We start from the raw sequence: 139,534 nt of genomic DNA on the forward strand, positions 1-139,534 counted from the left end.
GCAATTTCATAGAATCATAGAATCATAGAATAGTTAGGGTTGGAAAGGACCTTAAGATCATCAAGTTCCAGCCCCCCTGCCATGGGCACGGACACCTCGCTCTAAACCATATTACCCAAGGCCTCATCCAGCCTGGCCTTGAACACTGCCAGGGATGGAGCATTCACAACCTCCCTGGACAACCTATTCCAGTGCCTCATCACCCTAACAGGAAAGAATTTCCTCCTTATATACAATCTAAACTTCCCCTGTTTTAACCCATTACCCCTTGTCCTATCACTACTTTCCCTAATGAAGAGTCCATCCCCAGCATCCCTATAGGCCCCCTTCAGATACTGGAAGGCTGCTATGAGGTCTCCACGCAGCCTTCTCTTCTCCAGGCTGAACAGCCCCAACTTTCTCAGCTGATCTTCATATGGCCCCATCTACCTTTTTACAGTGCTATAATGAAAAGTTCTAGTCTCTCTCCTGCAATTTAATATATCCATACCATTTAAAAAGACAGGAATAATATGGGTCCCCTATACTGCTCTATTTTACACTGTAATACCTGCTGATATTCTAGAAATTAATTTTTCCCAGGCTGATAATGGAATGTGAAAGAAAAAGCACAGTTATCATCAATCATCTGTGCAGAAAATACTAACTTTAGTACTCTTCTATGCATTCATTTGTCCTTTAAACAACAGATCATCAAGACCTTACCTTGGAACTGCAATATTAATCATACTTCAGTTATTTGATTCAATTTAAAGTGTTACAGATCATTTTAGAGTTGGATATTGAGATTTTAAATTAAGCTAAATTACCATATTCTATAGAATTATACATGACTATTTTTGAAGAAGGTGCCTTCTCCTTTCTTATATCACGATTCTAGGAGAACATGAACATAGATAACCCCATTTTCTTAGGACAGAGTATGTCAGATTAGCAGGTTTCTCCTCACATTAGGCCTTTTTATGAGTGGACAGATAAGCCAGACAACTTTCCCACAGCCATAAAGAAAGTCTATTCTATGATGAAGGCCTCAACCAGCATCGCAATATCTTGGGCTGGACAACCCCTTCTCTTCCTCTGTTCCCCAGCTCTGTAGGAAGGCCTTAAGTCATGGATATCTACACAGCTCTCCTCATGCCTTTCCAGAGTTCTCTTTCAACCTCATTTCAAAAAGTAAGAAGTCTAACGACACTGGCAAGCTACACTTTTCTTCTTCTGAAAGTAGGCAACAGCCAAAGGGATAGCAAACACTACTTTGTCCCAAGTACTAAAGGCAAACTGAGTGCAACTGAGGGAAAAAATGAATGACACACACAACCCCCCCACCCCCAAACCAACCAACCAACCAACCAAAAAACCAACAACCCAAAACAAAACAAAAATCCAAAACAAAATAAAAATCCAAACCCCACCAAAAAAACCCACAGAATAACAAGAAGCCAATCAAATTCCCTAGGCACTACCTTCTGTTCTGCACTGTTCAGTTCAAACCCATACTCCTGAAATACCTGTTCGTCTCCTGAAAACGGATTTCCTCACTCAGTTAAAAATTGAGGTAATTGATTTCTTCTTAAATTAAGATAATTATTCATATCTAAAGCATGTAACATACTCATCAAATACCTTTTGTATCCCAAAGAACACAAACAAGATGTTAAAAGTAATGAAATGGCCTGAAGGAAACAGCTAAAGGATTCATAAGAAAAGACTCACTTCCCTCAAAAACATTACAAAACTTATTTGTATCTTTCAAAAAGCAAAATTATTTCCCACACTGATATTTTTCCCCACCAGGAGTTATCAATTTTATTTTAAGTGCCTCGTGTAACGGATCTTCCATAATATCCAGGAGAAGCTGCTCCATGGTCTAATAGCTGAAGATAGAGAAAACACGTCTAGGTTAAGAATGCTCTCTACCTGGTACCTGTTCATACAACCCAGTAATTATCCTTTTTCTGAAATTTAGTCCTCAAATGAACTTACTCTGACTTCAGTCCAATTAGAGGGTTGGAAGAAACCTTAAAAAGATGACAGGAGATGACAGGCAACGTATCCTTTTTCATAGAGAAATGCTATATGAATTATTAATCTGACCCAGAAAAGATCATAATCAAAGACTAGAAGGGGCCCCTTGAGCACTGTTGGTGCATAATTCTACCCTCTGAATCTTGAAAGCTTATGGAACTGATACATGAAGGAGCAGAGCAATAAAGCAAAGTGTATGTCACTGATATAGGAATTTTAAAGGACTATAGTAACATCTACTATAGTGTTACTTACAAATAAGGATGTATTTTCAATTATTCCTCTATGAACATTTCTTTTAAAAAACAGGAGGTACTTATAATGACTTAAAAATACTACTGAGCAATTCCACAGTGTTGAAGAGTTAGAGACCCAAAATGTACCCCTAGAATTTAAAATTTCTTAATTAAAGAACCATCTCTTTAGAATGAACAAAACAGTTACAACCATGTACAAGAAAGACTTCAACGGATCTTAGCTTTTTCCAGTGCTGAATACTATCAAAACAGTGGACATCCTCAGACATGGAAAGTGCCAAGTCATGGCTTTGTATGAGTGAAAAACTGAAGAAAATAAGTAACTATAGATTTTACCTCAAGCATATTCAGCAGCTGTAGTAAAGTTGACTCTGCATTTGTCTACTATAAAAATAAAATGTTGATATGGGTTGCTACTGTGGGATACACACGCAGCATAGCACTTACAGAACCCTCAGGCTTGGTCTTTCTGATATACATTATTATTTATGCAACAGATACAGAATTATTTGCACTACATTTCTGGTCAGGTACTCATCGCCTTATGTTTAAAACAAGCTTTCCGTTTGACTAATTTCTCTTTTTTTTTGACTCCATGTTTCCTCATAACCATATCTTGAAAGGTAAACTTTGCTCTGTAAGTTCAAAAACAAAAAGGAGAGGTATGTATGAATGAGCTTGAAGACCTCATTGTTCAGAGGAACATCTTAAGGGCCTTTAAGCGAATAAAACATAAATTACTAGAAAAGACTTCAGAGCAGCCATCAGTATTAAGTCAGCCAAAACTTAGCTACTTCAGTATGCATTGTATGAAGATGAAAATTTTTGGTGTGTATCCAAATCATCCCCCTATTACATAGAGTTTTGTTTCGAAACATGTCAGAGGGTGTACATAGGTAATCTTTATAACACTAGTTTCTGAGCACTCTACAAGTCTTTATGATTGTCACTTGCTAAGGAAGTACTTTCACAGAAACAAAGAGCTTGAAGGTCCAGAAACTTAAAAGACTGCAAGTACCTCACTGCCTTCTTAAAAGTGATTTTCCAACAGCAACTTAGACCTGCAGCACAGAACTCATTTTCTCGTTCTGATCACTTTTTCCTTAATGATAACGGAAAAGTTTAGAAGACAGGATACATACACAGATGTGGATGGTATTGGTTTTGAGATACTTATAAGTAACATTCTGCAGGCTGTCATCAATGTTTTGTTTAGTTGCTCAAGAATTGCTCTAGACAAAGATCAATCCTGCAAGGTCCTGACTTGTGGCCCTGATCCAATGCATAAAAAAACTGCAAGCAGAGCTTCATACAGTCAGCTGAAGCTAAGCACATATGTTACAAAGGGTTTTGCTCAGCTAGCACAAAAATATTTAGCATCTCACAAGATTCAGCCCCTATGTTTAAAATTTCTGCATGGATATTTATTTGTGATGCAAAAGTCTCTGCTATGAAGAGGAAGCTAACCTGGATAGACACAAAGATGAACATTCCTGGCACACAGTTTCTGTGCAAACATCCCTTCCCATGCTTTGCATGGTATCTCTGACATCCACTGCTGTTTACTAGATTTATTTTTAAATGCTGCAAATTGCTTTTGGAGTCCCAGTCCCAGATACTGATTTCCAAAATGCAAAGCTTCTGAAAGAGCTTTGTGTACAACTAACTCTCAACCATGTTATGTGATTTTTTTTTCCCCTCCAAGATCTTTCTGGCATAAAAGGAATTTATTTTTAAAGGAATCTGCATCATATTGTGTATGGACAGAGACGACAGCAACAAACACAAATGAAGCATTCAGAGGAATATTACTTGCACAGGTTTTGGAATTCTCATATAACTTTGACTTTTATAACACATTTTTATAGCACATTTAGATATGGGCAACAAAACACCAAGCCTGAAAATGTTTTTTGACTTCAACAGGTTCAATAGCACTTGAATAACCCAGCATCTTTATGGCTTCCAACATCAGAGGTCATAAGAATTCCAGCAATTAGAGAAAACATTCTTTAAATTTGAAATCAAAACCATTTGGGCACTTATGTCTGAAATCTCATCAATATGAATTCCCATTTACCATGAGAAGTATTCCAGGCAAGGCAGGAAAATCTGCTATGTTGGCCTTATAATTTCACTGTAAACACTGTTGGAACCCACTGTATTATTTCAGCTATCAAACAGTGTTACTTTAGCGAGATCCACAAGCTGTCACAAGTCACGTAATAGGCTCATTTTGGCTATTCCTGCAGCTCCAGCACAGTTCAGACCAGCTCTAGGAGCAGTCTACAATCACAGCAACAGCTGCCTCAGGCCTCTCAAGCATGTGTTGAACAAGTATCTCGATATTCTCTGAAGGTGTACAGGATCAAACTCCCAAGAGACCTTCTGTCATGTCTCCCTAATCAAGGATGTCACCTTCCATCTGACCTCAAGAAGTCTTGTCAAAGCTTTTCTGCACCTGAATACCTATGCTGACCCCCTGCCCTTGCATTTCCTGCACTCAATTTGAAATTCAGTTTCCCTTAGCTCTACCCAGATAGACACTGCAGAAGCATAGCTGTCCCTAAGGTTTTTTTCTCTCACAGACTTTTTAAGGAAAAGACTTACGTTCCCTTAGTAACAGGTTTCCACATTGATTTTAGGAGCAGCATTTCTAATAGGCATCTGCTACCAGTTTCTTCTAGGGCATCTAGAACCCAGCTTACCTGAACAGTACTATAATCTATTTACCGCATTACCTGCAACACAGGCAAACATATAGAGAGGCAAAACCACTTTTCACTTACCTCTGGTCACCCATGCAACTAGCTTTACCAGTTTTTAAGTGTTTGCAACAGCACACCTGCTGTTATATTTATTTTCCCAGAAGACTTCAGATAGCCATAAGAGTTTGTGAGCAATGCCAGCCTCCTCACTGGTCATGTTTTGCACTGGCTCCTGCTTAGCCACTGTGAAATTTACAGTGATTGACATAAAATTTGCCAACATAGGCCTTTTTCTTGTGTGATAATGTGAAAACAAACAGAATGACACACGGAGCGTCACAAAGCCCCACCATTAGATATGCAGGTGAATGTTGGGTAAGTCAACTGGAAAAGCGGTTTTGAGGCAGAGCCCATAGGAAGAAGGCTGTTTCTCAGTTTTTGCTCTTAATCTCCATGTTCTTTAGTTTTCCTCTTATCTCACCAGAAAAGAGATAACAACACAGTTGTGCTGTGAAAGACAAGAAACTAAAGGTTCTGAAAATACTGAAATCATCATCCAAAATTGAATATTAATCTGCGATATCTCAATTTTCAACAAAACTCATTGCTAAGAACATATTTACAAATGAATTACTCACCCTCAATGATGTGTAACATAAAGAATAGGGAAAATAATTGTGATCACTAAAGAAGAAAATCAGTATGGACTACACATTTCTGATAGATTTTCAGCAAACAAACTTCAGAGAGTATAAAAAACAAATAGTCACTAATAGGTTCTAAAAATCATCTTCTTATATAATGTTCTATTACTTTCTGCTGATGAATTTTTAAATGGAAAATACTTTCTCACATCCCTGCCACAAATGCAGCTATGTTTTTGTGCCAGGGGCAGGTTGTCTCAAAGGATGTACACAAGCAGAGACTAACGCACAGACACACGTTCACTGTTTTTTCACAGAACCCTTTAATTTGGGGTTTTTTTCCTTTGTTGCTCTCAGTAAAAGTAAGATGCAGCCTCCAATAATTTAATTTTTTCTGTTTATTGCAAGTTTGAGCTTTAATGCATTCTTCCCAATTACTTCAATCTTTGCCATTAAATTGAGTTTAATTAAACTCTTGAGTATAAACCTGTGTGGTTGCTTTAGGGGGTTTTATTTTCTTTTAGGACACCTTTTCTCATGGGGCAATGTGAGAAAAAATACGAAGATATTTTGCATGCTGAAAAAAATGCACAGAAAGATGGGATGTGGATATGTGTATCCTCTAGGGTCTGATGTAGCCATCAAAAATTTGAGAGATTAAGCTGCCCATCTGCAATTTTTATGCAGCTGTGTCATGGTTTAAGCCCAGAACCACGCGGTCTAATCCCCCTCCGGCTTTCTTCTCCCTTCTCCCAGAGGGATGGGAAGGACAATCGAAAGAATGTAACTCCCATGGGTTGACATAAGAACAGTCCAGTAACTAAGGTATAACACAAACCACTACTGCTACCACCAATAACAATAATGATAAGGGAAATAACAAAGAAAGAGAATACAATACGACCTGCGGACCAGTAATACCCAGACAGACGGAGCAGTGAAGCAGCCCTTCTGGATAACTCTCAGTTACCTCCTGGGCATGATGTGCTGTGGTATGGAATACCTCTTTGGCTAGTTTGGGTTAGGTGTCCTGTCTCTGATTCCTCCTGGCTTCCCCTCCTCCCTGGAAATGCATGAGGCTCAGAAAGTCCCTGGTCAGACTAAACATTTGAGCAGCAACTAAAAACATCGGTGTTATCAGCTCTGTTCCCAGGCTGAAAGTCAAAAACACAGCACTGCACCAGCTACTAAGAAGGAGAAAAAATGACTGCTACTGCTGAACCCAGGACAAGCTGGTATGATAAATCCTCGGCGCTCAACCTATTTACTAGCCGCCCTAACTCTGTGAATTTCCAGCTCAAATGTTTGTTCAGACTCTGTTGCCATAGCCCCTCTGACTCTGAAATTCTTCGGAGTTTCTGTGCCAAGATTTTTACAGCCAACAGCATTTCAGTTACTTGACTTGCATAACCTCTTCTGTCTTGTTTTATAATATACATTTAACACTCAAAACCCTCCAATCCCTTATGATGGTGTTGAGAACAGCTAGAACAGGGATTTATTGATTAGATTTCATACTCATTGGTGAACAGAACTGAAGACATTTCTGCTTCCTGAATGAAAGTGGTTAAGAAGCTTTTTAACTTTTAAATTTACATTACTTTTAATTAATTTTATTTCTAATTCTTTGTGCTCTTCTGTAGTTCATGTTTTTTATCACAGAAGTGAATAAATGTTGTGGAAAAGTCTAGGGGTGATGGAAGGTATATTAACTGTAGCTGATACTATAAATAGTTCAAGAAAGCAGAGTCAATGACATATTTATGCCAGATGAAATAAGATAGTGCTTTGGTAATATATCTCAAGCTATATGCTATATATATGATAGCAGATTATTTATCTCATTATGTTTTAAGTATGATATTTAAAACATTTAAACTTCCAGATCAAATTAAGTAGTATGCATCAGGTGGTAGAAGTTCTGTATTGGTAACTGATAGAAAAAAGTTTCTTGCAGGTTATTAGAAAGCTTCTTTGCACCTACCAGATGTGCTAGGTCATACCATCATGGTAAATAATTTCATGTTTCCCACTAAAGGAATTCTTAATGTATTTTAACTCACCAATAGTATTACTCCTAGGTCTATCAATCACGACATGAATCAGTGACTCCTCAGACCCAACAAAAAGAATATTTGACAGCTATTTTGTGATCGTGCACCTCAGGAACCACAGTGCCATTTTCTCCTTTCCAGTCCCAGCGAAACACACTATTCTGACTCATGTAAATCTAGATATAGTCAAACTGCATGCATTCATCAGAACTTCTGATAATGGCACTCATGCATGCACTGACACTGTTGAACGTCACAATGTTAGCAATGAACCTTTCCAAAGCTAAATGTACAGGGAGATCAAATCAGAAGACAAAATTAAAAGAAAAACCTCATTTCTTCAAAAAAAGGAAGGGAAATCAGACAAGCTCAGTTTTTTCTGAGCTGTTTTTAAAACAATACAAAATCAGTTGACTGCAACATTGCACTAACATGAATTCAGTCTTAACTGACATAAAGATAACAATATAAATTTGCAATTAGTATAAATTGGATGAAAAAGAAAAAAGCTGAAGCTGGAAGGAATTATACCTTCATTTGTTGCAATTTATTAAAATAAAAAGAGAACTACAGTTTAATGTTGTTCTGTAGTAGTTCTCTTAAAAGCTGACAGAAAATTTATTCTCTAAAGACATTGTGTGGTTTATGTGGGAGAGGAATTAAATTAAGAAAGGAAACTTGCAGACTTGCAGAAGAAAACTTGCAAAAAATTGCAGAACTGAACCAAATTACTGCACTTAAAAATAAGCATATCAAATGCCATTTCAGCTACACCATTCAGACTCATGATTCTAACTTGCACTAGAAATCTTAGTGGGATGCTGGAAGTACATAAGAACACAGATGCCCAGAGCTGTGAAATTCTTTATGTATTTTTAGAGGAAGTATTGAAAACTGTAAAAGAGTTCATGGCACTGTCTTATAGTCTGCTTGGGTCTCTGCTTATCACATGGCACTAAAGAGGTTACTGGTTCTGTCTTGAAAAAGCATCAAAATCCTACTAGCTGGAATACAATATTTAATGACTGCGAAGATGACACAAATTCTGTCACTGTAAAACAGACATTATTACGTTCACTCAGTTCAAAATCAAAGCGGAATCTAGGTAGTTTTTCATCTAAAACTATTTTAAGTTGCTTTGACATTACAGTACGTTGTGGTTTGACCCCAGCTGGAAATTAAGCATCACCCAGCCACTCACTAATTCCCCCTGAGTGGGATAGGTGAAAGAATCAGAAGGGTAGACGTGAGAAAACTCGTGGGTTGAGATAAAAGCAGTTTAATAGGTAATGTAAAAGCCGTGCATGCAAGCAAAGCAAGGAATTCATTCACCAGCTGCCATGGTCAGGAAGGTGTTCAGCCTTCTCCAAGAAAGCTGGGCTCCATCGTGCATAACTGTTGCTTGGGAAGACAAATACCATCACTCCCAGCATCCCCCTTCCTTCTTCGTCCCCAGATTTTTATGCTGCATGGCACCATATGGTTAGGGATATACCCTGGGTCAGCTGGGGTCAGCTGTCCTGGCTCTGGCCCCTCCCAAGTCCTTGTGCAGCCATGCACCCCCATCCTGCTCACTGGTGGGGTGTGGTGAGAGGCAGAAAAGACCTAGGCTCTGTGTAAGCACTGCTCAGCAGGAACTGAAATATCCCTCAGTTATCAGCACTGTTCCCAGCACAAATCCAAAACACAGCCCCATATTAGCTACTATAAGGAAAATTAACTCTACCCCAGCCAAAAACTACACAGCATCATAACACTGAATTGTCATCATTATTTATACACATTTTACATATCTATTTCTCATATAAGCCTGGCAAATCAGAATTTTTCTCCCTCAACAGTTCTATATATAACTGGGTTTAATTATTTCATAAAGACCTGAGAAAAAAATGTAGGTTTGGGAAAGGACTTTGAAAGCAGGTTTTGGTTGGCCTATTGAGTTATTTTATGAGGGCTACAATAGACAATAACAGTTATGGAGATCTCTAACATGTCTGAAAGTAGCACTCACCAGCGCTGTACAGTTAGTTCAAGCAGAGTCAAATGAAAAAGCAATCTCTGTATCAGAGTTAATGGGGAATCTGAACCTAGAGGAGGTTCAGAAATCAGCTTTGAATCAGCAGCTTGTTTTAAAAAGCCATAGGCTTACAAATATTTAATGCTTTCCACTGATAAAAGAAGACTGGGAATCCCCTGCATAAAATTCCATCTTCAGCCATAATAGTATGAAGTGTAAATGCTTGAAAGTATGTCCACAAAGTATTTGTCAAAAAAAAAAAAAGAAAAGAAAAAAGAACTTTCCTTCCCCCAGAATAAATGTTTTCTCAAAGTTGTCAACCTGTTCTGATGAAACAAAATAGAATTGCAAGCTTTCTTAGGACAGGACCATAACTCTAGATGTTACAGGTAAATTGGATAAATCATATGAAATTAATAATGTGGCATTCCATGAATGCAACCACAACTGATTGTGGAACTGTTAACACTTGACATGCCAAGGTTGAACTAAAATCTCACTCAACTGAGAATTCCTGTCTCAATGTAAAATTGAGCTTTATTTTCTTAAAATCATGATAAAATCACTGTGCTACTCTATCAAACAAAAATAAAATTCACTGTCAGCTACAAGTGCTTCCAGGTCAAACTAGTACTGTGGAGGGACACCTCCAAAAAACTTCTCAACCTACACATTTTATTCACTGCTAATTTCTGCAGTATGCACTCCTCTAGTTTGTCTCAGCAAGTCATGATCTGAATAACCTGTTTCTCTTCTGATGCCACATATAGAACAAGACATGTCCTGATCTGGTTTCTGCTCTTGAAGTACTTGGGAATTTTTATCTGGGTTAAATAGTGTCAACTTAAAACTCTCTTGCCTTCTCTTGAACACATGAAGACACAGTGGATACTTAGAAATACGTTTTTATGATGACTGAGATATACGATGGAATTCTTGACAATCAAATAACAAATTAGATAAAACTTCATTATTTACTCATCAGTCTATAAAGGACTGCAGTACTGGTAAGACGCAATGAATGATACATACTGAAAACTTCAGCACATATAAATTTTTCCTTTGTGACAAATGCCCTTTCTGCACTTGATGATGATTCTACTTTATACAAAGGTTTTTAATTACCCCTGTTCAAGTCCCTTTTGTTCAACACTACAGAAGGAATTATTTCCACTTGTTTTTCAGATAGCCTGAGATTACTAAATGGACAAAATTATTTACAGGAATGAACTACTGCTGTAGCAACACAGTTAGTGGAAATATGAAAAAAGTATGACAGATTTACATTGCATTTCATAATTTTACTATGTAATGTTTCTATGAAGATTGCTTCTTAGAGAAAGAACACTGTAAAACTGTGTTTTCCCTCTGTAACACTGAATAATTGCATTCCAATAAACCACACACAGGGACAGCAGCACCCAGCTACTCTTCCTGCACATAACCAGGCTAAAGAATACAGTGACATGCACACAACAGCCTAGACTGTGTCATATAAAATATTATATGTGTAATATTGGCTGCTGTTCTCTCTCAAACAGCAGTGTACTTGTGTATTTTTTAATTTATGCAAAAAAAAACCCTATCATTTTCCTTCAAAACTCTCATTCAAACTTTCTTTTACTGCAGTGTCTAGAACAGCAGCACCAAGCTTTGGTGCCTTTCGACCAGTGCTTATCCAGTGCTTATCAAACCATTTGGAGCCACTCTTCTATCATGACTTTGGGCCTCCTGCCTGTTTACCTCACTGGACTTTTGACTGCTTTATTCCATAAGCTTCTCAAAAGCAAGGGCTATAGTACTGTGAAATGTATAGAGTACCACATACATCACTTCATTACTAAGGACACCAATCTGGGTTAGAGCTTGGACGCAAGACTGATTTATGGCAGATTCTCAGTTAACTGCAGTAATGGACTGGGAGGTAAAATAGATTACTTTACATTTCCTTCAGTGCTATGGGCTAAAAGCATGCACATTATCTTACTATTGGTCAGCTGACATGCTGTAACTTAATTAAGTATGTCAGTCCTTAATTTTGATGTTACATCAAACATTTTAAGAATACAGTGGAAAACTGAGGAGAGACACACCTTTTCCATGACACATTTTCCCTTTTTTTTTCTTGCCATCTTTTCTGACTGTATATTGTGGTTGGTGCAGGAGTACATTGTTCAACTGCAGGGGCTGCAGGGGAATGTTCTCTCCAATGCCTGGAGCATGTCGTCCTCCTTCACAGACTTTGGTGCCTGTTGAGTTGTTTCTCTTACATGTTCTCACTCTTCTCTCTGTCTGCTCCTTCACTTTTTCCTCTTCTTAAATATGCTATCACAGTGGCACTACCACTGTTGCTTATGGGCTCAGCTTTGGCTGGTGGTGGGTCTGTCTTGGAGCGAGCTGGCATTTGCTCTATTGACCACAGGGGAAGGTTCTAGCAGCTTCTCACAGAAGCCACTTCTGTAGCCCCCCTGCTACCAAAATCTTGCCACAGAATCCCACTGTAAGTGGAAAAATAACCTCAAAATTTTCAAATCCTGAGCATTCATATTTTGCTTTATTTTTTCTGTGACAGCTTGAGCTTTCACTTGCTATTTCTGCCTTCAGTATATTATTTGGTAATATAAAACCTCTTTTTTTTCTTTGTTTTTCCTAGTATGAAATTCTTCCTCATAATAACTTCAGATTTCTGAGGTGGCAATACCTGAAAAATATATTTATTGTTTCAAGCAGGAAAAAGATAAATTCTGAATGAACAAAGATACTAGCCTTGTAATTGAATCAGAAGACAGGGTCTTTACAAGCCAGTGTTCTTTCTGGTGCAGTGTCTATTCCAGGCATTATACCATTAATGGGGCATTTGAAATTTCTAGAAGGGTGGTAGTGGACAATTTTATTAAAACTGATTGTAGACTAAATTCTAAGCAATATTGATGACAGTGATTTTATGATTAACAGGAGCAAAATATTAATTTACATAAGTAGTTTATTAATGTTCAAAACTCTGCTGATCTTATTCTAGACTTTTGAAGAAGATTAGTATGACCACCCGAAATACCAAGCAGATCTAACTCTCAATAGCTTCCTGAAAGCCTCAAGCTCTAAGTTATTCCTAGGGTCAAGATTCAGACTAGGGGGAATTCAGAGGTTGTGGCTGTCATCATGAAAAAATCACGAGCACAAATAAAGAGTGCACAAGTACAAAGATGAGGCCTCAGTGTTTTTAGAGTGCATGCAATCCTGACCTGGAGAAACCAAAATAGCACTGCTCATCTGGAGCTTACAAAAAAGATGGACTCACTAATTAGAAGAGAGTTGCAAAGCATATTTGAAGTAATAACCTGAAAGAGAATAGCCAATATGGATTTCAAAGGGAAAAGTTTCCTCCACAAAGATGGTTATAAAAGGTTATGGAGTTGATTATGGCAACTCATTTAAACTGTTTGATATTCAAAAGGCATTTGATGACACATCTCCTGCTAAAACCATAAAAAAAATAAATTTGGGTCACATAGAAGGAAATATCCTGTGGTGAGAGCTAATTGCATTCATCTTTTATTTATATATGGAAACCTCATAAAACATTCCCTAGCCCAGTGTCATCCAAATACTTTCCAGATTGAGCTATATTTAAGACTCTGCTCCACTTCCTGGAGATGGAGGTTCTGCCATGCTCTAGGATCTGGCTCACTACAAATCTTAAAACTCTAAGAGCTGTTCTTCATTATAAAAATAGAAAGCAGTAGATTTTCACCTTACCTTACCCATATGTATCTTTCTGTCAACTCTTTCCTGACAGAAAGAAGTATTTCGGGGGGCATAGACGGAGTTATTACTCTGACTCACAAAAGCAGGGTCACATTTCAGAACCTGAACGTCTGCACACACTTGTGTATCTATATACATGCTAATGTTCTACTTCAAGTCATGGCTTAATCATCATTAATTACCAACGAGTTCCAATGGCTAACCCTGTGTCCTAAGCATTATTTTCATTACCCACTCCCAGATATTGAGTTAACTAAATGCAACCCCTATATCTGCCATTTTTCTCTTTTTTTTCATTACTACAGATTCTGCTGGTTCCATGCAATGTGTCTACTATTTCATAGGACCAGCAATATCTTCCTGATTTTGTCATTTTACTAAGGATCAGTGTTACAGAAAATCACGGAAATTTTTCATTTTTTTTAATCACTCCATGAAGCAAATTACAAACAGAAAGTACTGTTTCTTCTTTATACGTCTAGTTACAGGCACACACATAGAATCATAGAATCATAGAATAGTTAGGGTTGGAAAGGACCTTAAGATCATCAAGCTCCAACCCCCCTGCCATGGGCACAGACACTTCACACTAAACCATCTCACCCAAGGCTTTGTCCAACCTGGCCTTGAACACTGTCAGGAGAGGAGCATTCACAACTTCCCTGGGAGACCAACCCCAGTGCCTCAGCACAATAACAGGAAAGAACTTCCTCCTTATATCCAATCTAAACTTCCCCTGTTTAAGTTTTAACCCATTACCCCTTGTCCTGTCACTACAGTCCCTAATGAAGAGTCCATCCCCAGCATCCCTACAGGCTCCCTTCAGATACTGGAAGGCTGCTATGAGGTCTCCACGCAGCCTTCTCTTCTCCATGCCTGGGATTGCTTCGACCTGGGTGTAGGACCTTGCACTTGGCATGGTTAAACTTCATGAGGTTGGCATCAGCCCACCTCACAAGCTTGTCAAGGTCCCTCTGGATGGCATTCCTTCCCTCCAGCGTATCAACCGAACCACACAGCTTGGTGTCATCGGCAGTCTTGCTGAGGGCGCACTCAATCCCACTGTCCATGTCAGCGACAAAGATGTTGAACAAGACCGGTCCCAACACCGATCCCTGAGAGACACCGCTCGTTACTGGTCTCCAGCTGGACATTGAGACATTGACCACAACACTCTGCATGCAGCCATCCAGCCAGTTCTTTATCCACCGAGTGGTCCATTCATCAAACTGATGTCTCTCCAATTTAGAGACAAGGATGTCATGCAGGACAGTGTCGAACGCTTTGCACAAGTCCAGGTAGATGACATCAACTGCTCTACCCCTGTCCATCAGTTCCGTAGCCCCAGCATAAAAGGCCACCAAATGGTCAGGCAGGATTTCCCCTTAGTGAAGCCATGCTGGCTGTCACCATGCACCTTGTTGTTTTTCATATGCCTTAGCATGTCTTCCAGGAGAATCTGCTCCAAGCTTTTGCCAGGCACAGAGGTGAGACTGACTGGTCTGTAATTCCCTGGGTCATCCATTTTCCCCTTCTTGAAAATGGGGGTTATATTTCCCTTTTTCCAGTCATAGGGAACTTCACCTGACTGCCATGATTTTTCAAATATGATGGACAGTAGCTTATCAACTTCATTCACCAGCTCCTTCAGGACCCACCGATGGATTTCATCAGGTCCCATGGACTTGTGCACATTCAGGTTCTTAAGATGGTCTTGAACCAGATCCTCTCCTACAGTGGGCCCAAGGTCTTCTCTCACAGTCCCTGCATCTACCTTCCAAGACTTGGGTGGTGTGGTCAGAGCATTTGTCAGTGAAGACCAAGGCAAAGAAGTCATTTAGTACCTCAGCCTTCTCCAAATCCTGTGTAGCTAGTTCTCCATACTGTAGCTATATGCAAATGCATAAGTAGCCCAATTTGCAGAGATCCTAATTAGCACCTATAATTCCAAATGTCTTCACTGTGAGTTCTGGATAATATGTAACTTTTGTTAACAGTAAAAGAGAGAGTTAAAGAATATGTGGATATCTCAAGAACACATATATATTAGCACACAAGATTTGAGCAATTCAGTTTTAACACTTTATTCATTATAATATCTGGTGAAATAGAGATGCTATCATTGGTTTGTAAAAGTTGGAAAATTTAAAAATAAATGTAATAAAACTCATTATGTAAATCCATTAACTAAAAGTGTTTACCCTTCTCAAATGAAAGTATTTTTTCAGAGATAGTTTAATTAGAAAGAGGAAAAAAGGGTAAGTTCTTTTTCAAAAATCTTATTGCAAAACATATTCCTTAAATTTCAAGGAATATTTTATATGTTTTATTTGAAAATCCAGAATTTTTCTCATATCTATTATTACACTAAATAATAAAGTCAAAGTTATAAAAAGAAAAAATAGGGGGTTACAACATTCTTACACATTCAGAATATTGAAAAAAGGTCATACATGCATCTAAGTACCTGACTAGCTGCCATTTAAGCCAACAGAAAAAAACATTATATCTTCAGTACTGGCAGACATGGCACTTACTGCCTGCGTATCTCTGCTTGTATAGGTCAATCTTCCATACATATATATTGCCACGCAGTTCTAAATAGAGCCCTCCAGCTAGGGGCTGGACACATGAATCCTGTCCAGCTGCTGTGGGAGAACATTTCGAAAGAACACTAAGCACTAAAACTGGGAAAACTTCTTTTCAAACCATTTCAAACCATTCAAACAAGAAGAGGAGTTTTTATTTGCACACAAATGAGTTTTGGAGTTATTTTAGCAAAGAAGAAATAGGTGTTGTGCATTAATGTTGAAACATTTCATTTTGTCATTTTTAAACAAAGGGCCTTGACTTTTCATTTTGAAATAAAAATTTGAAACTGAATTCCATTGCAATAAATTTTACAAAAAAAAAAAAAAACCCACAACAAAACAAAACACACAAACCTCTTTTCTCTAGAAGTAGGTCTTGGCTAGGCTAGTAAATAAATATGCAGAAACCTGTTCGTTGACCCCAGCCAGCCGGCACGGAATGGCTCATGTCCACATAATTACACTTTCTTCCCCACCAAAAAAGGCTTCAGTGAAACTGTATAGCAGGAAGGCTCCCTGACCAATGCTTACACCTGAATCATGCTTACACCTGAATCATGCCCATTTCTTGTTTGTGAAAGTGGAAGTAGCCTCAGGCCAAAATAAAGCAGTACAATTTTTAAGAGACAGTGAAGCTCTGATACATGCCAATGTTCCCTGGCACTATTTAATTTACTAGAATCGATATACCCTGAATGTTCTTGAATTGAAAAATTAGTTCTTTGTAGAAAAATACCTGGACAACGACCAGGCATTCTATACATATTTAAGCATTGTGGAATCTGAATATATTTGCTGACATGAAATAGCAGTTGGAGGGGAACCAGCTGGTCTAACTAGTTTTGGGCTCAAGTGGCATAATCATTTCATTTTAAGCATTATACCTGAGGATGAAGACTCAGACAAGGGAGAATGACATCATACAGTTCTTTCACTCCACTTCCTCACATGCTAGTCCTAACAGTTTTATTACAGTACTTTTGAACAAAATAAAGAAACGGTAGTCAATTAAAAGCATCAAAATAACCATGACTGAAAGACAATGTGAAGTATTAAAATATTAGTTCTGTATATGCAGCTGATCAGAAGTCTCCTAGAATTGTCTAATTCCCACAGAAGGTCAGTGGCAGCATTCTCAAGTCCTTGCCCAGAATTCCATTCACTGGATTATTTTTTCTTTCTATGTGAAGGAAAGTATCTGCACAGTATCAGCACAGAAACTGAGATGCCTAATGTGCAGCACTTCAGCGTAACAGCTGGTGATCTACCTGCAACCTATAATATACAACAGCTTCTCAATTTTGCCTTCATAAATACCCAAGCAACCTACTGACGTTATTCAACTTGCAGTTAAATTTTACTTTCCTCAGTTAAATCTTGCTGTTTGTATTAATTAAGCTTTCTCTTTGCTGGTTAAATGAGGTTTAAAAAAAAAAAAATCTAACAAAGTTCATCTTGCACCACAAAGAATTTTTCCATACTAACAGCAGCCCTAATCTTGCATCTCTTTTTAAAAGCCACTCTTGCTTTTCACTGTTTTGCTGAGCTTTTCAAAAGCACCAACTTCAAAATCTTCCCTTCTTGAAACCACCTTTCTGCATATACTACGTGCTGCATATACTACACACTGCATATACACAATATGATCACGTTATTCACAAACTTTTGAACATTTTTAAAGATTTCAGTATCATAATCAGAGCCCTAAGGGCCTGTATGGTGCCTTCAGGATTTGTGAATGGTCTTGATGTCAAGATGCTCATTCAGGAAGCAGCCAATTGTTGTGCTACGTGGACTGCATCAGGGAATTAGATGAATCAGGCATCTCTGGGTTAGAAGTTTCCTGGGAAAGCTGCCAACAATCACATCCTGAAAGACTATTTCTTATCCGATTCTTTCATTTTGACACATCTCGTAATTGCTGTTTTATGACCCTGTTCAGTTTTCTGCATCAAGTGAGACGATAATATTACCATAACAACAAACCTCTATCTAATGAGAACAATTATTCAGAGGTTATTTCTTGTTTTGTGACCAATCATAGGTTGTCACTGCTTCCTTTTTCTCCAGTGACAGAATATCAAGAGTGACTTCAAAGTTCCCTCATCTCAGGAAGTTTCTTGTAAACACTAAAGCGTTCCCGTACAAGGCAGAGTCACGGTGTTCTGCTTAAGCAGAGCAGCAGAGAACAGAAGGGACTTCTGCTTGCGAAAGTGAAAGGGCTGATGGAATCTCAGCTGCTTCATTCTGAGTCACATAAAAGCTAAAAAAAAACAGAAAGTCAACCGGAAGTCATAGTGTCTGAAGAAATTAATCCAAGTGAAACCTCATTTACTCTAAAATAATCTGCAACCTCATCAAGACTAGTTATCAAAGGAGATTGCCCATTGTTATGCACACCCTTGCCCAGACAAAGCCCTGGTGTGTTTTCTGCTGTAATATCTGACTATAATGCATAGAGAGATTTGTGAAAGGTGATGAGAGGTCAAATTAAAATGATAAGCCAAAATCATAAGAAAGCCAGTGTCTAAATTAAGGTAATAAAATCAAAATCTAATTCCTTGATTTTATACTGATTAATGTCTCTTGCAGCATATTTCCTCCTACTGGAAAGCATGCATATGCTACATAGGGTAAAAAGCTCACACCTGTTGACAAAGGAAGACATTAAGCTGTGCTATCTGGCTTGTTAGATACAGTTACACTCTGACAGTGATTTGACTGATATGATTGTGCCTGAAAGAAAGACTCTTCAGAGAAAATGTGGTCTTTGGGCTGTTCACGTCTCAGTATCCTGCACTCTGAACTAGCATGCTTGTCTGCATGCACAATAGACCCCATAAACACCAATTTCTGTGTCAGTAACTGCACTAAATTACTTTAACTGCAGCAAGGCTGAGAAGGATGTAAATTAACAAGAAACAAATAATAAATTGTGTAAATTGTGCCATCACAGAAAACAAAAGCAAAGCAACTTCATATAACTAAATTTCATTTCCATTTATACTGAAGTAAGGCCTCTGAAAAGAGACACACAAAAATATCTGGAGACTGCTGGAAGAGGTTTTCTGAACAGGGATTAATAAATAGCAGTAGAATAATTTTTGCTTGGCTGTCTCAATCTTTAAGTATGAAATTCACAAAAAGCTTTTATTCTGAATAATTTCATCACCAGAGTTAATTTGCTATCCTACTATACATTTCTTTAGGCTTTTCTGAAGTCTTACTTTCCTTCACATATCCACAAAAGTAACAATGCAGATATTTCGAAGTTAGTAAATTGATCATATACTATTGTAGATGAACACCTGAACAATCTTGCTCCAAACAGTCACAAGATACATAGATAGATATGTTCCTTGACACATTCTACCACCAAGGCTTTTCTTAAGAAGTAATCATGTAAACACCTAGACCCACAATTAAGTCATAGCATTAGAACGTCGATTAACTACACAATTTAATTAACACTCGGTTGGGTCTTGGCTAAAAAAACACTCATAGATGTGTCTAAGTCCACCCCTATTCAAAAGCAGAATGAACAGTATATTTTAAAATGTGCTCCGATTTTATAAATTCAGTCAGTATGTTTTTCTGGCTAGAAATGTCTTCTATCAGAATTTGTGTTTAGTTTATGTATGTTCTTGTATTAGTGATGTACATTACATAAATATCTCATATTGCAAGAATATGTCGGACAAGCTTACTAGTCTTATAGCAACATAAATTCAACTTGATTGTACATGAATTAAATCATAGAATCATAGAATAGTTAGGGTTGGAAAAGACCTTACAGTTATTTAGTTCCAACACCCCTGCCATGGGCAGGGATGCCTCACACTAGACCATGTCGCCCTAGACTCTGTCCAGCCTGGCCTGAGCACTGCCGTGAATGGAGCATTTACTGCTTTTTTTAGCAACCTATTCCATTGCCTCACCACCCTCACAGTGAAGAACTTCTTCCTTGTATCCAGCCTGAACTTCCCTTATCCAAAAGTTTGAACCCATCACCTTTTGTCCTATCACTACAATCAGTGATGAAGACAAATTAAAGTGTGTTCCATAATGTTTCCTTGTCTCACTCAACTGCAGCTTATTACAAAGGCCTTTGTTAGTATAAAAGAAAATCTTGATTTTACCATGACTTTGTAACACGCAACCCATCATATCAGTGCTGGGTATGAGTGCAAAATGGGTGTCTTGAAGGGTTCAGATCTCCTCTGCAGTATTCACAGCTCCTTTCTCTGAAATATACCAGAAAGTGTTTCAGAGCTCTTGAACAAATTTCTCCAACTTGGTTTGATTAATGAGTGTAGTCAGAACCGTCTTACAAGACTTGTATTATATCTCAATTAATTGCTTGCTGTTTCTTTTGCCTTGGGAAATTTGATTAATGATCTTCAAATAACACATCTGGTCATACACAGAAGTAATCACTCACTCCTCTAACAGAGTATTCAGATCATAAAGGCGCTAGGATTGGTGTAGATAACGTACATGCAGCCACACTGCTGCTGCTGAGTCTTTTGTTCTAGCACACAATACCCGTTTTAGGTGAGTTTCAACCAAATGTCTCTCGGTGCTTGATGCAACCCTTTCATGGTTTCATATGTAAATTAGTGCAACTCCCAACTTGCACTGGGCAAAGTATTCACATACTCAATTTTGAACAGACTGCCTTTTTATTTAGTGCCTGTACTAAATACTCATTCAAACGAAGAAACCATATTCTTCACATATGAAGCAAACAAAGCACATTCTTCAAACTTCACTGATTTTAGCTTTCTCTCAAAGATTTTCTATCTCTACCGTTCTGATGTCTTTTTCTCCAGAAAGCCATGCCAGGTCTATTATCTTTGTATAGAGAAAAAATAGAGTGGTCAGAATAAGTGAGTAAAAAACCCTCTGCACTATTATATGAGGCCCTAGCACTTTGGCAAAGGATGATTTGGATGAGCCTGCATGCTACAGAGACCATTTCAAGCAACCGTTATTGCATGCACATGCCTGATCAAGCAGGTACACCTGTGAGTCATCCTATTTTATAGTTTCAAATAAAAAGAGCCATTTCTATTCAATGTTTGCCAAAGGTAAGTTATCATTTTGGGAATAAAAATCACACTGAAAATTCCTCTGCCATATTCCAGTTCTCTCCATTCTCCAGAGAGAACAGTGCTGAGATTGTGCATTGAAAGTGTCCAAAAATGTACAGCTTACAATGAGAAAGTCTTGTTCAATATAACTTCCAGAACACTCTCAGCCTCTCAAAAGCAGTTTCTGTCATGAACTTCAGCTCTAATTCCTGTAATTCTGAAGCACTTCAAGAAGGCCACTTAAGTGCTCTGTCTTTCTGCCAAGGAAGTATACTACTAGAAATCCCAGAATATACAACTACAAAATTTCATTTTATTCTTTGAAATCTTCATCTTTGACAAAATGCCTTAAATTAGGAATTCGGTTTTTATATTCTCATTTTTTAAATGGGATTTGAGAGTCAAGTCTTGAGCACCAACTTTCAAGCTAAAAAAAACAAGGTGATTTCATAGAATCATAGAATAGTTAGGGTTGGAAAGGACCTTAAGATCATCTGGTTCCAACCCCCCTGCCATTGGCAGGGACACCTCACACTAAGCCATATCACCCAAGGTTTCGTCCAACCTGGCCTTGAACACTGCAAGGAACGGAGCATTCACAACTTCCCTGGGAGACCCAACCCAGTGCCTCACCACCGTAACGGGAAAGAATTTCCTCCTTATATCCAATCTAAACTTCCCCTGTTTAAGTTTTAACCCATTACCCCTTGTACTATCACTACAGTCCCTAATGAAGAGTCCCTCCGCAGCATCCCTATATGCCCCCTTCAGATACTGGAAGGCTGCTATGAGGCCTCCACACGGCCTTCTCTTCTCCTGGCTGAACAGCCCCAACTTTCTCAGCCTGTCTTCATACGGGAGGTGCTCCAGTCCCCTGATCATTCTCGTGGCCCTCCTCTGGACTTGTTCCAACAGTTCCATGTCCTGGAACTGTTCCATCTGGTCTTGAACCAGATCCTCTCCTACAGTGGGCCCAAGGTCTTCATTCTCACAGTCCCTGCATCTACCTTCCAAGACTTGGGTGGTGTGGTCAGAGCCTTTGCCAGTGAAGACCAAGGCAAAGAAGTCAGTAAGAACTTTAGCGTTCTCCAAATCCAGGGTAGCCAGCTCTCCTGAGAGCTTCCAGAGAGGGCCCACATTGCCCCTAGTCTGTCTTTTATTTACAGTATGACTATAGACTCCCTTTCTGTTATCCTTAACATCCGGTGCCAAGTTTAAATCTAACTGGGCCTTAGCTTTCCTAACCTGGTCCCTAGCTTCCCAGACAACATCCCTGTACTCTTCCCAGGTGCCTGTCCTTGCTTCCACCTTTTATAAGCCTCTTTTTTCCCTCTACGTTTCCTCAGCAACTCCTTATCCAACCAAGGAGGTCTCCTGGCTCTCCTGCTGCACTTCCTTCTACTTGGGATGCAACACTCCTGAGCTTGTAGCAGGTGATCCTTGAATATCAAGCAAGAGTCTTGAGCCCCCCTGCCCTCTAGGGCTATATCCCATGGAACCTTACTAAGCAGGTTCCTGAAGAGGCCGAAGTCTGCTCTCTTGAAGCCCAGGGCAGTGAGCTTGCTGCACGCTCTTCTCACTGTCCTGAGGATCTCAAATTCAACCATCTCGTGGTCACTGCATCCAAGGCTGCCCTGGAGCGCCACATTTCCAACAAGCCCTTCCCTGTTGGTGAGCACAAGGTCAAGCATGGCACCTCTCCCTGTTGGCTCCTCTATTACTTGCAGAAGGAAGTTGTCTTCCACACAATTGAGGAACCTCCTGGATTGCTTGTGCCGGGCTGTACTGTCACTCCAACAGATGTCAGGGTGGTTGAAGTCACGCATGAGGACAAGGGCCTGTGAGCGTAAGGCTGTTCCTGTCTGTCTATAAAGTGCTTCATCCACAGAGTCCTCTTGATCAGACGGCCTGTAACAGATCCCCACAGTAATGTCTCCCATTGCTGTTCTTCCTTTAACCCTGACCCACAAACCCTCTGTTGACTGATCACCTGTCCCCAGAGATTTTAATCAATATCTCAGTCACTAGAAATTGCTCCTAATACCTCCATATGCTTGTGAAAAAACAAAAGGGCTTTCAAACTCTGAGAAAGATTAATTAAAGCTAAAACTTCTTCCCCTATATGCATTATTCCATTTTATTCACAAATTATGTTCATAAAATATTCAAAGATCCCTGATTATAAACAGACATATGATGCACTTATGTGCAGTATATTGTAGTTATTAAATGCCATGTGAGAGTCTGAGAAAATAGAATGCTCAGATATTAACTATTTTTAAACACATTATTATGTATTCAACTTCTGAAATAATGTGTTATATTTGCATATATCACAGGCAAAAGAATAGAAACCAAAGATCACTTAACAGCTTCAATATACTGAATTTTTCCAGGCCAAACACTGAAAAGAAGTATCATTCTCTTAGTGGGTGGTTATGCATGCCCCACCACCACCAGCCCCCAGTACAAATATTTAAGGATTTGTGGTGATGCATTTCTAAAATACTTTTCAGACAGATTTGTGGGAGCTATTCTGGGTACAGGAAGGCACCTTCATCTTCTGAGACTGCAAATCTGAAGAAGTTGTCAACAAATTATAAAGTAAATTTTGGAATCAAGGCAAAATGAAGAGTAAAAGGTACTGCTAAGGATATGCTGTTAAGCTATTTATAGTGCTTTCAACTGACAGCATCCATTTTTTATCCTCCTGACTTGAAGAAACTAAATGACGAAATACCCATTTGAGGTAGTTGGTGACCAATCATGTCTGAAGCACTCAGGACAGAAAATTCCAGTGTTTATTTTTGTTCTAAGTAGTTTGAAGGGCATTTGAGAGGTAGAAGATCATCAAGGTCTATCCTATGATGGATATTCTACACTGAATTGTCTACAGCATTCCCTGAATAATGAAAGAAAAGTAGAAATAGATTGGAGATTTGTGGCAAAACTTAAAAAAAAAAAAATGAAGAAAGTGATTATTCTTCCTGGCTCAGCAGCAGAAAAGCATTCATATAGTAATCTAAATTCATATGTGGAAATACTTTGATCCAACTGTCTGCCAAAAGAACCCATAGGGCAGTTCAACCTGGCTCCACAGCTCTGTCTGAAAGGAGATAAAGTGGTAGATGAGGCTGAACAGAATATGTAGAGGCAGTTCATGTACAAGCGCTCGGATTCAGAAGTTCATGGTGGAGCCCATGCCTAGGGCCCAGAACAAGGTCCAGTTCCACTATTAAAAAAGGTAGGTCATGCTGGTGGATGGCATGAAGATTGCTGCAGTAATCAACTGTGCAGCAGCACCAAAACAAAGCAATTAGGCATTCAGCTCTGAGGGGAAAAAAACAAGAAAACTGCATGATATTTTTTTTCTATTGCTCAGGTGCTTTGGAGCTGTGTTTCCTACATCATTCAACCTCCTTCCCCAATCATAAAAAAAAAAGGGGGTTGAAAAAGAGTGCACAAAATTATTGCATTTCTATGCATCTGAAAAACATCCCTGTCAAAGCCCATCAACTGTTTGGTTATTGTATTACTGATTCCATACTGTAACATTATATATGTTTAAATCCATGTTATATAAAATTCTTAGACAAGCTTTGGTATCCTTCAGTCAATAATGAATTAACATTATAAATATTGCTATATTGAAAGCAAGCAATTACATTTCATTCTGTCTTTGTGTTCGGAGACAATATGCCTGATACCTGGGTGGATTTCTATGTTATTTTACTATATAACGACTATTAGTAAAACAATGAATTGCATGTAATATAAAAATGGAGTTATTTAATGCCTTTTGAATTTCCTGCTGGCAATTCTTATTGTCAAAACATCATATAATAGACCCTTCACTGAACAGCAATAGAATGTAGCTTTTAGCTGAAATAGTTGAGTCTGTGTTTAGCAGAGAATTAGTAATTTATTCTGTGTATTTATTATTCAGATTAAGCATTGCAGAAACATTTTCTATTCTATTAATTAATAATTTGAAAACTACTCAATGCAGAATGCTGTGAAGAGACAGCTTTTTAGAATTTGACGGTTTCATGTGCACAATGTAAAATTAAATTGCAAAATTTCACAGTCATTTGCTAGGAAATAGACAAGTAGCCTTCCTACTCATCACTCCACTTCTGCTGTGCAGCTTCCCCAGCTATTCCTGCACTGTCCTCGCTGCCAACTCTTTGCAGAAGCCAAACTAAAAATAATCTAAATACAAACATGCAGTTGAACAGCTAATGAATCAAATTCTGCCTATCTTATTTTACACTTGTCCACAACCCTGCTGTCATATCTGTGCAAAAGTTGGCAAATTAGCTAACATTGTTGTAGCTACAATAGCTTAAGGATATAAGTCAAGCAAGATTTATTGGGAGACATAATGCTTTTTATCAGATCACGTGTTGCAGCTGGAAAAAAAAGCAAGCTGTCAAACACAGAAAGCCTCCTTCTAAAGTTAATTAGCTTTCATATACATATGTATTCACAGGCCAAGCAGATGGAGTTAAAAAGTGACAGCATACAGACCTATGTCTAAATTTAGTCTCTTTTGTTCCAATTTTACTGCAAATTCACATCTTTCAGAAATCCCTGAGATGGCAGTGCTGCATCAGATGTATTATAATCAGTTTTGGAAGAATTGAGATTCTTAAGCCCCCATAGGCAGTGATGAGAATTAAAAGCCACAATCTGTCCAGCTCCCTCTGTTTGCCAGCTGTAATTAAATAGACCTCCACAATTTATGTTTTCTCCACAGTAGTTTACATACAATTAAGGTTCTTCTAAAATTAATTTATCAAAACATTCTATTTATAGAAAGACAGGGCTTCTGTTTTTTTATTTAGCACCCAAGAGTTCACACTGAAGACTGATGTTTGAGATTAGAGCAAACAATTTGTTTGAAAATTGTAAACTGGCAGACATTCCTGAAATTAAGACAGATGCACCAGAAGTACATTCCGCTCACTATTTTATGGCAGTATAAAGAGTACATTAACTTATAAATAAAAGATTTAACCATGCTTGCGATTGCAAAATTTATGAATGCTCTTGCAAGTGTGTGTAGTCCAGTGGAATTCAACTCCATGAACCAATCTTCTACAAACACACAATAAACTTCCTTCAGGCAAGAGAGATGTTTTTTTATTTATGAGTATATAGTTAACATTACAAGCAGCTATGAAAGGGAAGAAAAAGGAAATCAGAACATGTGAGGCATCAGGATCCTCCAAAAATAGGTAAGCATACTTTTGACAAAGATGCTTTTAAAATTCAATTGGAAAATCGTTCTGTATTGGACACTCTTCAGCAAAAGAAAACTTGATGCTTTTGGATAAAAAAAAAGATACTTTTACAATGTCAATACACTAGCGTAATGATATAGTTCATAGCCATCAACACGCTTTCTTATACCTTTTCTAGGTGTATCATTCTTATGAATAAGTTATGTGAATGCAAAAGTAAGTGAATGATGGAAACCTCACCAAATTTGCGCAAGTTCCTCAACTTGGTTCTCAAGGTATTAAAAGACTGGAAAAAGCTGCAGTAGAGGAGCACTGCAGGCATCAAGGCCATCCTGACTAAACTGCACCACCTAAAAAATGTCAAACTAAAGCCAAAAAGAAAATAAATCTGACAAGAGCACCAGATCCAGGGATAATTACCACTTATTTCAATGGTGTAAGCAGGAATGAAGTTAAAGGGGAATAAATTACAACTTAATGGGAAACTAGTCCAAAAAAACTGGTAAGATAGAATCCACAAAAATGAAACTGAATTTAGTCACCATTTCTACAGACTTCTGGGGAATGCTTTACCATCTGAGCAATTTTTCCTAGCTTTAGACAGTTCCTTACTTAAAAATATAATTCCATGTGAAGATTGTTTACCCTAAGGTCCTAAATCTGGCACAAGCTATCTGCACACTGTTCTGTATTAAACCACTTTGTGACCTTTTTCCACATGTGAACTGTTTAAACCAGAAATCAATCACTATGTACATACATTTATGATACAGAATCATATTTTCTGAATAACTAGGCAACCAATGTCATCCATATGTCACAATCTGGATAAAAAAGGTAAAAGCATTTTACAGCTATTCTACAGTATCAAGGTTGTCCTGGGTTCAGCAGTAGCAGTCATTTTTTCTCCTCCTTAGTAGCTGGTGCAATGCTGTGGTTTTGACTTTCAGCCTAGGAACAGAGCTGATAACATCGATGTTTTTAGTTGTTGCTCAGTAATGTTTACTCTGACCAAGGATTTTTACAGTCTCGTGCTCTGCAAGGGAGGAGGGGAAGCCAGGAGGAAGCAGAGACAGGACACCTGACCCAAACTAGCCAAAGAGCTGTTCCATACCACAGCATGTCATGCCCACTATAGAAACTGGGGGCAGTTACCCGGAAGGGCTAGATCACTGCTCGGGTCAGACTGGGTATCGGTCGGCGGGTGGTGAGCGGTTGTATTCTCTTCCCTTATAATTTCCTTTATCATTATTATTATTGGTGGTAGCAGCAGTGGTGGTTTGTGTTATACCTTAGTTACTGGACTGCTCTTCTCTCGATCTGCAGGAGCTACATTCTTTCGATTCTCCTCCCCATCCCTCTGGGAGCGGGGGGGGGGAGGAAGGGAGGGAGTGAGAGAGCAGCTATGTGGTTCTGGGTTGCCGGCTGGGTTTAAACCATGGCACAAGGATGATGTTGTAGTGAAAAGAAGTATCCTTTACTAATCAGGTAGCTGTGAAAGCTGTTCCTCATTGAGCATAAATTGGCAGTTGCTACCTGAAGGAATCACCCTAGGTGTTTCAGAGTAAATTAAAATTCTTCTCTAAGAATTAGTCTGTGCAAAAGTCCTCCTGGGCAAACTGATTTTTTCCATGTGCATTTTCCATTTTGCCTACATTCAGTTAGATTGTAGGGGATTTGAAATTTCTCATGGGACGATGTTCATTGAAAACAGGTAATTGGGATAGCACAGATTGTGAAGCTTTTGAGCAGCAAGAATAAACGCAAATGTTATGTGTGTACCACTAGGGTTATAAAATCTTTGCATGGCTTTTAAAGTTTATTAGCCCAGTTGTAGACAGAAACTCTAGGTAATTAGGTAGGTAAAAAAGACTCTGAAGTGTACAGTTGCCTTCCCAATAACTACTTTGGAAACAGGTCCCATAATAGCACTCAGTGCTCTGTGGCATCTTTCATCCAAAGTGCATTTCACCTATCATGTTTATGACTGAAATGCAGTAACTATGAAAAGCATAATAGCTGCTTAATAATGCCAAGCAACCAGCTAAAGTTCAGAGGGAGAAAGGAAAACTGGTTTCAACTCATTTCAGTCAATGGCAACTTCAAGAAGAAATAAATGATTGAGAATTTACTTTTACCAGACCATCCAGCTGAAGCCACTCTCTGTGTTACAAAGCACATAGTTGGATGTGTAATTGCCACTAACTAGTTGACTGGTTTTATCCAAGAGCTCTCTTTTTCTATATCATATCATCCCATAACAGCTGCCATACCAGCTCAAGACAGTTTACAGGTCCACGCTCTTACTTAGCGTGGATTTGTGTCCACGTTTGTACCTTAACACACAGACCACCTTGGAAAGTATGCTAAACACACTGATGGCTTCACAACAGTTTGCCAAGACAAATGCCAACCTGATGAACTCAATAGAAATTCAAGTTTCTACCCAATGAACAGGTTTTAAGAGGCAGGGCTTTTTGTTCCTACCCCTACACGCTATCATAAATTGTTCCTGTTTCCATTTCAGATTCAAACAGGTTAGTTTAATTTGTGGATGTTTTCAGCCTCTTTGTCTGTGCACTGGAGCAGAACAAAAGAGAAACAATGAAATCTATTACGAGTAGCAACTGGGAGGACATGATACTAGTGGTCCAGTATCTGTCACATCCCTCCTGAGACAAGTACCTGTCCACCCTGAACTGAAAGAGCTGCTGGAAGTCAGGACCATTGCTGGGCCAAAGCTTAGATCTCACAATTAGGTCACACATGCGGCATAAGCAATCACCAACAACTTACGTCCCTTGGCTGTGCATGCAAGAATTTGCTGTAACCCTGTCTAGCTGCTGACAATCACTGAATCATATTCCTGTTTTTCTACACTTAGCAGAATTATCTGCATGCGTTACAATATACAGAGGGCACAGGTTTGACCATCTGGCCATAGATGTCAAGCTGAGATGTTTTCCAGTAGCAGCATCTGTTTCTCTACAAAAAGCAGTGTGTTTGCAGCTTTGGGCCTGTAATATGGTAAGCATATAAACACATTACCTAGGCTGCCACATCTTCCTTCATTACTTTTTTTTGATTCACCTCTAATTCTCTAGTGCTTTCTTTTTTTGTAAGTCTGTTCATAAACATTTTTTTCAGTAAAGGTTTAATAAGGAGCTAAAGCTTATCCTATGTGTTTCTCCATATGTGTTGTTATCACATTCACCCACCTGATACTTGAGCCAAAATTGTCAAATAGAGATGGTTTTAGAAGTGCTTAGCACTTGAAAGAAGAGCTCATTGGCTTCCAACAGGTTTGTAAAGCAACAGTTCCTATATTAACATCACTTTCTAGTTGGTCCAAGTTGTCTCCTGTCTGTATAATAGTTAGAAAGTTACAGAAAGTCACAAAAAAGATACTAGTGGCCAAGTCTAATTTGTCACTTCTACCATGTCTGACAGTAACATCTTTTTAAATCACCTTTCAGGTAGACATACACAGATAATTTTGTCAAAGGGTCTAAAAGAATGGACATAACACCCATTCATGTATAAACACTAACACAGCCCATAGGATGACACACAGATTCTCTGCCTAACTCTGCCACAACAGCAAAGCATGTAAGAATGACTGCAGTAACTGCTTATCCCAGACTATTCTCAGAACTCACCCCACTGTGTCCATGGGCCCAGTACAATGACAATTCTACAGAGACTGCACAATCTTTCTGTGAGAGGCAGAAGTGCACAGAGCAGAGAGTGAGTTTTGGAAGAGCCTTTGGAGGCGATACTTGAATATCATATGCAGGAAAGGGAGTATCTTGCTGTTATACCAGCAGGCCTAAAAGATGCGGCATTATGCTAGCTCCCAAGTGTCAGGAATAAACATGTCCCATTGGAGGACTATGCTGATTCAAGTGCAGAAAAGATATTCCTTGTGTACAGATGCTGCTTGTTCTCTGTTGCAGAGAACCACAGCAGGAATTTTATGTTTGAACATATGGACGAGTTAGTCATGCCCTATCTACTCAGAGAAACAAATAGAGCCAGGCTGGAGAGCTTGCAGGGCAAAACAGTTTGTTGTGGTTTTTTTCCTACAACTCAATAAAAGGCCATGATGGTGGCACTGAATTTCTGTTTTATTCAGTTAATAGAAACAGTTTCTGATTGGTCAACTGAGGGCTAGAGAGAGGGAAAATTTTGCCACATATTATGTCTTACTGGATGTATTCAGTCCTTTTTGGCTTCCCTTTTCAGACATGTGTTCTGTTTCTCCCTAAGAGAAGATTCTATGGGTTACATATTTATATGACAAGACTGAATTGTCTTCAGCAGAAGCTCACCTTTCAAACCACACAATTTCAGTGAGCACTGAGCCCTGATGGGTCAAAGGGAATAGATCAAATCCACTTGATAACAACACTGAGGTATGTTCTATGCTGTGCACAAATATATGTGACCTTTTTCCTGGATGGAAATAATTAATTTTGATGATACAACAAAGCTTGAGAATGGATTCAATATAACAGTGATAGCACTGCTAAACAACAGGTTGACTTCTACAGAAAAATTAAAGAAATGTGTATCTATTATTCATGACAGCTAAACATGTTTATGACCTTTTCAATCAGCATAGTGCATGAGCTTTATTATTCATCATAAACTGAACTGGCACTAGGACCACCTCATCTGGTACACTGACTTTCTAATGTGATAGCTCTAACCTTAGAAAGAGAATAAATGCCACAAAATTCATTTCTTGCATACGTGTCATGATTAGAGTTCATTTTCTGTTGGTTTGGAAGATACTATTTCTAATCTGTAGACTTCTGTGAATGTCTGACTTTTTATTCAGTTTTAGAGACAGGGTGAAGCATAATATGAATCTTACATTAAATGGAAATGTGAAGGTGTGTTGATACGATGGGGCTTTGAAAAATATCAGATTCCAAAGTTGCACAGCTGACTGCTCTGCATAGCCAACAAATACTCCATCTCCTCACCTGGAGCTTGCTTGTCAGATTTCTCTGAACTAATGCTCATGTTAATGTGTTTAAAAAAATAAAAAAGAAAAGAAAAAGTTCTCCTACTATATACTTACTCTGTACTCAGTAGCTCAGACCCCCCTGCTTTGCACCACAGTTGCTAACAGTTTATTTTGCTTAGACTCAGGGAGATCATAAATAGGTTAACAGATAAAAAGGTTGATGAAATGTATTTTTCATGCAGGATTAGAGTGAGACAGAAACCCATACCTGTGTATCTCCATTTAAAGTCAGAGTATCTCTGTTTGGCTCAATTCATGGATGCAATTCTTAATCTTGAATTCATTCAGAGAAGTATGTTTGAACAGTGTAAAAATTTAACCAACTTTTCTAAAAGTAGGAATCTCAAATACTCCCACGTAGAAATCTGAGAACAGCCTCTTAATGAGGCCTACCTTAAGACCAAGATTCAGCTGAGAGCAAGCAGATATAAATAGCAAGAAAGATAATCACAAATAGTCTCTTCTTTAATCATAATCTCAGCTTTTAAAAATATCTATTAAAAATACCCCTTATTTTTAAGCATGACTCCTGAGTTCAGAGTTGCCCCCTTTTCCTTTTTTGTAATGTGAAGAAAACAGCACAACAAATTTCAGTCACCCTCATCAAGTTCCACAGGGCCCCTTCAGGGCCTTTTCTGTCCTAGTTCGCCCAGTTCATAGACATTTTCCTATCTTTTAGGTTTTGGGTAGATTTAATTAGACACTTGCTAACACAACTCCATCCTATCCAGTTCAAGTTTCCAGTACCAGAGCTATCACCATAATCTCTGAACACATCATCAGTGATCATCAAAGATCACTTGGAAATTTAATGTAGGGTCAGAGTTTTAGTTTTAAAAAATATAACTGAAGAGTCCTGAATTCACTGCTTTAGTCTCAGAGCACATCACCCTGTTACAAACTCTCTCTGTATCTCTCAAGGAACTACAGAAGTATGCATTATTCATCATCAGTAAAAACATTTTTTTCCACCAGTTAGTGACATTTAACCATCTCAAAAGCAAAGCTACTCTAGTAAGTTTTAACAGCTTTCCCATGTATATACAGATCCCTTCTCTCTTCTTTACAGCATATAGACAGGTTATGAATCCATCTCTCCTGTGCAATGATAAATGAAACACTGAAACACGATGAAATGTTGCCATATCAGTCTCTAGTATTGCCCTCCCTCTCCACACTCAAAAAAAACCAAAAACAAACAACAACCCAACCAAAAATAAACCAATATCTCATTATAGGCATTTAAAATTTTAAAAGTATTTTTTCACATTTTTACCCTGGTAAGATTTAATGTGATATTTAGAAAACAGAAGTCGTGCTTCATACCTAAAATACCTGTTTCAAAGCTAGATATAACCACAAAACCACAATTGGCATTGTCATCTGACCTGACCTAGGCAGTTCTCATCACCAATTCGTGTCAATACTCTGAGTTTAAAACAACATCATTTGACTACTGTACTTTTGCAGATGCGTTTAATGAACATGAACATTCAAGCAAACCAAATTCAAGTGAGAACGTTCATGAGCAGATTTCATACTATAAAACAAGAAAAAAAGAGGGGAAAAAAGAGTTTATATTGAATTGTACAATTCAAAGTTTTAGTTTCAGAGTTATACAGATCTAAGCTTCAAGGTAGGGGACATGGATCAACAGAACATCCAATTCTGAGTTTTACAACAAACAAACAATTCAAAATAATTACACATGGTTGGTTTTCACGATGGCAGTTCTGTGACCTGTGTCCAGATCAAATCCTGTGGATTATTTCCATACTTTACACATACATCTCCTCCCGCTCCTCTGCATCTTCAGAACTACTCTCATCACAATCTCCCCAGATATCCCCATCCCAATCCTCCAGGTCTGTACCCACAATCAACTTCCAAAGTTGGACAATACAGGGGTTTGGGGTTTTTTTTCTCATGCCAGCATAATTTCAATTCTTTGTTCCAATAAACATGTTCACTCTCTTTCTCCTTTCAGTTCCTATTTCAAACTGTCCATCTGCAACTGCTTCTCCAAATCATTTGTTGCAAAACAGTCCTGTGCCTGTAGAAGGCACATGCCCAATTTGGTGCACATGTTTTCTTTACCATCTCCACCATATCCACAGCACTGTATGATTTTCTCTAGGAGAGTCAAACCATTTCTCTTTTGTCCATTGTGCACATGGGGTGAAAGGATGCATCCATGCCTCCCTAACAATTTTTTCTATGGACATCCTGCCAACTACTCCAGTTTCAATGTTGCTGAACCAATAAACTGAGGCTAAGCAAAATTTATTGCTCAAACTCAACTAAAGCTTCACCAACATCAGCTACAGGTTTGGGGTATCACATAGGCTCACCACTACCCTGCTCTCACAGTCAATGTTCAACAACCCAACTTGTGCCATCACTCACCTCCACAGGGAGGGCTCTCCCCTCAACCAGCTCCTGACCCCAGGGAGAGCCCCCAGCTTCAGGAGCTCTGCTCTGAGGAGCAGCGGTTCAGAATGGCTGCCCCAGGGACTCCTTCACATCCTGGGTCAGTCTGACCTGTGACCAGCTATGGTCAGGTACCCCATGGGCTCAGGGCCCACTTCCCTCCCCTGAACCACCAGCGCTACCGGGTGGACCGGACAAAAGCTGCCCATGAAAGAGTTTTCCCTGGAGCCTGTCTCGGGGGAAGATTTAGTGGGATTTGGCCAAGGTTTGGTTGGGGCTTTGGCTGGGGCTTCAGCCAAGATGCTCCCAAGATCTGTGTCCCCTCCAACTCCTAAGGCTGATCCCCACTTGCTCCAGTGGCTGGCACAAAAGGCTTTCCCCCTTGTCCTGACTCCTTTTGCTGGCTTCATATGCACTAATGCCTGTTTCTGCAGTTGGAGGCACCCAGCTCTTGCTTCACTCATATGCATGGGGTAGAAAGTGATTTCACGTAGAAAAATATTTAAGAAAAGATGTAATCGATAACTGTGTTTCTCTCTATCATTTTGGACCATCTGAAAAATACTTGCTTATGCATGGTTTATCCCACTCAGAGTTTGGAAACAAGTGTGTTTCAGTGATGTTTCCCTTTCAGTTCTAAAGACTTGAGAGCCGCCTAGTGGAGGCCTTTCTCTGAATCCCAAAATTCAGCAGTCTTTATTGCAGTGTGTTACAGTCCTTCCTGATATCACTACCGACACTATACCTGTAGCTGAACACCACTTAAGGATGCCAAAGGGGTTTCATATGTTTGTCTTTTTTACAGAAATGTGAATCACCCTCTAATATATAAAACTGAAAGTACTTTACAAAAAATAAGACAGAATTGGAAATGTTGGAATTAATTAATTGGAATTAATTGGAATCAATGGCAGAAATATTTGCTAACCTCACAGATCCCAGCATTAGACAACCTACATCAGCGGTATAGTGGCCAGTACTAACAAGGAATGTGACTCTGTAGACCCAAGTCTGAACAAAAATAGAAAATACAGAAGGCAATACACTACATATAATTAATATAATGTATTATTATTTTTATCAGCACCAAAACCTGATGAATTAGAAAACTGTAAACTAAGCAAAATTGCAATTACAAACAAAATCCCATTATTTCAGATAGTTATACCTTTTTCTTTTGTTTTGCTCGTAACACATTTGATTAATGATCATGAGATACAAAACCACAAGGCACATATGCACTCATGTATCACTGATGCATCAGACTGAGTAGCACTTACTCTATTGCATGTTTGTACAAGGTCAGTAAGGTAGAAAGCTGTAAATCAGACTGTGTCTGATGCTTTCTTTTAATCTATCTATTATTGTTTTACATGTAGAGTCAAACCAAAGATGAGTAACATAACCAGCCCTGTTTTAAGCCAGTCTTGTCTTCAGGAGTAAAACCTGATGTATATCTATCTGTATATCTGTATCTATATCTGTACCTATATCTGTATCTATATGTATAAGTGTATTACTTATATGAGGTTTATGTGTTATGGCTCTGGTGGGACAACAACCATGCCTTGTGGTTCCTGTGAGGAACTAAGGCATGCCTACAGAAAGCTTCAGCGGGACTGGAGGTAAGTCAAAAAACTGAGGAAGATGTGGAACAGAAAGCTACAACAGTGATGTGGAAGAGCTGGAGATCTGCAACAAATCAGAGAGACTCATCTCTGACAAAGCAAGGAAGTGCCTTGAGAAGTAATCTCCAGGTCTCCATGGCTGAGGTTCTATCTCATTGTCCTGGGTTCAGCAGTAGCAGCCATTTTTTCTCCTTCTTAGTAGCTTGTGCAGTGCTGTGTTTTTGACTTTCAGCCTGGGAACAGAGCTGATAACACTGATGTTTTTAGTTGCTGCTCAGTAATGTTTACTCTGACCAAGGACTTTCTGAGTCTCATGCTCTGCCAGGGAGGAGGGGAGGCCGGGAGGAATCAGAGACAGGACACCTGACCCAAACTAGCCAAAGAGGTATTCCATACCACAGCATGTCATGCCCAGGATGTAAACTGAGAGTTACCTGGAAGGGCTAGATTACTGCTTGGTCGGGCTGGGTATCAGCGGGTGGTATTGTATCCTCTTCCCATGTTATTTCTTTATCATTATTATTATTGGTGGTAGCAGTAGTGATCTGTGTTATAACTTAGTTGCCGGACTGTTCCTACCTCAACCCGTGGGCACATTCTTTCGATTGTCCTTCCCATCCCTCCGGGAACGGGGGAAGAAAGGCAGGGGTGGGGAGTAGACTGCATGGTTCTGATTTACAGCCTGGGCTTAAACCACTACATTTATGATAGACAAAATTTCTCCATCATGAGTGTGATGCAGAAATGAGATTCTGCGGAGAAGTAAACTCAGACTTCACTACATCCCCCTTGACTGTAACAGGACTTGCAAGTACCATAGGGTGCTGCATATTGCTGCAAAAAGCCTGACTTATTGTGATGCTGATCTAGTTTTACAAACTGAAATGCTAGAAAGAAACTGACTTTTAAAACAGAAACACCAACAAAACATAGTGTGCAGTAATGTAAGAATGAAATAATATCTTAAAGAAATGACATTTTTTCCACATCCAGTATCTGAAATCAAAACCATGACATAGATGAGGAACTGAAAACTCCTATTTTTCATTTGGAAACCTCAAACAGCTGTCAAAACAGAGACACCAAATGGTAAACATGTCGAATAAGTGCATCAAAGAAGCACCAATGACAGGAAAAGAATACCATCTTACCCAGAGAGAGGACAAAAACAGTAAAAAGGCATATACACTTATATTGTCATACTTATTTCCTTTTAAAATTTGCCTGTCAAGTCGAGATAGTAATAAGAAACCTATTCCAGGAGTATTTCATAAGAGAAAAAGTGTTTCTTGAGATAAGAATAAACTTTCTGCTCTTTTGCCATGTAACATCCTGTGCACTGAGGCGAATTTTTTCCCAGGCATGCCAAGCAATCCTGCTTTAAATTATTATCATAAATGGATATACATTTATTACATACACAGTTAATATGTAGCTGGAAAAAAAATGTATATGAATATATCTAGACAGAACAGAAATGGAAAATATATAGCAAATAAAAAAAAAAGCACCAAAAAAACCCCATCAACAAAAGCAAAACCAACAAAGCTCCATTCTTAACCAGATGCTATAACATGCCCTCCCAGAATACAGCATCTGACATGGACCATCATTGCCATTTACCTAGAGAGTTTAGTTTAATAAGCACGGGAATGTCTCATTAAGCGAAATCCTTCGAAGATTCTGGTCTTTCAATTGCTAGCAATTCTAAGCAATGATGGAGCAATATTACAAAATCCAGTTTCTTATGCAACATAATTAACCTTGTAAAGTATGCTTAGCAGTTCGAGATATTTTGCTTTGTAGATAATTTGTCCCTTTTTTAAGATGAAAGAAATAAACTATATATTTAAATCTTGACTTTTAAGTATGTTTTCTTGGAAGTTTGTCATATTTCGCTTAGGGCATTTTATTTGGTTAGGTGGTCTGAATTCAAATAGAAATAAAGTTGCTGTGAAACTGATAAATGGAGTTGTTCATCCAGTGAAGTCTGAAGAATTGTCTGCAATTATAAAAAAAAATATGCAATATCTATTCTAAGGAAAAACTTTCAGTAAGGCAGTTCTGCCTGGACTGATGCTTCACCACACTCCAAGAGACTACTGCCTTATATTAGATGACAATCTAGATTACAAACTGCAATGAAAAAGAACATTAAAAGTCATAAAGTTGAGTTGCTGCTTCACATTACCTTAAGATAGGACTTGCAATCACAACTCAAGTCAGGTTTGTTCCAAACTGCAGGCAAACCGTGATAGATTTTATTTTACAAAGATGCATGAATCCTCCTTCCACTAAATAAAGAAATCAAGATACTGAATTCCATAGTTTTCATCTCCTGATCGTTACCTTAGATTATTGTGATAGACATACCAAACTCAGGGAACAACTCAGAAGGATTCCAGGTTCACCTAGGAACTTAGAAAAGGAATTGGTTTTCTGTATTCTGCTCTAGCGTTGAAGCTGATTGTTTTGTGGAAGACCGCAGACTTTGTCAAGATATACCATAGGACATAATCAAGAAAGACCACACTTCCTAGGATGTCTGTTCTCAGTGCATAATGCTTTAAGGATCCAAGCAGGTAAGCTTTTTGTCCTCCCCAACACAAGTTCTGGAATAAAGTGAAATAACACTGGAGTATAACCAAGTGCATCACTTGGTATAGAACTCTTTGTGCATCACTGATTTCACCTTTAAATAGAAACTGCCAAGTTATTTATGCCTTTTAAGATAAAGCAATATTAAAAGTAAAATACTTATCTATGCATTTCTGTAAAACTTGCCTGTAAAGCATGCATACCTTGCAACAACCAAGCAAATGGAAGTAAAAATCTGCCTGCTGTGTCACATTTTCCTGAATTCTGGCACAAAACACATGCTCACATAGAAGGTAGTCAGAAAGAAAGAAAAAAAAAGGCTGTGTAAGTATGAAGGGAAAAGAAATGTAGAGAAAAAAATTGAATTAAAAAACAGTGAAGAGGTGGAGAATTCTGAGAAAGACAAACAGAGACATCCTGTTTGGCTTCAGATACAAAGAGCTTTCTGACATCCTAACACATGGTTTCCTAGCAAATACAGTGTTAGCACAGCCACGTATATTTCCAAAGAAGGCTTTCACTCATGGAAATGGTGAAAAAGAATAAATAAATATTTCCTCAAATGCAATAGACCCACAAAAGTTAATTATAGTTAATTTTTAAATCACCCTGAGTGGAATTATTGTTGCAAAATAAGAGACCTAGCAAGGACTACATTAAATTGACACAAAACTGTGTTAAATATTTTGATTTTATCTGGAAAAGTACTGAAGGACAAGGAAAAAAATTAAAAATATTTCTTCAGTCCTACTGTCTTACTACAAATAGGCTGAATACTGGAAGTGAAAACAATTGCTTTAGATTGTTTTACATTAACAGCTGTGGTTGTTGAAATAGCTACAGACATTATGCAGATCTCCCTGTTAAGGAATGACCAGTGCTCCACTGACTTTGAATCCATGCTGACTTAGACCAGCTACATACTGCATAGTGTTGGTCACATGGGAAGGCAGATGGGAGGAAAAAGAAAGGAAAACAAATTATTTTTATTTTTATTTAATAAAATTTGGCCTACAGGCTTTATGTGACTCAGTACTGAACATCTGGGATTGATCAGAGGATCACAGGCTGGAAAACAGTCATATGGCTTCTAGAAATAAACACATTCAGTTCCTCTTCCACAATTTATTTTTTTAATGACAAACTGAAACTGCCATTTTAAGTCTTTTTAATACTTGCAGCCACAGTATTTTTAACTGTTTAGTAATTTTTAGTATTACTTTTTCACATCATGGCATCAGACAACTCTTAAATTACATTTAATCCTGGACTGGCAGTAGAGTTTGGGATTGACATCCACACACACACACACACACACTCTTAATTCACTACAATTTTGCTTCAGAATCTTATGAAACAATGGTAGTCTTGCAACTTCGATTTTTATTAGTTCCTTTCCTCACAAGCACCATGGGAGTGGCACAATATGTGATGCAAGATGCAGCATTGATGAACTACATTGACCGGCGGCTCCTGTCTTTAGAGGTATGTGCTAGTTGTATAATTCTGCAATACTGCCTAACTGCAAAGAGGTCTGAAAATATATGAAGTTTCTTCTATATATATTAACATACAACAGTTTGCATGATAAACAATATAAGGGAGATAAATTTCCAGCTTTTTCAAATAAGTAAAATTATAGCTAAACCTTTAACTATCATGAATCCTAATTACCACATTAGTATTTGCTATAGGATATGATTTCATAATGTTACATTCTTATTCTGTTATCAGTTGTATTTTTTTACATCACTGAATTCAGCTAAATATGCAAATATTTATAGTACTGTCACAGTCCATCATAGGGAACAGTGTAACTGTATTGTTACCAGTAGAAGTGCTCAAGTATTAACAAAGACAGTAAGGACATTAATAGATATCAGGTATTTTTCCTTTGTACAGATGAGCACTCATGTATGATGAGCCTACCTGGAAAGAACTTTAAGACACATTTGTGTAAACTAGCAGTATATTTGCACTTCAGCTAGGAGCTGAAATAATTCCCTTAGAGCTGCAAGGCTGAAATAGACATTTGCTTTCCATTAATTATACAAAAGCACCAGTACCACCTTCTTTTTCTGCAGCAGAAAACTACCACAACTTCAAAATACCTTTTCAGTATTGGCATGCTGTAATCATACATAGTAAATTTTAAATCATTAACATGTTCTTGGCTCCTGACTTGTATTTCAGACTCCTAGAGAAGTTTTAACTTGCCTGATCTTGCATTCCCTTTTTGTACAAAGCTCTCACTGGTCTTATCACAACACAGAAAAACCAGAAGGATTAGCCTGGTATTCTGTTCCCATTGTATAGACTAAGATTTAGTTTTTCTTAGCCGCTGTAGGAATAGCTTCACATGGTAATTTCCATCCATTTAGAACCCGTTAAAAATGATATAATTCTACTTGTGGCATTTGGTGCAAGAGGCAAGAAACAAAGAACAAAAAAAAAAGGGTGAGGCAGATATTGAAGGGAACACCTGAAAGTACTTAAAATTGTAGAAAGTACAACATCCTGGAAACTTATGGTCACATATAAGTAGGTGGGGGGGGAGAGAAGGAGGGCACAACACAATGAGCACTTTTCAAAACAAACCACCACTGCCAAGTATACTTGGAAAACCTGCACAATGTACTTTTAGCGAACTGAGACGTCACCTATTCAAATACCACCTTAAATAAAACACATGAAACCTGTGCTTAAAAGACCAAATCAGAACAACCAAGTTAGGTCTACTGTGATTCTGTGTTTGGGTTTATGTATCAGTTCAATTTCCTCACCTTCTCAAAGCGGCAGTTGGGCTTCTGTTTTCAGGCCACCTATGATCTTCACAAAAGTGGCTGCTTTAGAACAGAGAAACCACTTTCCTCACCTTTAAAAACATTGATAATTTGAATCTAGGTATAAAGAAAGATCTGTTGCTGGGTTTGTTTTGTTTTTAAATACAGCAAACCTTCTCAACCTTCTCAAACAGAGGATTTTGATTTTCCATTTTAAATGAATGAAAACCAGCCACACTAGATACTCTCTTGGACAGAAGAGGTATATTTATGTGAAATGCTCACGTTTTAGATTTCCATCAGAAAAACTTTTGTGACCACTTCACCAATGGTCATACAGGAGGAGTTCTGAAAAGTTTCTGGAAAGCAGGCAGCTAGAGATCATGTGCACTTAAGTGTCTCTGGCTGTTTCCACCAGAGCACTTTTCCCACTTTAGGCAACAAAAGAAAGTATCTGGTGGTCAGTAACCACATCAAGAAAACAAGTGTGGGTTTTCTGTCCAGAGTTGTGAATGCTAATGCTAGTCTAATAGGTCCATTTCATGTAGATAAACAGAGACAGACCATCAGTTTGAAATAGATAGGGGGGCAGGGGGACTGGAAACAAATAGTGCAGTCTTTAAAGTAATCATGAATGAGGTTGTAATCATACATCAGAATATGCATGTCTATCCATGTATTTTCTTCCTGTGTTCTAACTCAAGAAGAGGCTGGAAAAATGCAACCAAGACATACTGGATTACGTGGAGGAATCCCGAGACTTTTCAAAGATGGTACTGTCACGCCTGGCACGACTGAACAGTTACAAGGCTGAGGTTAAAAGTGAAGTACAGAATTTGCTAACAAGAATTGAACGAGCACAGAGGGACATTGACTACTTTGGATCTGTCACAGTTTCTAATACATGTATAGAAGTACATGAAGACCTGGTGAAACAGCAGCTATTTGAAGAAGCAGAAACAAAAAAGAAACTTAAGCTTATGCTTAATGCAAGTAAGAATAGTCTACTTTTCAGAACTTTGATATGAATGAGCAAGTACATACATGCTGATACAGGGATAACAGATTTCCACAAAGAAAAAAGAAAAACCCACTACAAAAATAACATGGGAGAGGGAAGGAAGAAAGCACAGTTCAAACACTTATTTTGCAGATACTCTGCTGCGTATCAAAATGGTTCATTGGAAGCTGCTTTTTATTATAAAGTTATGTAAAAAGCCTCTGAAGGTACACTCCTGCAAAGTCACAGAAAAAAAGCCAGTGCATTTCCAAGTATTGCAGCTATACCAAGAAATTAATGGTGGTCTTTGTTTATTGGTGTGAGCAGGGGTCAAAAACTCAACTCAAAGGTGAACTAACAACTTAATAAAAGGACTTAATTTCTACAATCTGCATCTCTTTTACTGTCCTCCTCTGTTATTCTTTCTCTCCCTCTCTCCCCCATGTATTTTGTCATGAGAACACACTGGTTTAGCTGCAAGCAGAGCTCGGCTCGCATCTGAAAATTAAGTGTTAAGGTACTTAGCATGAAAAATATATACACAACCTATACCTTAAAAAAAAAAAGTTTTATAAGTATCTTTGCCTTGAGAAAGTTGGTTATAGATGTAAATTATATATTGCAGACATATTTGAAGTAGTCTGTTTCGTTTTCATTCAAAAGTAGCAAGAAATTAAAAATAAACAGTAAGGAATATAAACTGACTTTTTTTTTTAAAGCGGAGTGAAAGATCTTTAGCATCATTAATTCTACAGTTCTACTACCTTCAACACAATTAGATTTAATTTTACAAAGATGTTTATAACTTATAATAAAAGATTAATAAGGCGGATGGTAACAGAAGCAATCACCTATCCTGGTTCTAAGATCTAGTATTACACCACAGTTGAATGCTCTGAATATCAAGATTTCTTTTTCGATACATAGATATTTTGAACATTAGGCATTTTTTTGAGGCAGAAAAAATGTAGGATTCTTAAGCTGACTGTGGTAAGGACACTTTGAAAAATGTATCTGTACAAGTTTTAGAGGGAAAGATATTACTTTCAATTTCTCTTATTGGAAATTATTAATTTTATTGCAACATTTCATAGCAACTTTACTTTCATCAGTATTAGTCAGATGCTTGTCCTATTGATGCCAATGGTAAAACTAGTCCCTGGGCAGATTTTACAGCACGTAGAAAAAGTAGCAAGACCTAGAAAATAGCAGCTCTGTTTCTATGTTATCATATATTAGCCAGAAGTTACAATTATTTTTGCTGAGCTGTTCCAAAACTCTAGCAAAAAAATGTGGTTTAAGTCCAACTTTGTTTTTGGTTCAAGTTCACACTGACTTGAAAATAACAATCAAGTAGAATCACTGTTTTTATATGTAGTACTTGACACCTCATCCTGCTTTGGTGGGAAATGGGAAATGATCTGTGGGTTTTGTGGTATGACAAGAAACAGTGAGCTTTGGAGACATTATTGTGGAGAATGTGGAAAAAAAATAGTAAACATTTTTCCCACTGTAAATGCCTCTGTTTCTCAGTCTTCCTCCAAGCTGTTATGAAAGCCAGAGAATGAAAAATCTTCTCTCAAAAAGAGAGATGTTATTCATAGATTTCAGTTGGCAATCATGTTATCTCTCCTGCAGAGGAAAATAGTGCTAAGGCTGGCTAGGTATTTGGATTCAACAGGTTTTTAAAGTTTTTAGAGTCTACCTAATCAATAAATATTAGCTTTGGGAAAGCTTGCTCAAGGAAGGTGCATCTTAGAGTGAGAACTCTCAAGAAAAAAATCCATGCTGTAGCAGCATATCTAAATGCTTTGGTTAGAGGGTATCGGTACACACAAATGACATAAAGGTTGCTCTGTACAGGCAACTGGAATCCTGCCACTGACTTCAATAGGTTCATATCAGGCCAAACAGCGAGGCTGGTTTTGCTTTTCTTATTTCATCTACTGCCAGAACTTTCTGCCTTAAGGCTATGTTCTGTTTACTAAAATGGATGCAGTTCACTAAAGGCAATTCTTTAAACTTCAAATACTGTCTCTTGTAATTTATGAGTGCCTTTGGTATAAGAGTTTGTTAATATGCTTTGCAGTAGAATTTTTCCTGAAAAGGATGATACTGGATAAAGATCTTGGCGTCTGGATGCACAAGTTTTTGACAAATGTGGTGTTTTTTGGTCGCAAACGTCTGTTGAAAGTGCATACAAAATGTAATGAAGCCAAAACTATGACTTGCTCTCTGATGGTGCCAATTTTGTGCCTATAGCGAGCTAAACAATTATGTAAATTTACAGGCCATGCTTGTAGCATAAGAACTGATAACACACTTAACTTAAAGCCCACCTTAATGTATAGGCATTCACAATTAATTGTGATATATATGTTTGTCCTAGTTCCTCTGTTTTGCAGGTGTTGAGAAGGGGAATGGTAAGATTACCAAATGTTTTGACTTTCTCTTATAATGATATATTTTTATTTGACTTATTATTAAAAAAATAATAAAAGAGCCTAACAGACAAAAAGAGAATTCCTGAAACAAAAAAAAACTGTACACATGGGATACCAGGAAAATGGATTTTAAGTAGTATGCCTTCAATAAGAAATAAGTTTGATTGTTTTATTGCATTAAAGCAGATGTAACTTCTCTGAAGTAAAATTAAAGCCCTGACAGGAATAATCATAGAATCACTGACTATGCTCTTGCTCACTTTTCAGGTACACAAATAGAATCTTTTTTGGATAACACTGGTCTAATAGAGTAGAAAAGAACACACTATTGTAATGAAGATATGCAGTTTCCTTAAGAGGAGATGCTGAATATATTATGTAAAATTAGCTTCAACACTACTTATCATAGTCATGCTGCTGATGCCTTTACTGTTACATTAACATACATCTTATAGTAGGATTAAAAGGAAACTAAGTAATTCAAAGAAAGGATATTCTAATTATTTGTTTTCTTGTATTTGGATGTTTCTTTGCAGGTTGTGATCACATGCTTTCAGGTATTAAGTCCCTAAAGATACTTAAGAAGACTGGAGATGAGCATGGCTCTTGGATGAAAGATCCTGGCAAAAAGCATGCAAAGATCTATTTATTAAATGGTTCTGTAAATAACGTTATTTTGGAATTTGCAAATATCATGACATTCATGGAAAGCAATCATATACTAAAAGCTCGCAAAGTCACCTTGCCATTTCCCTGGCAGGGAACTGGACACATCATATATCAGGGTTTCCTGTTCTATCACAGATATGGCTCCTTAAATGAAATAATTAAATTCAATATTCAGAAAAGAAACGTAACTGATCAAATGCTATTGCCAGGGGCTGGAAGAATTCCTGTTTATCAGCTTTCATCACCTACAAAAATAGATCTTGCCATTGATGAGCAAGGGCTCTGGACAATACATGCAGAACCAGAGACTGAAGGAAACATTGTAATCACTAAAATCAACCACATAACCATGGCAGTAGAGCACACTTGGGACACATCATGCAACAGCAAGGATGCTGAAGCAGCTTTCATGATATGCAACACACTCTATGTTGTCTACAACTTTCCAAGTGGAGGCACCTCTCGCATACAATGTGTTTATGATGTTTTGGATGCTGTAAATACTTATGAAATCCCAGTATTGCATTTTCCAAAGCGTCAGGGTAGCCATTCTGCTATACATTACAATCCTAAAGAAAAACAACTCTTTGCTTGGGGTGATGGATCCCAGATCATTTATAAGCTGCACACAAAGCGAAAGGTTTAGAATCTTAAGCAACTTTTCAAGTACACTTAAAAGCTATCAGCCCCATGTCAAGGTGATCCTTAAAGTGTATTAAAATTACATTATTGCCATTTGTTACAACTTTCATCTATTTTGCATTCATTTAGGCTTTCATACCCAGTGATCTTAAACTAATGTCCAATTAATCATATGTAAGGACTCCATTAATATGAATGACATGATGATCCAACACCACATAGGTACACACACTGCCAAATCAGTCTTAAAGACTAAAGCTAATTAGAAAAAATAAAAAATAAAAAACAAACAAAAAAACAAAAGCACAGCCCCAAACCAAACAAACCAAAACACAAAAAAACCAATCCATCTCTGCTGCATTCTTTTCCAGTCAGAACTACATATTCCACTTCAGCACCATGGAAATCAAATCAGAAGTCCTTCCTGTCCAATACAAATTACTTGACAACTTTCACTACCCTGAAGCTCACTGTAAGAAGCCTTGTAAGCGTGCAAAATCACATGCTTCCAGTGAAATTATTTATAAAGATAATTTAAAAGGAGAGGTTTATTTTATTACAAAGCATAGAGGTATACATCCTCAGAAATAAGGTTTATTTCTAACATATGGTTCTTGCCCATTATATCAAGGCTATTCATTATCATTGAACACCTAGAATATTTCCATTACATTTCTACACTTTAGTTATCCATATAGCTATACAGTCCAATTTCGATCCTGCTAATACATTAGCTGCAGTTAAATATTCACTTCTGACAGCTTCAATTTATCACCTTTCTTTCTTTTTTCCGGTGTATTACTGCCTGTGTGTCAGAAGAAATGTTCCTAGAGGATATCTTCTGCATCACACACTATTTTTAAATGTTTTACATATCACTCATTCAGCATCTAGTTGTGAGGCATTTTCTCAATACTTCAAAGCATTTTTACTGCCCATAGCAGAATCCTCCTCATATGACTCCAGCAAAATACCTATACAGAAAAGGTGGCCCTGATGAGCAAAGTAGTGCATGTGAAGGCATGTTGCTGGTCATTCCTGGATTTTTAAGTAACAGATGAACTCTGAGCAAATAGAAACACATTTTTGTTTCAAAAATAAAATTAAAACCAAACAAACAAGCAAAACACCAAAACAAACAAACAAAAACCCACAAAAAAACCCTAGGCTTTTACTTGTGAAATGCAGGTTTTTGGATTTTAATGACAGCCACATCCTTGTTTAGTAACAAGAACAGAAAAATAGTGCTTGAAAGGCAACCCAGAGCTTTTTGCACAGAAAGCCCATTTTGTTCTTTATATTGAAAGAGCTGTTGCTCTGTTCAAAAGTAACTTCAGCAGAACAGCCAACCATTAGGGAATGATTCTGTAAAGTAGTTCCAGCTAAGAGTGTATGGACTGCTGAGTTGCAACAGTGCTACTCTGCTTTTAGCAAATAAACTAATTGTTTTAAGCAGCCTTAATGACTATAGCATTATTTTTGCATTGCAGAAGCCATAGAAGCACAGTTAAAGAATAGATATCCTCAGGCTGAAAGCAAGGTGTGTTGGAACTGTGCCACTATGGGTCAATGGCAGATTCAACTATCTGGCTTCCTATTCCTCACCTGTAAAATTATGTACACAGAAATACGAAACGGTATTAGCCACCTTTGGAATGCTTCGAGATCTTTTATTGCAAAAGGATGTGCAATTTTTTTAATTAATGAATAAAGCCTTTTGATGCAAATACAGATTGAGTCTCCTCTTTAGAAAAGGTATTCTTGGAATATACCATGCACCACACAATTAAACAACAAAGAAAGACAACGCTATCTTATTGTACAGAGAGGTCAATAAGAAGCCCTCAAAAGTTCAGGCAGGGCTCCTGCCAAAACTCGCTGCTCTAGAAATCCAAGCTTCAAAATGAATTAAAGGTAATGCCAACTTTTGATAAAAGGAGGAAGTTTTGTAAAGAAGAATTTCACTAGATTAATTCATACTGAAAAAACAGAAAAAGAAAAATTAAAAAGAAATAAGAATCACAAAGTTTTCTTACATCTGAAAACCGAGGTTCATATACTCTCTGATGTTCTAAGGTTATCGTGTTTCAGCATGTTCTTCCAAGGGAAACAGCTCAGGCATTTCTGGAAATGAGCAGGAGGAAATAAAACCAAACTCATAAGGAACTGAACAGGTATTGCTCACCTCAAAAAGATTTGCAGCCATTGGGTTGAGGAGCATGTCCTGCTTCAGACTGAGGCTTTGAGCCTTGCTAGTGTCAGAGATGTGGAAACCCAGCTCAACTGGATGAATGCACAAGACTTCCAAAGAACACATTCCACACCAGCTTTTTGCAAAGCAGACCAGATGGTCAAACAATCCCGAGATAATCCACAGCTCTTACCCCATCAGAAGGTACACGCCTCCTTCCCAGAGGGTGACAGAGTCAATGCTTTGACTGGGACATGCTTATGAGTATTCAGTGCCTTCTGCTAGTGCAAGGCTGGGAAGAAGTGCCATCAGAGGTTTCCCCACCATTAACTACCAGGGGAAGGAGGAGACTGGAAGAAGAAAAAGTTAGAGTAGACTAGTTGAGTTGGAAGGGACTTCCGAAGTTGCACCTAGTGCAAACTATCTGTGCCATGCTGCAGACACACATTCAATTTTTCCACCAAGTGTTCCCATGCATTGGCTGTCAGCATGTCAATACAGCAGAGCAGAAATCGGTGTGAAATTTCCATTAAAAAATAGATACTTATTTAAAACTCCATTGCAATGTCCAAGGCCAGCTGGACGGCTTTCACCTCGGCAAACTGACTCCATTCACCCTCTCCTTCAGCAGTTTCTGCAAATTGTCATTGAGGACTCCATACAGCTGGCTTCCACCTCCGATTCTTTCCCACAATACAGCAGGACCCATCAGTAAACAAGGCATACTGCTTTTCACTTTCTGACAGTTTATTATATGGTGGGGCCTCTTCAGCACGCATCACCTCCTCCTCTGGTGACATTCCAAAATCTTTGCCCTCTGGCCAGACCCTGATGACTTCTAGAATGCCTGGACGACTGGGATTTCCTATTTGAGCTCGTTGTGTAATTAGTGCAGCCCACTTACTCCATGTAGCATCAGTTGCATGATGCGCAGAGGAGACCCTGCCTTTGAACATCCAGCCTAGCACGGGCAACCGGGGTGCCAGAAGGAGCTGTGCTTCAGTGCCAATCACTTCCAAAGCAGCTCGAACCCCTTCATAGGCTGCCAGTATCTCTTTCTCAGTTGAGGTATAGCTGGCCTCAGATCCTTTGTATCTCTGACTCCAAAAGCTGAGGGGTCAATCTCGAGTCTCCCCTGGAGCTTTCTGCAAGAGGCTCCAGGAAGGATCATCCTCCCCAGCTTGGGGAGAAACTGTAATTTGGGATGTGCAGTCTCCAGAACCCCACAACACCCAAGAAAGCTTGTGTTTCTTTCCCATTAGTTGGTGGAGACATTGCTGTTATCTTCTTGATCCCATCTGTGGGGATCTGACGACATCTATCTTGCCATTTTATTCCCAAAATCTGAATCTCCTGTGGAGGTCCCTTGACCTTTGTTTTATGGCAAAACCAGCTGTCAGTAGGATTTGGATTATTTTCCTCACTTTCCCAAAAACTTCTTCCGCTGTATCACCCCACACAATAACGTCATCGATGCATTGCAGGTGTTCTGGAGCTTGCCCCAGTTCCAGTGCTGTCTGGATCACTCCATGGCAGATGCTAGGGCTGTGTTTCCACCCCTGGGGCAGTCAGTTCCAAGTGTACTGGATGCCCCTTCAAGTAAAAGCAAACTGTAGCCTGCACTCTGCTGCCAAAGGAATTGAGAAAAATGCATTGGCAATATCAATCATGGCATACCACTTGGCTGCCTTTGACTCCAGCTCATATTGAAGTTCTAGCATGTCCGGTACGGCAGCATTCAATCGGGGTGTGACTTCATTCAGGCCACGATAGTTACTGTTAGTCTCCACTCTCTGTTAGACTGTCGCACTGTCCACATGGGGCTTTTAAAGGGTGAGCGGGTCCTGCTGATCACTCCTTGGCTCTCCAGTCTACGGATCAGCTTATGGATGGGAATTAGGGGGTCTCTGTTGGTGTGATATTGCTGCCAGCACACTGTTGTGGTCACGACTGGCACTTGTTGTTCTTTGACCTTCAGCAGCCCCACAACAGAAGGATCCTCTGAGAGACCAGGCAAGGTGGACAGCTGCTTTATTTCCTCTGTCTCCAAAGCAGCAACACCAAAAGCCCATTGGTACCCTTTTGGGTCTCTGAAGTACCCTCTTCTGAGGTAGTCTACGTCAAGGATGCATGGAGTCTCTAGACCAGTCACAGTGGGGTGCTTTTGCCATTCTCTCCCAGTCAGGCTGATTTCAGCCTCCAGTATAGTCAACTCTTGGGATCCTCCTGTCACTCCAGAAATATAAATGGGTTCCACTCCTTGACAGCTCGATGGCATCAGGGTACACTGTGCACCAGTATCTACTAGAGCCTTATACTTCTGTGGGACTGATGTGCCAGGCCATCTGATCCACACAGTCCAGTAAATCCGATTGTTCCCTACCTCCACCTGGCTGGAGCCAGGGCCCCTCTAATAATGATCACAATACTGGTCACTTATGTCTTGTATAAAAGGGTTAGTCCTCTTTATCACAAGAGCTGGAGTAAAATCAGCTCTTCCACTCCATCTGAGAACCTGCCCACCAGAGACTGAAGCCACAGTTTTCATGGGATGAACATCCTTGATCTTTGTTCTCCTCTTCAAGTCACACACCCATTCCTCCAGAGCTGAGGTAGGTTTTCCACCCCACTTCCTCATGTCTTCTCAGTGATCCTGCAGGTAAAACCATAGGGTGACCTGTGGCATGTATGTCCTATATCTTCTCCCTCAAGTAGTAGGATGCCTTTTGTTAATAGCTGAGATGTGTGTTGGTCCATGTGGGGAGCTGGATAGATCAGATAGATTGTCTCTCAATCGTTTGAACTCCTGGGACAGCTTTTCCACAGCTGAAATGCTGGAAGGGGTGAGACTGTCTTTGAACTCTCGGAGTTGACAAATCACTTCATCCACTATTGGTGGTGCTACATCATGCCAGGTTATTGATGCCAGTGAGTGGGCATATGATGATAGTGCATCCCATATAAATTTCCACCACGTGGGTCGTGTATATTCAACTTCATCTGGATCTATGGGTGCATTCCCAGCATCCAGCCTGTGAGAGATCATCTCTACAATGGCTGATTCCCTCAGAGACTGGATGCTGTTCTCTATTGTGGTCCAGTTGGCCGAATGACTCATAACATCGTCCTCGTAGGGAAACCTTTCCTTCACAGTTGCCAAGAGCCACCTCCAAAGGCTGAGGGACTGTTTCTCTTTTGCAATTGCTGTGTCATTCCCCCTTCCACAGCAAGTGATCCCAGCTGCTTGGTTTCCGTACCTTCGAGTTCGTGATCATCAGCCCCATTGTCCCAGCATCAGAGCAACCAGGTGATGATGTGCTCCCGTGGATGATGGGTAAAATCTTTTTGCACTTTCCATAGCTCTGTTGAGGTCTGGGGTTGAGAAGTCACCTCTTCATCCTCTTCCTCTGATCCACGTAATAACAACTCTAGTTCAGATGCTGTCCCATAGAGTAAGTACACTGGTTCTTCATCTTTCTTCACTGTAAGGGTTGCTTTTTGTGCCTCTTTTTGCTTTTCCCCTTGTGTACAGGGGCAACCAATATTGGCACAAATTGATCCTTTGGTTTAGCTGCAGTGACTGGCACTGTGGTTGGAGTGGCTGCAGTACCTGTGGTTGGAGTGGCTGCAGTATCTGTTGTTGGGCTTGGGAGCTGAGTAGCATCAGCATCTGCACTGTCTGTTGCTGTTGGGGTTTGGGTAGCTGCTGTACTTGTCACTGGGGTTGGTGTAGCTGCTGGGCTTGGATTTGGAGTGGCTCCACTGTCTGTTGTGGTCAGAGTTTAAGTATCTGCTCTACTTGTCACTGGGGGTGGTGTAGTTGCTCTACTTGGAGTTGGCGTAGCTGCTTTGTCTGTTGCTTTGCCATCGGATCCAGAGACATCTTTTTCCCTTTGAAGATGCTGGATAGTGTTGAACAGGACTCTGCAGGCACAGGCCAAGCCCCAGCACGTTGCCATGATTTGTCCCTCTCTGGTATGGATCAGGATGACAACACACCTCATTGAAGTGTTCTATCAGTTTTTCTGGATTTTGTGCTTGTTCAGTGAAGTTCCAAAGCACTTGAGGGGCCCACTGGCCTGGATACTTGCCCATACTGTCCCACAACCCCTGCCACTCATGGCTGCCCAGCCTTGGGAAAACCTCCTGGTCCTCCTATGTCATCATCTAAACCCAGACAAGGCCCAAACCTGACTCTGCTTAACTTTTGAGGTCAGACAAAATGGTCATGGATAAAACACAGTCTGTATGTGTGCCAACATGTTGATACCCATCACAATCAGCAGGCAGGTCTCAAGGGTACTCAAAGACCATTCAAAACCTTTAGAAACTCTTAAATGATTCTGCAGATAGTCTGGTGGGGGAGCTGGGAAGGTAAGTGAATGTCTCCTTCATAGGCTGACCACCTGAGGAGGGAAAAAAAGATGTGCAATTGCTAAATACTTCCATTATATACTTCAAAAGGTATAGAGGTGATGACCACACTGGGAACACAAACCAGATCAGATTCAGGATCAATGAGTCTATTGTACTGATGCAAAGGGTTAACCGATGTACAGGGGGGTTAAGGTTAAGCCGTTTGCTTAACAATGTTACTGTTTGCTCATACTTACTCAACAAATACATGCTTAACACTTATGCTTGCCAGAACAGAGTGGGAGGACCAAGGCTATTGATAGGAGGAAGGAACAGTAACTCCTGTTCTCTGGACCCCTAAACTGACTGAAATCAGCTTTGCGGTTTGGACAGTGACTAAATCACCAGGAAACATGTGAGACTAGAGATGTAAAGTTCAGGGAAGACTCATTTACTTCATCTTGAGACCCCCACCCATGACCACCAGAAGACCCTACACAAGCAAGGACCTTTTACCTCATTTTAATATGAAACTGGGATATGTCATGAATATGTATAGGCATGTTGTGTAACCTCATGAATATGTAATAGTTTAGAGGATACATATGAAAGAGAACAATGCTGAGGTGCACATGCCTTTGGAGGAGCTACCCCCCCTGTGCACCTCAGCACTGAATAAAAGCATACCTACAACTTTAATGAGTTGTGGAGTCTACCCATGTATCAGTATCACAAGTCATTACCACAAAGTACAGCGAAACAAGAACCTTAGCCCAAGGACCCAGCCAATAAACCCTAACACAGCAAATACTGGCTGTAAGTAAGGTACAACATGCTGAAACTGAGATCAAGAGCAACAACTGAGAGCCAATAAATCAGCATTGTGACGAGTGACTGTTAATCCGAAACAATGAATGCTTATCACAAATACCATTAGACATACTCCGGTCAGATCTGTCATTATCTCAACTCTTTAGCCCACAATGGGCTCCACGAAGAACTGTCGTGGTTTAAGCCCAGCCGCTAACTCAGAACCACGCAGCCGTTCACTCACTCTCCCCACTTCTTCCTCCCCCCCACTCCCAGAGGGATGGGGAGGAGAATGAAAAGAATGTAACTCTCATGGGTTGAGATAAGAACAGTCCAGTAACAAAGGTATAACACAAATCACTACTGCTACCACCAATGATAATAATGATAAGGGAAATAACAAGGGAAGAGAATACAACCGCTCACCACCCGCCGACCAATATCCAGCCCGACGCAAGCAGCAATTGCTCCCTTCTGGGTATCTCCCCACAGTTTATATATTGGGCATGACATGCTGTGGTACGGTATATCTCTTTGGTTAGCTTGGTTCAGGTGTCCCGTCTCTGCTTCCTCCCAGCTTCCCCTCCTCCCTTGCAGAGCATGAGGCTCACAAAGTCCTTGGTCAGAGTAAGCATTACTGAGTAACAACTAAAAACATCGGTGTTAGAGAGCTGTTCCGAGGCCGAAAGTCAAAACCACAGCACTGCACCAGCTACTAAGAAGGAGAAAAAATGACTGCTACTGCTGAACCCAGGACAGCTTCTCATACCAATCTTTGAGACAATGGACAGTGGCGTATGATTTTGGATCATTCTCTCACAAGGTCCCTTTGTGCGGTCTGGAAGGTAGAGTTTTGACAGGAATGGGGAGTTCTTGAAAGCAACTTTAATCAGCCATATAGATGCACATGGAATGCATTATGGCCTTTTGGTATGTGCCACAAGCCTCTGCACTTTGTAGTGCCCCAGAGCTCTCTGTTTGCCCTCTGAATCCCTCAGTCCACATTTCTGGGTTGCCCTTAGACTTCTGTGTGCCTTTCTGCATACCCAGGGCTGTGTATTTATGTGGCATTTTGTCACAAAGTTTCCTGCATTTACTCTCTTTTCTCTTAAATATAGCTTTTTCCCTTTTGTGCATCCCAGGCCTCTCTCTTTAATTTCCAGCAAACTGCTCTCAGGAGACAGGACATGCCTCTACTACCTAACCTTTGGTAGCCCCAGTCTTGGAGGTTAATGGTGGTGGTAAGGGCTTCAGCTGTGGGCATTGTACCAGCTGCATCTGAGCTTGGGAGTGAAGGACTGTGCTGATCACAGAAGCCATGTGCTGGATCGGGCTGTGCTACTCATGGTTGTTGTGTTAGGGTAAGTCTGGGACAAGCACTGCCAGCAGGAATCAAGACTGTGGCTGAAACTACAGACAAGGTGAAGAAGAGTCCACTTTTGGGGCTGGAGGTCCTGCACATGCAGGGCATCCCAGCAACTGAGAATATCCAAGACAGTGTAGCACATGGTGAGTAAGCCCACGCATGCACCAGAACAGCACCTAGGGAGACCCGCATTGGGGCAGGAGGAGGATGCAGCACTGTAGTGCTAGTAGGGGAAGGTGGTGCACTAGGACAGTACAGATGTCACACACAGGCATGCAGGGGTGTCCAAGCACTGGGAGCAGCCGGGAGGGATTCAGTTCTGGGTAGAGGGGCCAATGGGTGATAGTAGTGCTGCAGGGTGGGAATGGAGGGGAAACATCACAGAGCAGATCCCCAGCAAGAGATGGGGCTGCAACTGTTGAGGGTGTGGCTGCCTCCCCTTTATTTTTCTAGTGGAGCCCATCTGTGGGGAGGCAGAAGGGCTTGTGCATATGTAAATGACATTATTAAAGCAGCAAGTTACCGGTTGGTTTGTGCCTTTTTTGGGGAGGTGAACAAGAATGAGGAAATCTGAGGGACCAAGATGTCATTTGGGACACCTCAATGTCAGTAGACTGCATATATGGTACAGAAGAAGGAAAGATGGGAATAACATGGGTCATGAGGGGTGTCCCACCCCCTAAAAGGGTTTCACAGCCCCAAAAAAAACTTAGGAATTTGGAGGACGGGGAAAGATTTAAGGAAAATTAAAGCCTGTGAATACAGGTCTGAGGTGTTGAAACAGTTTTCAAGAGCGGTTTTGACGTGTGGCGTTGGGCTCTGCTCATTGCTGCAATCATGTGCCCTAAATTCGGTACTGCAGGAGAGGAGGGACCGAAGCGGCGCCGGGCGCCTCTCGCTCCTGCCATAATGTGGCCAAACTTCGCTACTGCAGCTCGAGCTCTACGCATGCGTGGTGGAGCTTTTACAGTCAGCCGGTACCTGCAAGGCGCTGCTGTGGCGCCTGCGGGCCGGTACGTTCCGGTGCGGAATGCCGCCGCGTGCTCGCCGGGTGCTCGCCGGGTGCTCGCCGGGTGTTGCTTCCCGTGGCCGCAGCCCGGCTACCGCGCGCCGATTTTGGTCCCTCCGGCGCGCCTTCCGTGGCCAGCGCGTGCGCAGTACCCCGGAGCAGCATGGCGACGGGTCCCGGCACCGGCGGCAGGAACAGGTGAGGGCCGGTGCCATCAAGAGGTGAGCAGAGGCGAGGCGACGTCAGGCCCTTGGGTGGATGCAGGGGGGATTCCTGCCCACTGGCTCCCCAGAGTGGGGGATAGTGCAGCCGACAGAACCGTCCCAATCCCGCTCCGCGGTACAGCTCTGCAAACCCAGCCACCCCTACCTAACCCTACTGCTTATTTCCTTCCGCGACGGCAGGGGGGGCTGTAGCGGCTGTGGCGCGTCCGTGTGCTCTTCTTGCTCAGTGCGTACTGCGCCTCTTTGAGGAGAAGGCGGAAGTGGCGCCCGGCGGGGAGGGTCGTGCTCGGCGGTGAGTGCGGCGGGGGCCGCTGAGGGGCTGGCTGCGGAGCTGGGGTTGCTGGCTAGGAAGCGGAGCCGCAGTCCTGCCTTCCGCAGAGCGCTGCTCGGCTGCTCGGCCCATGCCTGTGTAGGGCCGGGGACTTGCCGCTGCGGTGGCTGGAGGTAGGGAGGACGGTGATGGAACTGAGGCCTGAGCTCTACAGACACTGGGCCGCGGTCTGTCAGCAGCCTGGGCTTAGCTTTAGGCCAGTTTGCCGCGGGTTGGAACCGGCCGGAATGGCTCTGTCTTTGCCTCTTAACTGTGTTACCGGACACCTATGGGAGCGTGTCCTTGTGCAGCCCCCAGTCACCTGGAAAGTGGGCTCTGCTTTTTCAAGCAAGGAATGGAGATTTAAAAATAATCTGGAAACGTTTTAAATATTTTCCTGTTAACTATTTTCCATGTTAACAGTTTTACATTCCTAAACGGGCCGACAAGAAATCTGGGCAGGGGCTTTTGACAAGGGTCTGTAGTGTCAGGACAAGGAGGAATGGCTTTAACCTGACAGAGAGGAGATTGAGGTGAGATCTGAGGAAGAAGTTCTTCCCTGTGAGGGTGATGAGGCGCTGGCACAGGTTGCCCACAGAAGCTGTGGCTGCTTCACCCCTGGAAGTGTTCAAGGCCAGGCTGGATGGGGCTTGGAGCAACCTGGTCTAGTGGAAGGCGTCCCCCCCAGTGGCAGGGGTGTGGAATTAGATGAGTTTTAAGGTCCCTTCCAACGCAAACTGTTCTGTAATCACTCTATGAAAGGACAAAGCAGGTTTTTTGCAAGTGCTAACACAGAACACACAGTGTAAAAGGCACTGTGAAGATGTTAACTAAGCTGTTAGTGCAGCCAGTAACTTTGCCTCCCCCTGTTGCTTTTCTTACCTCTCCCTCATAATCAGTACTTAATCAATTCTGTCAGTGGTATCTAAGGCACGGCACAGTCCACATCACTCATGGGTAGCTGCAGCATGAACAAGTTGTCAGAGGCGAACATGGAAAAGTACTTTCAGCTAACTACTGGGTATAAGGGATATAATTAAAACATTTTCCTCCCACATATGGCTGAGATTTCTATTTAAGAATGAAAAGACTCAGTGTGGTCTATCCAAAACAGATGAAATTGGTGGAAAGCAATGTTGAAGTAATAACATATTACATTAATAAAATCGCTACAAAGTACTGTCACTCTTTACAAAAATATAGAGTTATCGAGTTTAGAAACAGTATCATAGATTGAATTGCACAGTGGTTTGGGTTGAAGGGTTAAAGTTCATCCATTTCCAACCCCCTGCCACATGCAGGGATGCCTTCCACTAGACCAGGTTGCTCCAAGCCCTGTCCAACCGGGCCTTGAGCACTGCCAGGGATGGGGTAGCCACAGGTTCTCAGTCACCCTGGAAATCACCTGTAAGGATTCAGAACACCCCCTAAGGCTGGTCTGCTCCAGTGGCAGAAGCTGTTGGTTGGGTCTAATGAGCTTTTAATGTTGTTGTTTGATTGCTTTTGCCTCAAATGTTACAATTCTAAGTCGTTAGGTTCACATGCTTAAATGATAAGCATAGTGATTATCCAGGAGACTTGGAAGTCTGAAAGATTACTGCTATTAGGAAAACCAAAGCCAGTTGCTGTCTCCACAAAATGTTTGCAGACTTCTACAAGAAACCAGAATTTGTTTTTTTGCAGTTATAAATCCTGCCTGAATCTCCTGTTGCTTTGGCTTGCCTGTCCATGTGATAGCTTTGAAATGAAAGTGTTTCACAGGTATTAATTAAAAGGAACTTGCATCATTATATATGTTCTGCCTGGATGAGGCCACAGAGATAATAGTTACAAACCTCACAGTGCAAACACAGCACTTATCACTTGTCAGTAGACCATTGATTAATATGCTTGGGAATAAGTGTTGCAGGTATTGCTTCATAAACAAGTGATCCAAAGTCACTCCACTGGTCTGTCAGTCTCATGACCCAGAAATCTCTATGTACAAAACTGTTCCTGGCAAAGCAGGAGAAGAGTCTTCCAGTCCATGAAGGCATTGAAAGCATTTCCCCTGCTGGCTGTGTAATTAGTTATGTTTGTGAGCTTCAAGTAAGAAAAGGTATTTGGAATAGTCTTCTGTATTGATTTCCTTATTTATATGACTACTCAGAGTGAATTTCCTAGGAAAAGGCATGTGGAAATTAATTGTACCCAGTGCTTACTGATTAATACTAAAACTTCCTATTTCATCGTACCCAGTACATTCTCTGTACTTTGTGCCTTCACCTTTGCTAAATGCTCAAAGGTATTGCTTCATATTTCAGTGTAAATAGGTTACAATTGATAAATTACTTTTATTTGCTCCCTGTTACTCTAATTATAGTGTAATATTCCAGGCAAGCTGAAGATATTGTCTGGTAGCAATAATTTCTTTTGATTTAGAAAGTTTCTAAATTAATCCTGTGGCTCTTTGGAGCATAAGCATCTGTAAAAGTCCTACTTAAGCTCCATTACATTATGGGACTTTGCAAATGGGAATACTGAGTCTTGTTGCATATGTTGATTTTACAGGGGCTTTAAGTCTGTTTTGAGGTTGGTGTTGTGAATTGTAAGGTATGCTTATTCTTGCAGGAGTTTGCTCTTCTGGTCTGATGGTGCTATTTCAGATCAACCTAATCACTTTGTAAGGTAACAGTGTAAATAGCAACATAGCACAGGATGCTTACTGAAGAAAGGTTGCATTATGGCTTGGTGTTAGAGTTGGAAGAGTGGCATGGGGACTCCCTGTAGTCTTAACTGTGTTTTTGCTGGGACACTATAGCTTGATCCTTAGGAGGTCCACATTTCTGCAGCAGAAGTACTGATCAAATAGATTCTGCACATTACCATTTGGCATGGAAAGCACCTTCCTTTCTGTTGTCACACAATGCATCTGTTGCGTTGGAGAGCAGTATCTGCCTTCCCTGGCCCAAGGACTTTGGGTACCATGTGTGAACAGGCTAAAACCCATTATCCATCTACTTTTCAAGTCTGATAGGACTTCCTAGCTAGAAGCGGGCATTTCAGGTGCGTTACCAAACATAGTTCCAAAGCTTCCTCTGCCTGAGAAACTCCACACTAGCAAAAACAAGAATTACCATGTAATAATGATCCAGTTTAATTTCAGTTGTTCCTCTATCTGAATACTGAATCTTGTCCAAACAAAAAAAAAGTCTTAGAGCAGGCTACCAGGATGAATTCCGAAGGCCGTGGTGTAGTTGTTATAAATTAGTATTTGCATATTGTTGTATTTGACTTTGTTTTGTTCAGCACAGAGGAGCAATATCAGGTTTGGGGGGAATGTTTATTAGGTTTTTACTTCACAGGTCATATATTTGGTAACTGAAAAGGAAGGGCAGCAATTTGATATGAATTTGGGGGTATATACTGGTTGGGGTTTAAAATCCATCCTCTTCTAGCCTGAAAACTTTTTTGAATTCCCCAGGGGAGGAACATGCAAAACTGTTTCAGCAGGCTCAGGAACCATCTGTTCCACCTTCATCAGGGGAGAGATCTGTCATCAACATTCCAAATGAAATTGGGCTTGCTCTAGCCCTGCTCTCTTCGAGATTGGATCTGTGTTCCTACTCGTGGAGAATAAAATAAGTGCCACAAGAAAACGAAGCAATTGCTACTAACATAGTTACAACTTGTAGAGAATAATTTTAAACTGTGGTGGAGTAATCAGGCCTTGGTTAATGGTTTGAGTAATAGCAGTGTAGATATTGATTTGGAAAATTGTTCCTTGCCTCACACCTATACATATGTGTGGAGGAAGGAGGATTTTCATCACAGATAAGATGAAATGGATAAGAGGAGGAGGAACCCTCTTAGTAAAACATGAACAAAATTTTAAAGATGTGTCTCTTACCACCTTGTTTAAGTTGCTTCTTTGTGCCTGAATTTCCCTGTTTCAAGAGAAGAGACAGTAGTAGTTGATGAACCCCTTGGTCATATGCAGATGAAAAGCTCCATGTGGGAGTGGAGTGTATCACAGAATAAGGGGATTTTTGTGTGAGACTGTGGTGGTGACTGGTTGCAGTGAGTCATTCATTCAAATGGCTCTGCTGTAGGACTTCTGTTTCTATAAACTTATTGTACATACCTGCTATGTCTGTAGAAACAATTTAAATAGGCAAAGAGAACACCACTTGCACAGCACTTAAATCTTCAAAGTCATCAATTATCAAGATTTTACTGAGTCAGATCCTGGTTACTTCCTTGTAAGAACAATATTTCAAATAGTCTGTTTTTTCCTAGGATTAGCCCAAGGGAAGAGTTGCATGCTTCTTTGCAATTAATGTGACAGCTGAACTTGGCTAAAGCTATTGTATTTTCCTCTTTGTAACTTCCTGACATCCTTTATGACACCGCTAAAGGGATACATGTTCCTCTTCCTTTTCTTAGTCTCACTAAATATACCCTTATAGCTTAGAATAATGTGAATCTTTCAGTCCTAGGCTGGCTGGTGGTTTCCAGTACCCTGCATACCAGGATTCCCCCTCCACTGGCCTAACTTAGTTACTGAGATTTTTGGGGAAATACGGGTTTCACAAGAGGGTTAATCGTCCTCTGCAGCAGCTGGTAAATAAAAGTTATGCTAGTTTAACAATGGGAGCAAGTAGGTTTGTTTTGATTTGTTTTGATTTGTTTTTCTCTGGAGAAGAGTCCTACTGATAGCAGCCTAAGAAAAAAATCTTTGTCACAGACCATCTTTCTAAGCATTGATTCTTCTGCTTCCATTCTAAGCCATTGAGGGAGCTCTTGTGAGACTCCCCTGCAGTCCTTCATCCAGCTGTGGAGCTCCCAATGCAAGAGGGATGTGGAGCTGTTGGAGCAAGTCCAGAGGAATCCACAGAGATGCTCCAAGCACTGGAGCAGCTCTGCTATGGGGACAGGTTGAGAGTTGGACTTGTTCAGCCTGGAGGAGAGAAGGTTCCCAGGAGACCTTAGAGCAGCTTCCAGTGCCTAAAAGGGCCAACTAGAAATCTGGAGAGGGGATTTTGACAAGGGCCTGTAGTGACAGGACAAGGGAGAATGGCTTTAACCTGACAGAGGGGAGATGAGATATTAGGAAGCTCTCCCTGTGAGGGTGGTGAGGCCCTGGCATGGGTTGCCCAGAGAAGCTGTGGCTGCCCCATCCCTGGCAGTGTCTGTTATTTCATATTACTTTGAGACCTTTGCCTATACTGCTGTGCAAAAGAAGATCAAACTATCACAGGCTTAGTAGGCTTCTTTCACATGCCTGTTCCTGTAGCCCTCAGCCTAATCATACTGCCTTGCACCTTGTGATAACCTCTGTATTTCAAAGAAATGTGGTTTATATAGAAAACTACCCACAGGAGGATTCTAAGAAAATGGTTGTAACCATTAAAAAATAAATGAAAATTTCTTGGACTTCAGAAATTCATATTTGTTGTTCAGACCTTTGTTTGAAGCTCCCTCATCATCAAAAAAGAGCATGAACTCTGAGTACTACTGGTTTGTAGATAGCTTTTTTTGCTGTGGAAGTATTAGTCTTACCATATTTGTAGCTTTTTACACAATTTAAAGTCACATTGGCAGTTCCTAAATGTTATTAGCAGTGCTGTATATTTGAATTTCATTTGCATCACAACATCTGTTTGGTTTGGGCACATGGACTTGCACATAAAGTGATTTGAAACCTGTCCTGTGAATCACTGTATACAGAAAATGTTAAATAACATTTATTCACTGCAAAGGTAAATACGGACTTGAGCTATTGTTGTCCAATAGAACTTGGTTTTGTATAGCATTTTTAATGCAAATTGTATTTGAATGTTTTAGAAGTAAATAATACTGAAGGGGTAAAGAGGCATTTTCAGTAAGCATAGCAAAGACAAAGAGTATTCCTCTTTTTACAGAAATTAGGGGGTTAGATGAAAGAGTTCCTGAAAGATGTGTGTGTTTTTTGTTGGAATTAGGCTGACAGGATGCAGTGCTCTTTCTTATTTATCACGAGGTAAGTAAAAAAGATAGGTAACAGAAACTGGGACAAAACAACACCAGTGATTTTAGTAGAATCATATATTTCTGATTAGAAAGATTTGACTGGAAAGGAAAGTTTTGGAGTATCTTAAATTAATACATCCTTTTGTCATCTTGCAGGGCGTTTCTGTGTAGCACTTGATTAGCTACTATGAGCTTACTCTACAGTGATAACAGTAGTGGAGCCCGAGACGTGGAGAGCGGCTGCTGTGCAGCCATGGCCAGTGCCTGCAGCGCTGGAGCAAAAGAAGACAGTGTCAGCAGCGGGGCTGGAAATCCTCAGAGTTCTTTCACAGAGGAAACACAAGGTTATGATGTGGAGTTTGATCCCCCCCTGGAAAGTAAATATGAATGTCCAATCTGTTTGATGGCTCTTCGTGAAGCAGTGCAGACACCATGTGGTCACCGTTTCTGCAAAGGCTGTATTGTCAAATCCATAAGGTAAAGGAAAATTTGTGGAAGTTGCTTTTAAGAAGGAATTCACTTACCAAAGCAGAGTAGCTTAAGGACAGTGTAAACTGAATAGAACTGCTTGAGGTGAATTACCAGTGAGTGCTAATAGGACTCTGGGAATTTATAATTCATCAAAGGTACTTTCTGATAAACGCCATGTATGGTCAAATATCATGAGTTTGGAGGTTGCAAGAGCTTTAGATACTCTGCCATCTATTATTCTGCTGATGAGAGGCACAGTTACAGTCACGGGTTAGAATTTACCACAGGACTGAGAGGAACTGCAGTGAACCCGTGCTCAGAACACATTTCATAGCAGGTAGAGAAACTTCCTTCTTCAACCCCAGGCATGGAAACTGATTTCTCTTCCTTTTTCAGTTAACAGCAGTCACTCTGCTCGAAGTTCCAGGTCCGCAAACAGTTTTAAACCATTTCAATGACGAGAAGCTTTTGTTCATACTAGTTTGTAATGTCTGCAGTGCTATAATGATTGATGTCATTGAGAAGCTTCTACAGAGCTAAAATGAAAATGGAAAGTCACTTTTTTTTAATTTATTTATTGATTGTCACAGCCTTTATTTGATCAGGATAAAAAATGGCTTCTGTTCATTCCTTGTTTCCACACTGTCCAGCTCAAGTGAGCCCAGAGTTTAAGGATATTAAATTACAAAGGATGGGTAAGCAGTTTTTGACGAATTGCTTCTTGTGACTTACACAAACAACTGTAGTTGTCCATGTTGAAGGAGTTGTGGCTACAACTAGAAAGACTTTTTAATAAAGCTTTCAAAGTCTCATATCTTACAATTTGAGGGACAGGATTAGACCAGATGGGTTTGATCACAGAAAAAGTTTTCCTCCCAGAAAGTCTTGGCATCTTTTTAAATAACTCTATTTGAAGTGCTATGAGTCATGGTAGTAAAGAAGCTTGCTTACCTAAGAAGCTACAAATTGTAGTTTACAAATTATACTTTCCAGAAAGCACTTGATAAGAAATACTGGAAGAACCAAGTTCAGATGCAGTAACTAATTAAGTTTCACTTCTTCTTGTATCTTAGGTCAAAGCTGACTTAGGGCTTGTAAAAGACCTTACCGAATATCAGAACTTTTTATTGGTAAAGCAGAATTATGAGCTGATAAGGGGCAGCAAGGAAAGCTTTGAGAGCTAGCAGTGCATGCCAGCTATGTTCAGTTTCTGGGCTCAAATTCTCAATTGATAAAATCAGAGCAGGCTTTTTCTTCAAACAAAATACTTGTGGCGTTACTTTTCATACCTACATTTTAATTTCAAGGGAAATTATAGGAATATTTATTGTGCTTTGTAGCAGATGATTATTGTTTCACAGGTACTGTTTTGCAGGGCACACCCAAGTGCAATAAGTAATTACAGCGTAGGAAAGCCTCCACCGGAACATAGATTGGAACCAAGGTGCATAAACTCAGTTGTGTGATAGAAGATGTATAGCAACATCTTTGTCTGTAGATGGGTCTAAGCAGCCTTTTAAACACAGTCCCTATACTTGTAAAGGGTGTTTGAAGCCTAGTGACAGGACAAGGGGGAACGGCTTCAACCTGACAGAGGGGAGATTGAGACTGAATATTAGGAAGAGATTCTTCCCTGCGAGGGTGGTGAGACACTGGCACAGTGACAGAGGGTTGGAACTAGATGAGCTTTAAAGTCCCTTCCAACCCAAACCATTCTGTGATTATGTGATCAATATATTACAGTGTTACTGCTTTTTTCTTACTATAATCACTGGAAATCTGCCATTCATTCTTATTTTAACCTTTGCCTGCTAGTCATTTAAACTGGGGATCTGGTAATCATTATTTCAGATTATCCGTTGTTGGCTCTTTTTACACATGATTAGCTTTTCTGTATAGAAATCAGGCTGCTGTCTTCTCAGCAGGCCTACAGAGCTTCACTAAACAGGGGATTTGAAATACACCTGTGATAACTGATTAGTGTAGGTTGTCTGTGAGGTGAAGGAATGTTCCTGAGCTGTGACCAGCATTCTGATCCTAGCCCTGGGAGCTAGGAAACAAAACAGCACACTAGGTATTTTCAGTTTTCCACTTATTTAGGAGTATGACTGTCAGATTTGTGGTGAGCAAAACCTAGGTAAGGAAGTTCATTGTCTCTTTCTGAAGTCTCAGCTTTACCCCCACTTCCTCTAGCAACGTTGCTGATGGAGTTGCTGAGCAATTATTTCCTTTTCCAACAAAGAACACAAATTTCCTCCTGGTCTCCACAGCCCACTAGGTTCTACTTCCCCTCCTGCTTCTGAGCAGTGACAATGCTCTGGCCTTTGATCTTTCCACCACAACTGTTCTGACATTTTTCTGGCCCATGTATTTTTCCATTTTAAGGCTGTTTCCTTTAGCACTTCAGCTCAGAAGCTTTGATCTCCGTGCCTCCTCAACTGTATTACTTGCTTGTGAATAGATACTTTGACCTGCTGCTTTCAGAAATGAGCTGATACTGGATATTTTTTAAAGAAAGATTTGGTAGAGGTGAATCCCTTTTTTACTCCATGTCTAATGATTCTTGTGTTTAATGCAGGTAGACAACCTGACAAAGTGGAACAGGCTTGTGCATGTTTTGTGCACCCATGTTCCACCATCGGACTCCAAACTTGCGCCAGTTAGCACCAACTTCTAGTCCGTTTGCTGTTAAAATGGCTTCAGATACAACACCCAGTTCTAAATCCAGTGTAATTTTCATAGAATCGCAGACTGATTTGGTTTGGAAGGGCCCTTAAAGCTCATCCAGCCCCCTGCTGGATGAGGACTCCTTCCACTAGATCAGGTTGCTCAAAGCCCTGTCCAGCCTGGCCTTGAGCACTGCCAGGGATGGGGCAGCCACAGCTTCTCTGGGCAACCTCTGCCAGGGCCTCACCACCCTCACAGGGAAGAACCTCCTAATATCTCATGTCAATCTCTCCACTCAGGTTAAAGCCATTCCCCCTTGTCCTGTCCCTACAGGCATTCATAAAAAGTCCCTCTCCAGATTTCTTGGTGCCTTCAGGTACTTGGAAAGCTGCTATAAGGAGTCTTCCAATACTTAATACTTTTCATAGTATTTTTTGTGTCTTAAGTTTTTTTCATCTTTCTTTGCTACATAAATATGCAAATTAAAAGATGAGCAAATGGTTGTCCAAGAAAAACAGTGAAATATGTGAAATGTAATGCCTAATAGATGAAATGAATCTGGAACAACAAAGAGATTTTTGCTTTTGCTCAGCTGTCAGCATCTTGGCTCTTTATGAAGTGAGAAGGAAAGGAGAGAAGGTCCAAGAATCTTTAAAGGATTGCTTTGAAATAGTATGTGAAATATTCTTTGTTGTTTGAGCTATGTTATTACTTGCAGAAATGGGATCGTAAGTTCTCAGTTTCTTTACATCCTCCTCAAGTTTATTCCCACAGTATCCATTTGGCATTTGTCCAAATAAAAACTACTGAGTTAGAAACTGCTGCTACCCCAGTCATGCCACCTCTGCTAGAGCTTGTGTATTGACAATTCTCTCATGTACAGTGCATACTCTCTCCTAAATGTCACATAAATGCCATTTTTTTTCAAAGACTTCCTTAATGTGTTATAATTTGGCCACTAATGTCTTGCTAATGTAAAAATACTTTAAGGGCAAAGGGAACTTGGAGTATCTTTCTCCTTTCTTCTTGGCATTACAGAGATGCAGGTCACAAATGTCCGGTAGACAATGAAATTCTGCTTGAAAATCAACTTTTTCCTGACAACTTTGCTAAACGGGAAATCCTTTCATTAACGGTGAAGTGTCCTAACAAGGGCTGCAGTATGAAGATGGAGCTGAGGCATTTAGAGGTGAGAATTAGCTTGGAAAACATGCAACATGGTTTTCATGAGCAAGTCAAAATTCTGAATAACATAGATGGTCATGTTTATGCTGATGCAGTGCACTGTTTATTCAAGTCTATAGCTACATGTATTTGGTTTTAGGTCAGCTTTTAATTGTAATTAGGTCATTCGCAAGTGAACATTGTAGTGCATAAAAATTGCATTGATGCAGTTTTCTCTTTTGGATCAATCATGTTTGTGTTTTGACCTGTATCTGTACTTCACACAAATTCCCTAAAGTCAGTTTAATATTCTTTCAAAGCAGCTAGGTACATTAGTTGAAATATTTTGTTTTGGAAAATAAAATGCAAAGTGAAAAGGCCAAACACAGAGCAAGTATTTATTTGCATGAAGGAAGGATTACAGTTCATTCCTCTTGTACTGTATCTTGAAAACAGATGAGACCACAGTACCTGTTTATAGTATCAAATCCCTCTTTTGTCCTTGTTCAGGACCATCAGCTGCAGTGTGATTTTTCCACTGTGGAATGCCCACAGTGCCAAGGAGCCTTCCAGAAGAACCATCTGAAAGAGCACATAACACAGGAGTGCCCAAGGCGTCAAGTCTGTTGTCCAAACTGTGCCACATCTATGGCCTATGAAGATAAAGAGGTACTTTGCATAAATCTCAGCTTTTCAACCCTCATGGGTTTGCTTGTAAACAGAATATCAGTTTAAAAAAAAAAATACTTGGTATAGAAGAGCTCTCAGTGCTGCACAGGTGAGATGCTACAAACTCAGGTCATTAGTCTAGAGCAGCCAAAAGCTGGAGAGAGGATTGTGCTTAAATACCAACTTAATTGGAACTCTGCATGTGAACAGACTTGGGTAAGAACTGTTGAATTTTGGCCTTCCCATCAGTGAAGCCAATACCTACTGCCAAAGAAACACACGAAGCAGTATTTGCATTTATAGTTGTTATGCCTGGCAGAAAGCATGTGTCAGGAGCTGAATCTTTTGGGGATATCTACTCACATAAGACCAAGACAATTTCTGATTCTTCTCTGGCTCTGCATTTTTTTTTACTGGGGTGATGCCGAGGATTGTCCTTTCCTTTTTGAGCTTCTGGTTCTTTATATGGATGTGGTTGATCACAGTTGCATACAGCTAAGTGCAGAATTGGAAAGTAAATAAAGATAATAGCATCAGAGCAGTCTTTTTAAACTGTGTAACTTCATTCTTTCTTTCTTCTCTTTTTTTTCTGTTTGGTAACCAAGCTTCATGACCAAACATGCCCACTTGCCAATGTATTTTGTGAATATTGCAACACAGTGCTCATCAGAGAGCAGGTAAGAGACAACCTTTTCTCTGTGTTTAATCTGTGGCAGATGTTTTGCATGTACATTACTTCTTTAATATGAGATCTAATTGGAAGAAATGGTTTGCCTACTAGCCAATAAATCTTTACCTGTCTCTGTCTGAAAATGCTTCATCCAGTGCAGGTGTAATAATCTGTCAAATGCTGCTTCAGTTTTCAGCTGCAAGTCTGGTCAGCCTCTGGGATTTTTGGCTGCAAAGCACATTTAGCTATATTGCTTCTTGACTGGGGCCATGCTGTGTGGTTTTGATCTTGAGTGGAGGCTAAAGAACACCAAGCTGCCCGTGCTTATGGCTGAAATTAGAAAACAAGGCTCTCATTTGGGCAGGGAAGGAGAGTATTTGTAATTAGCTATTGTTGGAAATTAGTTATAAATAATTCACTGTGAACTGTACATGCTGGCTGGAATTCTGCTTCTCCATTATTATTGTAATAGTCATTACTATTTCTTCTAGTGAGTAACCTCATCAACAGGAAGATAAATGTGTTTTAATTTGCAGCCCATCTCTGTTAAAATTAAGAATGAACTTGTCAAATCGGAGAAATATTCTAAAAACCAGGATTGAGTTCAGTAATGACAAAGGCAAAAATGTGTTGTAAGGTAGAATAATGAACTGTATTATCCTTTGCTCTGCTTAGAGCTCTTAAGGTCTCAGCAGAAGCTGTCCAGCTTTTGAGGTGGGGATGGATAGGGAGGATCCTGACCAGTGGGATAATTGGGTCTGGAAAACACAGACCATAAGAATAAATGAAGTATGTTGGGCTTTTTGGGGAAGAGGATAATGAAGACAGATATGAGAAGTATATGCAAGTAGTGCTTCAGAAAGGAAGAAAATGCCCCGTCCCTGGCAGTGTTCAAGGTCAGGTTGGATGGGGCTTGGAGAAACCTGGTCTAGTGGAAGGTGTCCATGGCCGTAGCAGGGAGATGGAACTGGAGTCTTTAATGTCCCTTCCAACTGAAACCATTCTGTTACTCTGTGAGTGTATGAATCTATTAAATGGACTGTGATCTAGCTTTGAGGACAGGCTAGAAATGAAAGGCATTTGTTCTAGCAAGAAAACCTGAATGCTTTCTGATGCCTTCTGTAAGAACAAAGGTAATGAATTGTTAATGTACAGGCAAGGAGGTAGAATTTTTGTCATCAGCTACCATTTTGGTTCAAAAGTTCCATGTTTCTTTGAGAAATTATATAGGTATAAACTGATCTGACTTCTGCTACATATTCAAAGTCCATGCAGTCATATTCTTTTAGGATGGTATAAAAGAATAAAACTCTCAATTGAGCAATTAATTTCAAATCTGATTTGTTTCAGATGCCTAACCATTATGACAATGATTGTCCTACTGCTCCAGTGCCTTGTTTTTACAATGCTTTTGGGTGTCCAGAAAAGGTAAGCCTTTTGTCAGAATAAGGAATTGCAGACCTCCTGCATGTGTTTGTTGTTTGGGGTTTTTTTTAATGTTTCCTTATTCTTGTCTTATTCGCCAGCCCAAATCCTCAGTGATTCGTGGGGGGGTTTTTTGGTTTGGTTGTGGGGTTTTTTTGTTGTTGTTGCTTTGAGGTATCTTGATTGTAAACCAGTACATATTCGTACACTGCCTTTTTAAAGTCCTTTTCAAATTTAAAAAAACTCTATGAATGATTTGCTTGATAACTTGCTTTTATTAATCTGTTAGTGTTTGCTCAGTTTTCGTGGCAATAAGGTAGCTTCTAGTGTTTCTTCCAAAGTTCTGACCAAACAGAGTGATGGCTCTTAGTGCTCTGTGAAGAAAACCTGACAGTGCTTTAAATTTGAGTAAATTCTAGAATGATTTAATCTGGATAATACTGTTTTTAGTTGCTTAATACCTCTTTGTAAAAATGGGTCTTTTCCCTTCAGCATTTCTACATCAGTTTTCATGCACCTTTGTGTTTGGTATGGGGGAGCATTTTAGCCAATCAATGAAGGGAATACATTGCTGATTTATAAGACAGAAAAATAGGAAATGCATGTTTATCACTAACACTTTTTTTACCATGTCACTCATTTTGAGTTGAACAGTACTTGCCCACTGGCATTTGAATTGCCTTTCTCATTTGTCATAACAGCAATCTTAAATTTGGAACCCTCCACTGGCTGAGTGTTAGTTTGTCACATCACCTGTCCTTGATTTGTATTCCAGTTTTTCACACATAACGGAAGAAACTAGTTTGGTTTTCTTCCAAGCCACGTTTAAGATGGGATTGCAGATAACATTTGATGCATTCCTAATTCCACGTCTCTTAAATTCTAGATGCAAAGGAATGAACTGGCACGACACATGCAGGAGTTTACTCAGGTTCACATGAGAATGATGGCACAGAGTTTTCAAAACATCAGTGTTACTGCAACAAATCCTGTACCCTTCATCAATGGCTTACCCTTTGAGCCTGCCCTCTTCTCACATGCATCACATGCCACGTATGATTGTAATCCAGAAGTTGAAAACTTCAAAGAAACTATTCAGCAGTTGGAAGGTCGTCTGGTAAGACAAGATCACCAAATCAGAGAACTCATTGCTAAAATGGAGACTCAGAACACTCACATGGCAGAACTCAAACGTACTATCCGAAATTTGGAGGGAAAGATTACTGAAATGGAAGCACAGCAATGCAATGGCATTTATATCTGGAAGATTGAGAACTTCAGTGGACTTCAGAAAGCCCAGGAAGAAGAGAGACCTGTTGTGATGCACAGTCCTGGCTTCTATACTGGAAAGCCTGGCTACAAGCTGTGTTTACGCCTGCATATCCAGTTACCAAATGCTCAGCGGTGTGCTAATTTTATTTCTCTGTTTGTCCACACTATGCAAGGAGAATATGACAGCCATCTGCCTTGGCCCTTCCAAGGCACTATACGACTTTCTATTTTGGATCAGTCAGAAGGCCCTGACAGGCAGAACCATGAAGAAGTAATGGAGGCCAAGCCAGAGTTACTAGCCTTCCAGAGACCAACAATTCACCGCAATCCGAAAGGGTTTGGTTATGTGACTTTCATGCACCTGCAAACCTTGAAACAAAGAACCTTTGTAAAGGATGATACACTTCTGGTGCGCTGTGAAGTTATAACACGTCTAGATTTAAACAGTCTCCGCAGAGAAGGATTTCAAGCTCGCAGTGCTGATGGAGCTATGTAGCTTGAAAGTCTCAACCAGAGGAGTGGAGCCACTAGTCATGTTATTCCATCACAGAGTATGCTTCATCATCCGTATATGTTTGCAAAGGATCATAATTGCCAACATAGTTGATCTTCACCTGAATAGAATTTTGTTGTTGCTGATATACTTTTTTTTTTTTCTCTATGAGGTCATGTATTCAATTATTTGGTATTGTTCTCTCTTAAAGTAATAAGCTACTTCGGTAGCAAGCTAACTAAATGAAGTGTTGTCAATCAAAACTTCCTTAACAGGAAAGTCCTGTTGACATATCTGTACATCTCAGTTAGGCAAAACTTCATCAGAAAAGACCTGTAACTCTTTTCACGTCAGTACCTTGGAATAGATACTGTATCAGGGAAATACCTACATTCATGAAGATGAGGGGTTTTTTTGTTAGTTTTGTTTTTTTCACAGTTCTTGGGAGAGTTGAGACAGTTCTCTGTATTGACTTACACAGAAGTTTGAATTGGCTATGCTTCTCATGAAATCTGAAGTCAGGTTAAGGCTTTGCTCAGAATGCCTAGGGTTGAGGTGTGCTTTGACCCTTACCTTCTGTGCTGTTCTCTTCAGGAAGTTGCATGTTGATGTAGAATTGACTCTAGTAGTAGTGTCTGAAAGACACTTTCAGAAACATGGTAGTGTTGTGGAGAAGGCTAAATAACTCTGAGCTGAGTTTACTGAGGAGATACTTTTAATGTGTTCTGAAAGCAACCCCCAGTTCTTTATTTTGAACACGCTTTTTGTAAGTGTGTGCTCTGGGCCCAAAATGTCAATCACCATCACCAGAGAGACAAAAGGGTAGCATTTGGATGAGATACCTTTGTGTTGGTGGGATCTCCTAGTGCTGGGTATTTTTCAGGTTGTGAGTTGGATACATGAGTGAAGGTACGTAGTAACTGTATAGGGTGATGCAGAACTGGGCCTGCTGTTGTTGAAACCTGAACTTGTACCAAAGGTGAACTTGTGATCTGCAGCTGTTCGAGTGATCTGCTGGTGCTGTGGATGACTTATGATTTGTTGTCTCCTGTGAATTCTCAGGGGCCATATCAGCATCCATCTGCTATGGGTATTTCCTGTACCATTAGACAGTAGGAGCTAGGCCACCCTCAACACTTTGGAGGGAAAGAAAAACCTGTTAATTTGACACTGTGAGGAGAAATTGCAGTCCTGTTTGCTCTTAGGAAGAAAATCCATAGTTCCTCATTGACCAAACACTAGATTCACTATGGCAAGAATTCAGGTGCTTACTAACGTTTGTGTATGTTACTGCTCTCTGTTATTGACTCTGTATGCCAGAAAAATGTTAGTTTTGACCAAAGTTGAGTAGTTCAAGTTCACTGGGGCTAAAAATTCTAACTTACCATGGTGCTGATAAAGTCTGACTCTTGGCTTTAAAAGGAGTGAAGAATAAGGTTTTGTCCGCCCCATAACATGAAGTGTAGAGTCTGATACTGAAGAAAGAGCTAAGTGATACATAAGCATATGTTTATTATTTCTCTAAATGTTAAAGCAACCTAAAGACTCAAAACACTGCAATTTAAAAGATACTGAAGAGTTATTTGGCCTTATCAAATCAATGCCGTGGGTATCATCAATGGGGAAAGTGTGTATGCTTAATACATACAAAGCTAACGAGGGACTACTATAGTGTGTGGATTTGGGAGGATGACAAATTCCAGGACCCACCCTACCACTTCATCATCATATTCAGATGACTAAAGTTGATTTTGCAGATAGAGCCTATTAGTTGAAGAGGAATTATGTTAAATGGAGTACTGTCACTAGTGAGACATGAATTTCCTAACTAATGGTAAATTCAGTCAGTCATTGAGTGAGTGTGTGTATTCTGTGTGTTTAGAGGACAGGTGAACATACATTACCCAAAACAGAAAGAGATCCAGGCTTTCAAACTGTCTTTTTGAACATCTTAAGTAGTTTTGTACCGAACAGCCTCATCCTATTAGGATTCAGAGTGCCTTCAGTTAGACTACTCCTAGTAGTTAAACCATTCTTAACCAAGAGCTTTTAACGTGCATGGTACTGCTCGGTTCCACTGAGCAGTAACCCGAAGACACTGTACACTAGTAACCTGGTCATTTTCAAGCTATGTTAGTTATCCATGTTCTTTCAAGATGCTCAAAGACTACCATTCTCCTCTCTTAATATTTTTTTTGAGGGGGTGGGGGAGCAGGGGACTTGTAATTTGAGAGCTTCTTCCTGCCAGTTACTTTCTCAACCCTAGTGATCCTAACAACAAATGTCCTTAATCTGTGTTCTAATAATTTATACCCAGGGCTCACCAAGTGCATTAATACTTTCTTGCCTTTTGAATCTTTGTGTTACGAACTGAATTTTTGCTCTGAGCTGTATCTGCTAGATCTGACTATACTTCTGCCTTGGGAGGAGCCTCAGTTTGGTGGCAGGTTCAGGAGTTTAAATGATTTGGGTTAATACTGTACAGTAACACAGACTGATAGGGAATAAAATGCTAATGCATATATAATACTGCATTGGCCACAGTAACATGGATGTTTTAGTCACTGCTGCTATTCTACTGTTTTTGTATTTTAATATTACCAGGCAGAACTCCTAGTGATTCCAAATTACTGTAATGCCAGAATTTTACATCAGATACTCTTAGAGCTAATTTGCTTAGTATCAGTTACATCTTACTTTCATGAAAAATTATAAATGTTAATGAAATGTTTATTCATGTATTTATTCCGGTTTCCTCTTTCTTTCCCCACCTTCCAAGCTACTCTTCATTTTAATGGCAGTTCCAGAACTTTCTCTTACAAATAAGAACTTCAGCTGATGGAAGAATTCAGGAGTGTACATTTTTGCCATCTCAATATATAGTCTTTGTGACTATTATCTTGTGTTTGAACTTTTCTGAGGTTAGCACAAAGAGATTCAGTTTCTGTGTGAAAATGCATTTTCACTGGAACAGCATCTCTTCACCTTCCTCCAGATCTCACCTTCTGAGAAATCACTTTATCATGGTGGATTGAGGTGTAATTGCTAGAACTGCTTAAATGGAAGTAGAAAGGTATGCAGCGTTGAGACCTGTTTCTAAAACAAATAGGAAGTAATTAGAGGATTTAACCACTTACTGCATAATTTTGTCAGGAATGGGGTTCTTAGGTCTGTAACTCTTGGTGCCTTGCAGCATAACTGGATCTCAACTCAAGGTGGTTTAGAGAGTGGCTTAGCCTTTTTTATCTCCCAGATTTCAGTTGTTTTGAATGTGGTTTAAGCCAGTCATACTTAATACGTGTCTTTGCAAAGCTGCTATGGCACAAATTCTCCCTTTATAATATATTGCAAATGTGTTTACCTTTTTGCCTCTGAATGTCTTCCCCTGCAGGGCAGGGAGAATTCTTTTTCTAAAGATGTTGGTATGTAATGTATATGTGGGAGCTCAGATAATGTGAGATGTATAGACTTGAGCTAGTCGCATGATATGCCTGATCATGTTTGCTGTGGGATTAAACTTGCCCATGAAATAAAATGAAGGTGGCCTTTCTGTTCTTATTCAGAGAAGCTTTCACATCAAATACATTGATGATGGATGCAAAACATGATTCTGGGGTCAGTGTTAAAGGTTTGTATTAGTTTGCATTTGAACAGAATGAAACTACTCCTGTTCCCTACGAAATATCAATAGATTAATATACATTTTGTAATTAATTGCACAGCTGTATTTCTGACAGGACTTTAAAAAATAAACTAATTAAACTGTGCGCAGCATGCTGGACCTTTATTCCTCTGGAGGGTGTTCAGAAAGATAAGCTGACACAGGACCTCTGGGGTAGTTTTTCTGTCTTGTTGGCTGGTCTTAATGAGGGATGTACCATATAGCACCATGCAGGCAAAAAGGATATTTCAAGATAAAATCTTGTGTCATTTATGAAGGGTACAGATAATTTTCTTCATTGCTAGAAGACAGAGCTAGTGCAATTGATAATAAATTCAGTGTTCTCATGTAATTTAAGATGCAATATAGGATGATCATCTTTGATTGCTGAATACGATCACCTCTGGCGACATCCTGCTTGCTTCTTATGCTTATCACAACACCAGCTCTGGGTTGAAGGTTTGCTGCAAGATACTCTGATCAGAAACCAAAGGGAGTTCCTCTGTGAGAGAAATGAGTGGTTGCTTCGTGGCAATCTGCTAATTTATCTCAACCACAGAGAGAGGCTGGAGCTGTTTTTTAACAGCATCTGCAGAAGGGAAATCTTGATTTCAGATTCCATGCCCCATCAAATGTATATTTTATTCGAGACATTCAAATTTATCTGGGAAATGTGATGGTATTTATTAGACATAATCTTTAAGGCAAGTGGAGTTAATGTCAAGTTAATTACAACTTACTTGGTCCTCATAGCTTTCACGTGTAATGGATGGGAAAGCATGCTCAGATACCATACAATCCCAGACTGGTTTGGGTTGAAGGCACCTTAAAGCTCATCCTGTTCCAACCCCCTGCCATGGGCAGGGACACCTTCCACTAGATCAGATTCGTCGAAGCCCCGTCCAACCTGGCCTTGAACACTGCCAGGGACAGGGCAACCACAGGTTCCCTGGGGAACCTGTGCCAGGGCCTCACCACCCTCCCAGGGAAGAACTTCTGCCTAAAATCTAAATATTCCCTTTGTCAGATTAAAGCCATTATGCTAGCAGGAAAAATGGCCAAAGGTAATATACTTAACTGCCACCACTGTCTCACCCTCCTCATTTTCCCACCACTGAGCCTTTGTCTGATCCATCTCGAAAGAGCAAAATGGGCTAAGTGGACTTTAGTGCTACCATTCCCCTTACAGGACCTGAGTACTTTATTGACCTGAAATACAAAATTCCATGATCTGCAGGTTTCATGTCTTGTTTGGGGTTTTTTCCCCAATTAAACCTAACCCGCTTGATAAAAATATGTCAGCACAAGATGTCACTTGTCACAATATGTGACAAGTTTGGTTACATCTACAGTTTTGTCCAGTTCGCAGACAACAAAAAATCCACCCCACAGAGAGCACTCTTCTTGTTTCTCCTTTTTTTGTTTCCTCTTGCCTACAAGGTAGCAGAGATTTCTGTAGTAGTCACAGCTTCAGTCTACCCTTACTTGTATTTTATGCCAAGAAGAGCTATTATCACCTCTTTCTCATCTGCTAAGAGACTGCAATTTTCTCTATTAAAAAAAAAATATCAAAAATGTGCCATTGCAAAGATTTATTTATGTTGTTATTTTATGATGCAGGAGGAGCAGATAAAGACTGAGATAGATTATCTTCATGATGCTGTTTCTGCTCGAAACCTGGGGCCCTGCTTCATAGTGTATCATGTTCCTTAAACCCATTTGTTCCACTGTAACAAGCACTCCAGTTTCATAGCTCTGGAAGGCTGGGTATAGTTGGATTTCTTTCCTCTCAGCTGGAATACACAGAATCACAGAATGGTTTGGTTTGGTTTGGTTTGGAAGGGGCCTTGAAGCTCATCTAGTTCCACCCCCACATGCCATAGGCAGGAACACCTTCCACTAGACCAGGCTGCTCAAGGCCCCATCCAACCGATTTCAGCATTGGGAAATTTCCGAAGGTGTGTGAGGAGACAGTGAAGCAGAAAAATGATTCCCTTACAAGCTGCAGTTCCAGCCTTTCTCAATAAACCGCCTTCTCCCTCTGGATTGTGCTTTGACGGAACTCTGAGGCAACATGAAAGTTTCTTACACCTACAGACCGAACCTGGAAAAGCAACAAGACCAACTTCAACTTACCTCATTGCGCAGAAGACTGTTTTCTGCAGAGTTCAGACTCCTCTGCTCCATGCCACTATTGGTAACCTGTGGGTTTTCCCTTCTCTCTTCAACAATAGGATGTCAGACAAAGGTGTCCTGTGAAGCCCATGGGTTTGGCTTGTCAAGTCCTACAACAGTGTGCTTGAGCTTGCATTTTTATTTCCATTTTGGTATTCAATTATGCATGCGGGGACTTGTTTCGTTCTGATATTTAATTTTGCTTCTGTTGCTGCCTTTAATAAAGTGATAGTTTCAGCCAGGTATGAGCTTGGACTTTGCTAACAGGGGGTTCAGGAACCAAGGTACTGCCAGGGAAAAGTAACACATAAAAGGCATGCTAGTTTCAGTGGCATGCTAGTTTCAGTGTCATGCTGAGGTGTGATAAACGTCACACATTGTGAGTTTAGACTGACCTTAGCAAGTCCCTTCTATAAGATTCACCTCCTCAAAAAGAGTTCTTTGGGCTAACAGTTATGTATCTTCATGCCAAAGTCCTTCACATAGGTCCTCATCCTAATAGTTGAAATTAAGAAAGTGAGTCGATATCTAAAATTCAACTCACTGATCTACCTTGTTCTGTTTTGTTTGGCTATGGCACCTAGACTTTGTATCCCCTGGAAATGGAAGGGGTTTAGACTTTACAAGAGTAGAAAACACAATGATTTTTAAAAGCAAGTCAGCGCTGTTAGGAAAGGGAAGGTCAGACCACCGAAACCATGAGGAAATAAATTGTAGTATAGAGATCATCAGACAACAAGGGAAGCCAGTGTGGGAATGCAAAGGAGCCATTTTATCCTGCACCTATTTCTGACTCATGTATTCCCAGTACAGCTGTAATAGTCTCAGATAGAGATAATAAATTAATAAAGGTAGTATGTTAGATACAAAAATACAGAGGGAGACCTTAGAACAGCCTTCCAATACCTGAAGTATCCAACATGAAATCTGGAGAAGGGTCTTTGACAAGGACCTGTAGTGACAGGACAAGGGGGAATGGCTTTAACCTGACAGAGGGGAGACTGAGATGAGATCTTAGGAAGAAGTTCTTCCCTGTGAGGGTGATGGGGCCCTGGCAGAGGTTGCCCAGAGAAGTTGTGGCTGCCCCATCCCTGGCAGTGCTCAAGGCCAGGTTGGATGGGGCTTGGAGCAACCTGGTCTAGTGGAAGGTGTCCCTGCCTGTGACAGGGGTTTGGAACTGGATGAGCTTTAATGTTTTATTACCCAAACCAGTCTTTGATTCTGTGTTTGTATGACTATCTCTGATGAGGACCGTCAGTAATTTTATGACAGAACTGTAAGGATACAGACAGTAAATCACCTTACCGTAAGAAGAGGAGACAGAGTAGAAAGAGAAGAAAGATTCAGTGTGATGGGGAGCCACTCAATCTAGGTAATTATCAAGTTAGAAGGCAGCAGACAGACTTGGGCAGGTGGTGAAAAAAATAAATTCTTCACATTCTTACAGCTCTTCCAAGAGGTTTTCTTGTATGGATGAGGGCAGAAAAGACCTGTCCAGTGCCCCTGTCATGGCTCTGCGATGCGGTGAGTGAAGAACCCCTCCCAGGTGTGTCCCCAGCTTTCCAACCATTCCCAGTTTCACCCAGTTTGCCTGTAAATGGTACAGCCATGCAGATGCTTCTGCATCTAACATGGCTGTAAAAGTGGTGCTTATGACCAGACCCTTGATGGAGTTTACAGAAAAACTGTTCTTCAGTTTACAAAGTAAAGCCACCAGCTTTAATTCTCCCTAAAAACCAAAACGATTGAGGAAGCGCACGATTCAGTGGCTTGGTGCAAATCTTTGCAAAGTCACAGACACAAAAATCAAAATAATAAAATTATACATACATGTAAAACAAAAGAAATTCAAGTTAAAACCAGGACTGGATTTCTGTTAACCCTAGAGGTGACCCAAGAATGTCAGGAAATAAATAAAGCATTCTAATTGCACCGTAAGAGAGGTGCTGCTCACTGATCCAAATGGTTTGGGTAGCTACAGAAAGCAAATGGGTTAGAGCAGAAATGGAAAAAAAGAAAAGCATTTATAAGAGTGAACTGAAATGCTGCAAGGCCGGCATGGTCTACTAGGCTTGGCTGTTACCACAGAGATTCTGAAGCTCCACCACGATCCATGGCCACCCTCGGGCAGATTCCATCAAATAATTTGGCCTGGTCACTCCAATTTATGAATAGGAGGGCAGTTTATCCTAGAATTCATCTGAGGGAAGACTGCTTAAAACCTCATCATCTTCCTGACCTCCACTGCACTGTGCACACTCTGAGGAGGAGGCAGCCAGCACAACTATATCTCTCTTCTTCAACATGTAAGCACAGATGGCGATCAAATCACTTGGCATTTCCACAAAGGCCAATAGTTAGGGTGCCTTAAGTGGCTGCAAGAAACAAACATCAGGCCCTCTCAAGTATCTCTTCCAAGATTTGCAAACCAGAGGAGACAAGGCAATACCCTTGTTTACAAAGGTAGTGTAACTTGTGCTCCTCACTGGTATTTCTGATGCTTCGTTACCAAATAATAATCTGCTTTCTGTTTTCTACTAAGGCCAAATCCTGACAGGTTGGAGCTGTACTTGTGATGCAGCCAGGGGAACAGGAGATGTTTAATGCCCAACAGAAGCAGGGCAAATTCTGCAGTTAATGCCATAGCATGCAAAAAGAACATCAAAACCAAACATCCTGAAGATTCACCCTAATCTTCTGTTGTCTTCTCAAGACAGATCTATTTATAGCCAGTACCACAGGGACTAGATTCAAGTGGCAGTGGTGTTATACTCCTATTTTTAATGGGATTTGACATTTAAGGCAGCATTTTGGTTCACCTCTAAGCCTGTAATTACACTTGCAAATCTGCTTAGCAAGACAGCAGCAGAGCAACCCAGGGGATTGCTCAAACAGATGGTTTCTGTTCCCATAGAAGCAACATTTAAGTATCAAGTGATGCTAGAGAGTAGACAGTGCAGGCTGCAGGGCTCGACGCAGACACTTGCAAGCTGGAACCACTCATAATCTTAAAAACAAAAAGCAAGACTGCAAGGAACCTTCACTTGATCTTAAAGGCAACACTGCACTGAGTCAGACACCACTGGAGGTCAGGAGCACTTCATGAATACACTACCAGAACAGGACTCCTTTCTACTACCTGCCAGTTATCTGTGGTTTCACAAGTGCTAAAAGTACCAGAGCAGCCCAAGGATGAAATCATCTGGAATCACGATGGGCCAGTGCTGAGGAAGCACCTTTATGCCTCCCCTACAAGTGCAGGCTCTGCCCAGTGTCTCCTTCCCAAAGGAACCTATGTGGATTTCTCCTTTCATTGTAGCCCTCCAACAACATTTTGAAAGCAAATTGATGCCAAATGCCACAATGCTCAGGACTATATATGCCCACAAATTATACACTCACACATTCTTTACACCAAATTGACACCAGCATCCCCAAAGATGTCACTGGAACTAAATACAATAAATATGAAGTACTCAACTCAGCTGGGACTCCATGAGTTCTCTTAGGGTCTGGGGCAAAAAAAGTTGGATCTGGATTTTTCATCCATGCCCATGGGAAGCAAAGTGAAGGCTCTCCTTCTCTCACAAGCCAACTGAGCAGACCTTTCTGCAGGATGCAAACAGTTTCATCCCTGAGTTGAACTTTAAAGGAGAAAAACACCAGCCACCCTCAGCCATCCCTGGCGCGAGCAGCAAAGAGGACATTTTGCACAGAGCACTCCGCTGCAGGAACAAAGAGCAAACCAGTAGCACAAAGCTGGGAGAGATGGAGAAAACCAGAAAGAGGCTACCTTGTATCATAACAAAGAAACAGAAGGAAACCTGAGGTTTTGAGCTAGTAGGGGGAGAAAGCTTACAGAAGAAAGTATAGACAGTGCCCATTTGGGAATAGCCTGGTACCTTCATCAACAAGGATCCCAGACAGGCAGGAAAAACAAATCTAGAGAGTACTAGCAAGTCCAGAGGGTACACCTATAGAAACAGAAGATCCCTCAAGGCCATTTCAATGACATGAGCAAAGTTTGATTTTTTGTTTCTTCTTTTTTCCTCCAGCAGGGATGACACAACACACTGAATATACATACAGTTCTCCTCTCCTCAACAAGACTTCTAGCTGACTGATGTGCAGTTCAGCTCAGCAGGGTCCTGCCTACCTGCTGCCATGACTCCCTCTGGCCCATCAGGAATACTGGGCTCACTGGAGCACTGCCTGTGGCTAAAACTGGGCTGCAGAAGGAGGCATTTATCAGTACTGTCCGACTCCTCAATCACAATCCCTGTATGCATCATGGAGGCCATCGCCAGGAGCTGAATATCCGAGTGAGCATTGGCAACAGTGTGGCGGCGGATGCTACCGCATTTCTCCAGGTAAGCCTCCCCCTCCTGCTCTGTCAGTGGCGTCAAGACCATCTCGCCAGGCTGCCGGCTCGTCACCGAGTGAGATGAGTAATTCAGTGCTCCAGTCTTGGGACGGGATCTGGAGTACCGTCTCTCTGGAAGAGAAAAGGGAATCAGGAAGGATCAGTAGGGCACAGACAAAGCACTGCTCCAACTGCTAGGCTGGCCTTCCCACCTCATTAGTACCAGGTTATGTGCTAGTTAAGGAGCTATATCTACTGCTAATGCTTGCCTTCTGGAACAGAGAGGGCTCCGTATGGAGCCACAGAACGTCTCACCTCATTACCACTGGGTACTCATTAGTTATGAACTATTAAGTTAGTTATAAATGATCTCCTGCTATTACTGGTGAGGCCCTGGCACAGGATGCCCAGAGAAGCTGTGGCTGCCCCATTCCTTAAGGCTTGGAGCAATCTGGTCTAGCGAAAGGTGTCCCTGCCCATGGCAGGGGGTTGTATCTAGATAACCTTAAGATCCTTTCCAACCCAAACCTGTGATCCTATGATTACTGTCAGGGGTTTAGGAAGGAGCCACCTCCATTCTGTGGAGGATGGGCAACAGTGCTTCTGCCCATAAGAGAAGTAATTCAGCAACTACTAAGTGCAGCAAAGGGACTTCCTTTAGCATCCTGATGGTCTCCTGTCTCACCCAGCGAGGTGAGGACCAACTAGAAGCTCTCATGTGCAGGTTTCCTAAAGCAGCACAAGTCCAAGAAACATTCTGTGAGGATGTAAGTTGCTATCACCTTCTCTAGAAAATTTCTCCACAGGAGATGCCAGTAGCTGGTATCAACATGATATTCCTGATGATTGCATTGCACTGGCTCTCCAGCTCCCTCGGGAAAGGTGACTCTGCTAGTGTTATCCCATTGCATTTTTAAAAGATCATGCAAGAAAAAGAACATTTCATCTGTTTTAAAACATACCGGGTTTGGGGGCTGAACACTGGGCAAGACCTAACAGCACAAGCAACAGCCCACAACATCTAGGAGACAAAGGCATGGAAGAGAAAGGCTGGACTTTTGGAGCACAGGTTTAAACCTCAAACCTAAGATACAGCCCCCAGCCCTGTATCATTTCAGTGCTGGCACTGACAGCTTTAAGAAAAGCACAGGTCTGAGTATGTCCCTTGGCTTGCTGTAATTCAGGTTGAATCAGACAGCATTACTTTTCACCTTCTGCCTTCTATGGCCATGCAGCATGCTACCTGGCATTAAACACCTCATGTTTAACTATTTGTAAAGCAGCTGATAAATCTGTTCCCTACCTGTCTTCCTGTTTCTCACCAAATTCCTTGAAGTGCAGGGTCTCGTTTCATAAAGCCATAGAACCATAGAATGGTTTGGGTTGGAAGGGACCTTAAAGCTCATCTAGTTCCAACCCCCTGCCATGGGTAGGGATACCTTCTGCTAGACAGGTTGCTCAAAGCCCACCAAGACTGCAGAGCCTAAGAGACAGAGTAACAAAATACAAAGCAACACACTTGTAACTGAAGGTTATAAAAGAGTTTTGGAAGCTTGCATCAGGAAGAAAAGCAGAAAACAAACTATATGTTGCTGCAGAGAGGAATAGGTGAGCAGCCAGAACTCCACCACTAGCAGCAGCCAAGTTATGACAGCACTTCACCCAACTGCTGCTAATAATACATTCATTCTAAATGGTTCATTTAATGCTTAAGAACATGGGCAAACAGTTACTGGCTGGTTACAATACATATACTCTTTGGGTGTCACCTGCATCTCAAGCCACAGCAAGCTGTAGTGTTGGACCTGACTCTTTTGAGGAAAAAATATCCAGAGATTATTTCTGTGCAACAAAATTAAAATCCTTCATGAGAAGCAGGTAAAAATTAGGATGAACTCTGAATATTCACCTATTGCTTTATTTTTCCCCGTTTACTTTCTTGGCCACAACAGACAGTCTCTTAAGGGAGCTGTCATTCATAGTTTGACTAGAAATGTTATTTCTATTTTGATGCAGTATGGTCAGGAATATAACTGGGAGGAATTTTTTAGGGATTTTTTGCCAGCAAACTCAAATCAGTAGTGATGTTAGGTTTAACACATGGGCTTAAAACACAGCGCGGTTGTTTTATCTTTTTCCCTATTCCTCTACAAACCCCCTCTGTGAGCTATTCTTGTCCCCTTTCATATCTATGCCTGCTGCATTCCTCTCTCACTTTAAATCAAGTTTAAGATACTTAAAGCCTTATGTGCGTCCACAGCTGTAATCAAACCTTGTACTTCCCAACACTCATTTGTCTTAAAGGCTCTCCAGTTCAGACGGCTGTTTGGCCTCCACAGCATCTCTTGAGAATCAAGCACCTTCAAAGCTCAATAATCCATTTCTAAAAAGCTACTAGAGGGAACCTACCGGGCTCTGTCATCATTAGAGGCTGCCCAGTGAGAGAAGAAACTGGTTCTGAGAAAGCAAAAAGGTGACAGAAGGAGGGACAGAGGAAGAGAATGAGGTTTGATTAGAAGTGGGACTTAATGAAAAGAACCAACCACCACAGAAGCACTTTGAAATACCAAGAATATTTGCAGAGAAGTGCTGCTCTGCTGTCAGTATTGTGTCATGCAAACAGAAGTTCATTCTTCCCTCTTGCTCAGCACAGGGTGGAATGGGGGCAAAAGGCCACCTTGGAAATACACACAAATAAATGACAGCTAAAATAGAAGTAAATACAACCATATTAAGGCACAAACTTTACAAGGTCAATCTGTGCAAACATTTGCTTTTGTCACTAATGACTTGTCCAGCTGGTGGAAATCCAGGATGGTTGGAAACTTCAGTACAGGTCAGAAGGCTACCTTCCAAACTATCCCAGCAGCATGTAGGTGTCCATAAACAGCAAAGCAATCAAATTAGTCAAAACTCAACTTTTTAGCCTAGATTTAAGCTCCTGATCAGGTCTACAAATCAATGCTGAGCTGTATAACCATGCTTATTTGCACAAAAGGTATTTAATTGCTTAACAACCACAAGAACAAAAAAAACTGAGCCACAGTTAGCCTGAAATGATGCCATGAGTTTGTTAGAGGCACAGATCATCTGAGTCATGATAAGTCCTTTGAGTGCAACACCATCTTTTCCCCTGTGTTGCTAACATGTACTAAAAGATAGGTTGTGTGTCTCCAGCTTGCTACAATCTGCATCTACACAAAGGCTAAAGCTTATAAAAACAGAGGAAGACTAGAGCTTTCTTTACTTGTTCTATTTAAATCTTCTCAACTATCAAATCAAGTACCAGTACACCCATTTCCTAGCTAGCCAATCCTTTCTGGCTGGCCATGTGTATAAGCAGAGCTCATGGACCATGTGTGGAGGAGTTTTCCACAACAAGTATCCATTTCCTGAAGTGAAGTGCCAGTTGTCTCACCTAGACCCATTTATCCACAGTTTATAGATAAATTTTTAATTTTTTTTCCTATTTTTTTAAAACAGTTTGAGTTTGAAGGGCTTGGGTTGGGAGGAACCTTAAAGTTCATCTAGTTCCAACACCATGCTACAGGCAGGAAGACCTTCCACTCAGCCCTGTTGAATTTCATGAGATCTGTTACTGGTCCACCAAGTGGGCCAAGATGTTTTAGCCTTTGATTTCTGTTTCTCATAGAGCCATGCACTGTCAACATTTCAGCACTGCCTCACACCCCAACAAGAGCTTCTGTATGATGCACATGACTTACCAAGCAAGCAGGTGCTACCAGAGAAGCCATGATCCTCACACAAACCCAAGTATGGTGATACTACTTGCTTGACGAGTTCTTCCAGCTGTAGGTAGCCCTCACTGGGTCCAGTAGGCTCATGGACACTCTGAAATTCAACCATTAAAAGCAACATTATTCTTACCTACTTCTGAGTAAGGTTTTTGAGTAAAGCCTGGCATCTGTCAAATATCTCTGCACTGGAATAATTCAACCATATCAGTAGACCACATGGAGAAGCACAGTTGGTAAGCCCAAATGGACCCTTTGGGTGCCATTCTGGTCAACCTCCATGTTCAAGTCATAGCTATAACCCTATAGACATCACATACCTAGCTGTCCTTTTTTCTGACCAAGGGATAGGTAGGTACAAGGTACACTCACACCAAGGATTTGCTAGTTCTACCAGGAAACAGATCTTCATAGAAAAGCCTTAACATATCTTTTGCAAAGCACTGCTCCTTTCCTAGGCAGGACTGCAAGAAAGGCACCTCTGTAGTTCAGCTTACAGCTGTGAAGATGGTAGATAAAACAAACCAATTTAACAGTAATTTCAGAAACTGTACACAGGCTTAACTTCCTGCTAAGCCTCAGTAAGCTTTTCTTTCTAAGACCCTCTTTGCCTTCAAGATTCTTTTATTAAAATATTTCAGGGAAATTAAGTTGACATTTTAGTATATTCTGCTGTTGAAGTCTGGGTCACTGGGAACATCTGAAGAGCAAGAACTCCCACAGAAATATCAACGAAGCCACTTTGCAATTTTGATTGCACTTGAGGAGGTTTTATTCCCTGCCACTTTTTATAAGGTACACTGGAGAAGAAATAAAACTGGAAGAAACCCAAACAGCCACCTGGTTAACATGGTATTTTGCAGGACTGTCAGGCTGGGTTACTTAAAAAGGTAAACTAGCTGGTATAGTCAACTGTGTTTGGTATGCTTGGAAAATATTCTCTTGAGGTCTGGATGAAAAAGTCAGTCCTCCCAGAAGGCCTGGGAGAGGTCTTTGGAAGATATATAACATTTTGCCTGCTGCCAAAAGGTATTCTCCCTCTCATGGGAGGTGCTGCTTAGCATCCCAACAAGCCAAGGCGCTGGTGTCAGGCAGTCGGCAGTCACAGCTCATCCAAATTCCACAGTTTACTGTGATGGACCCTCACCCTGACATGGTAAAGCTCAGAAACAAGGAGAACCAGGGCACAAAGAGGACTTCAAAGAAGCTGGGACATGAAAATATATGTGGGAAAAAAACCAAAACAAAACAACCTATAACTGTTCCTAGCTGGAGAGGTGGAACACTAATCAGCAAAACCCAGCCCTTACATGGCAACTTCCTTACCTGTTCCCAGGGAAACTCAGGACATTCAAATTCAGCTTTCATTTCTACACTTAGCACTCCCAAATTAGCACACATTGCTTCCCCTTCATCACACTGTCTTCCCTCCTCACTCTCCTTTCTAGTTCAATGAGATTGAGAGAACCAGGTGGAGTCAGAGAACAGAGGCTCCCCACCTGCAGAATTAACAGCATCTGGACAATGGAAGCTGGAAGTTTTGTCTGGACCAGGGGAAGAATTTCTTCCAATTTTACTTTTAGCAAGACCAAGTCTCTGAAGCCAAGAAGAGCAATCTGGCGGATCGTCAACTCCTGACCCTAAAAAACACAGAAGGCAAAGTCCAAGAATTGGTGAAGGGATGTGTAAGCATCACATCAACACATGTATGCACACAGAGAGAAAGGGTCTATCCTGCCCTTGCTGCTGAGACAAAGCACCCCCAGCTGATAAGGCTGAGGATTCATGGTACATTTTGGTCACTTCCCTCTCAGTCTCTGCCCCACACAAATTCCAAAAAGAGTAACACCTCACCTGAGATGCCACTAGGTTTGAAGTGAAGCCAAAACGGGTCTGTATTTCATCAAAAGACTACATATTCATGAAACTCAACTGCCACCCAATTTGTTCACAAACATCCAAACGCCAGATGGATGCAGCTCCTGCTTTTGAGCTGAGAAACCAGAGAAGGTCTGGCAGGGAAAGAGGTTGGTACAGAGTATTCCTTAACTAAGCCTACATCTGGTCTGTGCTGGATCCTCTTTTTGGTCAAGGTTGCCCTGGGTTCAGCAGTAGCAGTCATTTTTCTCCTCCTTAGTAGCTGGTGCAATGCTGTGGTTTTGACTTTCAGCCTGGGAACAGAGCTGATAACACCGATGTTTTTAGTTGTTGCTCAGTAATGTTTATTCTGACCAAGGACTTTGTGAGCCTCATGCTCTGCCAGGGAGGAGGGGAAGCCAGGAGGAAGCAGAGATAGGACACCTGACCCAAACTGACCAAAGAGATATACCATACCACAGCACATCATACTGAGGAGGTAAAACTGGGGGCAGTTACCCAGAAGGGCTAGATCACTGCTTGGTCAGGCTGGGTATCGGTCGGCAGGTGGTGAGCGGTTGTATTCTCTTCCCTTGTTATTTCCCTTATCATTATTATTATTGGTGGCAGCAGTAGTGATTTGTGTTATACCTTAGTTACTGGACTGTTCTTATCTCAACCCATGGGAGTTACATTCTTTTGATTCTCCTCCCCATCCCCATAGGGGGGGCGGAGGGGGGAAGGGGGAGAATGAGACAGAGACTGCATGGTCTGATTTACAGCTGGGCTTAAACCATGACTACACTTTAGACCTTGCTGATATGACAAAAATCCACAAGTCAGTCCATTACAGGTTTTAGGATTTAGGCTATAGCAAAGCTGGCAAGACTGCTTGCACCAAACAGTGTTTTAAAGATCAACAGCTTTGATCATTTTAAGGAGCAACAGGATGCTCTATATCCTCCTGGTAACTCTTCTACATCAACAATACAAGTGAGCAGGCTTAACAGAGGAAGATGATGTAATATTTCTCAGCATACTTAAACACTTCTGGACTCCATTAGGCATCCTGGTGTTACTGCCTTTCCCTCTGCTATGCTTAACATCCACATGGCTTTCTGTTGACCCACTGCAGGTTAATGGCAGAAATTTTCCTTCCAGCCCTGCCCAGCAATTTCTAGCCTTAAGAATTTCTCTTGTTCTTCCCAGTACATTAATCTCTGCCCCATGGTCTCTTTGGGAATTAATTTATGGTCTCCATAACACACTCAACATAGCAAATATTTACCTGGAAGGAATTAAAAGCAGTTAATCGTTAACTCATAATGGGTTTAATGTCATAATTAACAGCATTAATATGTAAATACAAATTAAATCCAATAGTCTGGAGGGCAGCTTTGCCATAATAAAAGCACTTTGCTGTTTTAAACCATCACTGTATTTAGAAACACAGAGGTGTAGAAAAGACTGGTACCTATCTCTGAACTGTATCTCAGCAGCTGCACACTTTTTATTTATATCACGCAGTTTAGTCTCATTAACTTCATACCCCATTTCAAAATGCAAACATCTTGTCATGCCAAACAAAACAAAACTTGCTATTCTTTTTCCACACCAAGTAGTTACATCAACAGCTGCAACTATATGAAAGCCAGTGACCTGTTTACATAGTTTCCCTCTGTACAGCAATTTAACTAACTTGGCTGGCTTAAAGGTCATATTTCTGTAACAGCTATGAGCCTCAGGTTTAAATTTAGCTGAAATAGGAAGTTACTTCTAGTTACTACCTTCAGTATCATACACTTACAATTCAGCTGACTTTCATTCTGAATGGGCAGTCCCTGAAACCACAGAAGGGCACAACCAAATAATCACATTGACATTTGCAGCAAAGAGCAGGGAACCAACCACAAACTGACTTTCCCATCTTCCAGAGCAGCACATAAAGAACTGCGGCTTGGTGAAAAAGATTTACTAGATGAGCTCTCTTCACATGTGGTGACACAATGTGTAAATAGGAACATACAGCACCCTTTTCATAGGAAGAGCCCAATCTTGTTATTAGGGCACTGGCCTGGGGTAAGAGCAATTTCTTATTCCTTGCTGCACCAGCAACTCTCTCTGTCACAGCCAAGGAGAGCTCACCCAGAGTCAAATTCTCATCTTAGCATCACAGAATGATTTGGGTTGGAAGGGACTATAAAGCTCATCCAGTTCCAACCCCCTGCCAAGGGCAGGGACAGCTTCCACTAGATTAGGTTGCTCAAAGCCCTGTCCAACCTGGCTGTATTCTTGGATGTATTTAGGTGGTTTAAATCCATACATTTATGTAGGCTACAGAGCTTTAAATATGCTGTCACATTTCAGTTCCTCATGTGTTAAATGGCAATACTTCCCTAACTTCACAGCTTCTGTGAAATAATTCTGAGTGACTCAGATATTGTGATATGACAAATATAGTAAAAAAGCTATGCTTTCAAAGAACTTCAACATCCCATAGTAAATCTTTCACCACCTAGTTACTACCAAAACCTGCACCCACTGTGCAGTAACTTTTGTTCAGTTTCTCATTAGAGACACTTAATAGGACTGGAATAAATTTTTCTGGTAAGTGGCAGAATTATTAGCATCAGTGGGTATGACAGACAAGGGAGAATATTACAATTGTGCAGTTTTACCTGCCAAACACCTACCTTTAAGCATCTGCAGCAAGGAAAGAGTAAAAATAAACACAGCAGAAAGGTTAGTATCTGTTTTTTGCAGAAGTCCTTCCTCTTTTAGGAAATGCCAGCTTTAACAGGACGAGCAAAAGGACAAGCTCTGAGCTTTACCTGCTGCCTTTCAAACAATATAAGAGAAAATCATTTTAAAGTGCTCTGGAAAGCAGTGTCTTGCAAAAGAGTCAGAAGTCATTTCCAAGAACGTCAGTCTCCTCATGAGGCACGGTTTTCTTTTGCTCTCATGGAAAAGAAGATTAAAATAGGCTGGAGAGGTAGTTGCACTGCTTGTATGGAAACCCTGACTAGAACTACCTTTAAAAATGATACAGCTCAACACTTCTGATAGGATACTCAGCTTTCAAAATGTCCAGTAAACAGGTTTTACATGAAGGTGTTCATTCATCCTCTACCCATAGATTTACTTGTCCTGTTACTAAAGCTTAAAAAATCCCAATAGAGGATTTTCCAAAGGCACAACTGGGACATAAGCCCTCCAAAAGTAGTTAGGGTGAGTTAGACACATTTGTCCCTGATCTAGTCTTCAGACTTGTCCCTCTGAAGACAAGTTGTTAGTATTATCATTTGCACCAACAGTCCCAGCAATTTAAAAGCAGAAGAAATAGAAATACGAAAGGCACAGAGCTTCAGCCTAGACAACGTATCATCCAATAGTTTCAGCATTCAAGGTTAGCTAAGCACAGAGAGAGGGTAGACAAATGGGAATAAATTCAGCCCGAACTGTGCTTGCCCAGTGGATTTCAGCAGTTCTTCCTACACAGTTAATGCTACTCTACTTCCTCCCAGATATAGTTTAAAGGTTTTGAGACCTGTTTAGCCAATGGCCAAAAAGTGCTGCTGGAACAGAAGAGAAGTTTCTATGTGCTAATAGCAGATATTGCTATTACATTGCCTCACCTGACTGAAGACTGAGTTATAATTAAGGTTACCTGGACTGGGTAGAATATTGCCTGGAGTGTAGGAAGAGTCTCCGTAAAATAGTGATCCCAGATTTCAGACAGGACATCAATGCGATCCTCACCTACGAAAACAGATTTGGACCAAGAGCTTTAGCAACAGGAACACCAAAATCAAGTAGAATCTTCCCACTACTCTCTAACCCCCCAAATAAGAGACACAAACCCACCCTTCACAGTTTCCATCCAAAACTGGACAACAGCCAGCTGAGCTTCACATTCACAGGCAGAGACACAAGATTGTGACCATAAATTACTTTGTCCCTTACCACAAAGAAGACAGCTCTGTGTGAAACATGAGACGAATTCCAACAACAAAGTGAAACCTCTCTTTAACCGGAGGCCTTAACTCCACAGCAAAGAACTGCAAATCTCACAGCTCACAGTTAGCATACTCAACTAGCATGGGAGCACAGCCATGTGTTAGCAGCTGAATCTGAGAACCAGCAGGTAAATCACAGAATCACAGAATGGTTTGGGTTGGAAGGGACCATAAAGCTCATCCAGTTCCAATGCTGTGCCACAGGCAGAGACACCTTTCACTAGATAAGGTTGCTCCAAGTCCAGTCCAACCTGGCCTTGAGCACTGACAGGGATGGGGCAGCCACAGCTTCTCTGGGCACCCTGTGCCAGGGCCTCAGCACCCTCACAGGGAAGAACTTCTGCCTAAGATCTCACCTCAGTCTCCCCTCTCTCAGGTTAAAGCCATTCCCCCTTGTCCTGTCATTACAGGCCCTTGTCAAAACCCCTCTCCAAGTATCTTGTCAGCCCCTTTAGGCACTGGAAGCTGCTCTAAGATTCTCCCCAGAGCCTTCTCTTCTCCAGGCTGAACAAGCCCAGCTCTCTCAGCCTGTCTCCAGAGCACAGCTACTCCAGTCCTCAAAGCATATTTGTGGCCTCCTCTGGACTTGCTCCAACAGCTCCTCGTCCCTTTTGTGTTGCCAGCCCCAGAACCGGACACAGCACTGCTGGGGGGTCTCACCAGACCAGAGCAGAGTGTGAGAATCCCCTCCTCTGACCTGCTGGTGACGCAGTCCAGGACATGGGTGGTTTCTGGGCTGCAAGCACACACAGCTGGGTCATGGGGAGCTTCTCATCACCCAGCACCCCCAAGTCCTTCTCCTCAGGGTTGTTCTCAATTCAGTCTCACCCAACCTGCAGTTGTGCTTGGGACTGCCCCAGGGCAGGTGCAGGACCTTGCACTTGGCCTTGTTGAACTCCATCCTGTCCAGGTCCCTCTGGATCCCATTCCTTCCCTCCAGCATTGTCAACCACATCACACAGCTTGGTGTCAACAGCAAACTTGCTGCAGGTGCACTCAATCCCACTGTCCATGCTGCTGACAAAGTTGTTGAATAGTGCCAGTCCCTACACCAACCCCTGAGGAACACCACTCAAGAATGGTCACCATTTGGACATCAAGCCATTGACAGCAACTCTTCGAGTGCAACCATCCAGCCAATTCCATATCCACCACTGATCCATCTGTCAAAACCATGCCTCTCCAGTTTAGAAACAAAGATGTTGTGCAGGACACTGCCAAACGCCTTGCACAGGTCTGGGTAGATGACATCAGGTCCTCTTCCCTTACCCACCAATGCCATAGCCCCATTGTAAGAAGGCCACCAAATTTGTCAGGCACAATTGTAATGTCCAACATCAACTGTTCTGCAGCAAACTGAATCAGGGAGACCATTCACAAGACCTGAGACCCTGCTCCCAAGCACATACATCGTAGTCAGGAGTTTGATGAGTCACAAAGCCACTGTGCTCCTCACTATTACGGCACTTGGGAAAGATCCAGAATTAAATCCACTTGTGGTCACCCCTCCTATGACTCCAACAAGAACAAATATCCCCAAATATAAGTGGGTATTTAAAATGAAGGCAGACTAAGTTATGCAACTCCCCATTCCCATAACAGGAATACAACTGTGGTCAAAAGCCTACTATTAACAAAAAATGCTTTACTGAACATAATGGTTTGGGTAGACTTAAATTACGCGCATAGGCTTGAGTTGCAAACCTGTGTGTTCCTCAGCATTTGGGCCCAAAACTTTTAAGTGTCTTAGGAGATTTTTCCCATCCCAAAAAAGGCCAAAGATTTGCCATGTTTTTCAAGTTTTGGATATATTCCCCAAAAATGTCAGGTGCAAACACAGACCCAGGTTTAACAATACAAGATTCTGACAAAAGAATTTTCCAGGATACCTTCTATAGAGCCTCAGCTGGAGCTCACAGCAGTCAAGACTCAAGGAACAGTAATGGAAGTCAGCTGCTCAAGACATCTTTGAAGGCTCAGCCTCAACATGACGAACGGCCCTACACGAGAACTGGAACAAAGTACAACTGCAGCTCAAAGGAGCCTTATCACTGTGTACTAAAGTGCTTTCCCCATCTGAAGGCTTCTACATGGGCTTACACCGTGCTTGTCCATGGGTTGTGCTGCTTCGGACAAGGACAGAGAGCAGAAAGCCAGCAGGACCATATCCTGCAGAAGTTTCCTTCTGAGCAGAGCCCAACAAACACCACAGGAGGGTTCAGAGGAAAGCTTCGTGGTGTCAGGTATGATGCCAGCCTTAAACCTGCAACTGCAGGCAATTGAGCACCTACCCAACACCCCCATAACAGCTACCCAGAAACTGACAACAAAAAGTCAACAGGAAACAAACTAATAGAATGTTTCATTCCCTCCTCTGCCTCCTCCCCACAGCTGCAACACTTTGGTGTGTGGAGCCAGAAAGAAATGTCATAGATCACTTCTCCTTCTGGAGGAGAAGGGGAAATGGTTTGTTTCTTCAAGAAATCATAAATCCTACAGGCATTGAAAGAGATTCTGACAGGCCGTATAAAGAAAAATCATGTTAAAGTAAGGCTGTGATTTGAAAAACAGACACAGTAAAACATCATTATGCCCTACAGCAGGAACATTATTCTGTCTCTGATTTCTGGGACAGTAGGAATTTTCCAGGAAAACAGAGCTAACCAAGAGGCATGCACAGGAAGTTGTTGTTGCTGTGACCACAAGAGCTGCACCAAACCTACACATTATGAAAGAAAGGTGACCATGAGTCATCTACTTAAGGTAAAATGCATGAGTCTGCCTTTTTACCTCCATTACAAGGCCACTGCTGAAGGAGCAGGCACCAAGCAGGAGTGGCTGCACAGCTCCTTCAGGATCTGAGTCCTACAGCCGCTGGCTGAGCAGAGCAGTCAGTTGGTGAAGAATGGTGCAGAGGAATCTGGCACCAATAGTGACACGAGACCGTAAGTCTGCAAGCGCCTATTGGCATTTAATGACCCAGATACAGCAGGTTGGTGATTAGCAAGGGATCTTCCCTACAGGCTATGAAAATGGGTCAAATCAACCAGCAGCCTAGTTTTGAATAAAGACACATACTCGAGACAGCTTGCTGTGCTTGAGCAAACTATTAATAAATGTAACTAATCCCACATACATCCAACACGGAGTCACCACACCACACTAGCCTCATCCAGAGGCTCTGCAAGCATCTGTAGCCCAGTGGTTTGAACAGAACTCCACGTATGATCAACTTCTTTCCAGAAGGATTTAATTCCCTGAGTGACTGTTTTTCCCATAAACTTACACAAAACCTCTCAGCTCAGCTCTCAAAAGCATGAGACAACAACCAAAATTATACTGCCATCAACCTGAAAATCACATTGACAAATAAAAAGCAGAACTACTCTCAGCAGTTCTGCAACAGGACCCATGTCCAGTCCAGAACTGCTCTGAGCAGGTTCAGCTGCCACAGAAGCTGACTTTCCTGCTCTCATAACAGAGAGGTAGCTGGTGGAGGCATTGCAGCTACATGGCTATTCAAACAGCACACCACCCCATATGCCTCACAAGGGCTGCAGCGCAACCTGCTCCTGACAAGGTTGCATGACACCCCAAGACGTTACCAGAAAGGGCTGTATGCTTTTCAGACATGAAAATCATCTCATCTGACCAAACATCAAAACACAACTTTCCTCCAAAACAGGATTCTTACTATACTTGCCTTCACACAGCTTAACCTTCTCCTCTACGAACAGCAAGCCTTTCACAAGGAGCTGGTTCTGCCAAGAGAGAAGAGAGATATTCATTTGCCTTTTCTGAGATTGAAAGTAAACATGAATTTTTATTTATTTATTTTTTTAGAGGTTAGCCCCTTTGCATGCAGTTATCTAAAGATGAGTCATATCACAGAATCATACATTCACAGAACAGCTTGGACTGCAAAGACCATCTATTTCCAACCCCCCAACACAGGTAGGGACTCCTTCCAGTAGACCAGGTTGCTTCAAGCCCCATCCAACCTGTCTTCGAACACCACCAGACATGGGGCAACCACAGCTTCTCTGGTCAACCTGTGCCGGTGTCTCACCATCCTCACAGGGAAGAACTTCTTCCTGATACCTCATCTCAATCTCCCCTCTGTCAGGTTAAAGCCATTCCCCCTTGTCCTGTCACTATAGGCCCTTGTCAAAAGTCCCTCTGCAGATTTCTTGTTGGCACCTTTAGCCACTGGAAGCTGCTCTAAGATTCTCCCTGGAGCCTTCTGTTCTCCAGACCAAGCTGACCAAGCCCAGCTCTCTCAGTCTGTCTCCAGAGCAGAGGTGCTCCAGCCCTCAGAGCATCTCCATAGGCCCCTCTGGACTTGCTCAAGCAAGTCCATGTCTTGTAGCACTTTCTTTACTGTAGTACTTTTAATGTTGTACTTTCTGCCAGTCCTGCCACCAGACCTGGACTCACTGCAAGTGCTGCAAACTCATGAACCCCTCTTGTTCAGCCAGGCACAAGAACAGAACAGACATAGCAGACAGTTAAACCACTTGCCAGATGTGGGAAGAAAGAAAGGATCTGTCCTGGGTCACAGGGAGAGACTCAAGAAAATAAAATGTTTTTTATCATGAGTGCAGCTACATAAGCTATACCTCAGCCATATGACTGAGGTGATCAAAGGGCCAAACTCTACCATATATGCCTGTTTACAGTTGAGGACATCTAAATATCTGATAAGCTTTCTGTCCCCATTCCCCCAAACATAAGAAAGGTGCAACACCAACACCTACCTTTTGTTCTCCCAAAGCACTAGGTGTATCAGGCATTCTGAAAAGCTTTAAGAATCCCTGAGAAAGGAGCTGCTATCACCACGTAACACACTATTATTGCATCCTAAAAGGCCCAGTCATACCACAGAAATCATACTGATAGAGAATAAAATCCTCTGTCCCTCTGAAAAGGATCCAATATCAGGGTAGCACAAAACGAAGGGAACAAGAAGAAGGAAACATTGCTCTGTGACATTCTCTTGCTTGTACTTGTACTTCATGTTCCAGAACAAAAGCAAAACTTGTCACTAGAGAGTCCTACTTGTTAGCATCAGACATCACTGCAATGCATAGAAAAGGAAGGGCCCTTCCTGAAACAGTATTTAAACAGGCTCTAGAAGTCTTTTGCAAGTAGGTTGAGGCTGACCGACTAGAGACACCACCATACATCCTGTCAGTAAGGAAACATCTCTGGGATACACTGTCCTGGTGGAGAACTTATCTTCAAAAATTTCTTAGGTAGGAAAATACTGAAATTAATAAGCTCAAGAAACTTCTTTTGCTTTGGAATCTCACCTCATGCAAGGTGAGCTCTGAGACCCTTTGGGCCTGGGTGCCACTTCAATACCAGAGAGAAATCATTCCATGGGCATCTTTGTCAATATTTCAGCAAAAATAGCCTGGAAGAAAGAGCAAATCACCAGCTGCTTCCCATGCTGTGGGTGGTAGAGGGAGCAACCATGAAAAGTTTCATCTCAAGACAAGACCATATGGACACTGTCTTCTTCATAGTGTGAAAAAAAGTGTAGTGTTATAACAATGGGAAGGAAATGGGGACCTTCTGGTGGCTGCTGTCCCATCTCATGGCTATTTCATCCACATTAAAACATTAACCTATGTTTTGCCACACTGGCTTGTTTGCCTTAAATGAGCCAGATGTGAGTATTTTTAAGATGCTGCTTAAAAAACCAAACCAAAACAAAAACCCACAAACAAATAAAAAAAATCACAAAAGCAAACATACAAGAACCCCAACAAAATCACATCCCCCCAAAAAAAAAACTAGCAAAAAAAACCAAAACACACCCCCTAAAAAAAAAACAAAAAGCCACCCACACCCACAAAAACCCACGTAAAAAAATCCCCCACATAAAAAGAACCCCCCCCCCCAGCCCCCTAATCTGTATCCAGAGTTCAGTAGTTCAGTCATGAGGTAAGGAGGAACGGCCATTCAATTGACCAGTGGTATGCTCTGTTAGTAGCAATAACTGTTAAATACTGTATAGTTCATACAAGGGAAAAACAATTCATGGTCATGCTTGTAATTAAGGTGTATTGGCCCTACTAGCAGGTGGCTTTGTTTTTTTCATAATTCAGACCTAAAAATATTTAGTAAGGTCTTATTCCAAAAATAATGTAGATTTTAGGTTCCTTTTATATTAGTTACAACAAAACTGGAGCATTTTAGGAGCAATACATGGGATGAAACTGTACTATTTGAACCATCCACCCAAGTCACAAAACTTTGACCTCTAGTAGCTCTAGCGTAGTGTAAAAGGAATCCTAACTATGTGGTACAGTCAAGCTGTAAACCAATTTCAGTAGTATTATCCAACCCTAGGAGTTTCAGCACAGGAACCAGAGCTGACTTGAACAGTCCTGTGGTCAGAGACCGCACTAGAATTGCTATTCTGCACACAGGTGACCATGTGGAGACAGGAACCCAAAAAACGTGTGCATGCAACCTTCTGAACCCACTCACAAACATTAACTGCAGATGAAAACCTGATGATCCCAACAGGTAAAAGCAGATTTCTCTGGCAATACTGCAGACAGCTGTGGTCTTTGCTGACTTATTCCATGATGCTGACGCCCAGGTTAGCAGGAGTAGACGGTCCTTCAGCAGGACATGCAAGACTAAGAGCCTGGTGGTGCAGACCTCCTCCATGGTAGTACCTCACCCTGCTTACAATGGCTCACTCAGTTTTAGCCAAAAAGACATACACTGGGGGGAGACTCTGGAATTTCACACACAAATCCCTCCATCCCCTTCCTGCAGAAGCCTGGGTTGAGAGGAAGAGAAAGGCAGAGTTCCCAGTGAAGCGTGAGAGGAATGGGACTGCCAGAGGATGGATAAGCTGCTAAGGGAACATGCCTGGGAGACATTTCATCTGGACAATAACAGCAGTGATGAGCAAGCTGTATAAATATGTTCACATGATGATGAAGAAATACTGCAACGTTTCCAAACATTATCAACTAATGGAAGGGGAATCTAGCAGAAATATAGGATTTGGAGGGAAATATTAAGCTGTTAGGATCTCCATTTGAATTTTAGATTTGGTCAGCAAAAATAAAATGACACGTGTCAGGGGCTGGACAACAACAACAAAAAGACTCTCCAGGGGCAAAAAAAAAAAAAACCAAAAAAACGAGACAAAACAAAAAAACCAACCGAACCCAAAGCCAAAAAACCCACAAAAATTTGAAAATGACAGAGGAAAAAGTCTGGAGTGTGAAAATAATTATAAATGGAAAAAAAACCTGGAAATATTTTTCTGCATGAGCAATAAGATAATGTTTGGAGTGGTTATTAACAAACTGAAAGTATTTGGAAGGACTAAAGTGCTTTAATTCTTACTTTTCATCTCATAGCTCAAGGTAATTACTTCTAATATATTGCAAGGAAAATTTACAGCTGGTCTTTAATACCATGTCATTTTAAGCTACTATATCATTAAAAAATATATATACGCATATATATATGAGAGTGCATTTTTCTTGTGTTTCTCTCAAGAAATACAAATTTCTCCTCCATCTGTACTAAAACATTAAGTATCAATTTCCATGTGTTTCATGAGCACTATGGATCCAATTTCGTACCTGCATTGCTTGCAAGTTAGTATGATTGATGATTTCTACTTTCAGAGAGTTTTATTTTATTTTTCATCTATGTCACCAAACAAAATATGCATTTGTACACCTTTATGGGCAGCACAGTTCTATCTACTAAAACCAGGTATGTTAATCATTACCCTGTAGTAAGGAATTTATAATCCTCTTATCAATGTATTATCAGTAATTCTATGTGCTAAACAGATTGCTACATCTCATTCTCAAGGTTTCTAAGGAAAAAAAAACAACTTAGCTCCATATAGTTACTACAGATGTTTCAATTATCCTCTCAAGGTCTCCTTTTCCTGTGGGAGAGACAAACTTTAAAAAAAAATTAAAAAAAAAATTAAACCAACCACACTTAATTTTCCTTCTCCACATCTTAAAATTAATCTGGAAATTTTACTTAACCGTCTTTTCTGCTGAAATCATAGGCTTAGAAATGGATTCAGTCCCAACATTACCCCCTTAGATCAGGCCAGACAGGTACATTTTCATTAAAGAGCCCTCCAGCATTTGCTGATAAATCAATAAAATCCAATAAATGCAACCACAGCAGAGGTCTGGAGCAGACCATGCTCAGATTACAAGTCTCATTTTACTGCTTTAACCCTGGTTTGCAGAGGCAACGCAGAGGTAGAAAGCTAAGAAGAAAAAGAAACCTTATTTATCTTCCTTATTGGAAGCAAGACCAGATGAAGATGCTCACCAAGTAAGCTTGAAGGATGCATTTAGGTGAAACCCCACCATGTACATGCAGTTGAGAAATTCACAGAGGTATTTTGCAGCACACTGAAGTGGACTTCTGAAATCTCACAGGTTGAAAACCCCCTTCTTTCCTCAGTGCAGAAAACCATAGTAGCTGTTTCAGCTATACCACCAAGAAGTGCAGCTAAGACAAAGCCTTTAAAAAGCAAGTTGTCTAATGCCCCAAGTTTTGGAAGGCAGGATTCAAAGGTCCAGAAGAACACTTGATTTTTTCCTCAACAAAGAGGAACATGTGTTCCAAAAACTGAAGCCAGCCACATAAAACATAGACACTTTTCAGGTAATTCCTTCTTTTTCCTCACACAGATATTTCCCCCTTTCATCCCCTGTAGAGAAACTGAGGCAAGTTTCTTCATCCATACCAGGAGGAGCTATTCCACCTCCTCCAGCACAGTGACTAGAGGTGGAATCTGCCCCAGGCACAGTAGCTGGGGCTCCTCTCACAAACCAGCAGTGGTGGGAACCTTATCCCTACCCTTCACAAGCTGGTCATCCCCAGTAAGGAGACCCTTCTTGTGGGGGCATCCAAAATAGTACCTGCTTGACTTTGCTGATGTCTCAGCAGTGTAATAAGGCAAAAAGGAATTCTCCTGCTAATCAAAAAATATAACTATTTCCCAATAAGCCACTACTCTTGGGGAAAATGCTTACATGAACACCCATGTAATTACAGACATGTTTTGTTTTCCTTTCACATCTCCAAGCTGAACATGGCCAATATGACATTAAAAAGGCACATTGAAATGCACAAATTAATAGCAGTTAACCAAATAGAAACATAACCTTGGCACAGGAGTAAACTGACCCAGAGCAAACTCAAAATAATTGGCCCTATTCTGCCGGATGAAAAAAATATCAGGTTTTCTTCCACACATTATGGGATTTCTGAAATGCAACCCTCTCTTCTAGCCAGCTTTTTCTTCTAGTGTTAAACCATGCTTTTACAGACTCTATAGGCACACAGCCACTGTTTCTTGGATAATCCAATGTTAATTTTAGGAAAGAAGCATTACCCAACCTTCCCCGGCAAATTATTTTCCACAAAGTTATTGCCAGTTGCAGAGAAACCTATATCTTGGCAGAGTTTTAACAAATGCAAACCTGTACGAGCTGCAGCATCTCATAACTGATGCACCCCCACCATCCTTTAACTCCAGAAAGAGGTGAAATAGTGACAGAAGCAAAGAGATCATTTCAATCTTACATAGAGAACAAACTGCGAGATAAATAACATCCTAAAGTGACTCCTCTAGAGACAGCTAAAAAAGAAAGTGAGAAGAGTGAGGCAGGGAGAGTAAGAAGAGCAGAGCAGGCAGATTGAGTATGCAGCACTGCTATCATCTGGATCACAATGTGCCAAATTATAAAATCACTGAATCAACTAGGAAGGTAAAGATCAAGTCCAACCACTACCCCAGGACTGCCAAGACCATCATTAAACTATGTCACTAAGGGCCTTGTCTACACAGTTTTTGAACACTTCCAGGGATGCCTGAGCCATAATGACCAGGCACAATTTTGAGTGAATCACAGGCATCTACAAAGCCGATGCACACAGTGTGTCCCTGCTGCCACTGTCACCCAGGACTATGTCCTCTCTTGGCTCACAGTAACATGGGCTGAGCTGCTGGGTGGACCCCGTCTGTTATAATGAAGCTGGGCAGTTGCTACAGAGTCTTGGGAGCTGTCCCATGAAAGCTTGGTGCCAGAAAGTGCCAGATGAAGCACAAGTAATTAACAGACCTGCATGAACAGGGGTTCCCAGACAGCAAGGAGAAAAAAATAAGATAATAAAGGGCAGCTTGATCAGAAAGAGTATTGGAGACATACATCTGAACTCTGCAAATTCCACACGTGTAAACACTCTCTCCTTGTGCAGCAGCCAAGCTGCTGAAACCACTAACAGCAGGCATGGGACAGCACTTTGCCAGAAAAGAGCTAATGCTACCTTTATACAGCAATAACCATCACTCCAGTAACCCACAACACTATTTCCTTGCCTTGCTGTGAAAGATGTGTAAAAACCTGGAACCAAGTAAAGAAACATCACACATACCAGATTTTTCTCTTTGACTAACCAGGACAGACAGACAACGTGGCATTTTCAACTGTTAGTATGGCTTTATACATCACAGAATCACAGAGTGGTGTGGGTTGGAACGGACCTTAAAGCTCATCCAGTTCTAACCCCCTGCCATGGTTTTGGTTTGTTTTTTTTTTCTTAGGTATTAACTCCTTTGCATGCAGTTATCTAAAGATGAGTCATATCACAGAATCATACAATCACAGAACAGTTTGGGTTGGAAACACCATCTATTTCCAAACCCCTGCCACAGGCAGCAATACCTTCCACTAGACCAGGTTGCTTCAAGCCCCATCCAACCTGGCCTTGAACACTGCCAGGGATGGGGCAGCCACAGCTTCTCTGGGCAACCTGTGCCAGCGCCTCACCACCCTCACAGGAAAGATCTTCTTCCTAATATCCCATCTCAATCTCCCCTCTGTCAGTTTAAAGCCATTCCCCTTGTCCTGTCACTACAGGCCCTTGTCAAAAGCCCCTCTAGGCACTGGAAGCTACTCTAAGGTCTCCCCAGAGCCTTCTCTTCTCCAGGCTGAACAAGCCCAGCTCTCTCAGCCTGTCTCCATAGCAGAGCTGCTCCAGGCTTTGGTGCATCTCTGTGGGCTCCTCTGGACTTACTCCGACAGTTCCACGCCCCTCTTGTGCTGGAGGCCCCAGAGCTGGATGCTGAACTGTAGCCTTTTGAAGGAGAGTGAGCATCTGGAGAGATGCTGGGTGGGTTGGAGTCCCAGAAAGAGGCGCAGTAGGGACTGAAGCAAAAGATTTATGTTGCCACACCAACATCTTGGTATTCTGACTTTGCTTTACACCGCAGCAGTACTGGTGCTCACACCCTGCAGTTGTGCATACAAACAGAAAGCCAGGCCTGACTCTGAGTCAGGACTCGTCAACTCCCACAGCTCCCCACTGCAGCAGGCAGGAAATTATATAACAGATCCACTTCTGGTTTTAAGACGTAAAAGCTCTCACTGGATTATATGAGGAAATACAGCCCACTTGGCATCCCTCGCCAACCAGCTCTGCCAGTGTAGGCAGTGAATGTCAGGCTGGAGAGGCACCAACTCCAGCTGTGTGACTTTCTGCATCTGCAGCCCAAAGGTGCTACGAGAGGTTACAGTGCCTGGGAAGGGACTGGGTCTCTCCCCCTCGGGAGAAGACAGTTTGGAGTTAAACACATAAACCAAGCAGTTCTGCTAAAGTGGTTAGTTGTGAAATAGCTAACATTTCCATTTTCCCCCATGAGTTTCAAGATTAACAAGCCCCCAGAGAGTGAGAAGAAACAGTTCATCCTTTCTGAAGGCGAGGGGTTTTTCTTAGGCTGTTTGCAGAATCAGGAAGATAATGCATGAGTTGGATTTTTTTTAATGCATCAATTTTCTCCTATGGAGAAAGGCTCCAGGGGGACCTTAGAGAAGCTTCCAGTGCCTACAGAGGACAAGAAATCCAGAAAAAGGGCTTTTGAGAAAAGGCTGTAGGGACAGGATAAGGGGGAATGGATTTAAACTGACAGAGGGGAGATCGAGATCAGACATTAGGCAGAAGTTCTGTGAGGGTTGTGAGTTCCTGGCACAGGGTGCTCAGAGAAGCTGTGGCTGTCCCATCCCTGGCAGTGTTCAAGGTCAGGCTGGACAGGGCTTGGAGCAACCTGATCTAGCAGAATGTGTCCCTGCCCATGGCAGCAGGGTTGGAACTGGATGAGCTTTAAGGTCCCTTCCAACCAAAACCATTCTGTGATTCTCTGATTCATCAATACTTACTAGTTTCATATTTCAAAAGTTTGTCCACAACCACATGGTCAGACAGCATGAAAATGAGGGTAGGTTATCTGAATCATAGAATAGTTAGGGTTGGAAAGGACCTTAAGATCATCTAGTTCCAACCCCCCTGCCACGGGCAGGGACACCTCACACTAAATCATGTCACCCAAGGCTCTGTCCAACCCAGCCTTGAACACTGCCAGGGATGGAGCATTCACAACCTCCCTGGGCAGCCTATTCGAGTCCCTCACCACCCTAACAGGAAAGAACTTTTTCCTTATAGCCAATCTAAAAACTTCCCCTGTTTAAGTTTTAACCTGTTACCCCTTGTCCTATCACTACAGTCCCTCATGAAGAGTCCCTCCCCAGCATCCTTACAGGCCCCCTTCAAATACTGGAAGGTTGCTATGAGGGTCTCCGCGCAGCCTTCTCTTCTCCAGGATGATCCACAAAATAGTGGTGTACATCCATCCCAGGGCACCCCGAGTCTCTCCTTGGTGCCCCATGTTCCCTAATGGTGGAGATGTGTTGGAGGAAGAGAACCTGGATGGGCAGAACAGCCACGGGGGAGCCTCACCCTGCACAGGACTGAGCTGCTTAGGCACGTGCTTTTCCGGGGAATCACAAGGGGCAGGGGTGGGGACCAAAGTCCTGGTCTGCAGGGACCCTCCCCTTGGGCTCAACCCAGCCTCTCCTGGAGGGGACTGGCGACATGAAAGAGGAAATACCAAAGGTGCTTGTCTTTGTGAACTGCTGCTGGTGTCCCTGGGGCTCTCACCTGCCTCCCTGCATCACCCTGTGGCCCTAGTTGTCACCCAGCAAGGGAAGAGTGGAAAGGGTGTCCCAGGAGGGGAGTGTGGGAGTTCAGCCCAGAGGGGCTGGGGACAGTGCTGGGGACAGCGTGGGGAACCCTGGCTCTGCCCTTGCTGCTGCAGTTCTGTTCATAAACCTGCTCCCCTTTGCCGCCTCTTCCCAAGAGGGCAACAGAGGCCAGTCTGCCTCCACTGAGCCCCCCAGTTCAGAAATGGACACCCCGCATGGGGTAAGCTCAACACTGGATCTCAAGGAACCAGGGACGCAGTGCAGACACCCTGGCAGGGAGACAACCACTTTAGGGACACAGAGCGGAGCTCCTACCACTCAGCCCTCCAGCCCACAGAGAAGGCCTGGAACTCGCAATATTTAGCCCAGGAGCTCACAGAGAAGGCCTTGAGCTTCTATCATCAAAGCCAAGACTCATGGAGAAAGTTTTGGCTTGCTCCACCCAGGCCACCACCCCAACGGAAGAGGCTGCAGCTGCTGGCATCGAGACCACCAGCCCAGAGAAAAGGTTGCCTGGGCAGACCTTGAGGGAGCAGGGACTCAACCAGTAGCACCAAGCTTCAGCACTGATCCCAGGGCCACCAACCAGCTGCAAGAGCTGTACAGGTCCTTGGAATAATTTTATAGATGCCTTGGAGAAGTCCCAATCACAAATATGCCCTATTTCTCCAAATCCCAGCCTCTTGCCTTCCACAGCCATAGGATTCCTTCCTGTTGCAGTTCAGCTGACCACCAGAGAACTAACCCAGCAATGAGAGCAGATGGTGCTTTGCTGGGTTACTGAGCAGAGGGGTGCTTACAAAGTGCCCCTTTTTATCAGCAGGATCAGTTTATGGGCAAAATCAATACTGGAAAACCTGCAGAGTGAAGCATTGTTTTAAGGAAGATCCACAGCCAATATTACGAGTCTCAGCTACCTGGCAATTACACTTAGACTCTGATCCAAGGAGATTGCTTGTATATATGAGTTGCTAAAGCAGCAGATTTATAAACACAAATCTCCTTCAGAATGATACATCTGAGTTCCCCCCCCACACACACACACACAAAAAACCCACCAAAAAAACCCACCAAAAAACTTTTACAGGAATTACATTTCTCTTTCAAATACAAAACAGACCCAGTAACTCTGGTATGGCAATGGTTTGGTAGCAGACAAAGGCTGGCTAACCCCCATCTGCTTCCTAAACTTTCCCTTAGCAACTTCAGGAGCTAAAACTTGGTAATTTCCATGAATGTCTGTGAAAAGGACTGGTGAGTAATCAAGTTGACCACAAAGGTAGATGTGTCTCACTATAAAAGCTCTGCTCCATTTTAGTCTTAAACATTCAGTGGTTAGAAAAATCATGTGCTTGTAAAATATACATAATGTAAGAGCCAGAACTCTTAAAACAATGGAAAATGTGATTTTAAAAATTATCCAAGTAGCTCCTGTTACAAGTGCTGTGGCATAAGGAATGGAAAACATGTAATTCAATTTATCCCATCTAAATATGACTTGATCTAGTTAGTTGCTTTAACTGCTGCTAGGATATTTAAAACTGCCTGGTTACACAAGAGAGCAGGTCCTTAAGGGTCCATTTCTAGCCAAGAGAACAGTAAACCTAGCTCTCAGAAGGACTTTTCAGTGGACTTTAACAGATGAAGGAGGAAGTTGCTGCCAGAAGATTCACTTCCACTCCACTTCCCATCATGATGACCTGCTCCCAACACCTCCCCCATATCAGAAGTGATGAGTGCATGTCAAAGGAAGTAGCTAAAAACTTTTTTTCCCCTCCCAAGGTTATTTTTCAGCCACATCAGCAGCCTGATTCAACTCCTCATTTTGGTGGCCATATTGCTGTAAATCAGCCAGCATCAGCAGTGAAACAGAACCCACAGACAAATGAAATAATGTTGTCAGCCCTTCTTTGGCACATGAATAGTCTTTCCCCACTCCACAGATAGAGGACTTCTGAGTAAAGACATTCAGGAGGGAGAGGTAACTTTCTTCACAAATTCTTCCCTGTGAAGGTAGTGAGGCCCTGGCACAGGGTGCCCAGAGAAGCTGTGGCTGCCCCATCCCTGGCAGTGTTCAAGGCCAGGTTAGAGCCTGGAGCAACCAGGTCTAGTGAAAGGTGTCCCTGCCTGCAGCAGGGTGTTGGAACTGGATGAGCTTTGAGGTCTCTTCCAACCCAAACCAGTCTGTGATTCTACATTTCTATGATCATATGCCATTTGATTCTATATCATGTGCTGTCAGTCTAGAACCAGAACTAAGTCTGCACCATAGTTCACAGCACAGAAAAAAAACTCATTTCCTGCAATAGCCTTTATTTCACAGTTTGTTTCACGGCTTGCCACCACCAAGAGTTTTGCGTCAGGCTAAGCTGGATGGAAACCAAGTTACTACTTTCACCATTGAGGAAAAAAAAAAAAAATAAAAATCCTAGAAATCAAATTTTAGTTCCAGCAGCTTCAGTGGGAGAACAGCAGCTTCAGGTGAAGCGTGACAGAAGAACAAACTCCAAGGTGAGTGCAGCCAGGGCCTTGCATTGCATGCTCTCAAACAGGAATGCCACACAAATATCCCACCTCCAGCAGTGAGTCTCTTCAGTTGTCAGTTCTACTTCTAAGAAACATAAGGAGTCTCAGTTAATGCCACTAGCCCCAGTGTGACTGTGACGGCCTGGAGGTTTACAGCCTGGAAGAAGAGAACAGCACATTCAAGCCCCAGTGCTGCAAGCCATCTGGTCCCCAGCAGTCACTGGCTCCTCTTGTGCTGCAACAAGGTGCAGCTGTGTCTTACTCAGCGCTGGAACCCACCCAGGCCTCTTTCAGTACACTGAATTTTCAAAACCAGATAACAGCCATACGTCAGCACCTCACATCCCTTGGGACTGTGCTCAGCTCCATGCTCCACTTTGGCTTACGAGTGCATGAAGTTTCTTCTGGGCATTTTCTGCTTATTCCAGCATTGTACACCATGCCTAACACTGGGTACCTGATCAAGACCTTTTGGATTTCAATTCACCACATATATTTAGTTGCAAACTTTTCTTTGCCTGTTTTTCTATTATCAGGAGCAGTAGCAGATTTCCATTTAAGCCAGGCAGTTTGGGCTATGGTCTCAACAGCTTTTCTACCAGACCCCCCTCATGGTCTAGGCAACATCCTACCACTCAGAAGCAACAGCAGCCTCTGCAGAAAAGGTCTTGTGCAGATAGGGTCCAGAGAAGTGAAACATAACTCCCCTGCGGTAGGAGTTTCCTTCTCACTTGATAGCAGTGGGGGGATTTTTTAAGTCATGTAATTAATACTGATAAGAAACAACATTAGTCTTTTCCCCCTAAGCACAGTATGCAGCAGTACTTCCCCTTCAAGAAGTACTGAAATTCTCTCTCTTTCAGTGAAGAAAATGTTCGTTTTCAGGAGCCTCCTCCTTTTCTTTTTTTTAATCAACACTACACTGAACTTAAAACACTGAAAGCCATGAGTGCTCTCTCAAAAATCATCCAACACACTTTCATGTAATTGTATTTGAGCCTCTATCTGGACAGTGTCAGCCAAAGGCAACATTTATTCACATTTGTGACTGCTCAGGTCTTTCCTTCATCCTTCATCTTATACTTGTTTGCAGGCTGCATTTATATTTGTGGCACTAAAAGGCAAATAGTACCCAGGCTGATTTCCTGCTGATAGCGACTTCCTTCTTTGCCCTCCCGCTAGCCCTCCCCAACAGACATCCATTACTTTTTCCCTTTTGCCAGCCCCTGTTGCAGAAAACCTACTCCTGAATTCTCCGTACTAGAGAAATAAGATGAAAAAAAACCCAAAAAACAACCTATGGAAGGTAACCCATCTTCTTTTAAAAGTTCAAGTGAATTCCTTCTTGACCTTGGCAGGCTACTTGCAGCCTTTTAGAAGCACAAAGGAAGATTACACTTAAGTTAGCACATACGCCCATAAACTTGATTACTCCCAAGGCTACATGGCCCACATTCAGAATGTCCAGTACCTTCATCATTTGTAGGAAACCAAAAATGGACCTTGTAGGCTATGTGCATATCAAAAGGGCTCCTGATTCTTTTTATAGGCTAAAAAGCTGAAAGAAGCAAACCTCCAAAGCAAGCAAGCAAATCATGTACTACCTGAAAGTAATCTGTGATGAAGGATCCAAGTTCACTCTTCAGCAGCCGTCTGTAGACAGAAGGAATGCATCCATGAAGTAACAGCCATCCCTGGTCATTTCTTACAGCTATATCATAGAATCATAGATAGGGTTGGAAAGGACCTTAAGATCATCAAGTTCCAACCCCCCTGCCATGGGCAGGGACACCTCACCCTAAACCAATATCCACGTTACTACCAGTTTTACCAAAGATCCGTGAGTATATGGGAATGTGTTATTTTGGCCATGGTTAATTTTTTTTTTACATTTAGATATATACTCTACAAATGCCCACAAAGGCTATTCTCAAATTATGAAATTATGGAGGAATTAAGCAGTTTCCCTCAAGGCCTGTATTTATAAGCCATACATATAGCACAAGGGGAAAAAAAAAAACACATTTACCCCCTGAGTGCACAGAAAGTTGGGAAGACAATTTAAAATTATTTAGTCTGAAATTCACATTTTTTTCTGCTTTTGTTTAAACAAGGATACTTTTCATTTCCCTAGAGATAGTCTGTCTCTCTTGGAATTAGGGAGAGCAATGAAGTAACAGAAGCTGCAGCTTCCTCATGACTACCACATGTAAAAAATGAAAAGACAGCATATTTTTCAAGAAAGAAATTGTAGAAAATTAACAAGAGGTGTTTTAAATGGTGTTTCATGCCAGCAGAACACTCCAAATGAGTATTTCTGACAAAAACTGTTGGATTTTAAAACAGGCTGTGGTAAAAGTTTTAAATTCTAACACAGAGTTGTATTTCAAAACCAGGGTTGTTTTACAGCAGAAGCATTAAAAAAAAAAAACAAACAAAAAAAACCACCCAAACCAACCAAACAACAACAACAAAACCAAACAAAATACCCCAAAACAAACCAACTTACAGAGTTCAGTACATTTGCACTTCCAGCTTTCAGTGACTAGGAGCTTAAATTCTGTAGCAGGAAATTCTGCCTAAATTTAAAAGATGTCCAGCACTTTCCACTGCAATGCACTGCATTCTTTTTCCTGTTCAAAGAATTTTGCTTTATACCAATGTGAAGTATAATCAAGAGTGATCAAAACCAGCATTTGAACCAGGGACCATCAAGTTCTCCGGCTGGGTTCTTACCAACAAACTCCACCACCTTTTCCTAATCTTTGCTGAAAGTCAATTTTGATAGCAACTTTCCCCCCTAACCACTTTGTAACGCTTCTTATCCACTTATTTGCATGTCAACAGGCCTTGACTCTTTCTCAGAGTGGTTACATTTCCCCCACCCATCTCAAAGCACATTTCTATTTCTGTGAAATAGATAAACCAGAGAAGTCTTTGGGGTCCTGTTTGCCAGAAGGTCTTCTACTGGCTTTGGCAGAATCCATGGGCTCTTTATCAGCTGATTGACAAGCCCACTGTAGAACAGTATACCAACAACCAGAGGCTTGCACCTTAGACAGTACTCAACAGAAAGGTCTCTTCCTAATCATCGCTAGGTCACCTCCTGCTTCCCGAAATCCCATCTCCTGATGGCACTTTTTAACAGTTCTTGCTGTGACGACTGACTTTCAGGGCAGAAATAAAGTATCCACTGAAAAGATATTAAATCACAGCGAGATAAATACTTGGTGGCAGCAATCCAGAGCAAAACGTTACTTTGTGCTTGTCTCCTTGTCCTGTCATTACTGTCCTACTTTAAAACTCTCCTGCATTTCCCACAGTCAAATAACTAAGCTCTGTCCAGAATCTGCAAGGCTCCTGAAGCACCTAGCATTATTAACTTCCCCCAGGAGAGGAATGGAGAACTGCAAAGACAGAAAATGCACCAGCTTGACCTCAACACCCAGAGTCACTGTGTGCAGGTGTGCATACACACATACATGCAGTTGCACGTTATTTGCTCCTTAGATGAACATTATTGAGCTCCTTGAATATTCAAGTGCCCTATTTAAAGAATGACATTTGGAGATGTAACCAATGCTCAGAGCACCTGCAGACACATCAATCATATATTTCAAGGTGAGCATTCCCAAGGGTTGCCTGCGAGTGCCTGTCCATGGAAAAGGGCATTTCCACTTCCACCAGCAGCACTGCTTACAAAGTGCACACAGTTCACAAAGCACCTCCTGTTCTTCACACAGCTCCCAACACTTTGGTAACCAATGTGAAGAAAGCATGGTCCAGTCCCTGGAGCCAAGCCCAGGCAACACGTCTCTTCTGCCTGGCGTACTGCTCCCTGCAAGGGTGGGAAGAAATAATAGAATCACAGAACAGTTTGGGTTGGAAGGAACATTAAAACTTATTCAGTTCCAACTACCCTGTCACACGCAGGGACAACTTCCACTAGACCAGGTTGCTCCAAGCCCCATCCAGCCTGGCCTTGAATACTGCCAGGGATGGGGCAGCCACAGCTTCTCTGGGCAACCTGTGCCAGGGCCTCACCACTCTCAAAGGGAAGAACTTCTTAATCTAAATCTCCTGTCAGTTTAAATTCATTGCACCTTGTCTGTCCCTACACCCTTTTGTCAAAAGGGTCCCTGGACTTCTTGTTGGCCCCTTTAGGCACTGGAAGCTGCTCTAAGGTCTCCCCAGAGCCTTCTCTTCTCCAGGCTAAACAAGCCCAGCTCTCTCAGCCTGTCTCCAGAGCGGAATTGCTCCAGCCCCCAGAGGATCTTCAGGGAGAGTTAAGACTGCTCAAAGTACTTAAACCTAACTTGAGGGCTTCTGACCTGATCACACTAAAATAGTACTAAGGCATGAGACAAACATTGCCCTCACTCAGCTCTCAGAAGGAATTATATTTAACTTTCACCTTTGGGACCAGATGAAGTAGGAGAGTCTCATATGCTGCAAGCTGCATTGATTTTGAAAGTAGGGAAGGGGGTAATTTATACTGCTGCTGAGTATGTGCTTAGCCTAAATTGCTACTTGAAACTTGGCACTCAGGAAATCTGCCATAGGAATTGAGAGGTGGAAGGCGGTAGACAGAAAAGGAGAAGCAGAGACCTATATAACAGCATTCATGATGAATGAATATGGATGTAGTGGGAAAGAGAGAGGGAGAAGGAACTGCATCCATGAGCTCTGACAATGCTCCTCTTATCAGCACTTGGAACCAAGAGTAAATTGTTCTTTTTCTACTTTACAGACCTATGTATGTTAACCAAACTTTCCAAATAATCAGAACGAAACCACATGCTAAAAAAATATTAAATACTTTTAATCATCACTAGCATCCATCAGTGTTGGAAAATGTTTGTAAGGCCTTAACTTCTTTATATCTTGAAGCTTAGTATTTTCAGGTCTTGGCCTGCAATTATGATGTGGAGATTAAGCTTTTGTAAGAAATGCTGTGCTGTGCCTTCATTTTAAAGACTTCATATTTCTGAGAAAATCAGGTTTAGAGAAGACATTATTACCACCATGAATCCCTGATAAAGATGTGTAAAAACAGCCAGAAGAGCCAAACACCACAGGGAAGGACAAAATCCTTGTAGTCCAAGTCAATACACATCCTGTCCTTGGCAAAGCTGTGCATCTACACAAGTCAGAGAAACATTATCCAAGTGCCCTATGCCATCCACCGCACCCCATAGCAAAAAAAGAATTAAGACTGAAATCCCCTAACGGTGCTTAAGTTTGCTTCGATTCCTGCTCCTCCCACCAATATCCTGTAATTGCTGTTCTGTGGGGGAATAAACACAAGAAACACCAAACAAGCAGCAACAGAAATCCCTTCTCATGCATTTCAGCAACCTACCTGATATTTTCATTGAGAGTGTAAAGTTCATTATTCTGCAAGCCTCCCCCTTTGAACACATTTATCACTGCTGTTTGAACACTGCCAAAAAAGAAATGAGACAGTACAACATCCATAAATAACAGCCAGTGGTGTGATTTAACACAAGAGTGCAATGTGAGCTAGCCACAAAAAGCTGAGTACTTGCAATAGGGTGGAGAGGTTAATTGCACTTAAATACTTCCACTCTTTCTACTCTGGAAATCACTCTTATTTACCTACATTTCTCATGGGAGATGGAAAAAAAAACACAGCATCAACTTGTGCTTAGAGCAAGCAAGGGACAGTCATTACAGGGACACTGTTCACAAAGAACATGTTCATACTAGATAAATCCTTCATGACTCTTTAGGGGATCTAAGGGACTTTTTACAAGGACCTGTAGTGACAGAACAAGGAGGAATGGCTTTAAACTGACAGAGGGGAGATTTAGATTAGACATGAGGAAAAAATTCCTCACTGTGAGGGCCTGGCACAGATTGCCCAAGGAAGCTGTGGCTGCGGCATGCCTGGAAGTGCTCAAGGCAGGGGGCTGGAACTAGATGACCTTTAAGGCCCCTTCCAAACATCACAGTGAAGAATTTTTTCCTAATATCTCATCTCAGGCTCCCTTCTGTCAGGTTAAAGCCATTCCCCCTTATTTTGTCACTACAGGTCCTTGTCAAAAGACCTTCTCCAGCTTTCTCTTCAGCCCTTTTAGGCACCGGAAGCTGCCCTAAGGTCTACAAGGAGCCTTCTCTTCTCCAAGCTGAACAAACTAACTCTCTCAGCAGCTTGTGCGACACTAGTAAACTGAGCTAGGTCAGCAAGAGAGGGGTCTGCAGAGCACAGAGGTGGTGCCAGAAGGGAAGCTGGGAACACCCACTTTTGGTAGCAGCAGACTAATGATCAGATTGGGACGTTTCACTCCTCACACTACATGTTGTTTTTCCCATTGCCACTGCTGCACGATGCACACTGCAGCCAGGATTTGGCCGTAAGACGAAGTGCTGGTAGAAGCCACAAGCTTAGCAGTTGTCAGAGGAAACTGACTGTGGTAAAAGCTTCACAATATGCAGATAAATGTCTATTGTGCATTAAGAAACTGGTCATTATTACACTCCTAAATAGTACTTAAAAGATACAACTGTTAACAAAGAGCACTTCTGTTTTACTTCAAGACAGTACCTCTGAACAACTCTGGCCAAAAGGAAGGCTGAACACTACTAGGTCTACTTTTTTTACCTCCACAGAGGCTTTCAATGCCAGCAAAGCTTGGGCATCCCAAAAATTAATGTGTGCTTACAAACAGGCGAGCTTTGACATAAAAAGTCTGAAGCATGAAGGTAAGACATGCATGGCTCTTATCAGGGGGCTGCTCACCTGTTCCAGGCAGAGTTGGAGCTGAGCTGCAGGGCCTGCCGCGCTGCCTGGAACCGTGGTAGATCACTGAGGACTGGGGAGCTCATGAAGCGAGGTCGGGGCCTTCTTAATGATCCCATCTTGTGGAACTGGAGAGTAAAGGATGGAGCCACGGTGAACCCTCCAGTCATAGGGTCAGGTGGAGCAGAGCAGGGCTGTCAGAAAGTCTCTTCTCTTGAAGATCCAAACGTTAATCTCAGAGATGTCAACGAATCTTCAAAATCCAGGACTTCTCCTGGAGCAAAAACAAAGAGTCAGACTTGGACTAGCAGCCCCCCATGGGGTCAGATTGTGACATGGACACACATTGCAAGATGATGAAGCAGTCCTGCAGGGAAAAGAGAAAGGAAAAGAGCAAGACAGAGAAAGGAGCGGTGAAATATCCTAACCTTTTAACAGCAAATTTGGGCAAATCTTCTGCAGCTCTTCAACAGCAGTCCCACTTCCCATCTTGCCCCTTAAATAATGACCCAACACAGCCAGCCAGAAATACAAGCATGGTCTCTCTTTCCATTTCAATTGGCAGAGATGCAAGAACAGAAGTGCCTGAACAGTTCTGCCGGAGGCACCTTACAAATACCTTTAAATACAGTTAGCCATTCAGCCTGTATAAAACACTAGAAACTGGAGAAAAAGTATTTCAACAGAAAGGAATAAAAGATGTACAACAGAAAAAAAGATGCACATTGCCTGCTTTTTTTTGAGAAGTGTTGTGCAAGGGCATACACCCACTCATTATCAGTCCGTTACTTTAAAGGATACAATAGGGCACTTCTGCAAAAGAGATCTGACAACCGGATTATTTTGAGAGTAATCAGGACTTTGTTTTCTGCAGAGTGAGAAGTAATTGCTAGGCCAAATACAAAATGCCCATATTTTCCACTCTGATAATCTTCTCCATACAGATGAATATGTAGCCCCAACTAAATCACAGAAATAGAAGAAGTTAGCTTGGATAAAAATCACAAAAAAACTTTTGGCAAAGCTCTTCTGAAATCTTCCCACTACAGATGAATACAGGCAGTTGATGTAGCTGGAGGTAGAGAATGGAGATGTGGGAGATGTGGGAGAAATGAGAAAGGTGGGTGGGAAAGTTCTGTAACTGAACTGCACATGAGATGTAAGATCATTTCTTTTCCACCACATCTTCAACATGACATGAAAACAGAGGTGATCAGCCAAAGAAATGTTGTCTGTCTGCACAGTGCTTCTAATACAACTACTCCCCAAATCACATGTAGGAGAACAACTTTCTTTCCACCCGGCCAGCCCCATTTCATGCTGAGCTCACTCTGCTACCCCACCTCTGCACAGCCTCGTTGAACCCCCATGAAGCTCTCACAAGCTCTTGCTATGCCACAGACACCATGCGCCCCACCGCTGAGGAAGTTAAAACACCTCGGTTTTAAGGTCCCAAAACATGTAATATTGTCATTCTTGATCCTATTCAAGAATTAAATATGGTGGTTATTTCCCCACAAGTTAAATAGTTTGCACAGGTATCTGTGAAACTGGAACATAGCTACAAGTGCAACTTTCTTCTGTTTTTAGACAACCACTGGCTGTCTTTCGAGATGACAAAGCCCTGACAGTCCTTTGTGATACGAGCTTAGTCTTGACTGTTGCTGTTTGAAAGGGCAGCAATCGATTCTGTGGCTGTCCTGTTCCAATTAAAAAAAGAAAAAAATAGTCATAACTTTTAGAAACGAAGAATAAATGTAAACTAACACAACCAGATCAGCAGAGTACATTTTGAAGTAACAGTTCATTAGACATGGCCGACACATTTTCAATCTGCCATCAATTTCTCTATTGTCAATTTTAACTACATCAGAAATCACCAGAGGATACGAGCCACAGCACCTTGGAGAGTCAGGGGCAGGCTTTTCTTACAACACACCAAAAGGTGCCTGGGAGGCAAAGTGCACACATAACAGATGCTTCTGTTGCAAAACCAGTGTTTGTGCCAATGTTTGTAATCTCATAGTTCCAAAAGTGACAGGGTAAGGAGCTGAGTAAGTGAGAGGTCACTTCTAGCAGGGCAGTAAAATTTCTAGCGTAACAATTTTTATACCAGGAAAACTGCATATATTTTTCATAGTTATAAATGCAATACAATTGTTACTTTATAGAATCACAGAATCAGAGTGCTTTGGGTTGGAAGGGACCTTAAAGCTCACTTAGTTCCAACCCCCTGCATGGGCAGGGACACCTCCCACTAAGACAGGTTGCTCCAAGCCCCATCCAACCTGGCCTTCAACATTTCCAGCTTCTCTGGGCAACCTCTGCCAGTACCTTACCAGCCTCATAGGGAAGAACTTCTTCCTAATATTCTTCACTAATATTCACTGACATTGTCCTCCTAGAGGCCTTCAGTCCAAACTCCCTCACATCTACAGTCTCCTCTTCCTAAGATTAAAGCTTTTTAGAACACCAGCAAATAAAACCTACTACTAATAATCACAGTCCTATTATTTATCAACCACAGAACTAGAAAAAACTTTACAGAGAAGCAATTACTATTTTTCCCCTTTTATATGGAGGGAAGGGAGATACCAGCATGCAGCATGCTCTAGCCACCAAGCAACACTCTTACCATTGATTATAAAAAGCATGAAGACCTGAAAATTGAAGTGCATCAACTGCATAAGAGATACAACCTCACCAAGGTAATCTCTCACTGTCATATGTTCCAGCTGCCAGGGCAATGCTTTATGGGGGTTTCAAACCCCTTGATAGCTGATATGTCCTAAAACACTCTCTATTCTTCTAATTTCTCTTAATGACCCTACTTTTTTGGGAGAAAATGCTTATCATAAGTATGTCAAAGAGATAGGCATTGATTTTTCCCTTTCAGCTGCCCTACCCCTGGTCTTTGTTTTCTTTTATCCTTGATTATCATCTCAAAACCCAGCTCTCTAAACCCTCAACATCTCTAACAAGGGAGATGCTTAATCCGTGTAAAAACCAGGTCTTTGAGTGAGCAAGCTTTTCAGAACTAGAAGTCAATGTTCTCAACTGGGGGATGATGAGTCAATCTGACAACAATGTTATTTCATCCACTTGTAATTCATCACATCTGAGTAAACACTTTGAGGATTAATCTGAATCTTTAAAGAGAAGAATCAAGCATGGAGACAAACCCTTTTCCAACACACACAGATACAAGCATTTATAAAAACATTACAGTCATCAAGCTAGGTTTTTTTATCCTTTGTTTCCTCTTAACCATGAAAACAAACAGAGAAATCATTATAAAATGATTTGATGAAAAGACCTTTCCCTCCCAACAGACCATAATACATATGACTTTCTGGATGAAAAGCAAGATCAGGCAATATACCTCTATCAATTGATCTCTACTGAAGAAAGAATAACCCCCCAAAAAAGTTAGCAGCAATTGCTCCAAGTTATGAACCCTCATGATAATCTTGAGCCAAACAAACAAAAAGCCCATGGTAACTAAGATTTAACAAAAAAAACCAGACCATTTTCAATTCTTGTGATGCCTTTTCTGCAAGACACAGAACAACAGCCACATATGGAAGTGACAGGGCAGCAAAAACTGCAACTGTTTTTGCTCCTTAGAGGAAAATCTGCACCAACACTACTTCACGCCAAGTTCAGATGAAAAAGCCAATAGTCAAAAAGTAACTTTAAAGCAGATGGGAGGAAAAGTAACTTTAAAGCAAGGGAGCAAGGGTGGAGAAATCACAGGATCCCCACAGAAGGCGTTGATGCCCCATCCTGGCAGCATTCAAGACCAGGTTGGATGGGTTTGGAGCAACCTGGTCTAGTGGAAGGTATCCCTGCCCATGGCAGGGAGTTGGAACTGGCTGAGCTTTAAGGTCCCTTCCAACCCAAACCATTCTGTTACTATATGAAACAAGCATTTCCCATGTCTCCTGAAACACAGCATCAGAGAATGTGGTGTTATCCAGATATAAGGGATATTTTGTCATTTAAACTTTTTTTAGTGGTAAAAGAACAGCCCTTTCATGAAGAAATATATACACTTGCCCATTTTTCTCTCCTTTATATGTTTTGTGCAATTGTGCATTGGTGAGCCATTACTATAAAACACACAAACTGAAGATTGCAACAGAAATCAGATGTTTTAATGATTGTGTGGAAGAAGCAGAATCTTAAGAAAACTCCCTGCTGTACTAGGCCTGCAGACCCATGATGAGTGGTTTCATCTTACCTCAGACACAAAAATCTGCAGAGAACCATTCAGCTTTTTGTTACCGATTCTCCTTGTAAATCCTTAACAAAGTATGCAATTGGCAAAATCCTTTATTCAAGTTCAACTGACAAGATCTGAAAACACTATTTCTGACCAAAATCACCCATTTATTTGCTACGCAGCCATACTGAGAAGTAGAAAAGCAGCCTACAACCTGTAACTTCAAGTCTTTATGGGCATCACAACTGTACATACATGAACTTAGTTTATATTCGAAGAAAACACAACTCTTTCAGTTCCTCTTATTGCTCAGTTTCTTAAAAATAAACAAAGTCTGCTTTTTAGAAAGACATGATCAAAATCAAGGTTTATTCCATAACTAACAAAGGCCCTGCATGTATGTCAGAAGTTACTGAAAGCAAGAATGTCAATAATTTTGGAGGCAGTCTGGGGCTCAACCTCATGTTATGGGCCTTCCTACACCCTCATCCTTTCATGCCTTCACACTTTTGGAAATCTGTCTCTGGAAAACTCTACTGCTTAATTCACATCCCATCCAAAACAACAGGAATCTAAATATAGAAGTTGTGGCTGCCCCATCCCCAGCAGTGTTCAAGGCCAGGCTGGAGAGTGTTTGAAGCAATTTGGTCTAGCAGAAAGTGTCCCTGCCCATGGCAGGGGTATTGGAACTGGATGAGCTTTAAGGTCCCTTCCAACCCAAACGATTCTATGATAATGTGCCATGCAGAAGCATGGAGGGAGAGGAAAACATAGTTTCAGAAGCAAAAAGTTGTATCAGTCTAAATGTAATGACACATTTAATTTTCTAGGAATGTTAATCAGATGATGGACACATCATCAAATAAAACACTGGCAACTGCAATTATTTTAGGAACTATCTCTGCTGCCACTATAATGACAATCTCTCTGCACTTTCTTGTTCTCATACGTATTCCTTTTTTGATTCTTTTCTTTTTGTTTTCACATTCCTGTTGCTGTTATTTAAAACATGACTATCCCCCAAATTTTTAACCCTGGGACTACAAAGCATGGCAGCTACCTTGCCTGCTGATACTCACAGCCTCCCCTCAGCTAGCTCTAGCGTAACTGAGGTTTTGCTAAAATCCTTCACACAATCTTCCACCCTCTGAGTTGCACTTAGGCCTATCTTGTGTGTTCAGTACGGTTATTATGCTCTACTGAGCAAGCCCTGGAACCCAGCACATACGTACTCAGTGTATATTTATGCTTTAATTCACATCAGGAGTAACAGTGAGTACAAAGGTCATACACTATGGGGAAAAACAAAACCCACAAATACTACAGGCAGCTAGAAAAATCACATGAAAATTGAACTCAGTGAAATGAATTACAAATGAATACATTCTAGTACTTACTTGCCTGCTACTTCTAAGTCTTTAATGATACATTCAAGTCCCATTCCTTCACTCTTTCCCTAAGAATGGAAGCTACATGTACTTATTTCTCAGATAAAAGGACAAAAGTCTCCCCTAGTCTGTGTCTTTGGTTGCTCGAAACGTAAGGAACTGAAACTCTTCCCAAAGGGATTGAGGAGTTGGTAAACACCACCTGTATTCCAGCTGAACTTTGAAAATGAACATTACAAGTCTTATCAGTCTCAACTGATATCAGATGGCCCATAAATACACTGCATACAAATAATTACAAAGAATTTTATATTGAAGGCTGAAGACAAATGTGAAACTGTTACCTTAACTTTAATGTAAAACTGACAAAAGGAAATACTGCTATTAAACTGACATAGCAAAAAAGACTCCCACGTGGGCTTGAATTTCCCTGTCTCCCCTTGGCACTACCCCTTGCAGGTACCATCCATGCAGATGCCAGTGCAATACACTGTACCTGACTTGACAACTACTTCAATCAGAGATTCAGGATATACCCGTCATAGACAACCATAGAAGAATCCACCTCTGGAAAACATTCTTTCTGGCTTCACCAAAAAGCAGGTTTTTGACGCAAGCCCAAGCTTTTTTCTCCCTCTGATATGTTATAGAAGTCCATGGCACTAAAATCTTTGCAAGAATGACGTATGTGGTCTATGACGTCTATCAAGGTCGCACGATGTCTTTGATTACTGTGAAATTTTAATTTAGAATCATAGAACCACAGAATGGTTTGGGTTAGAAGGGACCTTAAAGCTTATCCAGTTCCAATTACCTTCCATGGGCAGGGGCAGCTTCCACTAGACCAGGTTGCTCCAAGCCCTGTCCATGGGGCAGCCACACCTTCTTTGGGAAACCTGTGCCAGTGCCTCACCACCCACTAACACATGCTAAATGCTAACGAAGTTCTTCACAGGCTTTACAGGACAGACTTTTAACCCTGTGTAGGTGGTTTCCTAGTTTCAGAAAAGACAGTTTATCAGGACAGCACAGCGTCTTGTCTCTGCTGATGATACCATTAGGGACTACTGCACAGCTCAACTGTGGCGATCTGGGTTAGAAAACACTACACACCAGCTTCTGTGTTTTGTGCATGTTGCCTCACTGTGACATAAGATCTTAGGTATATACATTAAACATGCATGCACATATACCATGATACATATGATGTAAGCAGCTCTTAATAACTGATCCAGGTAGCAATGAGCTCTGCATAACTGAAACCCTTCACACCACAAAATTGCAGCATCACCTATAACAAGCTCAGCACTTGTTGCTGACAAACAAAAAAAAACCCTCCAGTTGAGATAGCGCACTTCCATGAACAAACTGTCATATGACTGGAAAACACGGGTGAAAAAAAATATAGCTGTGCTCTGGGCTTTTCTTTTGAGCAAGAACAACCAGGAGCTGTGCTGAGTGGCAAGATGTGGGGCTGTGGCTGATATCCCACAGAAAAGAAGGTGGCAGGGGATGGGTTTGGCAGCTGAAGGAACTGAAAATCAGGTTATGGCTACGAAAAGGAAAAGGACTGTGAATATTACTGGGGCAGAGAGGCTCTGAGGAAGAGTCAGGAAGACAAGGATAGCATCATCACGGGGGAGAGACCAGAGGGAAGAGAAAGGGATGGGGCTACCCTTCATTTTACTAGGCAGGCGGCCTGCTAGTCACAGCTTTTGAATCCTCTCGCAGCAGCTACGTGCTATGGCAATTTATTTAAGAGAAAAGAGGGAAGACGAAAAACCTCTTTCCCTTCACCCCCGGTTTCAGAAGTGTTGTGTCTTCTGAGCAGGGAAAAGGGTTAGATCAAGACATTTCGTTTGGAAATGACCCACTCGGCAGCTCTACGGAGCTGGAGGGTCTGTTTTTTTATATTTGTAAAAGGAGAACTTACCCAGTTTTATGCCCGCGCTTTGCTCCAGAGGCGCGGCCGGGTCGGGGGACCGCCTCAGCCTGCTCCTTGCCGCAGGACTCCAGCGGGTAAGCTCCCCCTTCGCATGGCCAACGGCTCCCTCCTGGTGTCAGTACCGCTGCCAAGCCGCCGCAGTGCAGCCCCCTCGGAGGGAGGTAGGCGGCAGGCCGCGCCCCACGGCCCCCGTCGGTGAGGGGTGAGGAGGTGCCGCTCCGACGGTCGGACCGAGCAGCGGACCCGCTGCCTCTTCTCGCCGCGATCTGGCGAAATTGCCACCAGCCGGCCAGGATTTTACACTTCCTGGCCGCCGGCCAGCCTTTATTTTTACAATCTGCCTCTTACTGGCTCCTCCCAGCACAGACAAAAGGCTGCCGGGCCAGGCTGAGCTCAGCCGGGCCAGGGGGAGCGGGGCTGGCCTTAGGGGGCTGCATCCCCCCGCGCTGAGGAGTGGGGGGAGCCCGTCCCGGTCAAGTCAGTAAGTTTAAATTCTTCTGACCTTTAGAGGAAAAAAGGCTAAAGGAAAGAAAAGGAAAGGACAGAGGAGCTCCGAGGCCCTTCCCGGGGCAGGGGCGGCTGGCCTGGGCCCCGTGGGTCGTCTCCACGGCACCGGTGAAGGGTCGATGCTAGGGGTTTCGCCGAGTCGGCCAAGAGATCATAGAATCGCAGAATGGTTTGGGTTGGAAGGGACCTTAAAACTCGTGTAGTTCCAACCCCCTGCCATGGGCAGGGACACTTTCCACTAGATCAGGTTGCCCAAGGCCCCATCCAGCCTGGCCTGGAACACTGCCAGGCGTGGGGCAGCCACAGCTTCTCTGGGCAACCTGTGCCAGGGCCTCACCACCCTCACAGGGGGGAAGAACTTCTTCCTAAGATCTCATCTCAATCTCCCCTCTGTCAGGTTAAAGCCATTCCCCCTTGTCCTGTCACTACAGGCCGTTGTCAAAAGCCCCTCTCTAAATGTCTTGTCAGCCTAAAGGCACTGGAAGCTGCTCTAAAATGCTGGACCTGCCAACAGCTCCTCCTCACAGGCCTGTCTTGGGGCACGAAATTTGCCTTCTGACTGAGCTACGGATAAAGAAACGTGTTGTTATGGCCAATAAAATGTGCAGCATAGGGAAGTGGATGTGCTGTTGGAAAGATAGGGCTTCTTTTATTTTGATCTCACAGTTCAAGGTTCCTCTGGCAGCCACAGCCCCATGCAGTTTGCTCTGTTGGGCTGTCAGTCTACAGAAGTATCAGGCAGGAAACTGCTGAAGGAAAAAAACAACATGTGTAATTGGGGTCCATAAGGAGATGAAAAGGCTGCAAGTAGTTGCAATCAGTAAGCAGTTGCCTGGAATGTGTAACTCAAACTGTAATGTCAGCTTTTGGAGAGCTACTCATTAAGTTAATGCGTTGAGATTTTTAAGTCTTTAAAGGGGACAGACCAAATGTGTAAAATACTATCATTTTCTCTAGCTGCTTAAGAGGCTTTTGTGAATTAGCTGACAAATGGTAGTGCTGCTGCTTGGTAACCCACTAAAATGCTCATTAAGAGAAATCAAATTGTAACTTTACAACAAAGTTGCATCTTAAAATGAGGAAAGCTGATGCTGCTCATGGGGGGACAAGATGATGAGGGGGTTGGAACTCTATGGTCTTTAAGATACCTTCCAAGCCATTCTGTGATTCTATGATTCTATGCGAACACATACAAAAGCACATTTCCAGCCCCAGACTGATGTGGCGTATGATGAGAGTTGATACCTATCCAGCCATAAAATACTAATTCATCAGTTAATCTACTAACAACTAAAAGTGCATATTTTCATTCCTCTGCACGCACTCTTCAAGGTAACACTAACATTTCAGGGACGGTGTTGCTGAATTGTAGTTTCAGTGCTGGTCTCAACTTGTGGCTCATGATACAGCTGGGAAGTTTCCACCACTATGGGTAGATTGACTGCAGAAACAAGGATGTGATTGATCATAGTTGAAATGTTCTCCATGGGCAAGCAAAGGAATGTGTAGGTGATGAGGATGGTGACTTGACATACCTGCTCAGATGTCACCCTCCATCTGAGAGAAATTCTCAGAAAAACACCAACAACAAACCAGCACACAAGTTGGCATATTTCCCCAAACTTTAACTCACACGGTTATGAGTTAAAACTTGACAATACATTTCAGGTGTGGGACACATACTTGCACATGCAGACTTCTGGAGCTCTGCGTTTAAGAGCAGAAAGCCATGTGGTTTCAGCTTCAGGGCCCCCACCTAGGGACCTCACTGCTGCAACAGACTTAATGTGACTGTCCTGATGGTTGGCTGCACTCCCACTTGTGGAATAACAGGGAGGAAAGAGCTGAACAGACCCATGCTACTGCACTGGGCGAAAGGGAGAAGTTCCCTTTGATTTTCACAACAGGAAGAAGTGAGGGTTCTGTGGAGAGTCCTTGTCACTGGGAGTGAGGGCTCCCAGTCACCTTATGCAGGAGCATAGATACTGAGGAGGCATTATACAAGAGCAGACAAGAAAGACAAACAGAAATATTAGCAAGGATAGAGATAAAAATATTTAGGTGGGATTAATTTTACCTAACTTTAGCTATCTGAGATTATGCAAAACACACCTATCTTTCAAAGTTAGGTAAATTCTGCCCCTAAAACTTACCCGAGTGGAATAAGGTTGCAGTGAAAGAGATTTGAAAAGAGTTATGTTTAGATTGAAAAATATCCTTTAATAGCCCCCCTTTCCCATTTAGCTTTTGTTAGAGCAAACAGAGAAGAATATTTTTTCCAAAGGAAGCTACTTGCCTTACAGACAAGTGATAACTGACGGACATCTGCTGTCAGCTTTGAAGCCAATACATGCTGCAAAGACTGTCATGCACTTTTAAGAGGACTCTTCTGTGGCCTTGTTCAAGTCTGCAGCATCATCTCAGAAAACTGAAAACCAGGCAAGTTGACAACATCAACAGTGTTGCTACATTTATATAATTAACGGATATGTGAAAAATAGTTACAGCCTTAATTTTGTTTTTGACAGTCTGCCTCAACACCACACATCCTCTCAGCAGCATGCTCTATGGCAAGACAGCCCTGAGCATACACACGTCCTGTTCTCACACAGCCTGGGCTTCAACAGAAGCCAAACCACAAGAGTTGTGACTAACAGATGTGACCTTTTATTAGTTTGCTTTATGATGCACTCGATGGGATGAATCCACAACATACTGCCTTTGCTTTAGCTGTGTGATCCATCAGGTCTTCAGCATCATGTTTTCCCCAGAAATGAGTTCTGGGAAAAGACCCACAGTGTGATCTGTAAGGAGGAGTCTGCAGCCCCCATCACAAGAGGGATGTGGAGCTGTTGGAGCGAGACCTGGGGAATCCATGGAGCCGTTCTGAGGGCTGGAGCACCTCTGCATGGAGACAGGCTGAGAGAGCTGGGCTTATTCAGCCTGAAGAGGGCTCCAGGGAGACCTTAGGGCAGCTTCCACTGCCTAAAGGGGCTGACAAGAAATCTGGAGTGGGGCATCAGAGAAGAGCATGTAGTGACAGGACAAGGGGGAATGGCTTTGAACTGACAAGAGAGAAGATTTAGATTAGACCTGAGGAAGAAATTCTTTACTCTGAGGGTGATGAGGCCCTGGCACAGGTTGCCCAGAGAAGCTGTGGCTGCCCCACCTCTGGCAGTGTTCAAGGTCAGGCTGGATGGGGCTTTGAGCAACCTGGTCTCTTGGAAGGCGTCCCTGCCTAGGGGCGGGCAGGGGGCGGGAGTCAGAAGTAGATGAGCTTTAAAGTCCCTTCCAACTCAAACCAGCCTGTGATTCTGTGATAATTTCTGAAGAGCATTCCTCATTCTGGCACTAATTTCCAAATTGCTGAGGTTTGCAGCTGAACCATGTTGAGGTCAACATCCTTCAGCTGGGAAAGCATTTATTTGCTCCAGCTGACCAATGAGAGAGAGGGCACACAACCAAGCAAGAAATAATTTACTTCAGCTAATGCAGATGATTTGGACAGCAAAAGATTAGCTAGTAGCTACATTTGAAGTTACCTTGCATATTCTGACAAGGAGTGTGGGGAAGACGGCTACAGACAACTTGGGAGCAGCAACCTCAGCTCCCAGCTATGACAGCGAGGACAAGTGTGGCAGTTCTCAGTGGTATTGTGCAAACTATTTAACAATACAGTTCATCTTGTGGCTGTAGTGAGAAAATCCCATTATCAGTGATGCTATGAAGCTTTAAAAAGTCCTGTGAAGAGAATTTAAAAACATTACTTATATTTTAATATTCATTGTTATGGTTTCAGGCTTTGGGAGGAGAAGGGCAGGGAGGGAAGCACCTCCAAGCAGCAGGATTGAAAATACATTATTCTATTAATTTTACAAGTCAAAGCACTGACACAAATTATATTCAAGAAACCAAGTGTAATTCCACAGGGAAAAATGCAGCTATACTACATCTGCTGAAAAATAATTCAAATCCCAGCTATTTTTCAGAAAGAATTCTCAGAAGCTGTAATGCTGAAAGAGACCTACAATAGCAGAAGAGAGAAAATTAGACATGCCTGTAATTTCAGATGACAGAACCAGGGGGAAAAACAGAAACAAGAAAACAATGGGATAGTAGAGTTCAGGAACAGAAACTGTAACAAAGGCCTCTTAGTGGTATTGTAGTGTAAACCCCTGGAACACTGCATTCACTCCTGACTATCTTTGCATCAAAAATACATCAGCAAACATAAAGGTTGTTTGTTGTTTTGTTTTAAGTAGAATTGATGAGGACTGATTTAAAGATGCTGTCATATGAGTTGGAAGAGCTAAATACATCTACATATGACATGTAGGACACAGCTACAAAAAGTAGGCACTATGGGAGAAAAACTTTAGGTTTGCAGAGCTGAATGCGTTATTATTATGAGGAAGGAGAAACTAGGCTGAAAGGAGGCAAAAAGCTGAATGTTACAATGGCTTGGCTGTAAAATGCACTGCCTGGTGGAGCAGTTGCTCCAGGAGACTTCTTGTCGTATTTCAAATAAGCCCAACACCAGAGTTTATCCCCTGGCCTATCAAGCACAGTTGATCTTTTACAGAGAAATTTTCTATCTCTAATTTCTGCGTTTCTAAAGCTTCCTCCTCTGCAGACCACTGTTTGTCATGTCAGTGGCAAACTCTGAGGAAGAAGACAAAATCTAGCCCATGGGGGGACAAGATCTAAATGAAGAAAAGAACTACAGCATGCTTATGTGTGATACTTCATAGTCACACGACAAACCACAGTTAGGAAAAGGCAGTGGCAACCAGTCTTCCTTCTGTTGACCTCTGCTAGAAACAGTAATATAAATGTCAAAAGAACAGGGGAAAAAAACCAGACTGTTCTTTCCTTCACACTCCTGACTTGACTCTCCAGCATCTCTGTCAACTCCATCTTGCATTTCATCCCCAAGGTCAGTAAACTGAACATTTAAATTAATTACTTGGAATTCTGTTCATCCAAACTAAACCCTCTCCAATCTAGTTTTCATCCTTAGGCATTAGAGTGGTGTGTCACATTTTCCAAATATCACAGTTCAGTCAACCCTCAGAGCAGTTCCCATCTTCTCTGACACAGTCATTTTTGAAACACACATCTGTGTTTTGTACTTTTTGTTTTCCCTGATGGTCCTTTCATGGTTTCTTCTACCTCCTTAATTGCTTCACCACTGTATCCTCATTCAGCTTGGTAATGGAGGGTGTTTTTTTTCCTTTGGGTTATTTCTCTTCGTGTTACTTCTCTTTCTTTGGTTATTTCTCTTGTTCAGCCTGAAGAAGAGAAGGCTTCAGGGAGACCTTAGAGCAGCTTCCAGTGCCTAAAAGGACCAACAAGAAAGCAGGAGAGGGGTTTCTGACAAGGGCAGCTAGGCACAGAACAAGGGGAATGGTTTTGACCTGACAGGAGGTCGAAGATGAGATATCAGAAAGAAATCTTCCCTGTGAGGGTGGTGAGGCCCTGGCACAGGTTGCCCAGAGAAGCTGTGGCTGCCCCATCCCTGGAAGTGTTCAAGGCCAGGAAGTGCAGATGGGGCTTTGAGCAACCTGGTCATCATTCTGTGATGAAAGATCAACTGTATTACAAAAATGACACCTCTCTCGCTCCCCAAGGGAGCTTGACCTGACTGTCCTGTGGATGGTATCAGAAAAAGGCACTTGGACCAATTTTTGTGTGAATTACACAGTCATACCAGCCAAAGAGCCCGAGAAAATCCCAGTGTGTGCTCTTAGTGTGAGGAAAGCCCCCAAAGCAGCACTGTTGGAGCTCACTTTCAGGTCATTTGGGATCTGTACGCTGTGCCAGTAAAGAGGTCACTGTAGCATGTAATTTTGGCAAGGTGACAAATCGCTCAGTTACCAGCTGCAGAGGTTTGGTATTTCATGTATTACCTATTTGCTGGCAACAGCTTTGGGTTATATTGTCTTTCAAAGCTGCAAACCCAAAAAGAGTATGCACATGGTACAAGACCTCTTTCTTACCACAAAACAAGTGAATCACAAGGTATTAGATGACTCTTATTGGTGAATGGATGACAAATCACACTGTTCTAATTACAATTTCTAAGGTGCCTTCCTTTATTTATCCCCAACTTTCTGTGATTTGTCTACTGATTTTCAGTATGTTGTTTATTTCATAGAATCACAGTCTGGTTTGGGTTGGAAGTGACCTTAAAGCTCATCTAGTTCCAACTCCTCCTGCCACAGGCAGAGACTTTTTTCATTAGACCAGGTTGCTCCAAGGCCCATCCAACCTGGTTGTGAACACTGCCAGGGATGGGGCAGCCACAGCTTCCCTGGGCAACCTGTGACAGTGCCTCATCACCCTCACATGGAAGAACTGCTGCTTAAGATCTCATCTCAGTCTCCCCTCTCTCAGGTTAAAGCCATTCCCCCTTGTCCTGTCCCTGCATGCCCCTGTGAAAAGTCCCTCTCCAGATTTCTTCTAGGCCCCCTTTAGATATTCACCTCTTACACCTCACTTGCTTTGTGGGTCAGAAGCATTCCTACACAGTGAAAGCATTTGTACATAATGAAAGATCTACCTGGAGGTACAGCTTCCTCAGTGTTTTTTTCCTTAAAACACCTAAGTGTAATCAGTATCCTCACTTTGTTGTAGCTCTCAGAGCCAGATGAAGCCAATGAATCTGTGTGGGTGCAGCAGAAGGACATGTTCACCTCCTGAGCTGACACAAGAAGCAGTTTAGTCAGGGGCCAAGAAGAAATCATGTGTCACCCCAGAGGCGATCACAGTGGCTCTATGTTTACATGCAGAAAGAATGTGGGAAAGACCTGAACTCTCCCAGCCAATCCACAGTTGATGGGATGATGAGCGTACATGCTTTTTCCCTTCAGAGCAGGCTTCTCATTTGTTGTCAAGTGGCACATGCTGTATCAAACTATTTGATGCAGTTGCTGCCAACTTGGCCTCACCTCCCAGAGGTGACCCTGCCTTCCTTGGGGATGTGAGGACCAACAGAAGGCAGCCGGGTGCCATAGTCTGAATTTACGGGTTTACAGCTCGGTGCTTCCTTTAGTCATCTGTTCTTGACTTCCACTGTAAACGACAGGTCATTTCTTCCACATGCATCACTTCTGAGGTTGAGCCAAACTGGAAGATGCCTTTCGTGGCTAAGAAATCTTATTTTGTCTGTCCAAGAATGAGGTTGTGCTATGGGGAAGAAGGCTTTGGGATAACAGGGGAAAGAAGAAAAACTTCGTCCGTTCAGACTTTACGTACACAGAGAAAGGGATAGGCAGAATTAGTGAGTTATAACTCCATAACTATACCCCTCTTTCCTGACCTTTCCTGACATCTTGAATAGATGTTCTTAATCTGGCATAGGAATATCTGTGATTTCTGGCACAGAAGTGATGTATACAGTGATGTTATACTGTTGGATTAAACTAGAGAGGCCAAGAAGGCTTGGTGGACAAATGTGGGAATTTGAAAGGTGGACTGCATTTGAATATACAAAGTAAGATGCAAATACGTGGAATAAGTACAGCTTCTGGTAGTGACTTGGATCATAAAGTGAAAGACAGCTTCACAGAATATTCCTCCATGTTACCAGATGCCTCTGATCCCAAATTACCTACTGTTATCAGATACAGCCTTTGTACCACAAAGGCACCATAATACACAAGGAAGGATGTAAGATGCTAAAAGTGCTGGTTAAATGATAGTGAAAACTGTATCAACCTTCTGCGTAGGAGGAGTCACACCAAGCTGGTAGGGTCTATGCACTAGTGGAATTCAGCTTGTTATTGCCAGTATAAATGTATGTTAACTGAAGAATCCCATAAAAATGTGTTCATTTTGCTTATGAGCAATACTGTACGGTGGCCAAGTGGCTGTGTGTACAGACATGCTCTCCTCCAGAGGGCTAATGTGGTGTTTGAACAGTAGCTGTGGAATCTGTGTCTAGGGCTCTGCATTTGTGTGGAAGAGAGTCATATCCTGACTGCGCTGGGCAAATTGGGCTCATGCATCTCCAGTTCTCACATTTTTTCTCAGTCTCTCAGGTTTTGGTTTATTTTCAAAACCTCTCCGTAGAGACTGTTCATCTGGAAATTACCCTTCCGCCAAACAAGACTGGAATTTCAGTCATTCACAAAGGAGACCTGAGACTGTGTGTGTGTAGTGCCAGCTCACTAGAACAGACACAGGGCCAACACGAGCTTTGCAACCAAAAAAATTCAACACATCATAGAATCGCTGAATAGCTTGGGGTGGAAGGGACCTTAAAGCTCATCCAATTCCAAGCCCCTGCCACAGGCAGGGACGCCTTCCACTAGATCAGGTTGCTCAAACCCCTGTCCAACCTGGACTTGAACACTGCCAGGGACGGGGCAGCCACAGCTGCTCTGGGAAACCTGTGCCAGCGCCTCACCACCCTCACAGGGAAGAACTTCTTCCTAACATCTCATCTAAACCTCCCCTCTGACAGTTTAAAGCCATTTTCCCTTGTCCTGTCACTACATCCCCTGTCAAAAGCCCCTCTGCAGATTTCTTGAAGGCCCAGCCTGCCTCTTTTCCTTCCTTCCCTATTTCCCTCCTCCCTTTCCCCACCATTTTCACACCTTGATCAAACATTTGAAATCATAATGGCAAAAACATTCCAAGTAAACTGTAATTTATCCTGGATTATTACCCACTGGATCCAGGCCCACCATGCCCTGCCCTGGGCAGGCATCCTCTCTCACATCCTCTCTCTGCAACAAGAAGTTCATCTGCTGGGTCATGGCTAAGGAAAGGCACAGTCCTGAACTGTGGAAAAAAACTGCTTTAATGAGACCTCAGTAAAGCAATGCATGGGCTAGCACTGCATTGCATTGTGGGCCAGGAAGTCTACCAAACGAGGCACATATATGCAGTTCACCTGCAGCTGGGAAACGTGCCTTATGAAGAGACTGTATCAGGCTGCACCTAGTGCATAGGGTTGCTCAGTGAGGGAGAAGTGATCTTCAGGAGTAGACAGGGGATTCTGGAAGTGAGAGGCAAAAGCAAGTGCAGCTACATGTTGTCTGGCAGATACATTTTTATAGAATCACAGAATCAAAGACTGGTTTGTATTGGAAGGGACTTTAAATCTCATCCAGTTCCAACCCCCTGCCATGGACAGGGATGCCTTCCACTAGACTGGGTTGCTCTAAGCCCCATCCAACCTAGCCTTGAACACTGCCAGGGATCGGGCAGCCACAGCTCCTCTGGGCAACCTGTGCCAGGGCCTTACCACCTCACAGGGTGAGAGTAGAGATGGAATGGTAGATGAGGAAGAACTTCTTCCTGATATCTAATCTAAATGCCCTTTGTCATCTTAAAGCCATTCCACCTTGTCCTATCACTACAGACCCTTGTCAAAACACCCTCTCCAAATTTCTTGTCTTTCCCTTCAGGCACTGGAAGTTCCTCCAACTTCTCCTTGGAAGCTGTTCTTCTCCACGCTGAACAAGCCCATGTCTTTCAGCCTTTCTCTAAAGGAGAGGGGCTCCAACCCTCAGAGCATTTTCATAGTGATCATTTTCACCATAAATGATCAACTTCTTTGCAAATTAGTAGTTCTACCACTGTGAGTTGCTTGCTTAGTCTAATTGTATAATTGTTACAGCCAGCTGGAAATAGGGAACCTGTCTGATTGCATAAATCTCAGCTCAGGCAGGCTAGCAGTGACCCCAGCCAGCTTGCACTTGGTTCCCAGGCAATGTAACATATGGAGGGCTTGAACCCTTTTTCTACCTCCAACAGTAGATGCCTTGTATGGACCACAGGAACAAGAAAAACATATGGAAAGGTGACTTTTCTCAGACACCACCACCACTATTTTCACCTGTATGTAAGTTAAAATTGGCAAGAGGTGCTCCCTGCACTTCAGTCACTCCTTCTGTACAATTACAGATGTGGATGAATTTATTTTCCCATCTGTGCTTTCCAAAGTCTGTGAAGGGCAGATGTCTTGATGGGGAAAACTCCATGGCACAAGAATGTCACATATTCCTGGGAGAAAGCAAAGAGAAATATCTGGGCAAATACAAGTTAAACTATGTTGATGCTAAATACGTAGCCAGAGACTAAACTGTGAAGTCAGTTCTAATTAGCCATTATCTGACTCCATATTGCCCCTTACTCTAAACACAATGGTCATAAAACAACAAAAGAAACCCCAACCAAACCATCAACCAACCAACTTCCTCTGTTACAAAAATGTAAGTTTAAGCCATAAAATCTTCTGTCACCTCCATTTGAAAAAGGCATTTTGCTGACATAGAAGTATTTTTTCAACTGATGGAATTTGCAGGATGCAGCAGTGCTCAGAAGAATGACAGTCATATACACAGGATGCAGACTGCCTGCACCTACCTTTTTTGCACAGGCCTGGAAGCAGAGAAGAGGGCAAAAAGAACCAAGATGAGCAGCAGACTTGGCAAGATGTGGATTCTTTTTGCTGCAATGCATTATTATCACTAGAATGAGCTTCCAGTGTTTACTGTACACATACAGATTGGTATGCAAGGAGATGGGCTGTCTGAATAAATAAACAGAAAAGGCCACAGTCCAAGTCTGACTGAACAATAGACTGGGGAGAATGCAAGCCTCCTCTTTAGCTGGACTTCCCTCCAGGAAACCCAGCTTGTAATAAAATCCTTCTGTATCCTGTGCCCTAATCTGTGGGTGTTGATTCAGTTCCAGTTAATCATGTAGATTGTATTTGCAGAAGAAGGTGAGTGGAGGTTGCTGGATGCAACCAAGAAAGTATTCTGCAAGAAACGTTCCTGCTCTAGATGGGAGGAGGGTTGGCCTCAGCATTTTGAGAGAGGTACACCTGTTCAAGTCCCCCTTAATATGACTGATTCTATAGTGAAGTTGCTCGTCATGCATCAGACCTGAAAAACTCAGAACTCCTCTCCTGCCTCCTTATGTTGAGAAATGTGAATGGTTGTCCAAACATAGTGATTCTCTAGCCTCCAGCAGAAGGAGATTTCGACCCTGAGGCTCCCATTTCAAGATGCCTGGAGCTTGAACTGAACAGTCTTCGAGGCTTACCTCAAATCATTTGGATTACTGAGTCTTCTGAACATGAAGGTTCTCTTCAACATGTGGAAAATTAAGGCATCCATTTTTCAATCTGTGGCTTCAAGTTGACCAAAAGAGTTGTAATGGAAAGTTTCTAACTAAGGATCAACATCCAAGCTTAAACCTGGGCCAAAAAAAAAATTAAGTTTTCAGCCTTCTGTAAGTGGTGACTCTCCAGACCATTTTATGTAATACTATTGTTTGTGAATTAAGAGCTCAATAAATCACAGAATCATAGAATAATTAGGGTTGGAAACGACCTTAAGATCATTTAGTTCCAACCCTCCTGCCATGGGCAGGGACATCTCACACTAAACAATGTCACCCAAGGCTCTGTCCAGCCTGGCCTTGAACACTGCCAGGGATGGAGCATTCATAGCTTCCTTGGGCAACCTGTTCCAGTGCCTCACCACCTTCACAGTAAAGAACTTCCTTATATCTAACCTAAACTTCCCCTGTTTAAGTTTGAACGCATTACCCCTTGTCCTACCACTACAGTTCCTAATAAAGAATCCCTCCCCGGCATCCTTAAAGGCTCCCTTCAGATACTGGAAGGCTGCTATGAGGTCTCCACGCAGCCTTCTCCAGGCTGAACAGCCCCAACTTTCTCAGCCTATCTTCATATGGGAGGTACTCCAGTCCCCTGATCATCCTCGTGGCCCTCCTCTGTGCTTGTTCCAACAGCTCCATGTCCTTTTTATGTCGAGGACACCAGAACTGCATACAGCCCTCCAAGTGAGGTCTCACAAGAGCAGGGATCACCTCCTTTGGGGAAGGAAAGGATCACCTCCTTTGACCCTTGGTTACGGACCACAGATGGCTGCAAGACAGAGGTCAGCAGCAGAGCAGCAGCATCGCCTCCAGCTCTGGATTTCCCCAGCGCTTGCTGAAAGTCCTGGCCAGACCACTTTGCTATGAGACAGTCTGCTTTAGGCTGATACATTTGCTCAGAGGGGTTCCCATGCTACCACGGATCAACCTGCAGATGAAGCACTCTATAGACAGATCGGAAAAGCCTCACACTCACAGGCCCTTGTTCTTATGGGTGACGTCAATCACCCTGACATCTCTTGGAATGATGGTATAGCCCGGCACAAGCAATCCAGGAAGGTTACAGACTCTTTAGAAAAGACAGGCCTGGCAGGTACAGAGCGGGATTTGCCCTTTATGTTAGGGGTAGGTTGGAGAGTATGGAACTCTGTCTGGGTGAGCAGTTAACAGAGAGTTTGTGGATCAGGATTAAAGGGAAAACAGTGATGGGAGACATTACTGTGGGGATCTGTTACGGACTGCCTGATCAAGGAGAACCTGCCCATGCAGCACTCTAGACAGATAGGAAAAGCCTCACGCTCATGGGCCCTTGTCCTCATGGGTGAATTCAACCACCCTGACATCTGTTGGAATGACGGTACAGCCCGGCACAAGCAATCCAGGAGGTTTCTCGATTGTGTGGAAGACAGCTTCCTTCTGCAAGTAATAGAGGAGCCGACAAGGAGAGGTGCCATTCTTGACCTTGTGCTCACTGACAGGGAAGGGCTGGTTGGAAATGTGGTACCCCAGGGCAGCCTTGGATGCAGTGATCATGAGATGGTCAAATTTGAGATCCTCAGGACAGTGAGAAGAGCGTGCAGCAAGCTCACTGCCCTGGACTTCAAGAGAGCAGACTTTGGCCTCTTCAGGAACCTGCTTAGTAAGGTTCCATGGGATATAGCCCTAGAGGGCAGGGGGGCCCAAGACTCTTGGTTGATATTCAAGGATCACCTGCTACAAGCTCAGGAGTGTTGCATCCCAACTAGAAGGAAGTGCAGCAGGAGGGCCAGGAGACCTCCTTGGATGGATAAGGAGCTGCTGAGGAAAATTCAAATGAAAAAAGAGGCTTATAAAAAGTGGAAGCAAGGACAGGCGGCCTGGGAAGAGTACAGGGATGTTGTCCAGGAAGCTAGGGACCAGGTTAGGAAAGCTAAGGCCCAGTTAGAATTAAACTTGGCTAGGGATATTAAGGATAACAGGAAGGGATTCTACAGGTACATAGCAAATAAAAAACAGACTAGGGAGAATGTAGGCCCCCTCAGGAAGCTCTCGGGTGAACTAGCTACACAGGATTTGGAGAAGGCTGAGGTTCTGAATGACTTCTTTGCCTCGGTCTTCACTGGCAAAGGCTCTGACCGCACCACCCAAGTCTTGGAAGGCAGATGCAGGGACTGTGAGAATGAAGACCTTGGGCCCACTGTAGGAGAGGAATTGGTTCGAGACCATCTTAAAAATCTGAACGTGCACAAGTCCATGGGACCTGATGAAATCCATCCACGGGTCCTGAAGGAGCTGGAGAATGAAGTTGCTAAGCCGCTGGCCATCATATTTGAAAAATCATGGCAGTCAGGTGAAGTTCCCAACAACTGGAAAAAGGGAAATATAACCCCCATTTTCAAGAAGGGGAAAATGGATGACCCGGGGAATTACAGACCAGTCAGTCTCACCTCTGTGCCTGGCAAAATCTTGGAGCAGATTCTCCTGGAAGGCATGCTAAGGCACATGAAAAACAACAAGGTGCTTGGTGACAGCCAGCATGGCTTCACTAAGGGGAAATCCTGCCTGAGCAATTTGGTGGCCTTCTACAATGGGGCTACAGAACTGATGGACAGCGGTAGAGCAGTTGATGTCATCTACCTGGACTTGTGTAAAGCGTTCGACACTGTCCCACACGACATCCTTGTCTCTAAATTGGAGAGACATCAGTTTTATAGGTGGACCACTCAGTGGATAAAGAACTGGCTGGATGGCTGCACACAAAGAGTTGTGGTCAATGGCTCAATGTCCAGCTGGAGACCAGTAACGAGTGGTGTCCCTCAGGGATCGGTGTTGGGACCAGTCTTGTTCAACATCTTTGTCGCTGACATCACAGTGGTATTGACTGCACCCTCAGCAAGTTTGCCAATGACACCAAGCTGTGTGGTTCGGTTGATACACTGGAGGGAAGGAATGCCATCCAGAAGGACCTTGACACACTTGTGAGGTGGGCTGATGCCAACCTCATGAAGTTTAACCATGCCAAGTGCAAGGTCCTACACCTGGGTCAGAGCAATCCCAGGCAGAGGTACAGGTTGGGCAGAGAAGAGATTCAGAGCAGTCCTGCGGAGAAGGACTTTGGGGTGCTGGTCGATGAGAAAATGAACATGAGCCGGCTTCAGTGTGCACTCGCAGCCCAGAAAGCCAACCGTATCCGAGGCTGCATCAAAAGGAGCGTGACCAGCAGGTCGAAGGAGGTGATCCTGCCCCTTTACTCTGCTCTCTTGAGACCTCACCTGGAGTATTGTGTGCAGTTCTGGTGTCCTCAACATAAAAAGGACATGGAACTGTTGGAACAAGTCCAGAGGAGGGCCACGAGAATGATCAGGGGACTGCAGTACCTCCCGTATGAAGACAGGCTGAGAAAGTTGGAGCTGTTCAGCCTGGTCAAGAGAAGGCTGCGTGGAGACCTCATAGCAGCCTTCCAGTATCTGAAGGGAGCCTAGAGGGATGCCGGGGAGGGACTCTTCATTAGGGACTGTAGTGATAGGACAAGGGGTAATGGGTTAAAACTTGAACAGGGGAAGTTTAGATTGGATATAAGGAGGAAATTCTTTCCTGTTAGGGTAGTGAGGCACTGGAATAAGTTGCCCAGGGAGGCTGTGAATGCTCCATTCCTTGCAGTGTTCAAGACCAGGTTGGATGAGGCCTTGGGTGATATGGTTTAGTGTGAGGTGTCCCTGCCCATGGCAGGAAGTTTGGAACTTGATGGTCTTAAGGTCCTTTCCAACCCTAACTATTCTATGATTCTATAATTCTAAACATGGTGAAGGGCTACTGGCACACTGGGTTCACATGGAGATGGGTTCACATGGAGATGGCATCACCCAGCCTGCATCTCCAGTGTGCCAGCACCTTTTGCTGCAAACTTATTTAAAGTCTTTTGGAGTTTCAGAGTTTGCTAGGGAGTGTTGTGGCTGTAGAACATACTGGCCTTAGGTCACCGAGCACCCAGAGGTGACAACAACTGTTCAGGATAATGGCCACACCAAACACACAAGGAGGTTAACGTGCAAAAATGTCACTACTTTGATTCTGTTAATTTTAAAAGGTGGTGGAAGAAAAAATAAAAACAAAAAAATAGTGGAAACCTTGAAGTGGTTTCCAGAAGCCAAGCACAAGACATGCACAGGGTTAGCTGCAATACATCCTGCTGCTTCAGTGCCCAGGCAACACAGAGAAGGTTAATCTGCACCATCCTGGACCTCTACTGTGAGCAGTGGATATCCAGAGGATAAAGCACCTGACATTTAGTTAAGAAAATGCTGTGATTTTAGAAAAATTAAATTATGTTTATAATCACACCCATTGTAACTGGAGATGCTAACTGGAGTACTGATACTGCTCACCAGATTCCAACAGTCAGAAGTCAGCAAGTATTCCAGTGCGTGTACTCTTATGTCTTATGGATCAATAGTGGTTTATAGTTTACAGATTGAATTGACTGACACCGGTTTGAAGGTTGCAATAGCAGTCTCGAAAATCCAGTTAGAATCTCTGTGTGCTTCAGTGTTTTCAATGTCACTTCAGAAAGTGCCTTTTTAAGATGCTGCATATTCATATCTGAAACTGGTTAGGTCACCACACTTGCCTTTTCAAAACCAAGGTACAGACTTTTTCTTTTTTTTTTTTTTTTTTTTGCAAAGAAATGAGTCATTTTTACCTCTTTTAGCAGGATTTGGAAGTAGCCTATTCCTATTTTTACATTTCCTGTTCTAGGAAGGAAAGGGGATTTTAATGGGTTTTTTACTATAGATTTTCTTTCCTAGTTGAACCAAATCTGACTCAGTGGTGATACTGAAAGTTATGCTTCCTGTTTGCTTCTGCTTAAGAAAAAAAAAAATCTAGTGTAATCTGTTGAAAGTGCAGCATATTTTTCAGTACTGAGTTGAAACACTGAAACTTTCTCCAAACACTGTTTAACATTTACTTATCAGAGAATCACAGAATGGTTTGGGTTGGAAGGGGACAGTTTCAACCCCCTGCCACCTTCCACTAGACCAGGTTGCTCCAAGCCCCATCCAACCCGGCCTTGAACACTGCCAGGGATGGGGCAACCACAGCTTCTCTGAGCAACCTGTGCCAGTGCCTCACCACCCTCACAGGGGGGAAAGACTTCTTCCTAAGATCTCATCTAAACCTCCCCTCTGTTAGGTTAAGGCCATTCCCCCTTGTCCTGTCAATATAGGCCCTTGTCAAAAGCCCCTTTCCAGCTTTCTCATCATCCCCTTTAGGCACTGGAAGCTGCTTGCAGTTCTCCTTGGAGTCTTCTTTTCTCCAGGCTGAACAAGCCTAGCTCTCTCAGCCTGTCTCCATAGTGGGGGTGATATGAGAAGTCATCATTTCATTTCAAGACATGCTGATTCAGATTTGTTGCTGACATGAAGCTGCCTTACTACCAAAATCAGCGTTTGTGTTGATTTAAACATTATTTTTACTGGTGGAAGCAATTTTCCTTGAAAGTAGTGCTTTGGCTCAATGATATTTGTGTCACTGCATAATGAAGTTGCATGTTACATCGCTGTAGATTGACAAGCCGCAGGTAGTGACTCTTCAGACAACATATTCTGTTGCAGTGAGGATACACAGCCTGTGGAAAAGCAATCAAGTACTCCACTGACAGAGCAACATCAGGAGCTGTAAGACAATGAGTGACTTCCTAAGGCTGATGACAGAGCTGTGGTCACTGGCTTTATCTTTCAACTAAGGTAATTTTTTAACCATGTCAGAAGAAGATATATTTAATCAAGAAATACTGGGGAGCCTAGTTTAAACAACAGCTATCAAAACAAAACAAAGCAAAATGAAACAAATTCTAGGTTTGGCCACATAATTTTTTTAAGGCTATGACACTCCTCAGTAGCCTTTCAGTCTCTGGTACTGCGAGGAACCATGCATCAGATGACACTGAATCTGTGACATTGTACAATGGTATCATTGTAGCTACAAAGAATGAAATCAGATTGTTTGCCGGATGTACCAGTCAGTAGGAAACAAAACAACAAGCCTACCAATGCTTAGGTGCTCTTCTCAGCACGGCAAAAGATTCAGAGAGAACATCTACCTATATGTATCTAGGGTGCAGGATTAAATACAGCATGTCCTAAGAGGGTGGGGTTTTTGCAAGATCTGTTCTGCAGTTTACTGAGAGGAAAAGACCATAAATCAACATAGCCATAAAATGTGAAAGGACACATGGAAAATGTTTTTGTTTTGTTTTCAGCTCCAAACAGCACCTCTCTCACGCTTATTACTCCATGCTCCTTGCCATTACAGACTCAGGGTTCCCACAGCTATGAAAATAAACCTTTGCTTTCGCCTTGGTGTAGCTAGTTGCTCCCAGTCTTTTCCATTTAATCAAGAGGAAACTTATGTTGACTTCCGTAGAACAGCAACATAACATCAAAGGCTGTCAGAGGCTAAAGTGAAATGAAATATTTAAGTTTTGGCCAAATCTGGCTTTGGGCTTGCTTTGTGAAGGCATGGCTCTCCTGAGCCTCATGGGTTCAGGAAAAAGAAACTGTGGCTATCATATCAAACACAAAACTGAAAAGCACAGGCAGTGGAGGGAGGGATACATGTCCTGGGGCAGTTACTTGTCCTAGGAGTGCAGGGCCTTGGCTAGGGACATAGAAAGTAGCAAGAAGGATTTCTTCAGATACACATCACATCAAAGTAAGATGCAAGAAACTATCTCCCCAATGAGCAAAACAGGAGACCTGGTCACCCAGGGCATGGAGAAGGCTGAGGTACTCAATGACTTTTTTGCCCCAGTCTTCACTGGCAAGTGCTCCAGCCACACCACTCAAGACACAGAAGGCAAAGGCAGGGACTGGGAGAATGAAGAACCATCCACTGTTGGAGAAGATCTGGTTAGAGATCAGCCAAGGAACCTGAAATTGCACAAGTCCATAGGATCTGACAAGACGCAGCCGTGGGTCCTGAGGGAACTGTCAGATGAAGTTGCTAAGACACTTGCCTGTCAAGATCATGGAGTGGGTCCTCCCTGAAACTATGCTAAGGCACACAGAAAACAGAAAGGTGACTCGTGACAGCCAATATGGTTTCACTAAGAACAAGTCCTACCTGACAAATTTGGTGGCCTTTTATGATGGGGATTGGTGGATAAGGGAAGAGTGACTGGCATCATGTATCTGGGCTTGTGCAAAGCATTTGAGACTGCCACTTCTCTCTAAATTGGAGAGGCATGGATTTGATGGATGGACCACTTGGTGGATAAGGACTTGGCTGGATGGTTGTACTCAGAGAGTTTTGGTCAACAGCTTGACATCTGGGTGGAGACCAGTGATGAGTGGTATTACTCATAGGTTGGTACTGGGACCAGTATTATTTAACATCTAACACTGGGATTGAGTGCACCCTCAGCAAATTTGCCAACAACACTAAGTTGTGTGGTACAG

The 139,534-nt window shown here is 41.9% G+C and overlaps 3 protein-coding genes across 5 annotated transcripts; 2 read left to right on the forward strand and 1 right to left on the reverse strand.

Moving 5' to 3' along the window:
- The first annotated feature begins 38,999 nt into the window (after positions 1 to 38,999).
- OLFML1 (olfactomedin like 1) lies at positions 39,000 to 45,929 on the forward strand. Its single transcript, XM_061346792.1, has 3 exons — positions 39,000 to 39,576; positions 41,579 to 41,867; positions 44,855 to 45,929. Exons 1-3 carry the CDS (start codon positions 39,451 to 39,453, stop codon positions 45,631 to 45,633), a joined length of 1,194 nt encoding a protein of 397 aa, XP_061202776.1. The 5' UTR covers positions 39,000 to 39,450; the 3' UTR covers positions 45,634 to 45,929.
- Positions 45,930 to 55,432: 9,503 nt separating this feature from the next.
- On the forward strand, positions 55,433 to 70,960 carry TRAF6 (TNF receptor associated factor 6). 2 transcript variants are annotated; one of them, XM_061347116.1, is made up of 7 exons: positions 55,433 to 55,559; positions 62,043 to 62,363; positions 66,063 to 66,213; positions 66,699 to 66,857; positions 67,463 to 67,534; positions 68,878 to 68,955; positions 69,839 to 70,960. In XM_061347116.1, exons 2-7 carry the CDS (start codon positions 62,074 to 62,076, stop codon positions 70,718 to 70,720), a joined length of 1,632 nt encoding a protein of 543 aa, XP_061203100.1. In that variant the 5' UTR covers positions 55,433 to 55,559; positions 62,043 to 62,073; the 3' UTR covers positions 70,721 to 70,960. The 2 variants fall into 2 exon arrangements, with proteins under 2 accessions (XP_061203100.1, XP_061203091.1); XM_061347107.1 differs by lacking the exon at positions 55,433 to 55,559 and adding an exon at positions 61,064 to 61,636.
- A 7,281-nt stretch (positions 70,961 to 78,241) lies between these two features.
- PRR5L (proline rich 5 like) lies at positions 78,242 to 120,624 on the reverse strand. Of its 2 annotated transcripts, XM_061347162.1 has the most exons (10): positions 120,438 to 120,624; positions 112,892 to 113,165; positions 111,491 to 111,571; positions 107,733 to 107,781; positions 94,248 to 94,305; positions 90,196 to 90,287; positions 86,171 to 86,311; positions 84,642 to 84,768; positions 83,326 to 83,373; positions 78,242 to 81,048 (listed from the first exon to the last, which is right to left on the reverse strand). In XM_061347162.1, exons 2-10 carry the CDS (start codon positions 113,059 to 113,061, stop codon positions 80,666 to 80,668), a joined length of 1,149 nt encoding a protein of 382 aa, XP_061203146.1. In that variant the 5' UTR covers positions 113,062 to 113,165; positions 120,438 to 120,624; the 3' UTR covers positions 78,242 to 80,665. The 2 variants fall into 2 exon arrangements, with proteins under 2 accessions (XP_061203146.1, XP_061203155.1); XM_061347171.1 differs by lacking the exon at positions 83,326 to 83,373 and having other exon boundaries at positions 120,438 to 120,623.
- Between the last annotated feature and the right edge of the window lie 18,910 nt (positions 120,625 to 139,534).

This window comes from Neopsephotus bourkii, unplaced genomic scaffold (genome assembly GCF_033783945.1).
Source record: "Neopsephotus bourkii isolate Nb327-2 ecotype Australia unplaced genomic scaffold, CSIRO-AGI_Nbou_v1 NB_42, whole genome shotgun sequence".
NCBI lineage: Eukaryota > Metazoa > Chordata > Aves > Psittaciformes > Psittacidae > Neopsephotus > Neopsephotus bourkii.

What these genes read in the sequence shown, in the direction of transcription:
- OLFML1 (XM_061346792.1), top strand. Translation starts at nt 39,451, where the DNA reads ATGGTAGTCTTGCAACTTCGATTTTTATTAGTTCCTTTCCTCACAAGC. An exon ending in GGCGGCTCCTGTCTTTAGAG is followed by an intron (nt 39,577 to 41,578) that starts GTATGTGCTAGT and finishes TTCTAACTCAAG; the next exon opens with AAGAGGCTGGAAAAATGCAA. An exon ending in TAAGCTTATGCTTAATGCAA is followed by an intron (nt 41,868 to 44,854) that starts GTAAGAATAGTC and finishes GTTTCTTTGCAG; the next exon opens with GTTGTGATCACATGCTTTCA.
- TRAF6 (XM_061347116.1), top strand. Translation starts at nt 62,074, where the DNA reads ATGAGCTTACTCTACAGTGATAACAGTAGTGGAGCCCGAGACGTGGAG. An exon ending in TGGCCTATGAAGATAAAGAG is followed by an intron (nt 66,858 to 67,462) that starts GTACTTTGCATA and finishes TTGGTAACCAAG; the next exon opens with CTTCATGACCAAACATGCCC. An exon ending in CAGTGCTCATCAGAGAGCAG is followed by an intron (nt 67,535 to 68,877) that starts GTAAGAGACAAC and finishes GATTTGTTTCAG; the next exon opens with ATGCCTAACCATTATGACAA.
- PRR5L (XM_061347162.1), bottom strand. Translation starts at nt 113,061, where the DNA reads ATGACTGGAGGGTTCACCGTGGCTCCATCCTTTACTCTCCAGTTCCAC. An exon ending in GAAGGTTAAGCTGTGTGAAG is followed by an intron (nt 90,288 to 94,247) that starts GCAAGTATAGTA and finishes CTGTTTTCGTAG; the next exon opens with GTGAGGATCGCATTGATGTC. An exon ending in TGGTAGCACCTGCTTGCTTG is followed by an intron (nt 83,374 to 84,641) that starts GTAAGTCATGTG and finishes TTGCTTTCTCAG; the next exon opens with AACCAGTTTCTTCTCTCACT.